General features: G+C 35.7%; 11 protein-coding genes and 4 pseudogenes across 14 annotated transcripts; 3 read left to right on the top strand and 12 right to left on the bottom strand.

The window, feature by feature from the left end:
* Positions 1-10873: 10873 nt before the first annotated feature.
* On the top strand, positions 10874-12218 carry LOC143548999 (F-box/kelch-repeat protein At2g44130-like). The gene has a single exon (XM_077040018.1). The coding sequence runs from the start codon at positions 10954-10956 to the stop codon at positions 12001-12003; it is 1050 nt and encodes a 349-aa protein (XP_076896133.1). The 5' UTR covers positions 10874-10953; the 3' UTR covers positions 12004-12218.
* Positions 12219-17876: 5658 nt separating this feature from the next.
* Positions 17877-19355, bottom strand: LOC143548979 (mediator of RNA polymerase II transcription subunit 7a-like). The gene is made up of 5 exons (XM_077040004.1): positions 19221-19355; positions 18949-19018; positions 18696-18862; positions 18528-18601; positions 17877-18046 (listed from the first exon to the last, which is right to left on the bottom strand). Exons 1-5 carry the CDS (start codon positions 19353-19355, stop codon positions 17986-17988), a joined length of 507 nt encoding a protein of 168 aa, XP_076896119.1. The 3' UTR covers positions 17877-17985.
* Positions 19356-23400: 4045 nt separating this feature from the next.
* LOC143548980 (small ribosomal subunit protein uS7-like) lies at positions 23401-25347 on the top strand. The gene is made up of 4 exons (XM_077040005.1): positions 23401-23550; positions 24291-24562; positions 24643-24846; positions 25153-25347. Exons 1-4 carry the CDS (start codon positions 23461-23463, stop codon positions 25205-25207), a joined length of 621 nt encoding a protein of 206 aa, XP_076896120.1. The 5' UTR covers positions 23401-23460; the 3' UTR covers positions 25208-25347.
* A 1083-nt stretch (positions 25348-26430) lies between these two features.
* Positions 26431-30316, bottom strand: LOC143548978 (tubulin alpha-5 chain-like; annotated as a pseudogene). The gene is made up of 4 exons (XR_013138051.1): positions 30178-30316; positions 29406-29652; positions 27757-28456; positions 26431-26822 (listed from the first exon to the last, which is right to left on the bottom strand). The product of XR_013138051.1 is annotated as a tubulin alpha-5 chain-like (transcript).
* Positions 30317-37714: 7398 nt separating this feature from the next.
* On the top strand, positions 37715-38910 carry LOC143548961 (uncharacterized). Its single transcript, XM_077039992.1, has 3 exons — positions 37715-38232; positions 38279-38514; positions 38564-38910. Exons 1-3 carry the CDS (start codon positions 37715-37717, stop codon positions 38908-38910), a joined length of 1101 nt encoding a protein of 366 aa, XP_076896107.1.
* Positions 38911-50893: 11983 nt separating this feature from the next.
* LOC143548977 (non-canonical heme oxygenase HOZ, chloroplastic-like) lies at positions 50894-53807 on the bottom strand. Its single transcript, XM_077040003.1, has 12 exons — positions 53689-53807; positions 53524-53568; positions 53168-53254; positions 52897-52995; positions 52722-52817; positions 52567-52632; positions 51906-51996; positions 51762-51829; positions 51608-51673; positions 51418-51468; positions 51261-51325; positions 50894-51121 (listed from the first exon to the last, which is right to left on the bottom strand). Exons 1-12 carry the CDS (start codon positions 53707-53709, stop codon positions 51064-51066), a joined length of 813 nt encoding a protein of 270 aa, XP_076896118.1. The 5' UTR covers positions 53710-53807; the 3' UTR covers positions 50894-51063.
* A 3975-nt stretch (positions 53808-57782) lies between these two features.
* LOC143548976 (norbelladine synthase-like) lies at positions 57783-64777 on the bottom strand. Its single transcript, XM_077040002.1, has 3 exons — positions 64492-64777; positions 61202-61351; positions 57783-58075 (listed from the first exon to the last, which is right to left on the bottom strand). Exons 1-3 carry the CDS (start codon positions 64664-64666, stop codon positions 57783-57785), a joined length of 618 nt encoding a protein of 205 aa, XP_076896117.1. The 5' UTR covers positions 64667-64777.
* A 794-nt stretch (positions 64778-65571) lies between these two features.
* Positions 65572-68214, bottom strand: LOC143548975 (norbelladine synthase-like). Its single transcript, XM_077040001.1, has 2 exons — positions 67956-68214; positions 65572-65894 (listed from the first exon to the last, which is right to left on the bottom strand). Exons 1-2 carry the CDS (start codon positions 68128-68130, stop codon positions 65602-65604), a joined length of 468 nt encoding a protein of 155 aa, XP_076896116.1. The 5' UTR covers positions 68131-68214; the 3' UTR covers positions 65572-65601.
* A 1412-nt stretch (positions 68215-69626) lies between these two features.
* Positions 69627-70902, bottom strand: LOC143548974 (protein SINE1 pseudogene; annotated as a pseudogene).
* A 1240-nt stretch (positions 70903-72142) lies between these two features.
* LOC143548973 (PHD finger protein ING2-like) lies at positions 72143-74847 on the bottom strand. Of its 2 annotated transcripts, XM_077040000.1 has the most exons (7): positions 74719-74847; positions 74551-74622; positions 73508-73698; positions 73270-73333; positions 72929-73161; positions 72788-72826; positions 72143-72701 (listed from the first exon to the last, which is right to left on the bottom strand). In XM_077040000.1, the coding sequence occupies exons 1-7, from the start codon at positions 74762-74764 to the stop codon at positions 72597-72599; spliced, it is 750 nt and encodes a 249-aa protein (XP_076896115.1). In that variant the 5' UTR covers positions 74765-74847; the 3' UTR covers positions 72143-72596. The 2 variants fall into 2 exon arrangements, with proteins under 2 accessions (XP_076896115.1, XP_076896114.1); XM_077039999.1 differs by having other exon boundaries at positions 72143-72826.
* Positions 74848-76042: 1195 nt separating this feature from the next.
* On the bottom strand, positions 76043-78947 carry LOC143548998 (glucan endo-1,3-beta-glucosidase 8-like). Its single transcript, XM_077040017.1, has 2 exons — positions 78374-78947; positions 76043-77194 (listed from the first exon to the last, which is right to left on the bottom strand). The coding sequence occupies exons 1-2, from the start codon at positions 78706-78708 to the stop codon at positions 76087-76089; spliced, it is 1443 nt and encodes a 480-aa protein (XP_076896132.1). The 5' UTR covers positions 78709-78947; the 3' UTR covers positions 76043-76086.
* Positions 78948-83308: 4361 nt separating this feature from the next.
* Positions 83309-85089, bottom strand: LOC143548972 (myb-related protein 2-like). Its single transcript, XM_077039998.1, has 6 exons — positions 84946-85089; positions 84593-84800; positions 84429-84505; positions 83687-83747; positions 83504-83582; positions 83309-83429 (listed from the first exon to the last, which is right to left on the bottom strand). Exons 1-6 carry the CDS (start codon positions 84949-84951, stop codon positions 83324-83326), a joined length of 537 nt encoding a protein of 178 aa, XP_076896113.1. The 5' UTR covers positions 84952-85089; the 3' UTR covers positions 83309-83323.
* Positions 85090-92433: 7344 nt separating this feature from the next.
* On the bottom strand, positions 92434-98626 carry LOC143548995 (uncharacterized). The gene is made up of 9 exons (XM_077040016.1): positions 98606-98626; positions 98309-98510; positions 97317-97673; positions 96975-97234; positions 96640-96781; positions 95529-95900; positions 95316-95447; positions 94409-94537; positions 92434-94340 (listed from the first exon to the last, which is right to left on the bottom strand). The coding sequence occupies exons 2-9, from the start codon at positions 98423-98425 to the stop codon at positions 92580-92582; spliced, it is 3270 nt and encodes a 1089-aa protein (XP_076896131.1). The 5' UTR covers positions 98426-98510; positions 98606-98626; the 3' UTR covers positions 92434-92579.
* Positions 98627-103040: 4414 nt separating this feature from the next.
* Positions 103041-112547, bottom strand: LOC143548996 (kinesin-like protein KIN-7K, chloroplastic; annotated as a pseudogene). The gene is made up of 21 exons (XR_013138059.1): positions 112280-112547; positions 112068-112165; positions 111416-111505; positions 111097-111149; positions 110495-110560; positions 110354-110407; positions 110160-110219; positions 109713-109791; positions 108716-108783; positions 108518-108580; positions 108072-108176; positions 107881-107985; positions 107678-107785; positions 107424-107570; positions 106992-107171; positions 106751-106909; positions 106448-106657; positions 106156-106338; positions 106040-106087; positions 105818-105952; positions 103041-103975 (listed from the first exon to the last, which is right to left on the bottom strand). The product of XR_013138059.1 is annotated as a kinesin-like protein KIN-7K, chloroplastic (transcript).
* A 29986-nt stretch (positions 112548-142533) lies between these two features.
* On the bottom strand, positions 142534-143375 carry LOC143548971 (dirigent protein 22 pseudogene; annotated as a pseudogene).
* Positions 143376-144179: the final 804 nt, after the last annotated feature.

Here is a 144179-nt window from a genome sequence, read left to right as displayed (position 1 = left end):
CAGAGGATTTCATTCCACCTTTTGGTGGCCTTGGTCCTCCCTACTTCCTCCGATGTGGTCTCAACAACCCTCTTCCCTTTCCCCTTTTGCTTCAATGTCGACATCACCACAGACTTCACACGGCGTCTTCGAGAGGCAACAGAGGTGATTGAGGGGCTAGACGAGTCTGAACTATCAGACATACAACTGCAGCAGCAGATAATCGAAAAATCGAAAAGATGAATACACTCAATTCAGAATATGAAAGGCAGAAAATCGAAAATTTGCAACAATGAAGATGAAGATAAAAATTTCCTAAGGGCCTGCTTTTATAGGCCCAGGAGAGAGAAAAATGGTAACTGATGGGATTTCACGCGCCCCCACTCGCAGGTGTAAGCCAACGAGGGCGCGGCACGTGTCCCAAACACTGTTGAGGGGACATAAAAACGTAACGGACCTGCCACGGAGCAGAGACGCGCCCCCACTCGCAGGTGCTAACCAATGCGAGCGCGACACGTGTTCAAGACAGCTGTGTGAGGGGACGTGAAAGGCAACTGTAGCACCTCGAGCACACGAAACGTCTGACATGTTTACGGCGCACGTCACCAACAACTAACCACGTGTTTGGACCCTTCGTTTTCAACCCTTCGTTTTCAACCAAATGGATAGAACTTCGCGCAACGATGGAAACAACAAAGAAAACGACAAAACCCCTTTAAAAGACCAAATCAGTAAGTCTAATATCCATCTTACCGCGCTCGCGCGAGATAAGACACACATTAGACTGGGGGGGCTTGAAGAGGTATGTACCCGCCTCAACACCGAGCAAGGCGGGTCAACCCACAAGATAAAGACATTATGAAGGCACAAAGCCAAAACCTATGCGCATGGCGCATACAAAACATGCTCAGGCATCATATGCCCAGGCACACATATGCTCGGGCATCACATATGCGCGCGGCGCATCAGCGCGCGGCGCATATCACATGCTCGTGCATATCACATCTGCCCAGACACACATGCTCGCGCATCACATATGCGCGCAGCGCATCAGCGCGCGGCGCATATCACATGCTCGTGCATATCACATCTGCGCATGAAATATCTGCGCGTGAGAATAAAGAGAAAACCTCGCGCATCCTCAGGATGGGCGCATATCACACGTGCGCATAATCAACCTCGTCCTTATCCAAATCAGGATTAGGGCAACCTTGATTGTGCACGTCAGACAACCTTCCAGAAGGCATCTTTTTAAGGAGTAAGAATATGCTGATGTTGACAGCTGCCAAATGAAAGGTCGACAACTCAGCATGACACATGTGTTGCCACGTGATTGCAACCAACGAGAAAGCGCCAGGTGTCCCAGAGGACATGTGGCGCAGTGCGATTGGAGGAAGCCAACGAGGTTGAGCCCAACCGGTGGTAACCCTAGCACTATAAATACAGCATCAACTCCACTTTGATGACACATTCATACTCAATCATTGACAGTTACAAGCAGTGATATCACATTCAATCATATTGAATTACATTCACTCACAATCAGTTACATACAAACAGACAGTCTCACAATCAGAGGGTATTCAGCTATTCAGCAATACTCTTGAGATTCTTTTACACTCATTATCTTCTCCACAATATACTGATTCTCACGCCGGAGGGTTACCCCAAAGAGGACCCCTCTGTCCCTTTCTGAGGGGTAAGTAACGGCGCTGTTCATTTTGTAGGTGGAAGAACACAGACCCAGAAGAACCATCGGTGAAATAGTATAATCACACCCGAGGAAAGTAGATCTGCTACCAGTGAGTAGATCCACGTTTCTTCAGAGGCGGTTCTTCAAACTTTACAAATCGAAGGCGGAAACTCAAACAGTAAGGGTTCACACGGATTTGAATAGGAAAGAAACCGGAGGTTGAGATGAGATAACAGTTACTACGCGCGGCGGTGGTGACGTACGTCTTTCGAGTTTTGAAACTGAGCATAGTAAGAACTTACATCAAAACTAAGATGTATAACCCAGTTAAAATAAAATATGGTTTGATTATTTACCTAATATGGCGAAACAGGAACAACTCGGATTGCTAAGTGGTTGGTTCGTGACGGTTCGTCGGCAAAGGAGTCGCCAGCGGCCACTTATAGCAGAAGTAGAGTCGGGACACACAGAGAGGTAGGCGAGAAGAGTGAATAGGTAGTATGGTTGTGAGGAGTTCGCTTAGGTACATGGGATTTTAATAACGAGAATGGGTACGGAAGCTTCGAAGTTTTCCAAAAAAAATGGCAAGGTTAAAGTTAGAAGATAACGAGCTGAGGTTTTGGAAATTCAAAAATACATGTGTGATAATATTAAATTGATTTTTAAACGTTCTGTCTTATCTTTTATGAGTTTGTTCCGTTATTATTATTATTATTATTATTATTATTATCTTATATATTATACATATATATATTTATTCATTTGTTATCTAATACAAAAGTTTGGGTTATTATATAAATAATATTCATTTGTTTATTTTAATGCAATTACGTACTAAATAAAAATAGAATATAAAAGATAATATTAATTAAAACATTTTATTGATAATAATGAAATATTAAATGTTACATAATACAAATTCTAGTAAAACAACACTAAAAATCACTTTTGTTGTCAATTCTTTCCTTCAAATTTTGGCCACTCGAATGGCCGCTCCGGTAAAATAATCAGGAATGGTCTTCAAAATTTTAAAATTTCTCATTTCGCTTGCATCTTGGAGTTACTATTCCTTCAATTGGATTTGTTATTTTTACACCTCTTCATAAATGCGATAAATTTATCTAATTTACCCACTAGTATGTCCAACTTATCATTTGGTAAATTGACGATGTTGTTTGTTTCACTTTCTCCTACCAATGGACGGATTTAGCTCGTCATCCATCGTGTTGAGGTCAATGTGTCATTGTGCATTGGTAACTCAAATGTTTTGGTCCAAATCACTTATTTCTTAAATCATAATGGGCACCTTTCGGATAATTAATATGTGGAAAAATTGGTTTATGCTCCAATTTATACATTTCCCATTTCGGAAAATTCCTTCGCACCAATTTTTTTTATTGATTGAAGAGGTTGTTGTAGATACCGTTAAAATTCAACACCTTTCATTTTTAATTCCTACACTTTGAATTTAGTTGATGGTGTGTATGATAGTGTTCATATCATCCAAAATGTTGATCCAAGCATGTACCAAATCTGTTTCCTCGATCACAATCCAAGGTAGAGTGAGGTCTGAACCAGTACGTGTAATAGTAGTAGTGTTTTTTTAAAACTCTTATTTTTTGAGCTCTTAACCGGTTGAGATGGTCTCGGTCGGGTCTCAGGTACGCAATTGTGTTTCTCCTAGGTACGTAATCGTGTTGGGACTTGGGAGTCAAGTTGGCTTGGAGAATTTGGTATTTGATGGTATTGTTCCACCCATATAATGCCAATTGTGGGTGATAAAAACACTGAATTATCAAATTGCGGAATATATTGTTGTGTATCTAGTTGATAACCAGTAAGGAGTGTTATATTTATAACTATTACATTATTATGATTATCAACACATAAAATAAATTAGTTTACGTCAAATTTTATTTTCCTATATATACTCTTTATATCTCACTGTAACATACAATTATACAATTATGAATGATATAATGTTCTGTCTATTACACTATCATCCATCGTCCAGCATTTATTATTATTAGGCTAGTTACACAGGATTTTGAATTTAAAAATACTAACAAACAGAAGTTATTAAATAAAATTCAAAATTTATGATAAAATAAAGTATTATTAAAAAAATGCAACGTCATTTTCATTGTCATCAACGTTGCAAAATTTATGTATTAGCAATAACTTTATATTAAACAAAAGTTCAAACATTGTTTTGATAAATCAATTCGATATATTTTGTCAACCTTTCTAGAACTTTATTAGTTTTGATATAAAATACTATTTCGTTAGGTTTATCATTTATTCATAGGAAAAAAACACATTAATGCAAAATGAGAGGACAGTAGAAGGATATCAAGCATTTAAGATAAAATAATATAGTTTTATATCGCTTTAGTGTAATATTATAATTCGACTAAATTTCAAAGCTTTAAAAAAAATTAGTTAAAGTTTTTACTTCGTTTTAACAAATATTACCCATTGCTTCGAATTAAATACAATTTGTTGTTACTAAAAAGGCTTGGATCTCTATTACGTGAGCTAACTTCACAATAACAATTACACTAAGTTTTCTTTCTTTCTTTCTTTTTTTCTTTCTTTCTTTCTTTCTTTCTTTCTTTGTTTTTTTTATTTATTGAAAGGGACAATTAAAGTTTTTACAAAATACTATAAAATATCATTTAGTCTCAACGAGTCATGGTCTGTGACAACATAGTCATCTTATGCGAATTTAACAAATACATGTGATAATCCAAGAAGACTTGTTGAAGCAAGATGAAGGAGACATGTAATAGGATCTATCATTAAGTCCCAACGAGTCATGGTTTGTGCCTTGTGGCTTCATCGTCGGTGACGGAGCCAAGAATTTTCTCTTATGTGTTTGGAATTTTTCGGTGCTCGATCTTTTTCCCGCGTTAAAGTTTCCGGGCCCGGATGGGTCGGGTCAGTCATTCAACCAAATAAATGAAACGCAATATCACTTTCATAACAAATGTGCATCATCGTTGTTTTCGGCTTGAACCGGTGAAGGAGGCTATAATCTGGACCTGGTTGATAGGAAAAATTGATTAGTCGTTATTTTTGACTATTTTCTATTTAATTTTTATTTAATGTTATGTTTAATGTTAATTGAGTAGGACTTATTAACCATTATTAATAATTTTGGGCTTTTTTATAATCTATATAACATATATGGGTCACTATTTACAGATTAATAACTTTGTTACTACTTTTTTTATTTTTCAAAAAGTTTTTATAATTTATAGAAAAAATATTCATTACTAAAAGAGAGGACAACATTGTCATCTTGTGCGAATTTAACGTATCCATGTTAGGGGCGAAGAATGCGAAAGTTAAATGAACGATATGTACTATAACCAGGTTTTCTCGTACATAAAAACAAAATCTTAACGTTCGATGATATGAACTATTAATGTAATAATAAATTATGAGATATGGTACATTTTTAATAGTTACTTTATGTGAATTTCCTTTTGTTCATAAGCTTATCCAAACGACCATCACTATTATGGGCAACTAATGGAGATGTTGATCTAAGCGTTGTGTTATATCGCTGTCGCTTTAAGATTTATCTTTAAGCTATTTTATATTTCATAAATAATTTAAGGATACGAAGGATTTGTCATGTTTTATAGATCTACTAGTTTTTATCCCCGTATTACGGGGGTTGTTTTTATATTTTTTGTTCTAATATTTATTTATTTTTTGAATTTATATATTTTTTTATTGTATGAAAGTTAATAATATACTTATGGTTTGATGATAAATTGTTTTACAAATAAATGAGATGTTATAACCTGGTTTAAAAACTATATGGTTTTGATGAGACCCAAGACCCGTTTATTTTTTTTGCTATAAAATTGGTTTTTTCAATTATCAATAATATTTATTAAAGTTAATAGTATACTTATGGTTTGATTAGACCCAAGACCCGTTTATTTTTTTACTATAAAATTGGTTTTTTAATTTAAATAATATATATATATATTAAAATAAATAAGATATTAATTTTTAGTATATCCTTTTTTATAGGATTTTTACATCATTAATTTGGTGAGAATAATTTTTTATTTAATGAGATGTTATAACCCGTTTAAGGAATATATGAGTTTGGTAATACCCATATCCATAAATTCGGGTCAAATGCATGAGAAGCCTCCATTTAAAAATTAAGTAAATCTGGTGACTCCAAAAAAAGAGGGAGCGATCATATCGCGACACATAAGATTTTTATGTTTTCGTTTATATATATTATATAGATAGATTTCTTTTTTTTTCTTGCACTAAAAAGCTATATAATCGGTTTCTATACGTTTATTCTTTGTCATTTACATACCTTAAATTATTTGTTTAGTTTGTGCTAAATAAATAAATAAGTAAAAATAATTATAATTTATAAACAAAATTAAACACCCCAAGTTTGTTAGACCATCCTTTTCACAAGGTTCATCACAACATCTACTGCATACTCCCACCACCTCTTGTCACAACCTCCATCCACCGTTAGTGATGCACCAACGACATCCTATGAGCACTAGCAACAACCTAAAAGCATCACCAAAAGCCCTCTTAATATACACAAAATTGTAACCCGTGACTCAAATCGAACCCGTACATGTGAAATAGCCACATGTAACATCTCAATTTTTTATATATTATCCTTTTTTTTGAACGGCCAACTAAGTAACGCCGGGTACCCGTACGCGCCCCCATTGGCTAAAGGTAGCCTGAGCCGGCCACTAGTCCGGACGGACGGAGCCCCTAGCGGTCCACCTGTTGAGTGATTCACCGGATAAAACCCGACCCCGACGCCCGCCAAACGGCACGACGGCGAGGAGCCGGTAAAACCGGGTGAGATCAGGACTCGAACCCTGGCAAGCTAGGGTCATCCCTCATATCTCCCAAATAAGTTGGTAGTAGTGAGGTTTGATCCCATACCTCTCACTTGTAAAGTGAGTGATCTACCATTGAGCCACAACCAACTTATATTTTTATATATTATCTTAAGGATACTTTATTTTATGTATAATGAAGTTTTCATTAATATTGTGTTGGTATAACTTCAATTTAGTGATAGATTTAATTAAACTATCAATAAATATTAATTAAGGATTGAAACTATATATATCAAACTTTTGTCTTCAAACTTATATGTATTTGGAGGCGAGTCTTTTTTTTCTAATTAATTATATATTTTTAGCAGCAAAATTCCATTTTTATCTTGCACTTGCAAGAATATGAACTCATAGCCTCACATTTATAAGGGGAGACACGGACACCATACAACTAGACCGATAAATCTTGGCCATTCACCGTAAGATTTTTAAGTGTACTTTTTAACCCAACGTCTGATTATTTAAGCCGTTCAATAGGCTAGAAGCGTTGTGTCTAATGATTAGAAGTTATTGCATGTTGCCTTTGTTGATTATATTTTATTATGAATATATAGCTTAATCAATTTATTGGGTTTTTGAGTTCGTAATAAACTTGATTGATTTTGTCTAAGCGTGGAATTTTTTTGAAAGAGTGTGTTATAAGCATCATAACTTATGAAATATATTTATAATTACCATTCAAAGCAATGAATGATGACCTAAGATTTATTTGCAAAATTATGGATTTTGTCGAACGTATTGATTTTGGTTATTATGACATAAAGTGTCAATTTATAAGTAATCAAATTAACTAGACATGATTTCAAATGATTAATTTTACATATGTAAACACCTTTGAACTTATAAGTTCACATGGAGGTGAACAAACTTGTTTTTGGTGAAAAATGAAACTAACGAAACGACTTAAAGTGAAATGCATCTTTTATAACTTAAATCCATACTTAGTAGTTTAAGCACAACTAAATAGATGGCTATAGTTGGGGTTGAATAACTAGAATTGAATTGATCACATGGATGATGACAATAAGAGATGAACAAGGTTACAAGGAGACGAGGAGTAGCATTTTGAAAGTCTAGATATTCAAGGTGAGCACATAAAACTTTATAACACAATGTGCACAAATAAGTTGTTCATTTAGAGAATATGTTCGATTGAAATTGGTGATTGCTTTGTTTGCTTAAGTTTCTATTTTAAGTCAAACGTGTCTATTTTTGTATGTAAAAGCATGCTAGATCTAGTTATTAAGTTCTACATAGAGTTTGGTGGTATTTTGAACACACATGCAATGCCTAATTTGGCCAAGTGAAGTATTAAACAATCTTATGTGTTTAATATGGCATGTAACATACTAGTTAAAGGCCTATGTGTTAAGAAATGTATGTTATAGATTCCTTACCATGCTAGCTACCATATAGACCTTGAGCAGTAAGATTTGAAAAAAATAATAATCATATATACCCATTTTGATGCAACCATAAAACATTGGGGTCACTAGTTTCGTGTTCAATATGTCTATTAACTGATTTTCACATACTTTTTTTTTCTTCGGATTTGGACCAAATAATGCAAAAATAATGTTAGCATAAAATACATACGGAAAATAACCTCAGCGTCAAGTAAGCATCGGGGACATCAAAACCCCAACCTATAACGCTCTGTTGTGGTTTAAAGCCCCTTAAACCAGTGGCGAAGCTTGGACGTATACGGCAAGGGGGCCGGACTTAATATTTATAAAAAAATTCATAAACTAGAGGGGGGTGGGCTCAAATTTTGGTCGGAAACGGGTAAATTTACACTATGTATAAAAATTTCCAGCCGAAAAATGATAAATTTACACTACCGCGCGGAAAAACGGAGGGGTCGAGCTCAAAATTTCGGTCGAAAACGGGTAAATTTACACTATGTATACAAATTTTCAGCTGAAAAAGGTTAAATTTACACTATCTAGCGAAAAACGGAGGGGACCGGACTCAAAATTTCGGTCAGAAACGGGGTAAATTTACACTATGTATAAAACTTTTTAACTGTAAAAGGATAAATTTACACTAACGAGCCAAAAAACGGAGGGGGCCGGGGCAACCCCTGGCCCCAACAAACCTACGCCCCTGCCTTGAACGCCCCTATTATTTATACTATATATAATGCATGAAACATGGACAAATTAAGACACCAACATTTTAAGTAATTCACAACTTGTAAAGCTTAAGGTACACCTTCTATAGCATGTAAGATAGGGACAAACTTGTCCATTAGAAAATATACATGAAAAAAGTTACAACATTGCTCCCTCATCTTTACTCAACTTTTGTAAATTTAAAAAATTATTACAATTTTGAACCTTCATCTTTACCTATGTATTCTTTTTTATTTTAATTGTAACCAACTTCCCACCAATTATTTTCCAACGGCCGTAACTTTTCATACGTTAATACATTTTTTTAAAATTACACCATAAAAACGAGCATTTTATTGTCTTTAATTTGGGTATGGTATTGCTATAGTTTTTTTTCAATTAAAAAAATTAACATGTTACATATAAGCGTTCACAATTCATTTTTAACGGTTTCTAAGTTAAATAGTGAGCTAAGCCGTTGGTTTGATTTCTTTTAATTGAAAACGAAAACTAAAGCGTCGAAAATTTAAACTGAATCGTTACTAATGGTTTGGTTTCGTGCATTGAGTTTCAATAATAAGTTTATAGTCCGGTCCGGTTTTATATGACCTATTTTTGGTATAAACAGTAAACCGAACTGTTTTCTATGGTTTGAACATTCAGAAACCAGCTAATCAAAAGTGGCGCTTGGTTTAAACGTTTTCAAGATTTCAAACGAACTTTGAACATCCGTAATTGTTACATGATTACTAGGATTTTGGTTTCCCGCAGCATCGCGCGGGCATCCGTCTAGTATATATATATGTGCGTGTGTGTGTGATTGAGAGAGCGAAGGTGCCCGACGTTCCAAGGCCGCCCCTCCCTCACCGTCCCTGGCGGTGTTCCGCGCCCTCCGCACCCAAAGACCGCCCTCTTTCACGCCCATAGTAATCTGTCTGATAAGAACTTTTTTTTTAACAAAAACATCATTCATCTTTTATCGATATAACAAATAAAACTAAAATAAATTTTAATAAATAAATGTGACAATGGTTTTTGTGGCGGTCCCAAGACACTTTGCTACAGGATATTTTTCTCGGTTTCTATACGCCGCTGTTCACAAAAAACTTTGGGCTAGCATCCCATTTAAAAATATTAGCGGTTTCACTAATAAAGACACCCTCCCCAAAGCTCAACATGCTTTGGCGAGTGTCCTTTATAGTGGAATCATCAAGAGTTTGGAAATGAAGTTTGATTTATCCCCTCGTCAGAAAGCGGTGTTTGAGTGTCTTTGGGCTCCTCGGGCTCAAAATTTCTTAAGTGTTCTACCTATTGAAGGATTGGGCCAACATATGTCGGCTTTGGAGTACCGGGCCATCCTGAAGTATCGGTTAATGATCCTTTTGTTTCCGGTAGACGAGCCGTGCCCGGTTTGCCGTAAGGTTTGTTTGGATTCTTTTGTTGAGCATGCGGTTCACTGCAAAGAGTTTCCTGGGTTTAAGTACAGGCATGATTTGGTTAGGGATGTTCTATGTGATGTTCTTAAACGAGCCGGAATTTCGGCTAAAAAGGAAGCCCCCATAAACTTTCTTACGAATCCTCAAGAAGGAAGATCTACATTACAACCGGCCGATATACTTGTTTTTGGGTGGGTAGGGGGAAAACACGCTTGTGTCGACCTCACAGGAGTGTCCCCTCTTGTTGGGATTAGGGACACTGGATTTGTAGCAGGCCATGCAGCATTGAAGGCGGCATCGGACAAGGTTGCTAAACACGAGATAGCTTGTTTGGAGAATCAACATGTGTTTATCCCCTTCGCCTTTGACACTTTTGGTTTCTTAGCTCCGGATGCCGTGGACCTTTTGAATAGGGTTCAGAAAGTTGTGTATAGTAACGTATCAGTCCATAAGAATCAAAACTTTGTTTTTAATCGGATTGGGTTTGATATCCAAAAGGGGGTTGCGGCACAGCTTGTTGCCCGCTTACCTGCCACTTCATTGTAAATCGTTTGGATGTTTATACGAAATATAAAAGGAGCGTTATTCACAAAATAAAATACACCATTTAATTAAATATCCACGTGTCAGCATCTGGCGCTAGCCCAAAAGATAAGCTCATAAACAACCGACGTTATCTGATCACTCACTCCCTCTTATAAATACCCAAATTCACACTCCTTCATTCGTGAACAAATTTTCCCTCTTTCTAGAACACACCAAAATTCTCCTGCAATAATATTAATATTAATATCAAAACTAAATCAAAATTCTCACAGATGGATCCAATACCCGAATCAACCGAGTTAATCCCGGGTCTACCCGACGAAATCGCACTTGAGTGCTTGACTCGTTTACACTACGAATCCCACTCACTCGCCGCTGACGTATGCCGCCGGTGGAGACATTTAATACACGATAAACAGTTTTATTACCACCGGAAAAACAACGGCTTTACACGTAAAGCTGTTTGCTTTGTTCAATCTCTTCCGGATCCGGGTCGGGTCGACGGAAAACCCGAAAAACCATTAAAACAACCGAAGTATTCGTTGTCTATGTTTGACCCGGTTACTAAAACTTTTGACGTAATTGACCCGGTGTTTAAATACACATCCGGGTTACCTTTGTTCTGCCAGGTGGCAAGTACTGAAGGCAAGTTAATACTGATGGGTGGGTGGGACCCAGCGAGCTTTGAGCCGTTACGTGACGTGTTCGTGTACGAGTTCACGACTCGGAGGTGGACTCAGCGGGCCGACATGCCTTCGACTCGGTCGTTTTTTGCCGCCAGCGCGTGTAACGGAAATGTCTACGTGGCGGGAGGACATGACGAGAGTAAGAACGCGCTTAAGAGCGCGTGGGTGTATTGTATTAGTAACGACGAGTGGACCGAGTTGACTCAGATGAGTGAGGAACGAGACGAGTGTGAAGGTGTGGTAATCGGGTCGGAGTTTTGGGTCGTGAGCGGGTACGGTACGGATACCCAAGGACGGTTTAAAGACAGCGCGGACGTTTTGGATATTAAAACTAAAATATGGCGGCGCGTGGACGGCGCGTGGGGTGTAAGTCGGTGTCCGAGGTCGTGTGTGTTGGTTGGGCAAAATGGTAATTTGACAACTAGGGATGATTATGAACCGGCGGTTCAAGTTGGGACGTGTGGGGTGGACCTTGGGGACCGGGTTGTGGTTAACGGGTCTGGTGACCAAGGTGCGCCACAAGCGGTTTATGTTTTGGAAAAAAGTAAGCAAGGGCAAAATGGTAAATTTACTAAAGTCGATATCCCCTATGAGTTTTGTGGGTTTGTGCAATCGGGTTGTCTTGTCGAGGTTTAGTTATTGTAGTTATATTTTGTGAGTGACTTTTATGGTATTTGAGTACTGCCACGTGTTAGGGGTTGATTGGTAGTTTAGAATGTTCTACGGAGAGTACATTGTAGATATATTGTAAAGTTGTATTGTGTGAAGTAGCTACTCCTTTTCGAACAAGGTGTATCGTGTGATTTAGCTGTGTGTTTTCGATAACCGGATCAGTTATCGAAAGCCTTTTTGTCTGTTTACTGATTGGTTAAGTCTGAAAAATTTCAATAATCAGAAAATGGGATAAGGATAGTATGTGATGCGTGAGTGAATCCTTTTTTGTCTGTTTACTGGTCGGTTAAGCCTGAAAATTTTCAATAATCAAATAATGGGATAATGGTAGTATGTGATGCGTTAGTGAATCGGGTTGTTTGCCTTGCTCTCCTAGTATCATTTAGCATCATCGGGTAGCATGGTTCGGCTTGTGAATTCAATTAGGTGGATCAAGAAATGGTTTGTGTCCTCTGTTTGCATTCCGAGCACCCTAATAACTATTTTTAATAATAAAGTAATAGGGAAAAAATATGAAAAGAAAACCTATCGTGTAAATTATCTAATATAAGTAACAGAGAGGGTCGGCGCCACAAGAATGATTTTAAGTTTTTTATTGTTTATTTTTTCTAATTGATATTTTTGTTTTTTTTCACTTTCTGCATATATATTTGATTAAATTAAACATCCGACGCCACAAATCAATTTTAAGTTTTTTTATTGTCTTTTTTGATTTTGATTTTTGTAATTTTGTTATTGTAATTTTTTTCTTTTACCGACTGATGTTGCGTAAACTAACAACCTTAGTGTCTCGGCCTGAAAAGGCTCGGGTTTCACCAAAAGTCTATTTTTTTTTTGTTTTTTTAGTTCTAGCATCACAACTAATGTAATGGCAACTGACCGATGCCGCGTAGCCTCATCGCCTCAACGTCCGGGCCCAACAATGCTCGAGGTTTACCAACATTCGAATTTCATTGACTGATGCCACCCCTTGGGCAACCTCAATTTTTTTATTTTTTTCTATTTTAGTTCCAAAAACGTAACGAACGTAATCAAAACCGAATGACCATGTCAGCACCCAAGAACCACAAAGCTTTGTTTTATCAACACGACAACGTCACACCCATGTTTTATCGTTCGAATAATAGTCTATTTAAAAGTTTTATTTTTTATAACTTAATATGACGAATATTTTTGGGTTTTTACTTTCGATTTTAACCAACATTGTTTATACCATAACGAACGTCACCGAAACCAACTGAATTCACGTCGACTATCCGTTGTAACGCTTGGGTTTTACCAATGATGACGTTTTACCAATGCCCTGGTTTCAATGCTCGGGTTTTATCAACTGTTATGCTTAGGTTTTAACGGCTGATTTCGTCGAGTAATTAACTAAACTTAATAGACTTAAATGCAAAGCGAACGAGAACGAAAATAATATATCGTGCAGGATTATAAATGGTTCACGTTTAGACCGTCCGTAGTCATAGAGTTGTGGTGGTGTTTTGCATCCAAAACGCCGGGGAACACCACCCTCCTCGGTGTTTTGGGGGTAACTTTTTGGTACCAGCGTTTTGTATATAACGTTGGTGTGACACAATTTTTGAGGGTCTTGTGAGAGAGGGGAGGAGAGAGAAGCGTTTTGGAAGGTATTTTCTACTACACCAACTTTTTGCAAAATGTCTAAAAGCTAGCTAGGTGTCACATGACGCAAAATACCCGGATGTGCCTAGTTTTGACTACACATGGTCTTAAGAGGTCTTTAATCACTAGGCGCAGAACAAATAACAATTTGTTCCAATCTAACTCGATTCGTATTTTGCTCAAGAACTACTTTAATTCTAGCTAAGATGATATTTTATGAGAGACGTATTTTGATCCAAACATAGTATTTTAATTAAATATAAGCCTACATATAATGTGACAACGATGTGCCGATGTGGCAACGCAATTTATTTCTTATTCTTAATTTTTGGTGTTTGGCTTTTGAGAAATTTGAAGGCCACCGAAGAAGAAAATATCTACATCTAGTTGGATATTCCATGTTTATAGGATAGCAAATAGTCATTTAAACTTTGTGTCAAAAATCAACAAAATGCTCCTTGTTCATTAAAGTAAAAGCCGTTTCTAATAGATTTTGCAGGTTTTCATAGACTATAGGGTCGGTTTGAATGTCTTCCTAAACCTTTTAGACGCTTTTAACCTTTTATTTTGTATTTGTTTCATTAAAAGCCGTTATTTTGTATTTTGTACGGCTTGCAACCTTTTAAATGTTTTAAACTTCTAATTTCCTATTAAACGTTTCACTAAAGATCTCTAAAGGTGGACCGTCTATAATCCTACACGGTTACAACCTTTTAAACGTTTTTATTTCCTTTTAAACGTTTTCAACTTTTTATGTATTCGTTTGATTAAAGACCTCTAAGACCATGTGTAGTCAAAACTAGGCACACCCGGGCATGTTAGCACTTGTGGATATGACGACATGGCGGTTATGGATTTGACGATGATGGTGAAGAGAGAACCATTGTGGTGTCGACAAATAATAATCGTGATGATACTAGCTCGTCTGAACGTGTTTTCAGTTGGTAAATTTTATCAGAATAACACATTTCGGCAGATTGTATAATTTGAGTGATCCAAATTGACATGTTTATCTGAAGGGAAAATTCCTAAAATGTCCATTTTGAATAAGGTGGTCAAGGTTTTGTCCATAACCGTCATAAATTCCTCAAATGTCCATTATCAATACCGCATGATCTTCCCTTAAACTTTGTCAGACTCACTTATTTTAAACCAATAGCTACTTATCATGTGTCATACATACCGTCAGACTCTCATATATACCGTCGACCTTACATATATATCGTCGAAAGATGGTATATAATGTCGGCCTCACAAATATACCGTCAGATCCTAACTTAATAATTTCTTTTGTAAAAGAATTTATTTTTTTAAATCATTTCCTAAATTTTTGCAAGGCCGCCGGTTTATATGCAAGGCCGACGGTACATACCATCTTCCGACGGTATATATGTAAGGTCGACGGTATATATGGGAGTCCGACGGTATGTATGACACATGACAAGTAGATATTGATTTAAAATAAGTGAGTTTGACAAAGTTTAAGGGAGGATAATACGATATTGATAATGAACAATTCGGGAATTTATGATGGTTATGGACAAAACCTTAACCACTTTATTTAAAATAGACATTTTAGGAATTTTCCCTTATCTGAATAACCTTACACAATTGTTTTTATTTTAACTTAAATCAACTTGTATTTGAATAATGAGCAGTAACAAAATACCCTTTATTAAAACAAACCAATATATCTTCACCAATCACATAATTTTGGATCATTACATAGAAGTGAACTAAAAGTGGAGTATAAACAAGTGGGAGTGAGCAATAAAGTTGTTTGTATTATACATACATCTAGAAAACATAGGCCATTGGGGACTCATGCTACTGGACCCAGACCTGGACCCAAATGAGACCTAGACTAAGACTGGTCTCTCTTTGTGGCTCCGGTCCACATAATCTATTAGTTGATCATATTGGATCCCACATGCTGGCCGAATAATGCATGTCAAAACACATGTTGCTAACTTGCAATGCCCATTTTGTCAAAAAAAAATGTTGATAATTTTATTGCATGCCAAGATAAGACTGTTATTTTTAAAAAATAGTCTATAATATTATTTAAATTATATACGACATTTTACACATTAAACTACACTTTCGACGACTTTAGTTTGCTTGCTTTTAAAATAATGGCACACACTAGCAACGTTTTTCACCCTTTTATCATTCCAAGCAACATGGTTTAAAGTTACACGAAATAGCAACATATATTCAACTTATAAGCTGTATATTTTAATATAAAATCTAATTGTTTAATTTTTTTTCTTTGAATATATATTTTTATAATGATAATACACAAAACGCATTGATGGTACCATGGTAACAAAAATCACGCCTATGCGCCAATTATTCTTCGACTAATTAAGATCGAGTACTACTCACCAGTCGGCCGCGTTGGCAGTGTCTAGCGACTTCTACAACCATACTTATGATACATTGTCTGTCACGTGGACTTTGTAAGGTGTATCAAGAACACATTCCTATTTATCGTCACATGATGTATTTGTTGCCCAAATATCATTCAAGATCAGAAAAAGAAAAAAGAAGGAAAACTACGCTTTAAACATATTCAACAAAAACATATGCTAACCTTAGTCAAGGTTTTAATGTGTCCTTCAACAATTAAACTTGTCCATAATAATTTATCATAAGTCCTAACCAGCTTCCTTCAATCTCCATGTGCACACAAATATCTTGATAGAACACTTTTAAAGACTACTTTACTTGTCATCAACAATTTTTAACCTATTTTGGTAATTCAAAAGTGTAATGATGAACAGGAGCAACCATCATATATGCGACGGATGAATAAGTGAGTGGGACACTACTATTGATCATATGTATGTGAACATGCTATGTATGTGAACAGTGGGACACTACTATTGATCATATCAACTATTTTATTGAACCTCAAATTATTGAGAGAGTACAAAGACAAAATTCAAAAGGTTATTAATATAATATTATCAAAGTAAAAAAAAATCGTGTCCAAATTCAAAAAATCAAACAATGAACTAATAAACACAAATCAAGTCAAATAACTGAACCAGTTCAATTTGATTATTCGCTAAGAGTTTTTCTTAACCGGTACTTCTCTATGATAATACTAAACCAAATTAATTACTATTTGATTTCTATGTTAAATCTCAATCTCCACTAGTAGACATTTTCATTTGATGGGTCTCATTTACGACACTGTGTTAGTTAAATTTGTTGGTTTAAAGTCATACTTGAATCTTAGATGATACTCCGATTTGACAATTAAAAAAGCATTTGTTGTGTCACAATATCCTACCAATATGTTAGGATCTGCGTACACACACAAACTGAACACAAAGAAAAAAGCAATAAGATGAGCACACGGATTTAACGTGTGGCGAGTAGCCGAGCAGGTATTTTTTATTAAGTGATAACGATTGCAAGTATATAACATGATATAAATAGAGACTAAAACTCAAGTTTGTAAACACGAAATTTCAAACAAGTTAGGGATTAGGGCTGGCCCCCACACATATCTCCTCCATTTAGACTTGCATTAAAACCAGGCCCAAACAAGGACTACGAAACCTAACACTATAAACCTTTCACCATTCCATTTAAATCCTAAATAATTAACAAAATTCACAAGAAAAAAAAAAGTTGTGTAGATGGGAATATGGGATCAGAAACAAGAAATTATTCATACTCACATTACCCTAGTGCAATATGTACAACCATTTCATATAGATGTTTTCCATTTGTTAAAAAACAATTTCATTTTAGCGCGACCAATTTTGACCTGAACCAAAATAATACATTTTTTAAGTCGGTATCTTCTGACCCGAACTCGTTTTCACTCAAATGTGTTCTGAAACAAAACCCTGAACTCACCCCACATGATTTGCCAGACACGCAACATTTCTACTGTTAATGGAAGATGCACAAATTGAGTTACAAAATCTTGAGCAATTTTTTACTTTAAGAAGATTAAGTTAGAAATGTACTATAACTGTAACATCATAATTTCAAAGAAATTTAGCATCTTGTCAAAATTTTCAAACAACCATTTTTCAACCCAAGATTTCACTGCGCATTAACTGTGAGCCAAAATAAGACTGCACAACTAAAGCATTGTTGATGAGTTATAACCACATACCATATATACAAAATCGGTTGAACAGGTTAAAAGTAATATCAAAACGTAGATAAAATGACCACATCGCAAACTTTGTAGTTATTTTAACAGTCAAAACAAATTTATAAAACAGTATTTTATAAAAACAAAAAATTAGTTATAGGAACAAACATCACCTAAATTAGGATACAATAAAAGGTTTACTGTCCCTCTAGTGTTCCATGTGCTTCCTTAAGAAGTCTTTGTGCTTCATCTCTCCTCCTAGTAACCAATACATTATACCCATAAAGTCACATGATTTCCATTTTAAAGACTTAAATCAATTAACAATTTTTAGAAACATGAATACATAAACAATTAAGGTGTTAATTAAAATTAAACAAGGTGATATTGCATGTAGGGGCCCATCCGATTATTAGACTTCTGCTTATATAGCCTATCTATAAATTTGAACCTAGTTTATAGCCCACCGGAACACGTGATGGGTCCCTTGTTTACATTAAAACTTTTTGGTCAATTACAACTTGGTTATGTTTTAGTAACTGGTTTTGGCTAAGTTATGTACGTAATCTATGTATCGCTACGTCCATTTGTGGATCAATGGTTTACATTCTCAATGAACAAACATAAACAAACACGGACATGATCATTTTCTTAACAAACGAACACGAACAAGAAAAGCCCATCCGTTTAATCGTTCGTGTGCGATCATTAGATTGCTTAAAGTTAAACGAACACATACCTTTTAATATCCTCCACAGCTTGCTTACGTCTATGTATCTGAAGCTCGAGTATGTGAATAAGCGTCGCTCTAGCCTGAAAAAGGATTTATTTTGAGTTGAAATATTATAACTTGAAAAATGATTTAGAAATATAAGAAATTAAATCATTAAAATGAGTAATTACATACCTGATGTGGCCTTAATGAATTGAGAAGATGATGCAAATTCTTAAAAATAAGAGAAATGTCTTCAACTCTTCTTGCATATTGTGACGGTCTGTCGATTAAAACATCAGCTAGCTCTAAAATATGCAGCTGAAGCTCCCGGTTTAATGACCTCAATTCCTTCTTGAAATCTACAACATAACAATTTGCTAAATTACTAAAATTGTTGTTAAGATTGATATAAAGAAAATTAACAGGAAATGAAAGGATAAGATACCAAGATTTGGGCTTCTTGGGTACAATTGACGAACGCCCTGGTCTTCTAAACTCGCCAATACATCATCAGTCTAACATTATAAATTAACGATAATAAACTGGTTAACATATAAGTGATCATTAAAGGCTTAATAGCATGTCAAGATTTATTCATCAGAACAAAACTGTATGTGACCAAATACTAAAATTTCAAACCGTAATGTAGAATTAAAAAAATGTCTTATTTAAATAGGTATATATATAATACGGGTGTGTTGTAATAAAGAAACTTACAGTATAACTGGAACCATACAACAGGTAAGTCCCTTGAATAGGAGGGGGAGGTTCTGGAGCGGAGCTCGGGTCTTGCTCATAATCCTTGTAAAGCCTGTAATATGGTGCAGGCGGAGGACAAGTTGCTGTTGCCATTTTCAATAATGGCTTTTCCTGAAACAAAAATAATTCTTACACACGCCGACACACGAAACCGATTCATCTATTTGCATCGAAAATAATAGTAATAATGATAAAAATGCATAATTTCATTCAAACTTTAGGTTTAGCCAAAACTATAACCTTAAGAACAATATGTTAAAACTATTAATGAAATCATAAGCACCAAAATGAAAGGAAGAGTATTAATACTAATCTATAGACTAATATGTGATTAACAATAATAAACACATAAGAGGAAATGTTGATCTGAGTTAATATAAAACAATGAATGCTAGACCTTACAGAAATCAATATAATAATTACTGAAAACGCGTAATAAACAAATCGAAGCTAGGGTTTCGAATTTCAATTTACGGAATTAGGGCTTTAATTACAGAGATGGCGAATTGTGTTTAGATAATGCAAATTCAGTGTATTAGCAAGTAATTAAAAGAGTTTAACAAAATGGAGATGATTAGAGTTGAAGAGGATTACTTGTAAAGGATGCTGTTAGTAAACTGTGCAGCGGTCGCTGGACGTCGGAGAAACGGCCTTCGAGCAGAGTGGAGGAGTGTTTGCAGGGACCAGGGGTTTGTACACAGTCGGCTCGGGACGATACGGGTACCAAAAATTGTGATCCCAAATATTTGGTACCGGGTATCAGTATTGAATTCGATACCACATTCTAATAAAGGCATACCATTTTCAACAGTTGTTAATACCATATCTCTTCTTATCTTTTTTTCAACCAATTTTCATATATTGTCCTTGTCTTTTAAATCATTTTAATATATGACATTAAAATTGTAGGTTTATTCCAACTAAATTCATTATTGCATATTATAAGTATTCTTCATATGGATTGACAAGAGACGATTAGTTAATTTTGAAGTGTTAATTAAAGTGTTTATTATGGTTTATATTCAAAATGATAAACAATAAACATTCGATTCATAATATGTGGAATGAAAACAATCGACTTGGACTAAATCCTGAAAACGTCAGCGGCTAAGGATCAGCCTTTAATACCAAAAAATATCAGCCTTTAATACCAAAAAATACATATGATTTTAAAACTAAAAGTTTTCGGATTGACTCGAAACCTAAATTTCGGACCCAAGAACCAACCTGAATTACTTCGATTCAGGTTCGGGTTAGTATTTTCTTGGGTTTGAGTTTCTAGGGTCGGGTTAGTTTGGCTTCAGGTACGGGTTTTCTGAGGTTGGGTTTCATGTTACGGGTAAAGTGACAGCCCTACTTTCAATTATTATAAATAAGAATCACTACCTTCATTTCATGCAACTTTAAATCTTTTAATATTCTTTTAACTCAGAATAATCATTATTTGAACATGGTTTTAATGTTAGTATGTACTTTTCATTTTTTTTTCTGGCAATTACATTCATATGAAACAAACAAATTATTTTGTTATATTTAAATTTTCGATTTTTATGTTGCTTGATTATACAATTTTTAATTGTAAAATATAAACTTAATTAAAAATTTGTCTTACACAGAATATTAATAACAACAAATTTATCATGATATCTGTTTCAAATTGTAAAGATTCTAAGGATGATTATATCATCAAAATTCAGGTATATGGTTTTTGGGATAATCATGTTTTTTTGGATAAACATAAGCAGATGTTATCAAATAACATCATATTAATTGATTAAAAGCTATAATATTTTATGTGTATGAATATTTTTTATTAGTATCATGGATATATATATTATCATTTATCTAGAGTTGGTATGTACTTGAAGAACCTTTTTTTGTCACACGAACAACTATATATGGCTATATCAAAAGTTATAAGCAGGCCTATATGTTACTTTATTAAGAGTTACACTCAGACATGAACTAAAGATTTTGATTTTTGATAAACAATGTATACCTGCTAATACAATCACAAATGTAGTGTAAAGGAAGTTTTTACCTGTTTGTAACATATTTGTGTAATGAGTAAATTGTGGTTTTCGTCCCCTGTGATTTGTCCAAATATACGGTTTAGTCCAATAGTTTCAAATTTGTTATTTTTGTTCCTGTGATTTCATTTCACTTGCAATTAAACCCGAATTCATTAACCCCGTTAAGTCTGGTCGTTAAACCCATAGGCGTGCCCCTCACGTGAGGGGCAACTTTGTTCTTTTTCTCCCCAAATAAGCCCCAGATCTAATTTGATAAGCCTCTCACGTGAGGGGCACGTTTATGGGTTTAACGACCAGACTTATCGGGATTAATGTATTCAGGTTTAATTGCAAGTGAAATGAAAGCACAATGACAAAAATCGCAAATTTGAAACTGATGGATTAAAACCACATATTTGGACAAACCACATAGACGAATACCGCAGTTCACTCTTGTGTAATATTAGTCATGCAGTTTCTGTAAATTTAATTTAATTGTAATTGTATTGACAATATATGATCAATTTGTTAACTGTATTTTACTTAATAGTCAAAGTTTAAAATTTTCAATAGTTACCCTTGTAATACACAGGCCTCAAACTAGTATCATATAAAATATGAGAAATACCGCTATAAAAAAGTCAAAACTTGATACCGACGCTACCAAAGGTTACCGATACTGAAAACGTTCGTTCCTATTCACCATCACACTTAAAAAAAAGTCCCTAAAATGTCTTTTCTAAATAATGTTGTTAAGGTTTTGTCTATCATCATCATAAACTCCTTAATGTTCATGATCAATAAGTTTCTTCCTTAAACTTTGTAAGACTCACTTATTTTAAATCAATATTTACCATGTTTCGTATATACTGTCGAATTCATATGTATATCGATGTATCATTGGCCTCGCAGATATGCCCCGGGAGACAGTGTATATTGTCGATCTCCCATATAAACTTTTAGATCTTAATTTAATAATTTCTTTTGTAAATTTTTTTTATAAAATCATTTCTTAAATATAACTTTAAAGAAACAATGTTTAATAATCTAACTTAACTTTTTTTTAATGTACAAATTTTATTTTTTAAAAACATCACGTCTTTAAATAACACAAAATTTTCATGTATTTCGTGAGTCCATATTCAATTTAAATTTAGTACGAACTGATTATAGATGTCACTAGTGTAGTTTTACAATGTTGAAGAATATAGGTATTTTGTATTATAAATTAAGATGAATTAAGTCGAATATGGACTAACGAAACACTTTAAAATTTTGTATTAGTTAAAGACGTAGCCTTTTAAATTTAAAAACTCTATATTAAATATAAATTAAATTAGTTTAGAGTAGTAAACATTATTTTTTTAAAAAAATGAAGAAATGATTTTAAAAATGAAATTAGTTTATGAAATAAATGATTAATTTTTTTACGAAAACCCGATGGCATATATGCAAGGCCGGCAATATATACCGTCTTCCGATGGTATATATATAAGATCGACGATATATATCACGTGACAAGTAGCTACCGGTCTAAAATGAGTCTGACAAGTTTAAGTGAGGATCCGATGGTATTAGTCATTGACTTTTGAAGAATTTTATAATGGTTATGAATTAAACCTTGACCATTTTATTCATAATGGACATTTGGGTATTTTCTCCCAAAAAAAAATATATTTAACCTAAAATTAAGTTTTTATTATAAAAAAAATAGATAAATGAAAGACATTGTATTAATGTGTAAATACAAAGGAACATATACATCTATATATACTATGCGGTAGAGGAGAAACAGTAATGCCATAATGCGGTCACAATGATGGTACATAATGTTAGTATTTACAATCATTTATTACAGTTTTTCTTTTAATTGTTTTTTAGACTTTTTTTTACATAACAACCCCCAATAGTATTTCTAACACCGGGTCGGATCCAAAACCTGGTTTGTTTTTCCATCTCTATCGGCATTTGGCAGTTAGCACTTAGCTAATTTCTTTAAACCCTAAATTAAGTAGTTAGCGACCCCCATTTAGAGTGGACCTAGTTGGGCCTGTGAGTTAAGCCCAACACCCAAAAGGTCATTTGTATATTATATAAACAAAACTAGGGTTCCGTATCTCCCTATCGTTTTCGTCTTTACAACCAGAACTTAACCGGCTGCCTCACCACTGCATTCAACGTTGACAATGGAGGTTGCACCAGCTGTTATTGTTGAAGACGGGAAGCCTCGCAGTGACGTCTTGCTCTTTAACCGATGGTCATACGACGACGTTCAGGTTCATATAATTTTTTTAATTGATTTAGTTAAAACTATTGTTTTCTGTTAATGTATATAAGTTTCAGATATGTTTAACTAATTTGATCATTTTAGTGAATAATTATATATATGTTCTGTTACTATTGTATTTCAGATTGCATTTAGGTTGTAATTGAATGTTAGTGTTGAATTTTATAGCTTTAGATGTGAGAAGTTTATTTAGAAAAAAGTCTAATTTGCTTTGGTTCGATAATTAAAATATTAACTTGTTGGTCAGTGTTGTTGAAATTGCTAGAAATTGTAAAATTATATAGAAACTTTTCATATATATGTATATATATTGAAAAAGTTTATATATAAATTTGCTATTATTAAAATGATTTTGGTGAACTTGACTTATTTTGTCTGTCTTTCACTGGCTACTGATTTGTTGGTTTGATTAGTTGAAATTGAATCGGTTGCATCCCGATTATCGATTAATTGCAGATTGATCATGATGATCATGATTTATCAACACTGCTTTTGGTTTGTTCTGTTTGGGGATTTGTTTATTGTGTTCTAGATTTTTTTAAAATTTTATAAAAATAGAAGTGTTTTTTTTATGCATATTTGACTATCTAGTATAGGCAGATTGTTGTGGTAAAATAACAAATTAGTTTCAATTCAATGTTCCGTTTCGCGAGGCTGATCTGTTCAAGTTTTTTACTTTTTACGTGTATGGCTGTACTTATGTTTTGAGGATGTTGTTTTTGTTAACAGGTTTCTGATCTTTCTGTTGAAGATTACATTACCGCGACTGCTTCAAAGAACCCAATCTACATGCCTCACACGGCTGCAAGGTACCAAAGTAAGAGGTTCAGGAAGGCTCAATGTCCACTCGTTGAACGTTTGACAAACTCCCTCATGATGCACGGGCGAAACAATGGTAAGAAGTTGATGGCTGTTCGCATTGTCAAACACGCCATGGAAATCATCCATCTGTTGACTGATGCTAATCCCATTCAAATCATCGTTGATGCTGTCGTCAACAGGTACACAATTAATAATTATGTTATGGATCATATTATTTGGTTTATGAGGGATGTTGAGTTGTAATGTTGTTTTGTTTCAGTGGACCAAGAGAAGATGCTACTAGAATCGGTTCCGCTGGTGTTGTAAGGCGTCAGGCGGTTGATATCTCACCTTTAAGGCGTGTGAATCAGGCTATTTATCTTTTATCCACTGGTGCACGTGAAAGTTCTTTCAGAAATGTTAAGACCATTGCTGAGTGCCTTGCTGATGAGCTTATTAATGCTGCTAAGGGTTCTTCCAACAGGTACAAACAATTATGGCTACATTTACATGTTGAAGTTTGTTTATATGAAAATTGGGATCTGCAAGAAATCTTGGAAATTGAAAATACCCTACTGAAATAACTGTTATCAAACAAAAAAATGGGTTTTTTGTTTGGTTTGGTTCTAAAAACATCCCAAACTATTCACCTTTACTGGACATGGTTCTTGCTGGTTTGACCAATAAACACATTTGGTATCATTTTTTTATACTATTTTGCGGTTCTGCCAGTTTATAATAATTTGGTAACATTTGAATGTGTTTTGATGGTTTTATGTTATTGGTGCAGCTATGCCATTAAGAAGAAAGACGAGATTGAGAGAGTTGCAAAGGCCAATCGTTGAAGTCTGGTTATGGTTTTTGTTTTTGCTAGAGTTATTTTGGGACTGCATGATGAACGGTTAAGAGAATAAGCTTTTTTGTCATGGATATTGCTTTAGATTTTTTGTTTTGGGTACTTTTTTCTGGTGCATTTAGTTGGTTTTTTTTAATGCTATGTCAATCGGATGTTGTCAAAGAGATTTTGTTTTTAGTTTTGGTTTTTATCATTTGGAATGATGAAGATATTTGCTTTTAATTCACATTTAGTTTTTTTATGATTCTGCGTTTCACATTTTCTGTGCATATAAATTTATCTGTTTTAGCTTTACATGTTGCTAGAAAATCTAATTGCTATAAATAAAATTAAACTTGGTATTGCAAAATTTTAATAAACATTAACCCCCTCCCCCTCCCTCTTTCGGATGTTGCTTTTTGTCGAAAAAAGTTTGCTTTGTTTTAGTAGGATCAAATTAGGTGCTGAAAAATGATAAAACAACGAAAAACGATAACTTTGTTTTATGTAGGATCGGATGTTAATCAAAAGAGGGTGGCGACGCAAGTTGTTGCTCTCTTACTGCTTACCTGCCTCATTATTGTAATTGAATCATTTTATTTTCTGTTAATTGACTATCAATGCAAAAACGATAATAATAGTAAAAAACTGTCCGTGAAAAGGTTCAACGCGACCAGGTTAGAGTACGTCATGCCCCCTTACGATATCCGTTCGCTAACATCTTCAAGAAAGGACTTCATTGCAGTTATATTCTTACATAAAAAAGAAGTTGAAACGTCAAAAACCCAAATCAGGGTTAGAGACCAAGCACCTCAGATGCATCCTGTGTGGAGGGTGTCCGGATTAGGTGGCAGGACACCGACGTGAAGCCATGTTGTGAGCATGATGTCTGGCTGTGGAGTCTGGCTTTGCAGACTAGCTTTAGAAGAGATTGTGACGGAGAAGGTAAGAGAGAGAAGTGGTGATGTGTGGTGTCCGAGCGTTGCAAGTGTTCTTGGTGATGTTCATATGTCCGCCTTTAAAACGTCTAAAACCCAAATTAGGATGACCAAGTTTTGTAAAGTGATCATAATAGTTGACCTCAAAACATTTATATTTGAGAAAAGAATTGAGCATTATTAGTTCTATGGAGAGAATATATTAATATGAAAGTAGTCTATAGTTTATTAGACTCGATAATACAATGATCAAACAAATGTATAAGAATCATAATTTATCACTGATACAATGACTAAAAACATAATTAATAACTTTTAACATTTGCAATTTTTGAGACAACAATGAATCATATTTGTTAACATGTAACATAGTTTTAATCCTCTTCTTCTTCTTCACCTCCTTCCTCGGCTTCTTGCCCAACCTCCTCGTAGTCTTTCTCGAGAGCTGCAAGATCCTCCCGGGCTTCTGAGAACTCTCCTTCTTCCATTCCCTCACCCACATACCAATGCACAAAAGCTCGTTTCGCAAACATCAAGTCAAACTTATGGTCAATCCTATTGAATACCTCCGCCATTGCAGTGTTGTTGCTTATCATGCACACGGCACACGCTGTCTTTGCAAGATCGCCACCAGGCACCACTGTTGGAGGTTGGTAGTTAATTCCACATTTGAAACCCGTCGAACACCTGAAACACAAACAAATATAACCATGTTTTATATCTATTTTCCAACATTTCACAAAAAAATATGCAATGTTTTTTCATGATATTCCGCTTCTTGACATTTTTACAGTTTACAAACTCTTGACAAAAAGAGATGTAACTGCATAAAGCACGACTTTTTTAAAAGAGTAAATTGCGGTTTTCGTCCCCGTGCTTTGTCCAAATCTGCGGTTCTAGTCCAATAGTTTTAAATTTGCGATTTTCGTCCATGTGGTTTCATTTCACTTGCAATGAAACCCGACCTCACTAAACCCCGTTAAGTCTGGTCGGTAAACCCATAACGTGACCTTCACGTGAGCGGCAGTTTTGACCCTTTTTTCCCCCAAATACACCCAGCCTCTCACGTGAAGGTGCTCGTGAATTAAAACGGGGGTTTATTTGGGGAGAAAATTGACAAAACTGTTCCTTACGTGAGGGACACGTTGACGGGTTTAATGACTAGACCTAACGGGGTTAGTGGATCGGGTTTAATTGCAAGTGTACGAATATCACAAATTTGAAACTATTAGACTAAAATCGCAGATTTGGACAAAACACAGGGATGAAAAAAACAGTTTACTATTTTTAAAAAATGCGTAATGAGTTCACCACAAACCAATCAAAACAAGATGCATGTAAATCCCTGGTTAAAGGGGCTAAATCTTAGCCGACGCTTTTCTGAGCCAATTAAAATTTAACCCTCGTATTACATGCATTGTACTATTGGTTTATTTTGTCGACCTCAACGTACTTTTAAAGATTTTTGTGTCAGCTAAATTATAGGCTTCTTAGCCGGCTCCGCTTGTTTGTCTTCTTCGATTGGTTGATTTTGGATATACTTATTTTAAACTTTACAAAATTAAATGCATGCTTGTTAAATTTTGACTAGCCCATAAATAAACAACCAAAATTAACTTACCAGTCAACAAACTGAACCGTACGTTTGGTCTTGATGGAACCAACAGCAGTATTAACATCCTTAGGAACCACATCACCCCTATACATCAAACAACAAGCCATGTACTTCCCATGTCTCGGGTCACATTTAGCCATCATGTTAGACGGTTCAAACACCGCGGTCGTGATCTCCAACACCGAGTTCTACTCATGGTAAGCTCTAGCAGCCGAGATCACAGGCGAGTACGATGAAAGCATGAAATGTATACGAGGGTGTGGAATCAAGTTCGTTTGGAACTCGTTAATATCAATATTAATCGCGCCATCAAACCTTAAAGATGTCGTTAAAGACGATATTATTTGTGAGATTAAACGGTTTAGGTTCGTGTAAGTTGGCCTATCAATGTCTAATGCGCGTCTACAAATATCGTAGATTGCTTCGTTGTCAAGTAACGCGACCACATCAGTGTGTTCGAGTAGCGAGTGGGTTGATAACACGCTGTTATATGGTTCAACGACCGCAGTTGAAACTTGTGGTGATGGGAAGATGGAAAACCCGAGTTTTGGTTTTTTACCATACTCGATTGAAAGGCGTTCCATAAGCAATGAACCTAGGCCTGAACCGGTGCCACCACCAACCGCGTTGAAGACCATAAAGCCTTGTAAACCGGTGCAGTTATCGGCTAGCTTTCGGACTCGGTCAAGACATACATCAACAATTTCTTGCCCACTGCATAGAAGTTGTGTTTCATTAGAACATGTTCCATTTGGGTCAACAAAAGTCAAAACTGGTGATACGAGTCAACTACCTTATCCATAAAGCCACGTTTCCATGTAGTCAGTTAGGGTTGAATTAGTCATGCTTGAAAGTTGCTTTTTGTTAACTGTTCTTTCACGTTTCCATGTTTCCCATTTTTAGTTATTAGTCTTGCACGTTTTCCCATTTTCTAGGTTAGCATGCATTTTCAAGTTCTATAAATTGTACTAGCATTTTGTTTGAAATATGAAGAAAAATTTGCAGTAAAACTTATTCCATCTTCTTCTTGTTTTCTTTAGAGTTTAACCCACTTACGGGTATCCATCAACTGGTTTGTTGGAACTGCGTTGAAGAAAGTCATAGGATTATTTTTGACCAGTTTAAAACTGGGTTCTAACTGGTTTCAAAGTTTAGGTTTACAACCGACCTGTTTAGGCCGGTTTGTAACCAGTTTGTGCTAAATTGGTTTCAACGCCCGTGTTTGGTTTCCGGTTCCAGAACTTGTTCTTTTTATGCACCTCTGAATTTAGGGGTGTCAATTCCTGACATCATTCAAAATAGGACACGACACTATTTAACATGTCATATCTAGTTCATTTAATAAAAAGACGTTGTTTAAGTTGACATGTTTAACCTGTTTAATTAAAAGGATCCTTCAACCCGTTTAACTCATTAATTACAACTCACCAACTTTTTTTTAATGTGTTTACAACTTGATGACAACCCACCAACTTGTTTGAGTAATTTAGATAAATAGTTAAACATGTCATATTTTGGTTACACGACTTTAAGCATGTATAAGTTAAGGTTAGTGTATTTAACACTATTAAATATATGGGTCATGCTCGGTTTCATTAATTCAACCCGTACCACAATTGTCACCCCTAGTTCTCCCCTAGTTATGGTTCTTTTACCTGTGTAGTGTCCTCTAGCGAAATTGTTGGCGGTGTCTTCTTTGCCCGAAATGAGTTGTTCGGGATGGAAAAGTTGTCTATAGGTGCCACTCCGGACCTCATCGATGACGGTTGGTTCAAGATCAACAAATACGGCTCTTGGCACGTTCTTTCCCGAACTTGTTGAACTAAAGAATGTGTTAAACGAGTCGTCGCCTGTTGCTTGTGAACTATCATTGCAAACAAGTTTACAAGATGTAATTAGGATCTATAATGTTACAAGACATTTCAAACCATAAATTATAAAACTATGTATATTTAAGAAAGCACTCGATACAAAATGAAAGTTATTTTTTTCCAAAATAAAACAATTTTCTAATAACAAAAATGGTTGAAATATGATGTTTATTAATCTCTTCTAATATTAAAAAAAAAACAAAATTTGTTCATTTATAGAACCTATATAAATGCAAAATCACGTGAAGGTTATATTTCCTAAACTTATACATTTGTAGTAAATAATTAAAACTATATTAAAGATTAAAGAAACATATTAACAATTGTTAATTAGTGTAATGCCTTTTATGTTGATAACATTTAATTTTTTATGTACATAACATAAACTTTTTGACAAAAAAGATTTTTTTTTTTTTTGAAATTTGAATTACCGGAAAACAAATTAAACAATTTTTTTCTCGTAATGATTTTAAATGATCGTTAGAGCCCAAAGGATGGTACCGAGGTTACAGCATCTACTGCCCTATGATGGAACCACCTATTTAACATACCCAACAATGAAGCCATCGGGTTGAATGCCATGTTCGAGACAATAAAGCTCCCAACAAGAATTCCCGACTTGGATTCCTGCTTGACCGATATGAATGCTTACAATTTCTCTCATACTCTACTTGGATCTTACAATCTATCAAAGAATTTTTAACCGGAGGTCTGAAGAAGAAAATGAAGAAAAAAAAATGTTGTGTGAATAAAAGAACAAATTTTGTTTGGATAAGAGGTTATTGCGGAATGCCTCTAATTAGCTATAGGCAAAGGTTTCTAATTTTGCATGCTCACTTTTTATGATTATTTTTAAATGATTAATTATGGTTGTGTTATATAGAAAAATGAAAAAAATAAATAAACATAACGTGTTTTATGATATACGAAAATCATGTAACTAGTCAAAAATTTAACATGTGATAAGGAAATCACCATTATAGTTAAGTTTTAGTGACGTATAGCTCGTCGCTTCACGAAAATACTAATTAAAAATTTCATTGAATAGAGAGCATTTTGTAATATATAGTGTTTCATTGTATATCATCAATATTTAACTCATGTAGTTTTAATCATACCCAAATTATCCTCGTACAGGAATTGTAATTTTCACGTATAAGCAAATTAGTATTCCTATTTAAATGATAAGTTTTAAATGTCGATAAACTATATTAACAAGTAATAACTCATCAAAACACATATAAAGAGGTTATTATTTAATATATATTCTTGATTCTAGTTGGTTAGTAACAACTAGATAAGTGCTCGTGCAACGTTGTAATCTATCAAAAGATCATGGCACTTCATAACCATGCATTTTCACGACACCCTTTAAGAAGTGACTAGCCACAAGACTAGTTTGTCTTTTTTAAAAACAACAATCCAAGTTTTACATTGCCCACTTACAATGATTTAAACCCAAATGCTATTAACCAGAGAATGTTGAACATAGCTTACGTACACTAATAGAACCCACAACGGGCGTCAACCCCTAAAGTATACATGTGGCATTGTAGAGTAAAAGCATCTACAACAAGGGAGTTTACTCCTTGTCTAAATCTACCTGGCAACACGAAAAATAAGCATATAACCAACTCAATCATTGCAGGCCTTAAATTAATGGATCAAGTCCTTGACTTCATCGTTGCAAAGGACTTCACATTTGGCCTCGTTTTCTTTCTCCTTCCTCACATACACATATACACACAATATATATAGTTTTCATATTATTTAACTGTTTAATTAGGTTTATGAAGGTTTGTTGTTAGGGATAAGAAGTGGGTTTTGAGAAAAAATTAGAATCAGATGTGACAATAATATTTCCGTTTGTATGAGTTTGTTGTTGTAGATGCTTCAAATCTCTTGAAATGAACGGCCATAGACTACTCACACAATTCACGCATTAATACATTGATGCACATATACAAGTTTTCTAAGTGGGAGATTATGTGAAAAAATCAGAATCTAGATACATATATACACTTTTTCTTAATAGGGGAATATGTGAAAAGTTTAAAATCTAACGTAACAATTATTTAACGATTTGTGAAGGTCCAACATTGTCTGTGTTACTGTGTAGCCTATTTGTGAAGGTCAAACTTGTGAAGGTCCAATTATTACCTAGTTAATCATAGAATTTTACTATGTAACCTCTTTTATCTTGTAACATTTTTGATAAATTCTCTCCTTATGTCAGATGTGTAAATTCCTAAAACATGAACATTATACCATTACCACAACAACCACTAAACACTTATACCTTAATTTATTTCATTTCAACAAGTCAACCATCCTTTTAGATAAAAGGAATTGGTCTTATATGATATCCATAACGATTTAACCAATATTTGTTTTAAATTGAAGTAATTAAAAGTTTAAACTCATATATGTAACAAAAAGATTAAAGCGTCAATTAAACTCTAAAAACCATCAATTATATGAAGATAAGATAATGTAGGTGAGAGAAAAAAGTTCCATAGCTTCAAACTAATTCAGAAAGATTCATAAATCATCTATCTGATTAACAAGTTCGATACCGTTGCTATATGCTCCTGTCTGAACCGAATAGAGATAGAAACTCAAATATTCAATTATTTGAGAGCAAATTCACACACAAAAACAAATAATAATACCAAAAATAAATGTCCGGTACAAATTGAGAGAAAACTGATGGTAATAATACAGGTGATCTCCTCAAAGCGTTAGATCCAAATTAGAAAGCTGATCGACGAAGATTAACAATCTAATTGTGAAGAAAACAGGTTTGGTATCAGCCTCGGAACTAAGCACGATATGAAATCCTTAAAAGCATTCATACGGCTACTCTTTAGAGGCGTTTATTCAATAGATGAATTTGACATTAAAACAATTGGAGTTTGAGATTATGATGAATGGAGATAGTGTTTGAATGTGCTGTGCAATGCAAGAGAGAGATCATGACTGCTTGAAATATAAGTCGATGATGATGATGATATGTTGTAAATTTAGGGTTGAGATTTATGCAGAAGCTTCCGTTTACTGGGCCTAAAAAGGCCCACTGTAAAATGGCGCATGACAAACTAATTTATCTAGACTTTAATCTGTTTTAGGGGGTGTTTGGCCTGGCTTATATTTTTTGTGTTTATGCTTGTATCTTTTTGGAGCTTATAGTTTATTTTATATTATTTGATAAACATTTTTAAATGTTTGGATTAGCTTATATTCTACAAGTTGATTATACATCTTAATAAGTTGTTAAATCCAACATTTTTAATTTGTTATAGTAGTAAGTTACTTCAATATTATTAATCCATCACCATTTAAAGACAAATGAGTAATTTACCCCTTTAAACAAATAAGCTTCTTCAAATAAGCTAAATAACCATCTTCAAATAAACTTCTACAAATTAGCTTATATAAGCTTATAAGCCTAAGCTAAAAAAGCTAAACCAAACACCAAATGAAGCTTATTTTATTTAAAAAAAACTAAAAAAGCTATAAGCTTTGGTAAAAAAGCTAGGCCAAACATCCCCTTAATATATATAGTGAAAGAAAATGTCTCTTCACTAGTAAATGGTGTTTTTCAAGATTGTCTATTTGAATCCTTAGTTCATTTGGATTTTTATTCCATCGTGTGATACATCATAAAGTTATGCTTTTGTGGAGGCATAACGTCTGTCAATTAGCAGCCGGCGGTAGAGATGTTCAAAACGGTTTGGGACTAGGAACCGGAACCGGTTCCTAACCGGTTCCTATATTCAAAACCCCCTTTGAAACCGGTTCTAGGCTCGAACCGGTTAGGGAACCGAACCGGTTCTCCCACCCTCGGACCCCTAACCTATGGAACCGGTTCTTACCGGTTCCTAAACCGGTTCCTGCACTGTAACCGGTTAACCGGTTCCAACCGGTTACAGTGTAAAATTTTATTTTTTTTTTCGTTTTTCGTTTGCGATTTGGATTCTAAACTACGATTCGTATTTGTATAGCATGAAAAATAAACAAAACAATTAACATAAAATTCATTTTATTTACTTTAAGAAGTTCAAAAAAAAAGGTTACATGTTTTAAAATCTTCAAAAACAAACTAACAAAACATTAAACTTATAAATATAAAGTTGTGACATATTGTTTCTAGAAAAGCCTTCTTATTCGTCGTAATTATTGAGCGGCGACTTCTTCTTCGGAATTACTTGTAGAAATGCCTTCTTGTTCGTCGTGCACTCGAACATCAAGTGGTGTTTCATCTTCGAGAGTGGTTAAGTGTTGAATACGATCGATTGAGTCCAAGTGATCCTTTAAGCAAATGCACATCTCCACCGACTCCGAATTTAGTCTTGTTCTTCTCACCGATATTACCCTGCCACTAAGAGAAAAAGCGGATTCCGAAGCTACCGTAGAAGCTTGGACGGTTAGTAAATCCCGGGCCATGGTGGCAAGAATCGGAAACTCGGTTTCCTTTACCTTCCACCAAGACAAAACATCAAAAGTGCCATATTCCTCTTCGGATAAACCGGTAGAGTAATCATTTGCACTATACCTTCCTAGTTCGCTTGAAGGGGTGTTACCCCTTTGTTTTTTAGCCGTTACGTTGCGAACGGTGTTCATAAGGCTAATCATGGGATCTCGTACTCTAGTAGCACTTGAACTTGATGAAGACCCCCCCGGCATAGGCATGTGTATGTTTGACCCATATTTATTTAAATAAAAGTCATACATAAATTTAAAATTCAAGTTAAAATAATTTTTTGCCTCTGTTGAAAAGTTTGGGTCAATTTCATGCATATCTAAGGCTGAAAAAATTTCGTCTATCACACATTCAACCCCCGTAACATTTAACATTGGGTTTAAAGCGGCGGCACAAGTAAAAACCGGTGGCAATTCAAGAAAGTATTTTTTTAATTTAAACTTCATTGGTAATATGATGTTTGAAAACATTGGACTTTTATTTTCAAATTCTTTAAGATTGTTAACCATTAAAAATAACTCCGAAAGAACCAAGGGACTTGTCGGATAATACGTTCCCGATAGTTTCGTAGTTGATGTTTTAAAAACTTCAAGAAAAGTCGATAAGTCATTGATAATTTCCCATTTCTCATTTGAAAAGGGGATTGCCAAATCATTCTCGACAAGACTAGAATGAAACATTTGTAAAGTTTCTCTTTGTTCCAAAGCACTTTGAAACATTATGCAAGTGGAATTCCATCGATGAGGTACATCCCAATTAGCTCCCAAAGCTTTTCTTCCCGTATCTTTACAAAATTTTCTATAATCCATTTGTCTTTTTTTACTTTTCTTAAAAACTTCATGTATCATTAGTCTAAAATCGTTTATAACCGATGTAACCTCATCCGAAGCAAGTCCGTCTTGCACGATTAAATTAATGATATGTGCAACACACATTGAGTGAAAAATACACCATTGCAAATCGGCGTATATTTTAATTTTAATTTATCAACCGCCGATGTATTATTCGACGCGTTATCAAATGCCATTGAAAATATTTTATTTTCTAGTTTATAAGTTTTTATAACATAATCTAAAATTTCAAACAAATTATCTCCCGTATGTGGATACTCAAAAAGTTCGAAAGCAATGGTGCGTTTCATCATTTCCCACGATGACGGGTCTACCCAATGAGCGGTGACACAAAGATAAGATTCGGGTAGACCATGTGGAGCCGACCAAACATCACTAGTTAAGTTTATTCCCGTATTTATATTTTCAAAATATGCAATTAGTACCTCTTTGGCCTTCTTCCACAATTTTAAACAATAACGTTTAAGAGTATGACGACTTACGTGAGTGTATTGTGGTTGAAGCGTATCTCGAATCATGGCGGTTAAGCGAGGGTTGTCGAAGTGGCTAAACGGCAAAGCTTCTTGAATCACAAACTTCGCCATACGATCTTGAACTCGATCAATTTGGTATGTAAATATTCCGCCTTCACTATCCATTTGCGTTTGTTGCGAATCGACGTTCTTTTTCAACGCCTTGCAATACGGTTTTTCGATGTGTTTCTTCAAATTTGAATTCGAAAGTGGGTTTAAATAAACCCCACAAAACTTGCACCGAGCCTTCAATGAATGGTCACTCAATTCAACCAAATCCCAATTGCACCAAATCTCTTGATTACGATTATGAGGTACAATACGAACGAAACTTGGTTCGGCGTTGGAACCTTGACCAACCGATGATTGTGAGGCAGCCATAACAACAAATATGAATATAGAAGAAGAGAAAACAAGATATTAGAGAACTCAAAACGTTGTAATAGCGTTTTTTTGTATTTTTTTGAGTTCGGGTTTGCGTTTTGAGTGTTGTGATGAACCCATGACACCAAATACCTATTTATACTAGTAGTGGGGTGCTTGGGGGAGCCAAAAAACGGCTATTTTTGACCCCAACGGTCAAAAAACGGCCAAAAAACGGCTATATCGATCCAACGGCTAGAACCGGTTCCTAACCGGTTCCGGTTCCTACCCGCCCCCACTCAGAAATGCAAGAACCGGTCACGGATCATCGGGTTGAATCAGATAGGGTCCGGTTCCTACAAAAATCGGGTAGGAACCGGTTCGGGTCCGGTTCGGTTCCACCGGTTCCGGTTCCGGAACCGGTTTTTTTGATCATCTCTAGCTGGCGGTCTGTTTTCTGGGGGAACGATCACGCCAAAAAATTTAAAGTCAACATGAGTCTGATTAAGACAACTTAGTATTACTATAGTGGAGCAACGGGGCTCTCCAATTTAAAAAGTTTGATGGCTTAAAGACAAAAAAGTTAGAATACTAAAAAGATAAATGGATATATATTTTTTGAGAGAGATTTGCACATGCACATTTTCTATATGACCTATTATGCTTTAATATTTTAATTATTTTAGCTAAAAAGAATATAAATATATATAATTATTTAAATGATTTTATAAATAAATCAATGATAATACTTTCTTCTTTACAATTCATCCACCACCACCACTGCTCAACAACCAGCAACCACCACCGGCAAACCTCTCTCTCCCTACACCACCACCACCACTATCACCACCGCAACACCACCGAATGACAACACCATCAGACACGACCACCACCATACTCAGCCAACACTTACACTTACCACAAAACCTTAATTTCCTAAATCGACCACCAGCCATTGTCGCATCAAGGACCCCAAATAAAGATTCCGGCCACTAGAAACAACCACATCATCAAGGAACCACAACCACCACAAGACCACAGCCACCGTAACTCACGAGCCAACACCTACATATATGAAATTAGGAAATACGTGTTAGTGTAATCTTGCGTAAGTGCGTGGACCTAGTTGTCGTACCTACAAACCTAGGGGGTTTTTGAGTTAGTTTTTCTCATATTATTGTCTAGCAAGTAATTGTATGGTTATAAATAGGGTTTATTTGTAATCAAGTATTCACAACTTATTAATCAATACAATAAAGGTTTAGACTTGAATCTTATTGTCTTCAATTGGTATCAGAGCTACGGTTGAGGTTCAATAATCACCGGGAGGATTACCGATCAACGAAGGTCCGACAAGTAAGGACGGTGAAAACCGCAAGAGCTTGCGACAGCTGCGATAGAAGAACAAGATTCCGGCAACCAAGGTTTAACTGGCGTCGAGCTATTATTGCGATTCGCGTCGATCTCCGGTGAACACAAAATATTCGGTAGGTTTCAAGAAACCTGTTTCGGTATCTTGAACGTGAAGCCGGTTGTGAGAAACCCCGGTTACGGCGAAAGTAGTTTCGTTTGTCGGCGAAAGAAAAAAACGTAACAGGGAAGTTTTATTTTCAATATGTGGATCTTATATTTAGTCATAAAAGTCAAAAACATTACGATCTGGGTTGTTTTCCTTGTCTAGCAATTTCATAGTTGAAATTTGCTTGGGTTTAGTGAAACTATAAAGAGACACGAAAGTCAGAAAAGAAATGTTAAGTTTCTTGAAGCAATAAAAGGAAAAGGTATTTTTTGCTTGGATTTGGTGAAACTATAAAGAGGCAAGAACAGTAATACTTTATTATTGAAATTTTGAAATAATTCAAAAGTACCAACCCACAAGAAAAGATGGGTGATCAACAAAATAATCAAGTCGGAGGGTCAAGTAATCAAGTCGGTTTTCTCAAAGAACCGAGTTTTTTCTCGATTCGGTTTCCGATTCTTACGACCACTAATTATACGATTTGGACGGTAAAAATCAAGGCCATCTTCAAGGTTCAAGGGTTGTTGGAGGCTATCAAACCAAGAATGGGAACGGTGGTTGACTCGAAGATAGAGGGGTTGGCGATTGTGTACCTTTATCAAGGCATGCCGGAGGCTTTGGTGATGCAAGTGGCTCACCTTTCCACAGCTAAAGATATATGGGATGCACTTAAGACTCGTTTCGTTGGGGTTGATAGAGTTCGAGAAGCACGTATTGAGTCTCTTCAACATGAGTTCGATGCACTCAAGATAAAAGAAATGGACACGATTGATGACTTCTCGACCAAGATAAGCCAAATAGCTTCCAAAGCAAGCAATCTTGGAGAACCGTTTGAAGAGAAGACCCTTGTGAGAAAGCTTTTGAAGTCCATTCCGAGAAAGAGGTATATAGCGATTGTTGCTACTATTGAACAGTTTGCCGATATAAAGACCGACGTTTCATGAAGCCGTTGGACGCCTAAAAGCGTTTGAGGAACGATCTGGAGATGAAGACAAACTCGTTTCCGGTAAGCAAGAACAACTCCTATATACATATGAAGAATGGAAAGCTAAAAGCAATCAAGAAAGGCGTCATGGGAAAGGCAAGATGGGAACCGAATCAAGTCAAAAGAACAAGGGAAAGGGTAAGGGTAAGGTTGTGGATCGGGAAAAGAAAGAACCCCCAGGTGAAGAAGGATCGGTCAAAGATTAAATGTTATTGGTGTGATGAACTAGGTCACTTTGCCACGTCATGTCCTAACCGAAACAAAGAGACGAACGATCAAAGTAACCTCGCTCAAGATGGCGGAACGGTTCTAAACATGATGACGGTAGCTCGGAGTAAGGAAGATGTCGTTTTTCTAAAAGAAGACCGGGTTGATCCGAAGCAATATGCTTCAACCCCATGTGATAAAAACACATGGATTCTTGATAACGGGGCGAGTAACCACATGACGGGAAATCCGGAATGGTTTTCCAACATCGATCGTAACAAGACCGGTAAAGTAAGTTTCGGTGATGGTTCGTGTGTCGAAATCGAAGGTCGGGGCACAATAGTAGTAGAAGGTCAAAGGGGAGAATAACAAGCCTTGAGTGACGTTTATTTTATTCCATCTCTCAAAAATAATATTATAAGTCTCGAGCAATTAGACGAAGGAGGATGCAAGATCGGGATCCAAGACGGTATCTTATGGATATTCGAACAAGATGGAAGACTTCTAATCAAGGTACCGCGTTCCTTTAACCAGGTTTATAAAATTAATTTAAAGTTTGTTTATCCGGTTTGCTTACAAGTCAATTTGCATAATGTTGCATGGATATGGCCTGCTCGATTGGGGCATTTAAATTTTGATGCCCTTAGGGGTCTCGCGAAACTCGCGGATGGAGTGCCAAGAATCAAACACCCGATGCAAATTTTTGATGCATGTATGCTTGGCAAACAGACAAGATCGGATATCTCGAAAGAATCTAATTATCGTGCAAAGGTACGGAAGAGGAGAAGATACAATATTCGGCCTTGATGTTCAAAGGTGAAGCACTGGAGTGGTGGAACACATTGATCATGAGTCGAGGAAGGGAGGTAATGTATGGTTTGACGTGGAATGAGTTCAAGGAGTTATTGATGTCCAAGTTCTATCCGATGCACGAGACAGATCAAATTCAAACTAAGTTCTTAGCTCATAAGGTTGTCAGAACAAACCTTCGTGAGTATAACACGAAATTTCACGAGTATTGCCGATTAGTTCCCCAGCTGGTTACCCCCAAGTCCAACAAAGTTACACGTTATATATGAGGACTACCTCGTGAAATTCGTGATATGGTGAGATCGCACTTGCCACAAACCGCTAACTACGCGATGGAGTTGGCTGGGTAATTGATGGGCGGAATGATCCGCAGCAAGGAGGAAGATAGAAAGGTTGTACCGACACATGACTCAAGAAAGAGTGGAGATACCCATTTCAAGGGTAAAGATCAACGAAGGTCTAGCTCCAATCTCGGCATCCTTCAATGTAAAATTTGCAAGAAATATCATAGAGGTAGATGCAACCTTGCTTCACGAGTCTGTGAATCATGTAACCGAACCGGCCACGCTACGGCCGACTGTTGGAAGAAGAAGATGACCTGCTACAATTATAAGGAGATGGGGCATCTTAGCTTCGAGTGTCCCAAAAATAAGCCCGCGACGGGTGGTGCGGGAGGTAGCGGTCAAAAGAATGAGCCTAAGAAGGGCAATGCAAGGGTCTTCGTCCTAGACACAAAGAAAGCGGCCGACATGCCAGAAACTATCACCGGTACGTTCCTTGTTAACAACGCATATGCTAGAGTCTTGTTTGATTCAGGTGCCAACTTAAGTTTTATAGATTATAAGTTTTGTAGTCTATTAAACGAACCTTTAATCAAACTCAATAAAACTCTAAGCGTCGAGACCGCAAACGGCGAAATTGTTAAAATTACCGAAGTTTTAGAAAACGGAAAAATCTTATTAGCCGGTTATGTTTTGCCTATTTCATTGTTAGCCATGACTCTTGCTGGTTTTGATGTTGTATTGGGTATGGATTGGTTATCCGACAACCATGCTCGTATCCTTTGCAATAGCAAGACCGTTGAACTTCAAGCCCCTGATAAACGAACTATTCAAATTGAAGGGGATAAAGACGCGGGCCGAGTTACCCTAATCTCCATGATAAGGGCTAACAAATGTTTAAATCAAGTATGCTTATCATTCATGGCCTACGAAACCGAAGAATTAAAGCCCAAAGAACTTAAAGACGTTCCCATTGTTTCCAAATATGCCGATGTATTTCCCGACGAACTCCTCGGCATTCCTCCCGATCGAGAAGTAGAGTTTATGATCAATCTCATTCCTGGTACTGCTCCGATCGCCAAGGTTCTGTATCGCCTCGCGCCAACCGAGATGAAGGAATTGAAGAAACAATTGGACGAACTTCTGGAGAAAGGATTTATACGACCAAGTTCATCACCGTGGGGAGCGCCGATACTATTCGTCAAGAAAAAAGATGGATCCATGCGTATGTGCATCGACTACCGAGCTCTCAACAAATTTACAATCAAGAATCGATATCCACTTCCCCGAATTGATGACCTTTTCGATCAACTTCAAGGTGCTAGCTTCTTTTCAAAAATCGATCTTCGTTCCGGCTTTCACCAACTTAAAGTTTAATCCGAAGATATTCTGAAAACAGCCTTTCGAACAAGGTATGACCATTATGAGTTCACCGTTATGCCATTCGGACTTACTAATGCGCCAGCTGCGTTTATGGACATGATGAACCGAATCTGTAAGCCTTACTTAGATAAATTTGTGATCGTTTTCATCGAAGACATACTCATTTATTCTTAGTCCAAGGCTGATCACGAAGTCCATTTACGAACTTTACTTGAAATTCTTCGAACCGAGAAGTTGTACGCCAAGTTCTCGAAATGCGAGTTCTGGTTGCACGAGGTACAATTTCTTGGTCATGTTATTAATGTCAATGGAATTCAAGTGGACCCCGCTAAGATTGAAGCCATCTCTAAGTGGGAGATCCCAAAGTCGCCAATCGAGATTCGAAGTTTCTTGGGATTGTTTGGCTATTATCGAAGGTTTATTGAAAACTTCTCTCGAATCGATGTTCCCTTAACTTCTTTAACTCGCAAAAACGTCAAGTATGAATGGGGAACAAAGCAACAAGAGGCGTTCGATATACTTAAACAAAAGCTTACCCAAGCTCCTATTCTGGCCTTGCCAGAAGGTACCGAAGACTTTGTTGTCTTTAGTGATGTATCTTATTCCGGCTTGGGATGTGTGCTAATGCAATGAAAGAAAGTTATCGCTTACGCCTCTCGTCAACTCAAGGTGCATGAGAATAACTATACAACTCACGATCTAGAGTTAGGTGCCATAATCTTTGCACTAAAAATATGGAGGCACTATCTTTATGGAGTAAGATTCATCGTGTACACCGATCACAAGAGCTTGAAACACATTTTTAAGCAAAAAGAGCTTAATATGCGCCAACGACGCTGGATGGAAACTTTAAACGACTATGACTGCGAAATTCTCTATCACAAAGGTAAGGCCAACGTTGTGGCTGATGCCTTAAGTCGCAAAGAGCATGAAAAGCCAAAAAGAGTCCGAGCGTTAAGGCTAGAACTTCAAATCGATCTTATTGACCAAATCAAATCTGCTCAAACTCAAGCTATCCACGAAAATAAGATCTCCGATGAAAAACGTAACGGCACCATTGACTCGTTAGTTAAAGATGACGATGGTATCCTTAGAATGGGAAACCGGATTTGGGTACCAATCATTGGGGACTTGCGTGAGAAAATCATGAATGAAGCACATAAAACCAAGTACATGATGCACCCCGGTAGTGACAAAATGTATCAAAACCTCAAGTAGAACTATTGGTGGAATGGAATGAAAAAGGATATCGCTTCGCACGTTGTGAAATGTCTAACTTGTTTAAAAGTCAAGGCTGAACATCAAAAGCCTTCAGGATTGTTTCAGCAACCCGAACTTCCCGTATGAAAGTGGGAGTTAATAACCATGGACTTTATAACCAAACTCCCGAAGACGACTCGACAACATAATGCTAATTTCAATTGGAATTGGAATTGAAAGAATCCATTAAAAACCCGTGATGTGTTTGGCAGTTACGTTAATCTATGGAATTGAAATTTAATTTACATTAAAAAGACAAATTCACCCTTTAAAGTCAAAAAATATAAATAAAAATCCAAACTCAAATTGTCCCTCATATAGATCTGCACGAACTGAATCACCATTTCCTCCTCTGTATGCATATGCCGATTAGCATAACCAGTTAACCACCGTAACAACTACAACAACGGCTCCGACGTTTCTTGCTTCTCGTCGCCAGAATTTTATCAAGTATCTGCGCTACGCCGGAACTGAAACACAAATCAAAATCCGACAGACCGTCTTCCAGATTCAAAATATTCCCCGAATTCAAATCGCGATATACAATCCAACGCCGTGGAGGTATTCAAGAGCCATAAAATCCTCCGGCGAGATTGGCGAAGAACTTCACAAAATCGATTGGCCGCTTGTAATGGTGGACCCGACGATACGTAGGAGTATGTGGCGGTGGAGGTGGAGAGTCAGAGGAAAGGTTGGTGTCGGCATTAATGGCTATTCAATTGGATCAGATTTCTGGTGAAGATGAGAATTGAGGTTGGATGAAAGAGACGAACTTTTTTTATGATTGGGGAAGGGTTATTTGGTAACTTGCCTTACATTCCAAGGATTTTTAAACTTTCCTTCCATTTATCGATGGATTTTGAATTCCCACATGTAAAGGATTTGGTGGGATTTTAAACAAATTCCAATTCCAACCATTAACATACCAAACATGCCAAGGAATGGAATTTGAATTCCAATTCCATCAAAATCCCTTGGATTCCTGCCAACCGAACAGGCCCTAAGAAGTGTAGGAAGCCGCTTACGGATATTACTAATCTCATTGTTGATTCTTTGAATCAATCTCCTACAGTTGCTCCTGCTCGGCTGCAGTCGCGTTCAATTTGTCGATTTGGTGATCGCGTTTTGATTGATGAGGGACGTTGCAAGTCGTTGAGGTTTAATTTTAGATGAAAGTATATTGGATTGGATTGGATTGGATTGGATTGGATTGAATTTGGTTGGATTTATATTATTTTTAGGATGAAATCCTATTGATTAATTAATATATACTACTGTCACATTAAATTAAAAAAATAGAGAAATTTATTTAAATTTTTATATCCATGCGTGAACAGCCAAGAAATCTATTTGATCCAGTTTTGGCAGTAGCTATCAATACCATCGAACCCAAACGCGTCTGTAGAGGCAGACACTTTACATGACTACGCGACTTTTTTCTTAAACGAAAAACACAAGCCCTTAGCCTCTATTGATACAAATTGTTGTCATGTAGTCAAAGTTTGTAATTATATGTGTTAAGACTATGCGTAGTGGAGGGGCTACAAATTAGGGCGAATTGCGACATGTGACGCCCAGTCAGCAAGGGGTGAGAACTTGTTTTTATAGTATAATGGTGTTATGGTTTAATATATATATATATACAACACACACAAACAATATAATAATAATAAAAAGGAAAGGAAGAACGGCGACAAGGATCGGTTCCTTTCCTTTTTATTATTATTATATTGTTTGTGTGTGTTGTATATATATATATGTATATATATATATATTAAACTATAACACCATTATACCTTAAAAACAAATTTTCACCCCTTGCTGACTGGGCGCCACATGTCGCAATGCGCCCTAATTTGTAGCCCCTCCACTACGCATAGCCTTAACACATATAATTACACACTTTGACTACCAAGATGTCGCCCCTTTTCGCACGAACCTTCGCCCCATCACTTTTGGTCTAAGAGTTAAAAGATTCTTAGTTTTAGAAATATGAAGTTCCATCTTCAATGTTTAGATACCTTTAAGAGTGTGTTTGACTGAGCTTTTCAAATTTGCTTATTTGCTTTTCAAAAATCAATTAAGTAAATAATTAGGTTTAGGTATCATAAAAGCACTTTTGGGTTTTGCCTTTTGTTATGTGTTAAAAAGAAGGTTTCCAAGAGAAAAAAAAATCAAGTCTTTTGTTTCGCCTTTTGCTTTTGGAATACCAAATTACAAAAATATCAACCATTCTATTATTTGTAAAATAAGTATACATATAAAAATGTCATTATTGGTTATTTATTAAGTTTTTGGTTTTTCCAACCACAAAATCTAAAACAAACATAAATAAATAAACGGTTTTGCCAAAAGCACTTTTGAAGTTAAATAAACTTAATCAAACACCTATTATCTTTACCATTGTCTTTAACAAAGATAGGTGATTAGTTGGGGAATGGATGCCAAACGTATGCTTATATTCGGCTATCGACTCATTCCAACCTCATATAAATGTCAGTTGTGTTCATGCATTCCCTCAATTTGCAAGGATGTTTAGACACCAAAAAACAAAATGTATTTTGCTTATTTAGAAATAACTTGTACTTAGAAAATTCTCTTGAACAGTGTATTGCAGTTAGGTGACTTATGTCATTGTCTTGTAATTCTAGTGCGTAATTAGCTAGTGTGGGCGTAATAAAACCGATGATTACTACTATGCTCCAATATACTTCATTCCCAAGCCAAACAACGCCAAATCTAGATGCCAAACAAAACTCACTTAAATGTTTGCTGCATAACTTATTAGCCAAATTCATCATTTTCGGTCAAAAGTTCATATTCAAATTAAATACTATGCGACTAAACAAAAGTTGTAAACTCAAATTCATTATTGTTTTCAATTAACTATTTTTAGTGCTATTCACCACTTGTGGCCTGGTAGGAGACTTGGTTTTTCAGTGGAGACTCAAGTTCGATCCTACTTGTATTACTTTTTGTGGATTATGGCAACGAATAATTTGAACTAAGCTTTGTGCAACATTGTTAGTTCGAATCCTGAGCCCACCCTGGTTTTCGTCCCACCGTGTATTACGTCAAGGAGTTCTACTCTTATGGCGGCACAACGACTGTGAAATGACAGTCGACAATATAGTTTCCCGGGACAACACCCAAGCTAAACTCAACGTTGGCCAGCAAGGGCTAAGTTAAGATAACATAGTCTGAACCGAATGAGACAACAAAACTCTCTAAATTTAAAGAGTGATTTAACCTAAATACAAAAAAGCGGTCGTTTAAAAAAAACTCACTTCGGTGCTAAAGTTAAATAAAGAATCACTACATACTATTTAGCCAAAAGTAAGGAACTTCACAATTAATTAAAAACTTTCAACAGCGATAAAACAATATTAAAATTGTAGTAACATATATTATAGCTTGACTAAACAGGAGTTGGTAAAAACTTAAAACAAAAGGTTTCAACTTACAAGTCTAAAATTATAAAAGCTGTTTGTATTTATTTAAATATTTTGGAAAGTTGGCGCCGAAGATGATATTTTGGCATAAAATGTTTTGGTTTTTGGGTACCCGCTCTCCGATGGCGAAAACGAAAACCCCTCAAATTTCAACACCCTCCAAATCCATATTAATATTTATAAGTTATAACGCCCACCATCTCATTCCCATCCAATCTCAATCCATCCATTCGTACCACTCTGTAACAATCAATAATATGGAAGAAACAATCTGTTTATTCGATAATAAGGAAAACATCCCTCCAATCTTTGCCAATAACCAAACCATCAATGATAAGCTCAGCCCGAAGATGACATTGAAGAAGAAGAAGAAGAACAAGAAGTGTAGGATGCCGCTTACCGACATTACTAATCTCATTGTCAATTCTTTGAATCAATCTCCGCCAGTTGCTCGTCTGTTAGCCTGTTCAGCGGACCTCAGAGGATTCCAGTCACCCGACACAACATGTTTATTCCCGACAGCGAACAGACTGCAGTCGTGTTCAATTAGTCGGTCTAGTAATCTTGTTTCAATCGAAGAGGGACGTTGTAAATCGTTGAGGTTTAACTTTTGATGGATTGGAGTGGATTTATATTATTTTTAGGATGAAATCACATTGATTAATGTTTACAAATGCCACATAAAAGAAAAAAAAATCATTCATTTTTCTTTTTATAAATGAAAAGCAACTAGCCCACTGTTTTAACTGTTGGTGATTTTGGAATTGCAACTTTGATTATTCAGAGTCATATGAAAACTTTTAGATTAAAAGTTATTTCAGTGGTTTTTTAAAATTCTTTAATCGGATAACACTCTGAATTTGAGACAAGAATTTAGTATGGGATTTGTGAAGAAGATGAACCAGAGTGTCGATCAATTGGAAGGAGGTCATATATCTCTGCAGAAGCAGTTGGGTTTGGATTATGTGTGTTAGGAAGTTATATTTCAAATTTCAAATTATATTAATATGCCTTTAAAATCAAACTTATGATTATGTTTGACATAATCATAAATTAATATTTTTAATGAAATTTTAAAGAAGCGATATTAACGAAAATAAAATTTGCTAGGGGCTCTGCCCTTGGACCCTGTTAGGGGCTGCCGCCTCTAGGATCCCGCAACCGGGGACGTAGTCCTCGGACCCTGTTTGTTAGGGGCTTCGCCCCTAACATCATAGTAGAATAAAACAAGCATGCACTCCGCACATTCTGAACTTGCTTAATGTTTATTATGATTACATTGATCGCCTAGTTAATCCAATTACACTAAAATACTAACACTAACTTTTGTGAATTGATCAAACGCCAAGCCTTCGCTTTATTTAGAACAAAAAGCTTGAAAACTTACAATGAAACGAATAAGGTAAGCTCCCAATTTAATTTATACTAATTGCCGTCATGTAGTCAAAGTGTGTAATTTTGTTCAGGTCCTGTTTAGCCTTGAACAATCTAAAAGCTGCATGGTACGAGACAATGTATGATGGTTTGTCTCGAAATGGGTGGAATTGGCAACACCGATGGAGGTGCAAAATTGCAGGAATGTTCAGAGATATTACCGGACGTGGAAATGGAAATGGAAATGGATGCTGTTAAATGGAAGTGGAGACTTGTAACAGGACCTTTAATTCTAAATCTCTCAAGTTGGCTATTCATAGTGGTAGGGAAACATTTCTGGTATATACACTTAATGGGAACAAATGGATGCTGTTAAAGGTGAACATTGCAACATCAGATCCTTTACGCAAACAAGGGTCCTAGAAGAGACAAAATGGTGCCCGTTATGTGATGACTCATATGCAAACAAAGGGTCCTAGTAGCTGGAGCTAGAAGAGACAAAATGGTGCCTGTTATGTGACGACTAGTATGCAAAAGAAGGGCCCTATAGCTGGAGCGGTAATCTACCGGTCTATGCATTCAGGGCGAAGGATTTATTAAAGATACATCTTAATATAAAGGAACAAGAAGGCAGATGAAGTGCAATACAATCGATCATTCTCATGTCGTGTTGGAGCTTATGGAAGGAATGGAACAATACCATCATAAACAAAACAAGGGTGTCAATTAATTAAAATTAAGATATGGTGTGCTTATATGGTTGAAGAATAGCCACCCCGAATTGGGAGAAAGTGGTCGACTTAGATTGGGAGGCGTGGTGCTCTTTTTTATATGTAAACATGCAAAAGAAATGCAAGTGGCACACAGCATTTCTTTTCTTTTGAATTGAGGCATTGTAATGTAAAGAAAACTAGCAAGCTAGAACCAAAAACAAGAACGAATTACAAATAGCATAAATCAAAAAATCACCACAAATTCCTCCACTCCAACGAGTGTAATTTTCCCTATGTTTCACCCATGAAAAACCAAGAATTTAATCTCCTCGCACACGGAAGTAATCTACACCGTGTTCCTAAAACATCCCAAACCACCCGATCTAGTTTAACCAATGAATGAGTTACAACCCCAACTAAATTACATCTCGTTATCACCCAAAATGCCAAAACTACCTAAAAGTAACTGATGCATTTGTGGTGGCGTTCACAAACTATCCAAAGTATTAGTTGGCCAACTAAAACACACACACACAAAGGAAACATTATTCATTTTTAAAACATTCGAGTTCGTGAACCCGATTATCCTTCCAAGTTCATTTGCAGCGGTGTTCCCAAAGTACCCGATTGTAACTTATCAATATATCCACCACATTCACACCCACCACACCTTCATTCTTATATTCAAATCTTTAAGAACACATTTTTTTAACTTATCATAAGTTATAAGAAGGTAAAAATAAGGAATCCCAAAATAAGTTATAAATCAATTTAAACAGAAAGCATGTATGCATATAACTATCAAATCCAATTAAATTCAAACCGATCAAAATAAATATCCACAACATTATTGGTCTAGTATCATAGTATGGTATAGTGCAAGAGATGGTGAAATTTTAGTTCTTAGAAAAAAAAATATTGTTGAAAAAATATAATACATCATACATTCATAATCACATAAATTCAACAAATTGAACCAATGATAATTCAAACAATACACAATAATATTTATAGATCTGAAAACCACCACAAAAATTGCGTACACAAAGAATGAATTCACATTAAAAATAAAAAATAGGAACAATATGATCCTTACGTACACTAGATCAACTCAACTCAACTCAACTCAACTCAACTCAATACAAAACAATATCCGGCAATTAAATCAATTAACCGATTCAAAACAAGTAACCGATCATAAGAGCGACGAGAGAAGCAACGGCCGTAGGAACAAACACACCGGCGTCTGATGCCGGACCAGGTGCAGCTGCCGGAGCTTCTTGAGCTGCCACATTGCTCACGGCGGCAACGGCCATGAACATTACAGCAACGGCGGCGAAAAGGTTCATCATCTTCATTGATTCCATTGGTTTAATTTGAATTGGTGGTATTGTGAATTTGGGGGTTAGGGTTAGGGTTAATATAGAGGTGAGTGGAGTGTGCTGACCAGACTGCCCGAGTGTGGACAGGGTGTTTATGTGGGCCTGACCGACAGCTGTGGCCAACGGTTGGATCGGCTTTTACGTGGGCTCCACTCATTTATTGAAAGAAAAGGAAAAGGGAATTAATGATTGTGTGGAGAAAGATGTTTTTTGAATTTTAAATTGAGTGAAAAGACGATTGAATCCTACTTGTGATACGTGTTATGGGGTTCTACTTGGGCTTTACCAAAGGGTAGTTTCGACTTTTGATAACTTGGGGTTAGATATTTTAAGAGCTTGGAAGTTATGGAAATTGACGTTTAAATTTTGTTATAAAAGTTGGCACATGGTGTATATTTTTTAAAGTTATTGTTATAAGTTTTTTTTCTATGTTTTTAACGTGATTTTTTTATAAGTTGGCACATGATGTATAATTGTTATTGTTATTAATAAGCGATGTTATATTCATACACACTTTGTGTATGTGCCGTCAATTTTTTCTAGGTTACCATACACCATGTGTGAATAATCAAAGCCTTCCTAATAACATAAGAACAACTTAGTAGTTATGACATTACGTAAAGGTTCCCTCTTGCTAAAGTAGTTTTGTGAGGAAATATCATCCAAGTATCAAGATGATGAAAGAGATTTTTTGAAGAAAAAACGTCATTTTTAGTTAAATTGATTTGAATCTCAGGGTCTGTTTTATTTGGTAGAGAGTATAGTGTATATGGTTTACTAAAAAAACACCACTTAACGGTTTATAGAGTCTATTAGTGGGTAAATTTCAGAAACATGCTCAACACAAAATTGTCAAAACAACTCCTTAAAATGTTTTCTAAAAAACACTAATCAGGTGATGCATCAAATATAATTTGATCAAAAAGATGGATTTAAAGGTGAGTTGGTCATATGTTAAGGGGAAAGTATGCATATGATCAAAATTTGCAAAGAATTAAGAGTGAAAAGTTTACTTATATGTAAAATTAGGTTGTATGACAAGTGAATTCATAATAGAACAGTGGTCAAACTAAAACATGTAACACAACAAATTTAGCATTTTTTTATCAATGCAATTATACAAAAGGGCTAAATGATTAAGAGACTACCTCTAAATTAATTAGACCTCTTCATGATTCAGCACAAGATTGTCAAACAACCCCTTAACTATAACAATGGCTTGAAGTGTCTAAAACAACCACCAAATATTTCATAAAACACTAATTTGGGGGTAAACCAAATATACTTTGATCAAAATGATGGATTTAAAGGTGAGTTGGTCATATGCTAAGGGGAAAATATGCCTATGATCAAAATTTGCAAAGATTAAGAGTGAAAAGTTTACTTATATGTAAAAATAACTTATACGAGCAAGTGAATTCAGAATACAATAGTGGCCAAACTAAATCATGTAACACATCAAAGTTAGCATTTTTAACAATGTAATTTATGAAAGGTTGTGTGTTCAATTTCAGCTTAAAGTATGATGGCATTTACTCCGAAAGTGAACACTGTAAACAAAAGGCGATGAAAACATAATTGGTGTGAAAACTAAATTTAACGACGGTTGATATGCGGAATTTGTTTCAAGTACAGGGAAAATAGTCTTTATATGCAGTCCAGGTTCGCCTAGATGAGACAAAGCTAAATCTAAACTATAGCTCGGATTTGTAGTTTAACCTTTTAAACCTTATTTTTAACATTTCATTTTCAATTAGAGGGCATATAGGATACACATAATACAATATTATCAATCATGTAACTTTAAGCAGCATTAAATCCATGATTAAAATCAACTTTAAACTTCTTTCACTTTAACTTAGCGCGATCAACCCATCCGAGACTTAGCAGCTTGAAGCATTTCAATTATGAGCATCTTTACGTCCCTACAAGTTCATAAATTAACATGAAACTTGAATAATCCGATGAAAATATAACTTATCTTTGCATAGTATAAAGTAACAGTCACAAAAGATGAAAAATACTAAAACGGAATAAAGAAACGAGAAAATTTTCATAACTTACTTTCTTTCTTCCGCACGTCTAGGGAAAGCAACCCGAAGTTTAAAGCTTTTATCTTTATAACCAGCCTACCATAAAGATAAAAAAACAAATGGTAAAAAGATTAAAAATCATATTTCAAGATGTATCATGTATGCATAGTTTAAAAGATATTATTCACCTTTACATTGAAGCCGAGGCTATCGACATCTAACATGTTTGCAAAGTCCACCTACAGATTTGTAATAATGTAATTTTAAATTTGTAATTCTCTTGAAGCTAAACGTATAAATTTGTAATAATGTAACTTTATTTTGTTATTGAAAATGAGAAAATGCGTATGATGTAAGCAACTAAGGATTAGAAATTACGGGAACTGATGTCGAGTGTTGAACTATGAGTTTTGTATCATTTGCATGATCTTTATTCATGTGTGACTGCATTGAAACATAATAAGTGTTCAATGAAAAAAATCAAAAAGATAAAAAACAAAATATAGAACAAAAAAGCAGAAAATAATAATACCGTTATAGGTTTAGAAAACTGATATATTTGATCCACCTTTGCTTCTCTAAACTCACTGTTGATGAACTCTGAATAAACGCAACAATATAACTCTCACTTGAAAACAAGCTTTAAACACTTAAAACAATTTATAAAAAAATAAACCTTCTGACTGAAATAAAGATGTAGCAACACCAGAAACGAAGCGTACGACTTTTGGTTCAATGCGTAAAAATATAAAGTCATCAAAGTCAACCTTCATCATAACAAAGTGACATAATCAAACTAAAGGCATAAGAATACAAATATGGGAGCAGCAAAGAAGCTAACTTTTAATCCCTTCATAAATAAACGAACAGACATGAACAAAAAAATTGTTCATTTAGTTAAACGAACGAACATTAACACATGTCTCGCCTGTTCATTTATGTTCTTTTACGTTCGTTCATTTAAATTAGTTAAGTTCATTTGTTTAAGTTCGTTCGTTAAAACATTCATTGAAACTTTTTGGCCCATTACAACTCAGCATAGTTTTAACAACTTTTTGGCCCAACACATGGTTCTTCACGTTACTTTTAACTAATTTTAGCACAGTTACGTCCGCTCATCTACGTTCAGTTACATTCTTTCGTGAGCCGTTAGTCTATAGTGTTAATGAACGAACATAAACGAACATAAACGAACACCGAACAAGAAAATGTCGTTCATTTAAGTGTTCGTGTTCGAGAGTTTGTTAGGTTAAAGTTAAGCGAACGAACATGAACATGTTCATTCGTGTTCATTCGGTTCGTTTCCCGGCCTACATTCAGTCAACAACAAACGTTACCCAAACTGCATCGGGATGTCTAGCCAAATATGTTGTACGAACCACATCTCTCTCATTTTCAAGAACCTACATAATTTGAAAAACTTATGAATACTAAAATCAAATGACATATTTAACACAAACTCATTAAACAAAATAACCAAATGATTACTCACAGAAACCGCATCACCATATAGAGTTATAATTAAGTCTGCTCTATCTTCTGGATCTTTAGCAATAAGTAATGAACATTTAGGGTTAGCAAGGAGGTCCTGTAAAAATACCAAAACTTACACTAATAAGTTATTAAAGCAAACGTAATGAGACTAAAATTCAATTGTCTATACAAACCTTTGTATGAATTGCCAAATTACTGACTGCTAATATTGGAAATCCGTTATCATCACAGGCAAAATCAACCATTGATCCTGATGGATAACCCTCATGCTTCTACAAAGTTCATCAATAAACGTGAATCTATTATCTGTCAAGTAGAATATCTAATGACTGCAACAGAGTGATTATCTGTTTCACTATTTGCTAATACTTATGTTAATAATAAACTCTAGAAATAATTATTTTTTAAGTTGATGAGTTACGAATAAAAAATTTGAAGAAGAACCTGAGAGAAGGTAGAAAGCACGCCATGAGTGCTGTGATAAAGGATAGTCTTGACTTCCTCAACTGGAGGCAGTCCAGTAACCTTTTCCTACAATAACAAACAAAACCCTAACTGAAATAAAATTCACAATAAACATAACTAAATTAGTAATTAGTATGCCTAATTATCTTCCTAATGATATATAATATGAATAAAGTAATAAACACTCTGTAATGATATTTTAATGCTAGTCTAAAGTCACTGAGGATTATGTAAATTGTTGTAATAATATATATCATGAGGAAGATAATTAGTTTATAATTAGGATAAACTTGATACAAACACATACTAGAGAAAAAATTAGGTACCAAAAGTACCTGATGAGCTTCGATCAGCTGAAATACTTCATCAACAGCATCACTCTAGTAAATCAAACGGTTAGAAAACATGCGTAGCTTGACGATACTTTTGAATATTTACAACTAGTAATTATTAAGAAGGACCTAATTCGATTGAAGAGATTATGAAAATAAGCAAGTTACCTGAGAAGGAACTGAGGTCATGGCGAAAGACGACGGCGATCGTGAGATGGATGAGTATTTGGACCAAGTCGCAACGGTTTCGGCCTTTTTTTGGATTAATTAAAAGCAACCGACTTGTCAAACCGAAGCTGCCGTAGGATGAGTATATTAAATTAAGTTTATTAGATGTTAATTATCCCTGTCAACTGGTATTACCGATAATAAGCTCTATTCACCTTGTCGTTATCGGCGGTCTCATATTTAAAAAAGTTGGGCTTCAATGAACCCGTTGAAAAATAATTTAACGGTGTTGTCGGCGGTCTCATATTTAAAAAAGGTTGGCTTCAATGACCCCGTTAAAAAATAATTTAACGGTGTTGTCGGCGGTCTCATATTCAAAAAAGTTGGGCTTCAATGACCCCGTTAAAAATAATTTAACGGTGTTGTACGGAGTATTTTTTTTTTTCTGAATTTCAAGCTAATATTTTAGATTTTTATCGGAAAGAGGATACGGGTCGGGTCGATTGATGTAAACCTTAACTCGAAACGATGATCCAAATGACTTGATTTTTGTTAATTGAAAGTTCAAACACCCGAATTGTAGCATTGTTTTGTCGTTTTGGAGCATCGTTTCGAACTAGGTTTTACATCAAAAGACTCGTATCCTCCTTTCGATTAAAAACACTAAACCATTGGTTTGAAATTCGGGAAAAAAGTATAATGTTGTTAAGTACTTTTTAACGGGGACCATTGGGGGTCAACTCTTTTAAATTTGAGACCACCGTGGCGATACAATGAATAAGAATTATTATCGGCCAATATCAGTCAATATGAATTATTAAAATCCAATAAACTTTTAATTTATGACAAGTTTACCCATTCAATTTATAAAAAGGTTTAAATTACAATGGATCAACTTTCATACGGGTATTTGACCATGAGACTGGATATATAACTGAGATTGTGAATACTGGCCTGATTCTAATATATCCCCTGACACAATTTGTTATGGACAATTGATCTCATTTGTCATATATTTGATTATTAGAATTTCAAAGTTCTCTTCAGATATATATCTAAAGCGTCAATTGGTTGTAAGCTGATAATCAAAAACATTCTTTATGTACCAATCTCACTATTTGACTATCACATAACCGGCCTAACTAAATTCCACCAATACTACCCAACTTTGAACATTCATGGCTACTTTGTTTAACATCATATTTGTTAAAGACTAAAAACACACTTCAAAATGTTACTTCTTATAACACTGTAGTAACACCAATGTCATATGTATGGACTCTCTATGTAAAAGTTTTTGGTTTCGTCACTACTAACACCTATTTCATCTTGCTATTTTTTTGTAACAAAAAAAGCGGATAACTATTTTAATAAACCATTTATTTTAATGTTTATCTCATTTTCATAATGATAAAAATATATCACCTAGTCGAAATTATTCCAACTAGGCCTTTTACATGCATGTTTTGCTTCAACTATAATACACTAGACGGTTATGCAACCATGTCCTACGCATGTATACTTTCAATGGGTAAATCAGCAAAAGTGTCCTGATCAACTCGGTTAAGGAAATAGGTTATGCAACCTCGAAAGTAGAATCCGAACAATAAATTTGTTCAGGTAGCACCAATGCCTGATAAATCCGTAAGTGAGATGTAAATCGGTAAAATGTGAGATGTAGGTTGGTAGTGTGGAATACATTCGTGCATGTGCAATAAATGGTAGTGTTTTAATGCATGTGTACTATTCTTTTAAGTCGTTCTACTTTTCCACTCAAAATTTAAATATCGTCATGGATTAAATGCACACATACTAAAAATCTTCATCTTTGTAAAAAATTATTGTCATTACACTTGACGATCAAAGACTCATGCCAGACAGAAGATAAGATCCATACAACTTTTAAAATAAACAAAAACGTAAATAACAACCAATAAACACCAAAATGATCATTCATTACAACACAAATTAAAGTCTACATATCATAATTTTACGAAACTAAACATTAATATTAAAAGAGATCGTACACCGGATAACGAATATTCATCAATCAATCAGCGTGTGAATCTTCATCTGACGAATACGAAGACGACGAAGAAGAAGACGAATAAAAACTGTTGAAATTAGGCGGAAAGCAGAAGAAGGTCCACAAGCAAACTGCAAATCGGCGTAACTGTTGAAACGGGAAGCAGAAGAGGAGATAAAGAGCGTGTTGGCTGCTTACACGTTCAGGATTACAAGCTACGTATTGGCAAATATCGGCTGAGAGATTGGCCACTGCCACCACCAGTGGACTGTTAACCACCATCGTTGATCGGATTTGTGGTGAATTTGATGATCTGAGATGAGATTTTATTATATATAGGGCTGAATGAATTTATTGGTATAAATTGGGTGATGTCACAAAAACCGCCACCATTTATTTTCGAAAAGTGATAGGACGTGACCATGGAAGTTGTTTGTTTTCTTTTTAATTTATCTTTTTTGGCGCATAAACGTTTAATATTAAATTATTTTTTCACGGTGTTTGGATGACGATACTCGAGTGAACTCTCTGTATGTGTAATATAAAAAATCCATACTGATTTTGACGATTCATGCATGACTCAACTAGGAACACAATCAAGAAGGAAACTCATCAGTATAAAAAAAAACTTTTTTTAGTCAGATTTTAAATATAAGACCTTAAGTCTTAACTGTCATTCCACATTATTTACCGGATTAGAAGATCAATTGATGTAATTATTTAATTAATTTCAAATGCACTCAATGGAGTGAAAAGCTAACTAATATTGAGTGATGTATGTGTGAATTCAACCAAATTAACATACAAATAGTTATAAACGGATAAAACATATGCATAAATTACATGGGGTTGCAATACAATTGTAAACGTCTTTTTTTAATGAAGTTGTTTTTTTCAAATTTACTTTTAATACAACTTATTATGTAATTTATGAGACTTAAACCTATATTAATGTAATTAAAATAAATATCCAATACCACCACTTTTAACAAATCATCAACTTTTAAAGTTGACTGAATATAAACAAACAAATATATATAACTTGTGACAGGTTATTTATAAAAATCAAAACGTAGATAGAAAACGTTTCACAGTTATATACTAAAAAAATACAAAAAAGTTATGTTGTTGTAACAAGGTACCTTTTCTTTAATAAATTCACTAATGCCTATTTGTAGAATTGAACCCAAAACAACTAAGAATTATAAACATGGAAGTTGAGTTCATGGATGCATGGTGAACGTGGGAACGTATCAACGACTCCACGTACGATTGTGAATTTGTGATGATGTGAGTTCGTGGAATATTTCGTTAGTTGTTATGTTTTGTTTATTTGTTTCTGTGATTTGATACACCTTTTTTTTCCTTCTAGATATCTACTCATCATATAGATTTGTTGATTATCATATCTTTTCATTTGTCTATATGGAAAATAATATTAAATTTATTTATGATTTTTAAAAAGTATTTTATTCATCAGAATTTAATTAAGGAAAAATTCTCAAATTAGACTTATTTTGGGAAGATGTTTCAAAAATATCCTCAAATTTTAGAAATCCAAAAATGTCCCTCTCTAACTCATCTCCGACAATGCATTAGGAAGTCTATCTTTAACACATCGTCAAAGATGCGTTAGACTTCCTAACGCATCGTCGGAGATGAGTTAGACTTCCTAACACATCGGCAATCAGACTTCTTAACACATCATCAACGACGTGCTAGCCTCTTGTTTGTTATTTTTAATACTATCTTTATATAACTATTTATATTTATATTTGTTTTTTATAACTTTTATGCTATCATGTAGACTGTCCACGTCATCATATATTAGATGCCTTTCATCGAATGGTCCCACAATCAACATGAGTGAGATAAATCACATGTCACAAAATAAATTGCATAACACCAAGATTTGATCTTGGACCTCTCCAATATGTCCGCACCTCCTTACAACGGAGACACTATCGTCGGGACTAGCGCTACGTTGTCATGTAATACGTTACACATGGGTGAATAAACATCTTTATTAATATTTGACAACACTAGATAAGTAAAACATTTTTTTTAATTAAGCGGAATTTAAGAGATGTTCATTCGCGATCTTCATAAGAACAACAAACGGTTCAATGGTGGTAAGTGATGCATTATCAATGGCTTCTTCCTTAACCTCGTACTCAATTGTCATTTTCACAACACAAGATGAACCCGTATCATCGTTCACGTTGTTCTGCACCTCAATGCGAACTCTATAAAGCGTAAACCCAAAATCCAGAAATCCTCCTTCTATGATCTCTACTTCCTTCACCATCTTATCATTGTCGACCATCGTGTACTTTTCCATGCAATATGGAATCCCAAACTCTACACATGCACTAGCAAAGTTTTGAAAACCCGTAATATCTAATATAAAATAATTGAACAAAATTTTCCACCTAAAAGACTAAAATCCCCTAATCTTGTACTTACAAGGATTTAATCGCATCACCTCACATCTGAAGGGACAAACATCTTACAACTAGACCATTTGATTATGGGTTTCTAATATTACATAATTAAGCTTCTTAACCGTTCGTTAGTTGAAATGGTGTGGCTACTTGTGGGAATGTCGAACCAAGTGAATCACGCTGGGTTCGTGTAAGTCCCCCGCGGGGCGTCGCCGATCGATACGAGATCCGCACGATGTCTAGGAGTGCGGAATCCTCCTAGACTCGTTTAATGGTGTAGAAGACGAAGAACACGATTACACACATTCAAACACACGAACAAACACACGAATGAGATAAATACATCTGCAGATCATTTATATAATAACCGAAACACATTACATACCAAACACGAAAACAAATGACGGCCGACCCGAGGTGAGCTCTACCTCGGGCCGTCCCACACGACTCTCCCTCTCGGTTTCTCTCTAGACAATTGAACTACACAAAACACACTCTAACTTTTCTGGATACCCAAACCTAACCAAGACACATATATATATATATATATATATAAACAACTTCACGGGCTTGGGCCTGTAGGCGAAGTTGTTCTAACTTCGCCTATGGCAGAAGTTGTTACAACTTCGCCTATGGCGAAGTTGTTCTAACTTCGCCTATGGCGAAGTTGTCCTAACTTCGTACATCGTTTCCGCTGATTAGAATTGCATAGCGATGGTCACAAAATGCACCAACAGACTCCCCTTTGACCGTTGCTCTCAATTCTAACAAACACAAAAGATCATCTGTTACAAAACATGCACCAACAGACTCTCTCTTAACTGATGATCTTCTGTTTGCTCTTCAATCAGCCATGTCTGAAACTGTCTTGTAGCTTCACAAATCTACCAATCACCCAGCGTCTTCCGTATCAGATCTCCCCTTCAGTGTAAGCTTCTCCGACTATATAGATTGAGGTCTTTGAAATGCATGCATCCTCGTGCCTAATTGATCATCTCAACCAATCACGTGAAGTCCTTCTGACTTCACCAACACGTGAAGTTCTTCTAACTTCACCAACACGTGAAGTTGAGCTCCCTCCACAACTTCACCAACACGTCGGCATACGATAAGGTTTAATCTTCAACTACTCAACATCAAGTGATCAATTTCATCACAAAACCACCTTGACAGAATTTAACACACATGACCATTAATTAATCTGAAGCATCTTCAATCACCAGGGATAACGATCAAGAACATAAACACTTTAATTCCCGATTAAATCCAACTTGTTCCAAAATTTTCACTTTAATAAATAAGCATCACGTTTCAGGATCCAATTCTCGAACGCCTTGAAAATAACATAAATAATATGCTCTGACCGCAATCCAGTAATGACGAAAACCTTCAGTTCAATTTGACTTTCTTCAGTTGGTCAACCTCGAACAACAACTATTTCATTTGCCCACAAACACCCAAATATGTGTCAATATCCAGTTTCAATCAATATCCCATTCACAACCCAACTCCATATCCAGAGTTGACACGTATTTGTTCACACGTAAGACCAAGAGATAACAAGTTTCACTCGTTGACAGAACAACGTCTTCGGTCTCACAATAATAGTGTACACCTGGCCATACAGACGAAAACTCTTTTTTTTTTTTTTTTAACTTCGCCTAAAGTCAACTTCGCCCCTCCTTAACTTCGCCTGTCCATAACTTCGCCCCGGGGCGTCGCCGATCGATACGAGATCCGCACGATGTCTAGGAGTGCGGAATCCTCCTAGACCCGTTTATGGTGTAGAAGACGAAGAACACGATTACACACAAACACATACACGAACAAACACACGAATGAGATAAACACATCTGCAGATCATTTATATAATAACCGAAACACATTACATACCAAACACGAAAACAAATGACGGCCGACCCGAGGTGAGCTCTACCTCGGGCCGTCCCACACGACTCTCCCTCTCGGTTTCTCTCTAGACAATTGAACTACACAAAACACACTCTAACTTTTCTGGATACTCAAACCTAAACAAGACACGTATATATATATCGAAACAACTTCGCGGGCTTGGGCTTGGGCCAGTAGGCGAAGTTGTTCTTAACTTCGCCTACGGCAGAAGTTGTTACAACTTCGCCTACGGCGAAGTTGTCCTAACTTCGTACATCGTTTCCGCTGATGGCGAAGTTGTCACAAAATGCACCAACAGACTCCCCTTTGACCGTTGCTCTCAATTCTAACAAACACAGAAGATCATCAGAACTTCGCCTAAAGCGAAGTTGTTCTAACTTCGCCTATGGCAGAAGTTGTTACAACTTCGCCTTTGGCGAAGTTGTTCTAACTTCGCCTATGGCGAAGTTGTCCTAACTTCGTACATTGTTTCCGCTGATCAGAATTGCATAGCGACGGTTACAAAATGCACCAACAGACTCCCCTTTGACCGGTAATACATCATCGTCACCTATAAACTCATCATTCATTTTTTTTTTCAAAATCTGATTTTGTGATAATTAAATACTCTCTATATTTTATTTATTTAAGCCTTCATATTTATTTAAATTACAAATTCACACCAAAACATAAAATATTTTCATATTTTGTTTTGAACTAGCTAGATAAATATATAACTTCAATTATTTATATATTTTCTAACTATGACATTCGATTCAAAATATGGTCCGACAAGTAGACCGGACAATCCGATGATGAAAACATAAATCATAAGTATGTGTAGTGAGCTACAAATCTGGGCGATAAGAGGCAAAAAGGGGCGTGAACACCGCCCCCAGGGCGACAAAACGGGCGATAAAGACGTGGGGGGGGGGGTATTTCTCGCCTGCTTGGTGAAGAGTGATGATGACGTGACTATCAGTTATGGGTGGGAGGGGCGATTTTGGGGCTACAACACCGCCCCGAGGCTACATATTACCCATTTTTGCCACGTGTCAAAAAACCCCATTTTGTAAGCCCTCTAACATAAATAGCCTAACAAACAAAACAAGATAGTCAACAAATGAACAAAACATCATGGAAGTGTTAGTACCAGGTTTGAAAGTGACCTTAACGATGGTACCAGCACCGCCATCGCCTTCAATGATGTCGAGTCTCTCAAAGGTGTGTTTAGCCGCGAAATCTGGAAGTTTGATGGTACCGTAGAGCTGCCACGCTTTGTCTGCTGCCACCTTCACTTCAACTTCTTCCGACAAAGATCCAAACATTTTATCTAGCGTACAATTAAAACTTTGTTCTGACTTAACTAGAATTTAAGAGATGTTCGTTTGCGATCTTCATAAGAACAACAAATGGCTCAATGGTAACAATTGATGTGTTGTCAACAGCCTCTTCCTTAACCTCATATTCAACTGTTATCTTCGCAACACATGATGACCCGTCTTGTCATTTGCATTGTGTAAGGCCCCGTTACCGGTAGCCCTACTTTCGTGTTGGATTTACTCATAAACGCAGTTCTAAATATCAAAGTTAATTAAAACATTTGCGGAACATTAAAAACATTCAAACTATTACATTCCATAACCATAATTCTTGTCTTATCGAGCATTCATAGTCATTTAAAAACAAAACATAGTCTTTTAAAATAAAACATCATAGCGAAATCTTCAGATGCCAGCTTCGTCCAACTCTGCCATGTGTCCTCTTCAAGCTACCTGCCTCATTCTACTCACCTGCGTGCATACTAAAAGTCAACTACGCTGAGTGAGTTCTAGTTAATCACATAATCATACAACACCTTCTTACATTTCATACTTAACCTCTTAACTTTCTTTCATACACACATAAGTGCATATACTTTCATTCTTACCTTCATACTTTCTTTAGATACATAATCATACGTTTTAAAGAGCCTTTCGCCCTATAACCTCACAGATATTATAAGGGTCTGGTCCCTGACATCACAGATATTATAAGGGTCTGGTCCCTAACATCACAGATATTATTAGGGTCTGGTCCCCAACATCATAGATATTATAAGGGTCTGGTCCCTAACATCACAGATATTATAAGGGTCTGGTCCATAACATCACAGATATTATTAGGGTCTGGTCCTCAACATCACAGATATTATAAGGGTCTGGTCCCTTTGTTTCGTGTAACTGTACCGTACCTGTTCATACATACTTTCCTTGACAATACGTGCAATCTCCGAAGAGCGGTCACGTACCATCATCATAACATACATACATTATGCATACATCATATATTCATACTACCACCTGACGGTTCATGCAATATCCGAAGATCTTTCACGCACCGTCAAGCAATCATCATACATAAATCATACAGGGCATACACTTACCACTTAAGATAAGTGTATTAACTATCACATCGAGTATGCACACAGCCCCGAAAACATAACAAAGAAGTGGGGCTAGAAACTCACCTGAATCCTGTTACGCTATCCGTTAATCGTTATTCCCTTCTTGAGCTGTGCACGACTAACTGTATAATATTTACATGTATCAATTAACTACTAATACTCATGTTGTATTTCTATCTTTATATAACCCACAACGAACGGGGGTCCGGGGGCAGCGCCCCTGGCAGCGGGGTCTAGGGGCGGCAGCCCCTAGCAGGGTCCAAGGGGCAGAGCCCCTGGTTGGGGTCGAGCGAACTCCAGCGAACTGTCTTAACACATTTTTCATTAGGTTTTTAATTTATTTTCTCATTTTCTAACTCCAGCGAACTTATCATTAAGCGAACTTAACAATAAGCGAACTTAACATTAGGCGAACTTAAGCATAGGCGAAGTTAGTGATCGGCGAAGTTAACCCTAGGCGAACATATGCCAGGCGAAGTTATCATGGGCGAACTTATCACCAGGCGAAGTTATCAGTTAGGCGAACTTGGCCTTAGGCGAAGTTATCAGGTAGGCGAACTTGGCCTTAGGCGAAGTTATCAGCTAGGCGAACTTGGCCTTAGGTGAAGTTATCAGCTAGGCGAACTTGGCCTTAGGCGAAGTTATCAGCTAGGCGAACTTGGCCTTAGGCGAAATTATCAGCTAGGCGAACTTGCTTACAAGCGAACTTGCTTGCAGGCGAAGTTCGCTTGTAGGCGAAGTTGTCAGCAGCCGCCGCTGTTCATCTTTAATCCCCAAAATCCTTATCGTTTTACCGAGAAATCCATGGGTATGGTATTTGACTAACCCGCGATCATTCCTATGGTCGTTTTTGGATAAGGTTTGACCCGAAAACACGTAAAGTTTGGACCTTTAGGCTTAAAACGTTCAATAAGGTTTTCTTTATCGGGCCGCTCATAATCGCAGATTCGTTAGGTCCATTTTAACATCAAGTTTGCCACTTTAATACTAGTTTAGGCCCGATCTACTATGGGTTTAAGTCTCAAGACTAACCGTTCATGAAAACGTAAACTTTAACAAGGAGAACATACCTTTAACGTGTTTGAAGGTTACGGCATAGCTTGGTTACGAAAATTAGGCCTCGAATCTATCTTGTATCACGAGAATATATCCAGAATCGATGCTTGTGTGGCTCGGATCTCACCTTCACTCTCGGCCGAAGGTTTATGGTGTAGGGGTGTGTGTGTTTTTGAATGTGTAGGGATTTGGATGGAAGAATGAAGATTTAGGGTTTAAGGATGGTTTAAGGGAATATTTATACTTCTTAAAGCCCATGGACCTAAGGCCCATTACCCTTAATCTATCTCAATTGAATCCAAGTCCATGATCATTTCTTGTTTAATATTAACTAATATTATTAAATGCCCGACCATTCAACGAAATATTTCTTTATTTAATATTATAAAATTTAGGATGTTACACATTGTCCTTAACCTCAATACGAATTCTATAAAGTGTGAATCCAAAATCCAAAAGTCCTCCTTCTATGATCTCTGCTTCTCTCACCATATTATCATTGTCGATCATTGTGAACTTTTCTTTACAATATGGCATCCTAGACTCTACACAATCACAAACAATTTCTTGAAAAACCGCAATTCATAAGAGCACATGATTATATTATTCTAAAATTCTTAACAATATTGAAATGAGAGGAAATGGGTGCACATCCTCCAAGGTTAGTCGTCATGTGCGTATAAGAGCATTCACAAAAATAGATCTTAAAACCGAGTTTACATCTTTAATTGACCAACATCCTCACCACCACCGAGTCATCCTAAAAACACAATCACCCCCCCCCCCCCACACAAAAGTCAGCTCTCTTATTTATCTCTCATTTAGATCACATTGTACCCTTATTATTCTTAAAAGTATATCCCAAATAACTTGTTAAGATTCACTAATACATAAACATATCAACAAAACACCATATAGAAGCATTTGAAATATTGCATCACCTGGTTTAAAATAGACCTTGATGATGGTACCAACACCGCCATCACCTTCAAGGACGTCGATGCTCTCTAGGGTGTGTTTAGCGGCGATCTCTCCAAGTTTGATCGAGCCATAGAGCTGCCACGCTTTGTCTGCTGACACCTTCACTTCCACTTCTTCTGACAAAGACCCAAACATTTTAACGGTCGTATGTATGAGGTTTTAGACTTTTAGTTATGTTTATGCTTGGTTCATCTTGTAAATTGAGGGTATATGTAGAAGACATCAACGTCCAGAGAAGATAGTTCATGTGTGGTTGATTCATAAGTGATAAAAGTCATATAATGATAGCTCTTTTATGTTTAAATAAATAAGTTATGCTTTATTTTCCGATGAATTAAAAACATGGTTTAATATATTTCCGTTTACTAGGTAAACTTTTTATTTATTGCAAAAGTATATTTTAACTATAAAACATGTCCGCTTAAGTATTCATTGTTGGATAATCTTGATGGGTCAATGGTTCAAGTATTTTAGTATTTAATCATATGTTTGTTTATTTAACAAGTTTTAGTTAGTGGGTTAGATAATGGGCTTGTTATCCTAGGTCTTTAGGATGAAGTTAACGTGGGTTTAAAGTTAGTTTGTTTGGGTTATTAAATAGCTGGTCTTTTGTTCATTGTATGTACGCTTTCATTTAATCAATAGAAAGAGTATCAACAATTGTGATCAAAACTAGTGTTATAATAGGTTGTGTGTTTTGGGGGCTAAACCAGCATTCATGTTGTTTGTTGTATAAATTAATTAAGATCCGCTTTTTATTGACAAATTTAGGATTTATGGTTAAATGTTGACAAATTGGCATGTACAACTTCCTTAATGTTCGTCCGTTTCATTTACCACCCTATTTTATACTTATAACTTAATTTTAATATTTTAAGAGAGGAATAAAAACTTCAATAATATTTTAAGAGAAGAACACAAACTTCAATAACTTGAAAAGATAATTAACAGATGCTCATTAAATGAAAGTTTTTATTTAAGTTGAAATGCAATACATGCGTAGGTGAATAACTACCTTAATTATTATTAATGTTTGAAACAGCTAATACATAAAGAAAACACACTTTGCCTTAAGTAGAACTTAAGAGATGTTCATTCGCGAACTTCATAAGAACAGCATACGGCTCGATGGTGACAAATGACGCGTTATCAGCAGCCTCTTCCTTAACCTCATACTCGAGTGTAATTTTCACAATGCACAATGAACCCGTCTCCTCACTCGTGTTGTCCTTCACCTCAATGCGAACTCTATAAAGAGTAAACCCTAAATCCAAATACCCTCCTTCTATCATCTCGGCTTCTCTCACCATCTTATCGTTATCGACCATTGTGTACTTTTCCTTGTATGGTGAAAGCCCAGCCTCTGAAAAATCACTTAACAATTAAAGTTTAAAATGCAATATATTAAGTTAGCACCTAACTAAATATAACATATAGGGGTGGCAACCTTGACCCAAACCATTCCAAATGGGTCAATTTGGGTTGTTTTAAAATTCAAATGGGTTGATTTGGGTCATAGGTTTTAATTAAATGAGTCAAAATGGGTCACTTGAAATTCCACATTCTTATTTTTGGGTCAAAATGGGTTGACAAATTTAACTATATGGGTCGATGTGGGTTAGTGTCTTAAGGAAAAGTGACACGCTTGGGTTGAAACGGGTTTTAGATTGGAACGACATCGGTTTAGGTTTCGGCTCGGATCAGCTTTCGTGCCGACACGAGTTTTAGCACTGGACGGGTTGGGTTTCGGTTTCTATCGAGTTTTCGCACTAGACGGGTCGATTAAGGTTTTTGATTCGTTTTCGTCGACATTTCGGTTTCGGTTAATTTGTCGGGTTTTTTTTTTTTTATGATGAACGAGGATAACGGCGAAAATATTTTAGTTTTTTTTACTTTTTTCGTTATTCGTTTATATTTTGAGTTAAGATTTTTTATTTGTTTTTTTTGAATTTTTTTTGAGGGATTTTGATCTTAATAGAAACCATCAAAAATATTCAAAAAAATTAATAAAAAAATCATAACTCAAAAAATAAAACAAAAAACAAAAAATGTAAAAAAACTAAAACGTTTCGTCCGTTGTCCTCGTTCAAAAAAAATCGACAAATTAACCGAAACTGAAAAGTCGACAACAACGGAACAAAAACATGCTGAAACAAGCTGTTAAGTGATGAAAGGAACTGAAAAATCGCTAAAGCAAGCTGCTAAGTGCTGAAACGAACTGAAAAATCGCTTAAACGAGCTATTAGATGCTAAAACGAACTGAAAAATCGCTTAAACGAGCTGTTACGTGCTGAAACGAACTGAAAAATCGCTTAAACGAGCTGTTACGTGCAGAAACGAACTGAAAAATCGCTTAAACGAGCTGTTACGTGGAGAAACGAACTGAAAAATCGCTTAAACGAGGTGTTACGCGATGAAACGAACCAAAAAATGGCTTAAACGAGGTGTTACGCGATGAAACGAACCCTTAAACAAGGTGTTACGCGCTGAAACGAACCGAAAAAATCGCTTAAACGAGCTGTTACGCGCTGAAACGAACCGAAAAAATCGCTTAAACGAGCTGTTACGCGCTGAAACGAACCGAAAAAATCGCTTAAACGAGCTGTTACGCGCTGAAACGAACCGAAAAAATCGCTTAAACGAGCTGTTACGCGCTGAAACGAACCGAAAAAATCGCTTAAACGAGCTGTTACGCGCTGAAACGAACTGAAAAATCGCTTAAACAAGGTGTTACGCGCTGAAACGAACTGAAAAATCGCTTAAACGAGCTGTTACGCGCTGTAACGAACTGAAAAATCGCTTAAACGAGCTGTTACGCGCTGTAACGAACTGAAAAACGCTTAAACGGGCTGTTACGTGCTGAAACGAAATGAAAAATCGCTTAAACGAGCTGTTATGTGCTGTAACGAACTGAAAAATCGCTTAAACGAGCTGTTACGCGCTGTAACGAACTGAAAAACGCTTAAACGGGCTGTTACGTGCTGAAACGAAATGAAAAATCGCTTAAACGAGCTGTTATGTGCTGAAACGAAATGAAAAATCACTTAAACGAGTTTTGACCCAAACCCGTTTGACCCGTTCCAACATTGACCCGTTCTAACCCGAACCTATTGACCCTAACCCATTCTGACCCGAACCATAACAACCCTTTTTTAAGTGACCCGTTTCGACCCTAACCAGTTCCGACCCATGACCCGTTTCGACCCAACCCAACCCATTTGCCACCTCTAATAATATACCAAAAGTCTTGTAGCCTAGTGCTATGGACGTGTCACGTGTGTACATAGTGGTGTTCCTTAAGTGGTTGAGAGTTTTCGTCCCATGGTGGACAAAAGTGTATATTAAGGAATACTGATTAGTGAGTGTGCGAGTTAGCTGTTAAAAAAATATTATAATTGATCAATCTTGTATTAGTAACATGCACCTGGTTTGAATGTGACCTTGATAACGGTACCAACACCACCATCGCCTTCAATGACTTCGAGGCTCTCAAGGATGTGTTTAGCCGCGATTTCTCCAAGTTTGATTGTGCCGTAGATTTGCCAGGCTTTATCTGCTGCCACCTTCACTTCAACTTCTTCCGACAAAGATCCAAACATTTTAACCGTTGTATGTATAATGTATGAGGTTTATGTTTATGGTTGGTTCATGTTGTGTTGAAGGTATTTGTAGAAGTCATCAGGATACATGCATTGAAGATAGTTCAGTTCATGTGTGGTTGAGAAAGAATTTATGGTGATAATATTGCCTGCCAGAAAATATTGAATGTTTATACTTTTAAGAAGAATTAAAGTCATAATAAATAGATTTTTATGTTTAAATAAAAAAAAGTTTTGCTTTGATTATTTGATGTCTTTGAAGTAATTACCTTTGCATTTTGGGTTTTCCACCGGTGGAATTGCTCACTAAGAAATCAATCACAAATTAAGTTGTAACTTTTTATTTAAATAAAACGTAACATAAACATGTGTTGGAAACCAATACAAATAATTTTTATTGTGAAAAATATACAAATAGCTAGAGAAATTATATTAACACTGGTGTAGTTATGATTACTCTATATGACTTTTGAACTAAAGTAATTATTATTACACAATTTTTTTATTATAACATAATTCCTATAGTTTAAAACTGTAAGACTATCCGTAATTGGCAAATATCCACGCGCTTTGAGGCTAACACGCCGGGGAACATTGCCCTCCCCCCTCGGCGTTTTGGGTGATTTTTTTGGTACCGTCATTTTGTACATAACTTTGGTGTGGCATGAGTTTTGAGAGTCTCGTGAGAGAGAGGTAGAGCATGGGGGAGGAGAGAGACATTTTGGGGGCATTATTTCCATCACACCCATTTTTTGTAAATTGGTCAAAAGCTGACTAGGCGTCACATAAGGCAAAATGTTTGAATGTGTCTAGTTTTGACTACGTATGATCTAACTACACTAGGTATTTGTATGTTTAGTATGCTCATTTTATTTGTACCGGATCCTACTTCTATGAAAATAGTCGTAAAATTGGGTCCAATTTTAATTTTAAATACTTAAAGGACTATAATAAAATTTGGTTGCCAAATTGGTCCTAAAAAAATATTATTTGAGATATAAACGTATCATTTCATTTGGTTGCTTTCAACTGTGGTCTCAAACATTGAAATGAAAACAAAAGAAAATGAATGGATGATTGATTGTTGTTGAAGAGGTAGGTCCCAGCAGAGCCCAGTTGGACCCGCAAGACTCACCTCAAAGAGGGAAGCCTTCGTAGTTGAACCCGCAAGACTCACCTTCAACAGGGACGTCTGCGCAAAGGCTAAACTCGCAGAACTCACCTTGAAGAGGGACGTCTGCGCAGAAACCAACTGGATCCGAAAAATATAAAAAAAAAACATGCAAAGTGTGTATTAAATTCTTATAAATACATAATATAAAATATAAAAAAAACAAAAATTTAGTAATTCGGTTCGGTTCGGTTTTTTTCGGTTTTTATAACATGCAAAACCAAAACCGAACCTTTAGTTCGGTTTTTACAAAAACATAAAATCAAACCGTCGGTTTTTGTTTCGGTTCGGGTTTTTTCGGTTTTTCCGGTTTCTTGCACACCCATAAAGAAAAGACTAGTGTTGAAATAAAACAATTCTAAAAACTCAAAATTTTGAAAAAAATATGTTTCGGGTCCACCGAACACCAGAAACTATCTATTTTGACCCGAACCAATTTTAACCCGTTACCCCACTTACCCAGCCCGCTTACATAGTTAAATTATACGCACCTGAGGACTCGGAGTCCGACTTCTTGAGCCACCATTAATCGAGTTTCTAACCAAAAAACCCGAAAACTCATCTTCATAATCTTCTCGGGCCTCCAACGTGTCAACCACACAACCAGGATTACTCACTTGACCCGATAACAACCCTTCTTTAAAAGACACATCTGCATTACTCCACAATATTCTTTTCGCCATATGTATTCCCTCACTAACCGCCTCGTTAACATCCACGATTTCACCTTGTTGAAACTTTTGAAACTCATCAATCACAAACGTTAATTCCGATACTATACACTTATAATCCAAACTTATCATCAAACAATTAACCATCCGAATAGCCGACAACCGCTTCCTACAATCCCCATCACCACCCGTATTCAAAACCCGAACACCAGCCCGAACCAACAACCTCGCATAACCCTCAACAACGAGCCCGTTCCGTTTAGCCAAAGCCATGACCAAACCCATATGCGCGTCACCCTCCAAACCCGCAGCCACCCGTTGACATACCTCATTGACCGTTTGACTCGAACAAAACCGCCAATCATCCAATTCCACAAGCCCGGTTAAGCAACGGGCTGCACCCGACGATAAACTCTCGTTTCTTGACAAAAGTGAATCCGATAACGGTTCACAAAGCGAGTGCATAACGTCTTGCTTTTGGGCTTCGGGTGTTGTGGGGTCGATCCCATATCGTGCAATGGCGGAGACCGCTTTAGAACAAACTTGACTGAGACTTAACGGGCTCGGGTTAGAACTCAACGCCTTGATGATGATCAACATAATTTGGTTAATACACGGGACGATTAACGGGCCGTGAACACGCGCAATATCTTCATACAGAGAGATATCGAATTCGGTTAACCGGGTTTTATTGGTTTCGGAAACTTGGGCAAGAAAGATTGGGATTGAAATTAAATCCAAATCTATGACTAGTGATTTAATTGTTTTCATTGCTGTGTTTCTGGTTTCTTGATCTTTATCAAGATTATTAAACTCAAGTTTAATCATCTGGATCAAGTTTCTTCCCATTCTATTCTATTCTATTGTGTCGATTGGATCAAAACACTAAAGCAAAAAAGAATGATGATGCTTATTATTATTATTATTACCTGTGTGTTCTTGGGAGTTAAGTTCACCTTTCATGAGATATGAAACTATATTATTATTTGATTTGATTTGATTTGATTTGATTTGATTTGATTTCCCCCTTATTTTTGGTAAAAGATTTGATTTTAGGGTTTCTATATTATTTCAAATCTTTGTCTTAATTTCTCCCGGCCGCCTTTTGTTCTTTGACCACTATGCCCCCAAGTAAGCTTTCTAGGAACATGCGTTGTGCAAACGTCCTTGTCCTCATAGGACTTATGCGCTAGTGCGCTGTAAACAAACGGGCGTTAACTTGTGGGAAGTTCGTTTATGTTCACCTGTTTAATAAATGAACTGTTAGAGTCGTTTATGTTCGTTTTGTTTCATTAATGGTCATGCGTGTTCTTTAGTGTTCCTTTGTCTCTTAGTGTGTGCGTGTTTGTTTGCCTATTAGTGTCCGTGAAGGCGTGAACTGTCTGTTTGTCCAACAAAATCTTAATGGACGAACACATACACAAATTTTTGTTCATTGGAGTGTTCGTGAACCGTCGACAATAGCTTAACGGACCAGCATGGGCAAGGCCTCGTCTGGTAAAGATCGTTTACAGCCTTATTTAGCGCCCCACCACGCCACGCCACGGGAAGTTAAGGGGCACCACCCTCATAAGGGGTTTTAAGAGAAAAAGAGACGAACATCATACACAATGTGAAAGTTAAATGGCAGGTTAGTTAAAATCCATTGTCTACAACGTAATATTGGCTTATGCACTTTTTAGTTAAATCACAACCAATAGCCCATGTACTTAAAAAATACCTTAGTTTTAGAGTTTTCAGTTTTCGTTTTCCAACAAATACAATTTCTTATATAATCAATAGACTTTCTTGTTCTTGTTCTCAAATCTCTTTCTCCTAGGCCACAAACTCTAAACTCGTAACATGCCCGAATTTAAAATATTGACCCAACGACGACTCTTTATCTAATCGTAAGGAGAAGAATAAAGAGGTACAAGTGCTATCAATTTGTATATTTGATTTTATAAATTTTCATATTTTATAGTCGAGTAATATGTTATCTAAAAAAGTTAACCCAATTGAACCCAATTAAAATCTAGTTCGATTCGTATGACTTATAAGTTTGAACTAGTCTCACTTAGAGCCCTATCTAAAGTTTGAGCTTCCCTTATATGCTTTTGAAAGTTTTTTTATTGCTTTGCAAGTATTTTAGGAAGACCAGGAAACCAGAAAAAACCCATCAAGTCATTAACTCATAACCGAACGAATAGCTGATGGTTCAATTTTTAGTTTTAGACATAAACAACAATGGCAGTTTGTTTCCGTACTCCCTAAGCCAAAGTTGACCAACCACAATCAACCTGTTTTCAGAATCCTATAACTGAATTTCAGTTTCAGTTCACTTAGGGCTTAAAACTGAACCGAACCATCCTATGCACACACCTAATGAAAACATCTGTTAGCTAATTACCCAAAGTCTGACTATTTTCATGTCATGCCATGAATTACCACCCTAGAAGAAGAAACACAGTTTATTATGATTTGTAAAGTAATTGAATTACTAAAAAAAATATAATGCATGGCTACAACTTCGTGTTTTACATCACATTTTGCACCTTTGTCATAAAAGATTTCTGTTACCCACATTTTCAAATTTGGAATCTTGGTTATGTTGTGAAGTGCTATACAACACATAAACTTGATTGTTAAAGCGGAAGTTGTTTGCAAGTTGGACAAAACCATTTTCCATTAAACATCGTCTCTGGCGTCAACCCAACACACGAGTAATGAAACCACTCTCCACCTTGACACTATCAAACACCAAAAACAACATTTTTGTTAATAAGTTTGACCATATAATAAGAAACCAAATAGAAGTTTGATCACTGCAACTTACACTCTCATTGTCACATGCAATCATATCACCATAAGAAACCTGCACACGAATTATAAAATACTCAAAATCATTTTACTAAATGACATAAAGTGATAAAACACATAACTTTGAAATTATTAACATTTTAACAGAATTAAGAACCTGATGACAAACACAGTAAGTGGGCTCATTTGGATCTATTGTTTGATCAATCTCCAGAGGGGTGGCATAATCTTGTTTGAAACCGCCAGGTGGTGGCATGAGCTCAAAATCCCGGTCCTTGTAATCATGTTTCTTAGATTGAGGTGTGAAGTATGGTAACTTTCGTTTCTCGATTTTAGGAACTAAAGGTAATGGTGGAAGTATTGCAGGTTCATCAGCTGGTAATTTTCCCTCTGCAAATAACCAAAAATTATATATTTAATGGAGTATTTTAGACATTTGAGCAATACTCAAACATTGATATGTGTAAAAGAGAGTAACTAGATCAATTGCACTAAAACCTTGTTTTAAATCCTCAGCAAAGTTATGCAAATCCTCATCAAGGCGTTTAACATGACTGTCTATCTGAAAAACAAAAAAGCAAAATAAAAAAAAAATACAAAATAAACACAAAGATAAATAATATAATAATATTTCCAAATAAGATAAAACAATTTGAAGTGGCATATAGTTGTTAACTAGTAAATTCGGATAAGACACCATAGACAGTCAAATGGAATACATTTTATAAAAACTCACGAGATCATAAGCCTGGCGAGCAAGAAGGACCTTCTCGGTACATAGGTTTAAAGCATTATCTTGGTTTGCTTCAATCTCTCTCTTCATTTTCTCAAAAGCCATCTCAGTGTCATCTTGATTGCCTGTATAGTAGTTTTGAGTGGCAATATCCAAACAGTTCTTTGTCTGCTGCCTTGTCTGATTTATCATTGCTTTAACACAAAAACAACCCAATTAACAATCACTAATCTCTTTATTTTCCAACAAATACACACACTCTAGTCTCTAGATTGTTTCCTTACAAAAGAACATATTATATTTCTACTTCTACCTAACAAAGTCCTGCATAATATGCAAATAGTACTCTATGTTTGACTACCAATATTATCATCAACACATGATCACTTAACCACCAAACCAGTATTATACAGTTGGAAACATTAAATTACATATAAATTCAACATTTTATAAATGCATCTTACTTTTCAATTTTCATAACAACATACAGTTGGAACATTTATGCAACATGCCTTCTGAAGTTCTGATATAAGCATCATAACATTAAGTATGTCATGAAAAAATGTGAACAGAGTACACAATTAGATTGCATGGGGTGAGATCCGGTACAAATAAAATTAACATAGTAAACGTACAAATAACTAGAGTACTTACAGTTTTGAACTATTGTAATTATGTTATAAAAAATAAAATAATGTAATAATAATTTCCCTAGTTCAGAAGTTTTAGTGTAATAATAATTACTCTACTTATTTGTACAATTTTCACGATAAAAGTCATTTGTATTTGATCCAAACCCTAGGTTGCATAACTACATAATTGCATTGTATCGAATAAGAAACTAATAATTAATGTTAAAATCACAGAAATTACAACACCACATGATCCACATCTATCAATTGATCTTCAATTTCTCCTTCACTTTATGCATAATATTAAATTATTAATCGTTCAAATCAATCCTCTAACAATATTAAAGCTTCAGATCACACAGATACATGTTTATAAGGCGTAATTAACAGTTTAACAATGAATTAAACATATACATTGCGAACGATCATCGAGTTCTCGTATGGTGTTGAGAAGCCTCTGCAATTCTGCTGGTAATGTGCTTGCATCTATAATAACCAAATTCAACGCGAAAAACGAACGAAATCAGAAGAAATTTTAACGATTTGAGATTCGATTGATGCATCGATGAAATGAAAGCTTACACTCCAAGTAATCGTCTACGAAGACGCCTGTTCTCGCGATCGCCATAGTTGGCGCGTGATTGTTCTAGGGTTTACAGATTTTGAAATCAATAGAATCAATATTTAGGGAAAATGAATACGTCGTCGTTTTCAGTGGTTACCTTTTGTCTTTATCTTAATAACTGATTTAACAATGTATCTAATGTTGGAAGCCAAAATAATAAAATATTAAAACTGATTTAACCATTAATAACTAACATAACACTTTGTCTACTGATTTAACTGAATTATTGGCCTTAAATCAAAGTGGGTCGGTTTTTATTTATAAAGAACCGAGATTTTAATCTTATAAATCCCTTTACTTTAGTAGACCACATAACAATTACATGTCGTGCTTATGTGTTTGCATGTCATATGTTATGATAAGAGAAAATGGAAAATTTTTGAAAAATAATATTGATCAAAATCACATCAGCATAGGTAAATAAGATCAAATCAAACTCTTACACAATTATGATATTTGCATCGATTTGCTTTTGTTTATGTAGTCTATGTGTGCATATTGTAGAATAATGAAAACCCTATGTAATGTAGTATTGATCAACTATATATACAAGTACAATGAAAATAAATACAGGAAAAAATAATCAAATATAATCTCCTAGCTATTGTAACATATTAATCAAACTCTAACAATATATATTCTATAACATTCTTTAATACATACTTGTTTCTATTAAGTGTCTCGGCGACTCGTTAATCACACACGACAAGGGGTGAAGGTAAAAACATACAAGATAAATTTTAATTGTGTGGCATCTTATAACATTTAAAAATAGAAAACCCCACTAAACCTCGAACACAAAGGTAGTATAACAAACGTAGTTACATGTGTAATTTGTGATCACATCTGAGTTTCTTTTTGTGATTATTTCATTAGAGAAAGTGGTTTAAAAATTCAAAATACACCACCTTTTAAACTGAAGTTATGAAATTTTGACTCCTACTAACAACTAATGGCATATAGCTAAACTTAAGGTGACCAACATAATTAAATATGCCTCAAGTTTTGTCAAGAAGCGTTAGTTGTTAGTTTGTTACCACTGTTGCCAAGACTTGCTATTAAAAAGTGTGACAAAGATCGAAAAGTAATGCCCAAACGGCAAACACACGCATAAAAACGCCTTTAATGTCATAAGTTGCACAAAGTAAAGACTTTCTAAACTTTCCATGATGTTACAACAAAGAAAAGAAAGAAAAAATAACCAGTGTTTTTTTTCACAAAACTTTCGGCACATAAAGTTTCAACAAAAACAAATGTAATCCTCAAACCGTTAACCACCAATAAAACCAAAAACAATTTACGTATCCACGCAAAAAAACCAAAATCTATAACAACAAACCCAAAATAAAAATAATCACATACACGAAAAAATAAACCGAAGCACGAGAACCCGACGAGTACGCCCCGACTATCTGAATATTAAAACTGCAAGTATCGGTTGATATATTCGTTTCGGTCACCATAGCCAAACCTTGAAAAATACACGCCATCTCGTCTTGATTTTGCACTTGAAAATACGCGTTAAACGCATACGACGCATTCGCGTTCGCATCCAATCCGTTACACGAAGACCCATACCCGAGAGGCGTACAATCCGCATAAGTACACGCGTAATTAATATTCTCCCCAAGCTTACTCAAATCCTTCGCATTCGGGTTAAACTGACACCATCGTTTCTCTTGGTACCGCACGTTTTGTGCCGGTACCAAAAACGTGTTCTGCCCCCTGCCCGAAATATCCATTGCAAATTTCGGCTGCCCGTCGTATCTAAATATACCCCAATGCCGTTCAAAGTTTCCCGGGGCAATACTTTTCGCATCCTCGTCAATGAGCCCGAATAGATAAACTTCTATTGCCCCGGGCCGAAGCGGGGTACCCTTATTAGAAGCAAGGCGCGGTAAAAGCCCGTTATAGAACCGATACGCCATATTGATATTAGCGTTTTTATCGCCATCAGTGGGCCACCCGACCTCGCCAACAATAATCGGCATGTCACCGTACCCTGCAGCCTTTAAAGCAGACACTAACGTGTCGTAATTCGCATCAAACACGTTCGTGTATTGGATCCCGTTATCGACAACGGGCTGCGGTGCACCGTCGAAGAAGGCGAAGTCGATCGGGAAGTGATCATTTCCGTATAGGCTTAAAAACGGGTATATGTTGACGGTAAACGGGGCGTTGTTTTTGGCTAGGAACTGGACCATTTGAACCATCTGGTCGTTTATGTCGGGCCGAAAGCGGCCCGCGGACGGGACCGGGTTGTCGGTTGGAGAACCGTAAACATCGGCATTTGATGGTACCGTGGCTTTGATCTTGTCACCGAGCCCGGCTTCGTTGATGGCATTTTGGATATTTTGAAGGGCTGGGAAGGTTGTTTTGGTAAATGAGCCATTGTATGTTTGTAGGAATGGTTCGTTGCCAACAGCGACGTATCTGTTACAAATAATAATAAAAGGAAAAACATTAAATAATTAAACACATGATTCACATGAGTAACATATACCAATAACACAATGACACAATAACACAATGAAAAATGTATTTTCTATTAGATAATCTGTTACAAATAATAATAATAATAAAAGGAAAAACATTAGATAATCTTGTTACGGGACCAGCAGTCTGACCGACCTTACAAAACCAATAATGCTATAAATAGTTAACTACAATTTACAAATAGATAAATTCGATTTAAATAATTCGAACCATCTCATTGGTCAATAATAATTCTATGATAACGATTATCTTTTTTCTGAACAACAATAATAATTCTATGATAAATTCGATTTTAATTTCGTTTATATGAAGAGGACACTTTTTCCTTAAAATGAAATTGTCTTTGGTAACGAAAATAAACGTTACGAGCGTCATTTTTCATGTCAAGCTAGCCTAAAATATATAATATAATATGAAGCAAGTTTAGCTTGTGTTTATTTAAAATGTTAAAACAATTTTTTTTGAAACGGTGACTTTTCTTGTGTTAGACTATCACACTTCTTAAGTTTGGAGACTCCCGTTACCCCACTCTGACCAGACTATGTTTTTTTAACCTAGCCCATACAAGCTTCAAAGGTTGGCTTGGGTGTTTATCATGGAAACCAAACCACCGACCACCACTTGACAGTCGATGTGCCACCACAGGAGCAGAACTGTCGGGTGTAACACACGGTGGGACAAACACAAGTGGTCTCGGAATTCAAACTGACAACCATGCACAAAGCCTAGTTCAAATCCTCCATTAACATAACTTACCAAAAGTGACAAATAGAAATCGAATTTGAGTCTGCACGAAAAAAACCAGACATTCCTACCACCGGGTCACATTTAAAAGAATCTAAACATAAAGTCTAAAACACCAAATAATTCAACAAACAAGATTCTAAAACACTCAAACCAAACCAGTCATTTTCAGTCCCACCTTTGGGCCATAAACAGATAACAATAATTTTCACACACAGAAAAAACACGGGCTACACACGTGTACATGACAAAGCACAACGTACAACTACCTAAAGCACCAACCTTTCCTACACCAACATAACAACATACAACTCCTAATGCACCAAACACAACCTAACATACAACTCCTAAAGCATAAAATACAACACTTACTTGATATTAACACCGCCGTTGAAGTTATACCGAGTAATATTCCTTTGGACAAACTTCTTAGCTCGTCCGTAATCGTTAAAGTCCGCGAGCTGGTCGTTCGGAATCGCAATCATGACTTCGATTCCGGACCCTGCGAGTGCACTCATGGTTGACTGTTCAGCGTCAAACAGCTTCACTTTATTAATCCCGTTATCTTTTAACATCTGCACCACTGTTTTCGGATCCAGTTTATGGGTCGCCATGGTGCCCCAGTTCACTCCCAGCCCCTCAACTTCCGGCCAATTTAAACACAGGCCCGTCAACAATAATAAAATTACAGATTTCACCCCTAACATGTTTATGTAATTATGTTCACCGGAAACCCAGATTGAGTATTAATCAGATCTGAAATTAGGGTTTGGATCGAATTTAAGGTCAAAATTGACGGTTTTTTGGGGTTTTTTTGTTGGATAGAAACAGTGAGATCGTGGGTGGGTGAATGAATGAAGGAGTTGAGTAATGAATGCTTATTATAGTGTGGAATGGAGAGTTTGAAATTGAATATTGAATAAATGAACGTTAGTGGATTTTGTTTTTTTAATATTGTTATTGTTATTATTAATTTATTATGCAGCAAAAATTGAAATAAAATAAATAAAGATGTTTTGTGTGTATTTAATTGGGTTTGGTTAAGAGGGTGGGTGACTGTTTTGGGTTTGAATTTAAATTATTCGGTTTTGTTTGTTTTTTTTGGGGAATTTTTTCGTAATTTTGTAAAAGATTAGTTAATACTTCCTCCGTTCCATTGTAAGTATCTTAGTTTGATTTTTTAAGTCTTTCTTGTTTAACTTTGACCGACAATATTTTTGTTTGTGTTATATAATACTTGATGTAAAATATATGAAAGGATTGTGTTTTAAATGTATTTTACATTGATATAATTTTCATCAAGTATTATATGACACAAACAAAATTATTTCCGGTCAAGGTTGCAAAAGAAAGACTTCAAAAGTCAAACTAAGACATTTATAATGGGACGGAGGGAGTACAAAATTGTGATGGTTGATGTGAGGGTAAGCCACTCTGGTGGGTCTGTTGATTGTCGACGTAGGATATAAGTGGCATTGGTATAAACCACATGGTGCAATTCTTTTGGTTTTAGACTATGCGTAGTCAATACTAGTCACATTCGGGTATTTTACATCATATGACATTTAGTCAGATTTTGGGTATTTTGCAAAAAGTGGGTGTAATGGGAAAAGCCCCCAATACGCCTTTCTCTCTCTCACTCACACAAAACCCTTAAAATTTGTGTTGACATAACGTTATGTTGGAAACGCTTAATCAAAACACCAAACCCAAAACAGCCCGGGGGGGGGGGGGGTGTGCCCCCATTGTTTTGGACCCAAAACGTTGTATAATGCCTTGAGTGCGGATGGTCGTAGGATGAGAGGAAAAAAACATCTACAATAAGACATTCATTAGGTATTTGTGTACTTTTGAAGTGAAGAGGCCCCGGGGAGGATATGGGTATGACCGGAGATGGTTGTTTGGGGCGGGTAGAGCATGTGTTCGAAAGGAGAGGGATGAAGAGACGTGTTTTAACAGATGTAAAGACTGATAAGTCATTCGCAAAGCCTTTAACAGTAAGAAATTAAGAATAGTCTAATATATTTATGGAAAACTTCATTTATTATTTTTTTAAATACAACAATAACCATATCCAATAAATCCTACAAGCATTTATTACTTTAGATTAAATTGTCAAACATTTCATTCTAACAAAGATTTTTATTCAATTGTATTGGTAAACTAATTAATGATTTAACTATTGGTTTTTTTATTTGACGGGGGGGGGGGGGGGGGGGGGGAACAAAGGCAAAGTAAAAAAAAAAAAAAATGATGCCAATTGATCTTCTTCCACGACCACAATCCCACAAGTCAGGTTGTACAAAATTCGGTATGTCAAAAGCTCATTTTATTACCATAATTTTACTAATTGTTATGTTTATTGCTAACTTTAATCGTCGTTTTAAAAAAAAGTAGTTTACATTATTTAGTTCATTAAGATTTAAGATTCACATTTTTTCGGCTTGGCCTTGCCGCATGAATTCTCAGAGTCGCCACTGATTGTGATAAAGTAAAAACAAGATAATTTTGATAAAGGATTTTGGTAGCACTTGGATTTCTCCTAAATATAAATAATTAATCTTGTCAAAACTAAAATACGCTGCATTTTGCAATAATGCAATATTTGAGACAAACATTGCTTCATCAATTTCAACTTCCGACATGCAACTACAAACGGTTTTGAATTTTCAATCGTAATATTGGATTTCATACAATCTGATTTGTGAAACAGTGATGAGTGAAACTGCGGAAGTAACATATGTTAGTGTCATTTCCTTCTTCTTTCTTTCGTTCAATCGTTAACTTTGCACGTGATAACAACTTCTTTGAGTAAGATATTTTAAGTAAACTGTTTGTCAAATTGAATCCCAATGGAAGTAAGATTCATGGGATGGAGAGCGATTAGAAATACGCTACCTACACTTGATGCGCTATAAAATAGAGGAGTGGACGTCAACGATACAAACTATGTAAGCGACGGGGAAGTCATGGAAACAACTGATCATCTCATCATGAATAACTAAGAAGTGTAAAACAAATATATTTGTTTTCACCACGGTATGGAGGTAGTAGAGGAGGTGGCGATAGATATAAACGATGCGTATCAAAAAATAAAATAAAAATACGGTGTAGTTGTCAAGTGTTTTATGTGTTTGGAAAGTAAGAAACAACAAGATATTCAATAACAAAGCTATTTTCGATAGCAAGGTATTTGAGGAAGTCAATGTTCAAGCTTTTTCGAGGGCCACTTCGTTCCATTGTAATCACATACCGTCTTTGTGTTATTCTGGCTCCTAGCGAGTAAACGTTATTTCAAAATAAAAAACACACATGGGTCATGGACATTCTAACGTGAATTGCAATAACTAAATATGTAGTGTCATGTCCTGTTAACATCAAGAGAAAAAAGATTATTGTTTTTTCATACCTATCACAAAATGAGCTCCCTAGCCATGAGTAGGTCCTACAATTCTACATTTATGAATAATGAATGTATGTTTAGAAATACGTCCATTATAGTAGTAATAAAATGTATAAAAGGGTAAAAATAAACATATTATATATAACGGAACGATCTATTTATAATTGAAATTATTGCTAGAAGTGTGAGAAAAAATCTTGAACACTAATTTTATTTTAATCTTAATCTTTTAACCATCATCATCATCATCATCATCATCATCATCGTACTCAGTATATCCCACCAATAGCAAAGCTATGGTAGGGTCTGAGGAGGGTAAGATGTAGACAGCCTTACCTCTACCCCATAAGGATAGAGAGGCTGCTTCCGGTGAGACCCCCGGCTCGATAGTAGTTTTGCATCAAGCCTTGGACATAAGGCACATAGCACTCAATCATCGGGACACCGGCTGATCGGTGCATGTACCCTTGTCTTTCGGCTATCAACGCCACTACATGATGCCTGATTAACCGTCCGTCACTTTTAACGTTATTTTCACGAGATTAGTAAAATAACGTCAAAATTAGTGCAATTTCACTTTTGCCCACCCGAGGGTTCAATCTTAATCTTTTAACCAAAAATGATAAAACATTGTTTTATCTAAATATACTTTGTTAACATTTTGTGTGTATGTTGTGGAAATGTTTATTAATCAAATGATTGTTGTACTTTGAGTTTGTAGTACTTAATGTGATAGTGGTATGGTTTAATCTAAATACAAAATGATTCGATCTGTTGGCTGGTTGACTTTTGATATGATGTTTGACTATGGGTATGATACACCATATTGAATGAAAATTCATATGGGCATGATTCTAGGTTTGATGGTTGACTTTCAAATGGTAGACGTTATAATTCTTGGTTTGGTGAAAAATGATACATTATACCTTTTTGTGTAAGATAAACTAACAAGTTGTGAGTTATGTTTCCCCGGCCTTATAGATACTTTTAGTCTTTTTCCTTTGTTTATAGATGTTTATCTTGTATTAACTTTGATGATTTAAGTTATTGACCTGTGTAAATCACTTCATTTTGTAACTGACTTCGTATGATATGCGTCTCAATGTGAGAAGATAATTAGACCACGTAAATAGACTTTATGTGGACAATAATGTTTTGAAAATTGAATCGATTATTCAACAATGATTAGATCGGTCTTTATGTGGACAATACTTTTATATAACTTTCAAACTTTTTTAGATTATTGTCAAACTTTTTGTTGGAAAATATTCACAAAATTTTACTTTCTAACATTTACAGATAATTCTCAAACATTTTTAGATGGTTTCTAAGAAGTTTTTGATTATTTTAATATATTTTTATATAACTTTCAAAGATTTTTAGATTATTTTTAAACTTGTTGTTGGATAATATTCAAACAATTTTACTTTCTAACATTTATAGATAATTTTCAAACATTTTTAGATAGTTTTTAAGAAGTTTTTAATTATTTTAATATATTTCTATATAACTTTCAAACATTTTTAGATTATTTTCAAACATTTTGTTGGATAATAATCACAAAATTTTACTTTCTAACATTTATAGATAATTCTCAAACATTTTTAGATAGTTTTTAAGAAGTTTTTAATTATTTTAATATATTTCTATATAACTTTCAAACATTTTTAGATTATTTTCAACTTTTTGTTGGATAATATTCAAACAATTTTACTTTCTAACATTTATAGATAATTTTCAAACATTTTTAGATAGTTTTTAAGAAGTTTTTGATTATTTTCATATATTTTTAAATAACTTTCAAACATTTTTAGATTGTTTTCAAACTTTTTGTTGGATAATATTCAAACAATTTTACTAACATTTATAGATAAATTTTAAAAAGTTTTTGATTATTTTCAAACATTTTTAGATTTTCTTTATGCTATAAGTTGTATTGATATATTGATACATACCTCAAGTTGCTCATGCAGTCTTCTTTGAGCTTCAATTTGTATCTGTATGGCTTCACTTATCTGCGGGTTTCTGCGTGGATAAGTATACCGTTAGAACAACAAACGTTAACTTACAACTGAATAACTAAAACAACTGTTTCTTACTTGTTTGTTTGAGGGCAAACACTCGAGTTGCTCATGCGTGTTCCATTTGTTTCACTAACCGCATCTCCCGCCACAGTATCTGCAGCCCAAATCTTTGTTATCATGAATCATCCTTTTTTTTTCTTTTACAAATTTTTTTCGAAACATATTAAAAAGATTTGAATTGATTGTTAGAGTTCTTACCAACTTTGTTTGTGCCAACACTATTAGTTTGCCTACATTGGTTCTTACTCAGCCTGTATTTCTGCCAAACAAAAAAATGCAAATTAGTTTTGTGCACTTGTTTAACTGTTTTAAGTCATTAAGAACTAGAGATGCTAAACATGTCGTGTTTGTGGGTTGGTGGGCCCAACGTGACATGAACCTGAAAATCGTGTCAGACATATGAACCTGAACACACCCTGTTTGCCTTGATTTTTTTAGTACTTTTAAATTTCATTTTCACAACAAAATACAAATGTATATAAAATAATTATATTCTAGTTATAAAACCTAATGTTAATTTTTCTTTCATGTAATAAGTTTTGGCATTAAATACACAACCAATTTAGTTATGACATAAAACACATAAAATATAAAATAAAATACAAATGGGTTAAACGGTCAACCCGTGAATCTACCAGGTTGGCACGAAGACGCTCCGTTTAACCAAATGGGTTCGCAGGTTCGAGCTGAAACTGACTCAAACCTGTTTATACTAAATAAAACCCTCTAATTTCGTGTTAGGTCCGTGACGTGTTATAAAACCACACCTAAAATAGAAACCTATGGTATTTGTACTCCTTACCTTATACACCAACTATTAGTAAAAAAAACACAAAAAAGTTGGACTAAACATCTTTCGGGCCAACCAACCAACCAGCCCGGCCCGTCCATTTTGCCACCTCTAACTACAAAACAACTATAATTAACATGTCTTTCTTACCTGGAGATGACTCTTTAAGTGGTATAAAGTAAGCCCAGGAATTCCCATTAGCTTCAAAACTGATTTTGGTGTAGCCTCTATAACAAAAAATAAAACAATAACCATCAAGTCTTTTTCTTTTCTTTCTTTTATTATTTTTATAAAGTTTCAAAAGATGCACTTACTATCTGCTCCTCCAAGCTGGTTAACCGCTTCTATGAATCGTTCGTGAAGATCCGGTGTCCATTTGAGTCTAGGTTTAGCATCAGTCGATAAAACAAGTCCCGAGTCCTCTCCATTATTCCCACCTTGCAGAAATAAATGTCTTTCGGGTGTAATTGACATTCTTGGTGTCAAATGAATGTTCTTTCCTTCTTGATGATGATGATACATCTTTATAAAACAAAAAAAAATGTTTTAGCAAACAAATTTGTTTAGGAAGTGATCATGCATGCAATATAAAATAATCATATAACGAAACGTTTTGTAACATGACCGGTGAACACAAATAATACTCGGTTTGATACATTATACATACCTGCATGCTTTAATATGATCTCTTCAAAGTTTGAAATTTGATTCTTGTGTATTCTCAAATATGTGTCTTGAACTCTTGATACTATAACACCTCTTATCTATAACTTATTATCCACATGTTGATGGTATGCACGCTCACCTCGCTATATATAGAAAATGGACAACGGGTGGGAGGGGGGGGGGGGTAGAAGGGGTGCTTTCCAAGTGAAGCATAGAATCTTGGACAGATCTAATGAAGGAATAACTCTAAACACCCATCCAATCTTCATGGCGACATGTAAATAAACTCACTTTTATTATTCCGAGACCAAAATCTATAATTCCGTTGCACTATAAAACTCTTAACACCTTACAATGGGTTCCAGAATAGATCCACAATATTGTAAAGTGAAAAGAACCTTATTCCAATATTTTTCATGCGGGTATCCACTATCTTTAAGCGCGTATTAGTTCTCGTAACATTAGTATTAATGAAATGAATGACACATATCTTTCATCTTTCTGTATTGAGGATATAGATAATGACATAAAGAAGATCTTGAGTTAAATTTGTAGAAATGGAAGGAGATTATTATTATGTTGACTAATGACTAAAGCATCTACAACTTGGAATATATAATTATATACACACAACAAGAAATAATAAAAATGAATAGATTCTTCTTCTTGGAGAGCAGGCATGGAACAAGAACACATTCCCTTTTGTCCCCTTCAATATGTTTGGTACTTATTCAGCCTAAACAGTATTTAAATCTTGTGGGGCCTCTACCAAGATCTTTGTGTTCTTCGGTAAGTATGCAACAGACGGCCGGCTGGCCTTCAAGAAATGGGTCCATTTGAAAAGAATGAACGGTCGAATAACGGGTTGTACTTTACTCCATACTTGCATTTGGTGAGTAGAAGCACATCTGATATGAATCTTTTCACACGCGCGCATGTAATAATAATGGATTCATAATGCATTTATACACCAACATCAGTTTTCATCTCCTGTCACAACTTTCACTTCATGTACTCATTCTTGAAGGATCAAATATCATACTTTTAGTAATTTTACTTACAAATTACAAAGCACTTTAAAAATGAAAAACCATATAACTATATATATATTTCCAAAATTTCCTATGTAAATAATATGTACTAGTACCCTAGACAAATCTTCCATATATCGTATGTGGGCATAAGAAATATTGAGACTCATAAGGAATAAGCCACATGTTAGGGGCGAATCTACCCTAAAAAATTAATACTTACAAACTTAACACACACACACACACACACACATGTATATGTAGCACTTGTAAGCTATATATATGTATCTCATATGAGATACATATATTTAACTTCGTAAACTACATTTTTTCTCATGAACCCTCCCGTTTATGTGTGTGTGTGTTGTGTGTATTTGATAAGCTAGTTGTTCATGAACTTGTATTTGTTTTACTTCTTCAAATGTAACTACTTTTATATTTACCCTAGTTAAATTATACACACACACACACACTTTCTCTTGTATTTGTTAACTTATGTTAGGTGATTATTAGAATCTACTTATTATTTTTTTCGTTTTATTAGTGGTTTTTTATCCGAACCGTTTGAGCCTAAAGAAATTTTGCCCCAGTTTCTAAAGTTTCTAGATCCATCGCCGTCGACCTCAAACACCATCGAGCGCATTGACTGTGGTAAAAAGAGAGTTTCATAGTTAAAACATGCTTAGGTGAAGCAATCTATGAGGGTTAACCTCCTATGAATTCTTCACTCGCGCAACTAAAAAATAAATTAAAAAAAAACCAATATTATTGGTATGAAAGCAGAATGTTACATGTTATATCCCACTTTAGAATCTATAACATGGGCACTTGTTCTTCTTTTGTACTTGTATTTCCTTTCTTTAAGGCTCTTATTCTTCAAGTTATCTTTTGAAGCTCCCATAAACGAACATATCAACGTATCATAGTTAAGAATCATGTTCCTCTTGGACCTTGTCATGCTATTAACTTAAGGACACGCGCTAGTTCCTTATTCGTTGCAACTTTAACCTCATGTGCCGCGCACCCTCGCCCTATGGAAGAGAAAATGAGTATGGAATGTTATTCTCCAGCTCAGAGATGGTAACATGAAAAGAAAGAATAGATAGAGAGATTCTTTAAGAATAGTATCTTGGAATCTTACATGAAGTGAAGCCAATAGGTCTTATTCTCAAGTCAAGAATGTTATGTTGTGTTAAGCCAAGACCACACAAAATGGATTCCCACCCACACACATCATACCTTTTTACTATTTTCGGTTAAGATTATACTCCATCCGTTTTAACAAAAAATGGTACCTTGTTCGTTGTAGGACATCCCACGAAAATTGCGTTTTTTCCCTTTCAATATGGCGTATGTTACATCGTGGAGTAGGAGAAACGGATTTGGGGGATTTTGTGTAAGTTGGAACAGGTTGAATTGCCTATTCTTTATATAAATCAAACGATTTTAGAGGCTGGAATTATTGAAATCCGTTTTTAATGTAAAATTTGTCTCTCATCAATCAATATTATCCGTTTTTCCCACGACCAGCTCACAAACATGTTTTTGGTTGTCAAGTGGAGATTTTAAAGGAGAGGCCAGACGTTGTGGAATTACTCTCATCCAACTTGCCAGCATGCTTAATCGTGTAGCTCTCCACCAGTCCATCATCAATGCCCAAGAACATGTTAATTCATTTGCGGGCAGACACTCATGACTGATGTGTAATTTGGCTAGGGTGTTACATTAAACGTGTTTTTTTCATTTACATTTTTCCTTTTTTTTCTAGATACAACTTTCATGTTCACTTAGTTTTGCCTGAAAACGGAAAGTTTATCTGCCTTTCGGTCATAATGAAATGGTATGCCGAAATGTGAATAATTACTCGAAGAGTTTTGACTTCATAGCTTTAGAAACTTGAGGTATCATGTTGTGTGACTAAGCATTTAAAACTCAATACGTCAATAGCTTGAAAAGTATGGTTTTCCGAATCTTTTTATCTATTAATAAATATTGAAAGATTTGTTATGACTTATGAGCCCAAGATGTGGAATGGTGGGCTTTTGTTGCAAACGAATCTCATGCCACCTTTATGTAAAAGTTGTTAAACAAATTGCCAAAGCTAATGGGATATATAATATAAGCTAGGCCTAAATATGCTATAATCACACCCTTGAATTGCAATATTAAGACATCAAGATTCCATATTTTGGATGTTATTGGAGTTCCAATTGATAGCTAAGCATTACAAACTTATTCTTGCTACATTTATTACGTTATATCTGAGATGATTTTAGTGTTATCAAGTTTAAAATAAGATCAAGGAAACTTAAGTTACAATACAAGTTAAGATATGTATGGTACAGGTCTACAGGATTCTATAACCTTAAATTCAGTATGGACAGTTAACATCATATTTAAGGAAGGTTCACTCGGGTATCGGGAAAAGTTCTAAACGTTGTTAAAAAAACATCATGGCTAAAAGTTTATTGATGACTCGTAGAACAAGTCTAAGCTCGTACAAATAAAGCATTAGTTTGCCAAATGCAGACCGATCTTGTGTATAGGTAAATAAAATTTTACAAAACAAAGTTAAAATACTTTGTTTTGCTCTAAAAGACAAGTTAATGTTTCATAGATGACACAGATTGTGACAATGAGGCCAATTTTAACATTAGATAATACATGTCAAGTCGGGGTAGGTTGTAACATAACATTTTCATAACACATTTGGTTAAAAAAGTGCATAGAACTTCCCTCATCCATAATATTTTAAACTTCTAAAATTAAACAATAGAATCTTATACCAAAGTTACTACCAAAAGCGGTACAACTTGTTCTCATAGGCATGATTCAAAGGTAGCGTGTGTTATGATTGCATGGACAAAACAACTATTCTCAACAAGCATAGCATGTTTTATACGACAAAAAATATTAAAGTTTGTTCAAACGTTGAAATTTGTTTTTCATAAGAAACACTACCGTTGAAACACATATTGATCATAACTTCAGTTAAAACACCACCTTTTACAACAAGGAACCATGTTCACATGACAACATACACATTTGTACGTTTGAAAATCCATGTTCCAAGGTTCCTGTAACATCCTAAATATTCTAATAATGAATAAAGGAAGTTGCGCTAAATTGTCGTGTGTTAAATAATATTAACGAGCATATAATAAGGAAAAGATTATGGACTTGAATTGATTAAGATGTGTTAAAGAGTAATGGGCCTTAGGTCCGTGGGCTTTAATGGATATAAATATCCCTTAAACCAACCTAAAACCCTAATCCTCATTCCATCTTTCCATATTTGCCTACACACTCCAAACACACACATAACCACCTTACGGCCGAGAGAGAAAGAGGGAAAACGAGATCGAGCAAACATTCGTTTTTGGTAGATCTTTGCTATACGAGCCATACACAAGATCTAGAGTCCATAAGCAAGCTAACCGAGACCGGAAGGTAAGCCGTTTTACTTTAAAGTTTACGTTTAGCCTTGAAACTTAGAACGGGATTAGATCGGGTGTAAATGGATCGTAAAGTTGTAAACTTTGTGATAAAACGAACCTAATGAACCCATAAACCTGTGCGGCTCGATTAAAAGAGAACCCTAAGATTTAGTTTGGAACGTTTTAGCTTAAAGGTCCAACCTTTATGCGTTTTCGGGCCGAATCTTATTAAAAATGACCAAATGAATGATCGCGGGTTGGTTGAAATCATAACCAAGAATTAAACGATAAAACTGAGATGAGTATAGAGGGTTCGGGATGAACAGTAGCTGCAACTGAACAACTTCGCCTGCAAGCTTAAGATCGCTTGCAAGCAAGTTCGCCAATTGATCAACTTCGTTGTTGATCAAGTTCGCAGCTGGATAAGTTCGTTAAGGTATAAGTTCGCTAACGATAAGTTCGCTGAGCTAAGTTCGCTGAATGCTTAACTTCGCCAAGATTAAGTTCGCTTAAGAATAAATTCGCTTAATATTAAGTTCGCCAAAAGTTAAGTTCGCTGAGAAATAAATTAAAATCCTAGTGAAAAATGTGTCAAGACAGTTAATGTAAATAAGAAAGAAAGAAAGTGCGAAGGTAAGTAAGTTTATTATAAACGAGAGTATGAAAGTATGTAGTTATGAATGTATTGTATGTTATGTGATTAACTAGAACTCACTCAGCGTAGCTGACTTTTAGTATGCACGCATGTGAGTAGAATGAGCCAACTCGCTTGAGGGGACACGTGGCGTTGAATAAGAGGCTGGCATCGGAAGACTCAAGACGTGTTATGTTTTAAGTACTTAGTTTTTGAAAGACAAGTTGTTTGTTTAAGACAAGTTTTGGATTGTTACGAAATGTTTTATGAAAGTCTTATGTTCCGCGAAAGTTTTAATTAACTCTGATATTTAGAACTGCGTTTATGAGTAAATCCAGCATACAATGTAGGGCACCGGTAACGGGGCCTTACAGTTCCGTTTTCAGTTTAGTTCGTACGTTTTGTTATACAATATATAATTAATAGTGGTTTAGGAACTTTTAACAAATATTCCAAGCACATAATTTAAGCCAACTTGAATACAAGTTCAATGCTCCTATGATAAGTTCATTAAAAGCTAGGAGATGCCCACAACTTGGCTAGTGAAATTCATTCTAAATAAGTGGGCACAACATGACTAGGGACTTATGGCAAGTTTATTCCATCCTTTAGGTCATTATCGAATTTTAACAAATTACATGCTTTCCATTCAACAATATATATCTAGACATTCAGATAAAACACATGTGACCATTACTAAGAGCATCTCCAACACTAGAAAACGCAAGGACGTCACCATGACGCTTGGGAGGAATTGTCCACATGCGTCTAGTGAGACTAGCATCCGAAGTTCTAGATAAATAAGAATGACGGGTGAGGTGTGCCATGCTTGTTTTTATTTCTTTTTTTCCTTTACCGTTAGTTTTAATTTCTTACGGACTCTGTTTATACTTTATGATTTGTTCGTGTACATCGGATTTATGTTTAATTTTAAATCATTTTAAATAGTATTTGAGCACAATAATAAAAAAATATGTAATGTTTCGTTTCCTTTTAACAACATTAATATTTGTATTATGTTGCAATATCTATATTTCTCTTATATGATCATTTAATTTACATAAGTCGGTTTATTAACACAGCATTTGTTTATGTATCATAAGTTGATTAACTTTTGTACAAATAATTTGATTTATTATAAAAAAATAATTTGGTGGTAAATTTAAATGTAAAATGTGATAATAATAATAATAATAATAATAATATAGACATGAAAGGATGTTTATGGGAAAATATAGCATTTGAGAGAAAATAAGTGTTTTTGATGATACATTAAAATCTGATGTAAAAGCTTTCGTATCACGTCTTGTAAGTGTTTTTATTTTGGGTTTTGCATTGGGATGTTTTAACGCTACTCGTAAAATAAAAATATAAAATTAACATAAAAAACATGGTATGATTAGCATCCTAACATATGGAAGTTGGCTAGTTTCAACTATGGGCATCCTTTGGCTCATATAATTGCATAGTTTTGCTAAATTCCAAACCGACCTTATAAGGGACATGCTACACCACACCATTTTTTTGGTTGAAAAATGAAATCATTTCTTTCAAAATTGTGGCTGATAATATAAATCAAAGTTACATCTTAGGACTATATCTCTAGTACTTGTAACTTGTAAGCTTATGATGCCATAAAATCAAATCTAGAATCGAATTTCACATGATAGAGCAAAACACCACATAGAATTACATGAATTTCACGAGGTCTGTAGATGACTTACGATGGGAAGTAACCCTCGTAACACTATCTACGAATTTACAACCAATCACCTCACTTCACTCGTTTTCTGTTTTTAGCGATCTTGCTTGGACAATTTGGCATAATAAGCCCTCAAATGTATCTAAGCATCTCCATTGCATCCACTTTCAAACGTATCTTAATGAGTCACATAAATTTTGCACCCGTATATAAAAGCACGTGTTTCCTTTTCATTAATATGTCCACTTTTAAACACCTCTTATATGTCTGGGGGTGTTGCGAAATTCGGACATGAACAAACGGATACCCAACAAGCATTTGCCTTCAATGGTGATGTCAAAATACAGACACCGGCGCGCTTCATGCAGCCATCTGTTTGCAACCATTGGAGCCACTTTACTTAGGTCAACAGTATTAAAATAGAAACTTCATACCTTCAGATAATATCCCTAGTTAATATTGCAAGCATTTAAAACCATTACATGTTTGTTAGGTTTATAAAAATTCAGTATGCTATAGCAATATAAGATTATGGTTATTGCAATTATTATTAAATGATCGAATTAAACGATTTAAGAAACTGCATTAGTAGTTTCATTGCGTGTTAGCTTACACGATAGAACTTCAAAATCAACCATTTGAGATCAAACATAAATTTAAACAAAGCAACAAAGAAAGCAATAAGTATAAAATTGGCCAAAATAACCAAAACAAGATACATGCTGAATGAATACGTTTCACAAGATTATTGCATTTATCGTACCAAATAAAAATCGAATTACTTTAAACTCAAAACTCAAACTCAAATCTTCAAAATCTCAAAAACTGTATTTAAAAGATGGAAAATTGTATCCCATTGCTTGCTGCAAATAAGTTATATTCCTCCACATCCTTCACAACCCCACAACTATCCACATTCACATCCACCTCTTCTTTCACACAACCCGCGTCCGGATTAAACCCGTTTGAAACATCAACGGGCCCACCAAAGTGAAACAGAGAAAACCCTGCATTACCCTTTTGTGTTTTATCCGAATTCTCATTTTCATTATGCCCATTTTGTGCTTTTTCAGAATTCACATGTCCGCCTTTGACAGGGATAGCCATGTTGACCGGTGGGACAGCTTGGTACATAGGGAGTTGACCATGGTTAAGTGGTGGTGGGTGGAGCCCACCGACACCATACTGAACATAACGTGAATTCCCGTACCCAAACAGACTAGGGCTAGCAAACATATAGTGGTTTGGATGGGGCAACGGGCCTAATGGAACGAGTCCATTGGGTGGGCCTGTAGTCCAGGGAACCGGGCCCTGGTGGTAATAACCCATGGAAGGAGGTTGAAACACGGGAAAGTGTATGCCCTGAGCTTGCAATGGTGGCGGAATAATATTACCACTATTATTCCCTGGAACACTTTCAGCTGTTTCCGACAATAACTCACTCGTGTTCTCTTTAACCATTTCAGCCAGATGATTCGCGTATTCGGAGTCTGACGTGGACGATGACTCAGCATTTTGCGGGTTTGAAGAAAACGAAGTGTTTCCGTCTCCTTCACTCAGACTTGATGAGCAGCTATCGGTGCTAGTCGACAAATCCGTTGTCCCACTTTCGGGCTCAGGCTCGGGTTCAATGTGAACATTACTTTTTAATTCCTTCAAATTGTTATCCTTAACATTAGTAGCATCCAAATCGGGCCCATTTGGTGAATTCACAAGCTTGACGGGTTTGATGACATCAGCAGACGGGTCGATGACATCAGGAGAATCCAAATTGCTTCTAGGCTCCCATACTTTCTTTGTATTTCCCGATATCATTTTGGTCTTAGGTCGTTCCCGAACCGATTCAGCTTGATTATTATTATTATTATATTTGTTTCTGCGAGAATACGGTTTTGAAGTATCGGTATCTGGTTCAGGTGTACCTAATTTGGGTCGATAGTAAGTGTGTTGACAACAATGCGATCTATCATTGTACCTTGACCCGTTTGACCGTGTAGCGGGCTTATTCAGTCCGTTTAAGTTTCCGTTTCTTGAAGCCTCGAACCCGTCACTGTGATACCGTGGGCCTGGTTTGGTGACGGTTGAACCATAGTCAAACCGCCGTCTATCAGACCATTTAGAAGGTTGATCATGTTGATAATCTTTCCATGATTTCGGTCTCCTACGGTTGTGTTTCAACTGATCACCATTAGCAAATAACTGATTCCCATCTTTTAACTTCTCATCATAGTCAAACATTTGGTCTTCTCGAGCATTATAATCATCTGATGTGGGCATGAATGATAGTGTGTCTTCTGTATCTTCCTGTTCTTTTTGTTCTTGTTCCTGTTCTTGTTCTTGCTCTTGCTCTTGTTCTTCATAACACGTATTGTCATTGATGTCAGGCTCGTTATTAACACTTGTTAATTCCTCTTTACCGCGATCAAGAACAGAAGTTTCACCAACTTGACCACATTTTTTATCCTTTTCTTGTTCCTTAATTCTTAATCTTACTTTCCTACGAAGTTTTTTTTCTTTTTCTTTTACCCTTCTGCGTTCTTTTCGCTCTTCTTCGTCTCGTTTTTCTTTTTCTTCTTCTTCAAGGAGTTTAAACTGAGATAGAATAAAATTTTAATATGACCTGAATTAATTAATTTATATATAAACGGGTCGGCACGTACCTGTTTTTCTAAAGTAATGATGTCCTTGCACGCAACTATTACACGTTTTTCCAATAACTTTAACGCGAGAGACACAAACATGCTATGTGCATTTTGGCGTGCGGTTCCTTCTCTGAAAGCCTTTTCAACCTATAATAAAATAACACTATATTAACAGAGTATTTATTTAAATAATCATGATAATTGTTATATACGAAAAAAGGAGAGATGATTTTATGGTGTGGTATAACCTCCATAAATAAATAACCACACTCAAATAATTTATTTGGTCCTGAATTTTTATTATTGTTAATATTAATAACAAAACAGACAAAAATATAGCCTCTCATTAAATAGGTCTGTAATTGATCCAGAAGAACACGAACGTGGGCATGTTCATGTTCGTTCTTAACTGAACACATACAATTAAATTGAACATTTTTTTTTCATGTTCAATTGTTAAAAATCTAAACGAACAGTTCATGAACACAAGCGAACGTGAGCGAACACAAACAAACACAATCGAACATAAATGAATGGTTGATATAAATGGGTTAACAAACATAATATATAACATATTTAACATTTAAAAAATTTTATATTACACAGATAACATAAACGAACGAACATAAATATATAAAAGTATAAACGAACATAATTTTGTTCATGTTCATTCACTAAAAATAAACAAACATAAACAAACTTCCCATCGCCTATCATTAAATGAACTTTCTTTTGGTTTTGAAGGTATTCATTAATTGAGGTTCTATTGTATTAAATGCCACATAACATATTGGTTTAATACATGTAATTGTTTTTCCTTTTTCACATGATTGATGGTTTTCTTGCAGCAAAAAGGCAAGTAAAATGATTGAAGATCGCTAAATAAAGAAAAATAATTTATTTCATCATATATTATTATATATACCTGTTCTTTAAAAATAACCGTCGCAGCATCTAAAAGAAACTCTCGAGCAAGTTCGGGACTCTTCGCATGTTTTTGGGGACGGGAACATTCTCCATCTAATTCATTCCCATCTTTGTCCACGGATTCATCATCCTGAAATCGTTTACATATATAAGAAACATGCAAACAGAAAATAAGACTCAAAAAAGAAATGATAAAAAAAATTATAGCCACCTCTTCTTCCTCGGCCTCTTCCGCATGCTCAAAGAACCTTCTAATGTTATCACCTCTATTGATTGTAACAAAACCATCACCAACTACAAGTCTTCCATGAACACAATGTTGACCTTTCAAAGCATGAGCTTTGACCGAAACTTCATCGTAACTTTCATCGGTTATGCATGCGTGAAGAGTGATGTAACATGAGTTTACATCGTCTAGTTTTAGACCACTGGCTTTAACACGTGAATTTAAGCCCACATTTTCAAAAGCTCGTTTATCAGATTTGCCTGCACCGGTTCCAACTGCCCATTTATAATGATCATATATTCCTTTAGAGTTCGCATACTTTTGAGGCCACACAGCTTGAACTGTGTCAAGAGTCACCTGCAAGATGAATAATATAACATTACATCACTCTAAGTTTGCACTAATTAACTTTAGCCGAACAAACAAATGAACAGGAACAATTAAACAACCAGGGTTTTCTTGTTCGAGTTTGTTCGTTGAGAAAATGAACATGTTCGATTTTGTTCGTGTTTGTTTATGAACATTCATTAATAACAAATGACTCACTAACATAGACAAATGAACATAACTGATCTAAACGAGTTAAAAGTAAAGTAAAAAACATGTGTTGGGCCTAAAAGGTTATTAAAACTAAAGTATTAAACTAAGTTATAATGGGTCGAAAATTTTGAATGGAAACACTAACAAATGTAAACAAACGAACTTTAACATAAATAAACAAACGAGACATGTTTTCACGTTCTTATGTTTAACTTAATGAACAGAATTATTTGTTCATGTTCAATTGTTTATTAAATAAATGAACATAAACAAACTTCAAGCCTCGTTTACAGGCATATCTGTGTTACTTGTTTGGCCCTGGACATGATAATACAAATATTATTCCAATAGTAATCTAAACTATGGATTAAAATGTTTGCTTTGGATATTTTATGCCTTAAAAACACATTTTAACAAATTGTAACCAAGTCGGCCCGGTTGATGGTTTTCCTTTTTTGCTAACTTCTATTTTAGATGTTTACCTTTTAGATATAAAACATAACCTAAATGGACCAATTTAAGAAACGCGCATGTGTGGTTAATGGTTATGACAAACCTCACACTGGAAGCTTGTATCAGCCACACAAAACCAGCTCGTGCAACGGGTTTCCTTTCTCATGCGTTTAAGTTCTTTTAGCTCCTTGAATTCACGGATTACATTCTTTCTGCAATCTCTACAAAACCTTTTGCTATCAAACCTGTGAAATTAATTACGAGCCAAAAGTTAATAAATTTCTCGAATCTTAGAAGTTTATATTACGATATTCAAACCCTCAACCCCTTATACATGGAAACATTCTTAAACCAATAATGATGTGATGTTACGGTTCATTATAACAATATCTCATTAGGTTAGTCCAGAATTTTATAAACCAAGACCGCAAAACCTACCTATACATTAATCGTTCCATAAAATCTTCTTCCTTCATCCTTAAAAGAGAAAAATGTGTCTCTTCGCCTAATGCTGACCAAAAGTCAACCAAAGTGTCAACCGAAAGTCTTGCGGTATGCAAAGCACACGTCTCACGTGTTCCATGACCTCTACCATACCCCACCATCCCTTGACTAATCCACCCACGACCGCCTCCACCACACGCATCGGGATAAAGTAATTCCCGTTCACGTTCCCGTGCTCTAGCACTATCAAATACCTAATTTGACCATAATATGAGATAACATTACAAAACAATAATCAGTGATAATGAGACAATTACACAGATATCAAGAATATACATTTTGTAGTCCCTTTAAATATTTTGAACAGATGTAGCAATCAAGAAGAGTAAGTGTTCCGTCTCGAGTGGTAGTTAAGCCTCCCCAAGGATGAACAGATGGATCTTGAATAACATCACCATTATTGCTGCCCTCGATTTTCATACAAACATTCTCAACGATTTGAGATTTTGAGGTTACAAGTCTATTTCCTTCATGCTGCAATGACTTTCCATACATTATAATCTGCATAAAACCTTCTAGAAGCAACCCGTTGCATCTCGAGCAGTACATATTTTTACGCGCTTGTTCAAAAAGAGTTTGTTTGTCAATCCTCAGAAGCTCCCGCCTTGCTTGCAGTGGTAACTCACTCCAAAACTACAATAAACACATAAGAGTAAAACCAATACTTAACACTTCTTATTTGAGATAAATATGATATGACTAGTGTGAATCAACAATATGAACTCAATTCTTTCAACATTACACTGAATTATGAAGTAAGCACACAATTGTTATAAAGGAATTCAACCAAACTACAATAAACATATAAAAGTAAAACCAATACTTGAACACTTATTAATTGAGATAGCTATATATACATATATGACAAGTGTGAATCAGCAATATGAACTCAATTCTTCCAACATTACATCACATTATATTTCCATGATGTAAGCACACAATTGTTATAAAAAATTTCAACACAACAATATTTAGCACATAAAAGTAAAACCAATACCAAACACTTTTTACAAAGCAAGCTCCAACAAACGATGAATCGTAGTTCTAATACGCAACAGAATCAGTTACAACTTCCAACTACCATTACACTTTTACTAGCAGTGTCAATCTTATTAACAGTCAGCACTCAAACCAATACATAACCCTAAATAATAATACAACACATACATGATACAAATACAGATCCAAATAAACCCTAGCATCACAAAACCATCAAGAGATCTAACCACAACCAATTAACAAAAAACAAACACATCTAATTAAACTACCTTCTGAAGCTGATTATAACTAACATCATCACGATGTTTAGACCAGAAGCCAGTTGATGAAACTGGTCCATACGACGTCGTTGTATCGCCGCCACAATCATGCGTTAATTCCGGCATCGTTTCGTTCAATCACGTATCGATTTATCCATTAATGAATCCAGTTTTCAATTAAGATCAATCGAATTGTTACAATAATAATAATCTGATCCAAAAATAAAAGCGAATTAGCGATGGATGATTGTAAGAGATGGTTAAATGAATCTAGAATTGTGTTGTAATAATAATAATAATTAATACCTGATGAATCGGTGTGAGGATTTAAAGAGCGATAGAGTCGAAGAAGAAGAACATAATAATAATAATAATAATAATAAGGGTTTTCGATGAGATTTGGATGTGTGTATTTATATTGTGTTTGTATATGTAGAAAGAGGCTGGCTGGCTGGCTGGCTGGCTGCACCCATTTGCCACGGTTAAAATGAGCACATACTATCTTCATCTTCATTACTCTTTTTTTTTCCTTTTTTTATTATTTACACCATTTATTATTACTTTTAATTTTAACATTATTTTCTTTATATTTACTTTATTTCATATTTAATGTAACCAATGAACTAGGGACGAGCATTTGGTATGGTATTCGGTATCGGTGATTTGGTACCATATCAATATAGAAATGAGCATTTGATAATGAGTACTGGTATTTTTGTTATTGATAAGGTACCTACCAAATAGATATAGTTTTAAGTGTGGTATTCGGTATCCGCTTTTCGAGATATTCAGTATTGGTATTTCCGGTGTCAGTATATATCGATCCCATTCCTGCAAATAACCGCTTATTGGTATTTAATTTTTAACTGCAAACTAACATACTTTTAAATAGTCCTTTAAACTTACCGTCTTTAGGATAGAGAGGAAATATCTTACCACCACATCATATCCTTTAGAAAATAGCAATGGTTCTTATTGTAGTTTCTAATTTAGTCCCTTGTATAATGCAATCAATGAAACTTTAATTGGTTGTGTATAAAAAAAGAAGATTATATTTTGATCAAACAAGAAATAAAGCTTTAAGAAGAATTGATGTGATCTACATAGTGCTTTTGATTCAAACTTTAAGTTAGCAATCCATATCTCTTTTTCTAAAATATCGATTCAAGATACGATTTTTACTATAAATGAAACCAGTGTCGGTTTTCACTTCATTAAATTTCACGAATATTTTTGCATCTTATAGTTGTTTATAGGAGGAATTGATGACGCGAGTGGCCAGAACAACCTTAATTGATGATTGTCTTATGAATCTTCTTAAAGCACGTGTTGTCGTCTTAGGATTTATGAAACATTTACGGTTACATTCAGATTTTTACTATAATAAAATGGTAATAATTATTTTTAAGTTGTTATTTTTAAAAACTTTGATACTCAGTGCTTATAAATTCATATATTTTATAAATTTACGTCTTTATATAATTCACATCAATATTTTCTCTATAAAATTGGTCAGTTTCGCCAGGGCCAATTAAGTTATGATTAAACAGATTATTAAACCCTTTTTTTCTCTTTGACCATCTAATGTTGGGTCAGTCTCCAAGTCTTGTGGGCCTCAATTGGGTAGGTGGTCATGTTTGATTGGGTGTTTTTCCAACTATTAGACCATGTGTACTGGTCACGTTGTGGCCTGCGTTGTGGGTGAAAACGCGGGGGTACACCCCCACCCCCCCCCCTCCCGCGTTATGCTTTTTTTTTTGCAAACCTTATATCCAAAACGTGATACATGGCACGCAAATCCAAAAAAAGAGCCGTTGGGTCTTGGAGCTATTGGGCTATTTTAAAAAAAATTATATTAATTATATTTATACTATATAAACAAACCAAACTCATATTTTTTAACACATTCCTTCCACTTCTATACCAATTTATATCTTTTACACAAATATTTATACCATCATGTTTCCAAACAACAATCAAAATATTCTCGGTTTCGGTCAATATGCCCGTCAAGGCAACCAAAATCCACAACCGAACCAATCTACCGCCCCGACGCCAACCGTACCCGTCCCGCAAATGTATGACCCGCAAATGGCCGCGTACTTTGCACTTCTACAAAACTCTATGCCAAATGTGTTGCCCGGTTTCCAAAACCTGACGGCGAACATTTTTGCCGGTTCGGGTTCCCAACCCGCCCCGGAGACCCAACCCGAGGTCGAGTTCGTGCCGGAGACACAACCCGTCCCGGAGACCGTAGGCGGTTCGAGCCAACGCGGACGTTCGAGAAAACACGCAAAGAAGCCCGCCGGCGAACCTCGGGATAAAAAGACGGTGATAGCGTGGAGTATCGACGAGTGCGTACTATGTGCTCGTGCTTGGTGCCAGATATCGGAAGATGCCAAATGCGGTAGGTTTTTAAAATACATATATATATTTTTAAATTTCTTATAACAAACATTAAACTTGTAATGTTTTTATTTTTTTAGCGAACTATCAAAAAGCGGGGGTATTTTGGCACAAAATTATAGAGAGGTTTCACAACCTTGGCGGGGACTCGCGTCGAGAAAAAGATTCGTTACTGTCGAAATGGGGTGACATAAACACCAAATGCATGGCTTTCCATACGGCTTTCTCTCGGATGAATCGAACTAGGAGTAGCGGTGTCTTGGACGCGGAAGTCATGGAAAACGCGTTGGTTGAGTTTCAACATAAGGTCGGCGGGACCTTCAATTACTTTGGCATTTGGAAAAACCTATTGAGGTTTCACCCAAAATGGGGCTTGGTTGGATGCCGAAGCCGACGGTGGCCCGAGTAAAAAAAAATCTAAAACATCGTATTCGGTTGATCCAGACACGCCCCGTTCCGACGCTCGAAACTTCAACTTAAGCGATAATGACCCCGTGAATACTACCGATATGCCTCGGCCGGGGGGTAGAAGAACCAAAGGCAAAGGAAAGGGGAAAGGGGCCGCTTCGTCGTCGGCAACGGGTTCAAATCCCGAATTGGAAAGCCAATTCAAATTAATGAACCCTCGACTCCAAAATTTACACGAACTTGGAACCCAACGACTTCAAGTAAATTTGGACGCCATCGACCTACTTAGAATGAATGAAATGGACAAAGACATCGAGGTTTTATCAAACGAGCTATCCGAAGACGACCCGATAGTCCAATCTCTAAAAGCCACTCGACGAGCGAAAATTTTAGAAAAATATAAATGAGTTTTAGTTTTATTAGTATTATTTATGTTTTTTTTAATTTGATGTATTTTTTTTTTAATTTAGTTTAATGTATTTTTTATTTGGAAGTTTAATGTAATTTTTAATTTTATATTAATTTATTTAAATGATTTAGTTTTTGAAAAAACAAATAAAATTAATAATGATTGGGCGCCACGTGGCGCATAATGCCTGGTGATGGAGCTTTATGACTACACATGACGTTATAGATTATTATTATAAGAATATTCATGATTTACGTGAGTTTTATTATTATTATTATTATTATTATTATTATGTAATTAGTTTCAGTTCTAACCCAATGAGAAAAACCACCCATTTTATTAAAAAGAAAAAAACACTTATCTTGACCACTGATCATGACTGATCAATGACTTAGATTAATCAGTAAAATTATTGTTACTAATTAAAATTTTGATGAGTTATTTTAGTTATAAAGGGTAGAATATGATATTCACATTATTTCTAACTTTGTAAAGTATCTACTATCAAAACAAAATATGTAAAGGTTACTTATTTCTCTCTCCTTTTTTTTATTTCCTAACATAAAATACATATTAAAAAATCGATTCCAAAAATATTTTATTGAAAAAAGTTTGAAGGAAAATGAAAAACAAACTTTGATAGTGAATGATACTTTTTTAATGATGTAGTGCAATTTGGGAATCCTAAAAAAATGTCAGTTCTAAAGGAAATAAAAAATGAAGTTACAATAAATAAAAACTCTATGGATACACACCAATAAAATTGTCTCGTAGAGTTATATGGCTTAATTGTTTCAGTTTAGGTAGTCTCACAAATAACACGTCAGCCTGGTATGATACAAATTAATCGTAACTGAACCTAAACCATAAAAGCAACTTTTTTTATGAAATGACTATCTTATTCACTTATTTGGTTAGTTCACTTTTTTTTTCGCATCCCCAAATTTTAATGTTCAAATGTGTTATAATGCATGATTTATCAAAATACCGTTAAAGAGAATTCTAAATCACTAAACTAAAGTTCGGTTCTACTTTTATTTGTGGTTTCCCAATAAATTTCTCTTTTGTACAATATTATAATATATTTGACTTTAATGTATTAGATTATATTAACCGAATTACATCACGTATTGTATTGTATCGTATTTTATCACATTGAATCATATTGTAGCGTATAATATCATCTGGTATTGGACAATATTGTAATTATGTATATTAATTTGTTTTAGTATACTAGTTTTATTTTGTAATATTATGTTATATTATATATTTGTTATTATTTTATTATATTATTATTTGATATATTTCTTAATTATATAATTTATTAAGAAATAACTTGGTGATGGGAACAAGCCAAAGTTATGGTCTTAAACTCGTATGGGTTTTAAATACCTTTCAAAAGTAATTTATTGATTGATGACTTTTGTTTTCACAAGTTAACATGTGAATTTGGACCACTAATTCACGTGAATTCAGATAATTTTATACCAAAGTTATGTGACTTTTGTTTTAGTCCCTTTTTGTGCTACCCTTTGGTTTTGCGGGAAAAGTACATGCGTTTTTGTATGCAAGTGCGGTCATTTTCATCCTAAAATTAATACTTACATAAATATTAAAAAAATCCATGTTAAATATATATTAAATTATATACTTACCGACTGTTTCATAACTTTATATAACCCACTATAATTTGCTTTTTGTTTGAAAACCTAAATTATAACCAGTAAAACTAAACAGATTGAAGTACATACAAAAGAACATAACATTATACTTGGAAAACATTTCAGAAAATACCCAAACGAACCATTGGTCAAATAAAGATTATTTCATTCCTTTAAATACAAGAACCGACTCACACATGGCTAAAGCCCTGCTGGTGACCGACACGACACAAGGTCCCAACCATCAACTCTTTGACTCTATCTACTTGACTCAGACGGCTCGGTTTCCTCACCTTGTGGTCTCTTAAGCTTAGCCACCATAACCCACATGTTTGCAAGCTCGTTTTCAAGATACTTTTCTCTCTGCTTCGACTCATCTAACCGTTGTTGTAACTCGGTTTCCTTTTTATCCTTTTTGGATATCATTGATTCATAAGCCATCTCTCTTTCCCTACTCAATGCAAGCTCTCTTTTTAACTCCATTTGACTTGGACTTTGTTCTTTTGGTCTCGTGTTTCGTCTGTTTTTGGTGGGACCTGATGGTGGCGTTTTCCGTGGGGTCGGTGAGTGTTTGGGTGCAGTGGCGGCAGCTAACTCGGCTGTTAGTCGCTCGTTGTGGTTCATTAGTTTTGCAACTTCTTCGGCTAGAGCTGTGAGCTCGACTGCTGCAGCCGAAGCTAATCCTTTAGCGTATGAGCTGTCGTCTGCTAGTTTTCGGTTTCGAGCTTCTAACTCATCTTTTGACTCTGTCAACTCGGTTACCTTTTGTTTGAGTTGTTCGATCTCGTACGCCTGGTTTTCAGGAACGAATATTAGCATTCTCGACTTTTTTTGGTTACCATGAGAACCTGGTTTGTTAACGAGCCGAGCCGAGTTGGCTAAATAAACAAGTTGGCTTGAGCTCAACATTTCAGCTCATCAAGATAAACAGATGGAGCCCGAACCAAACCTAGATCAGCTCGTTTACATCCCTAATTGGGTCAAATGAGTTGAAGGTCTCCCAAAAGTGTGCATACATGCGTACACCTACGGTGGTAATAATAGTAGTAGTAGTAACAAAAATAATAATAGTTTTTCGTAATCATATTTAACACATTATTATTTCACACAAGATTAAGAAAGTTTTTGGGGGTTAACCTAGCCAAAATGACTATACTAAATATCACCGCCTAATTTTTTTCTGTTCAGTAATCCAATTAATTATAAAATATAGTTTTAACAATCTTTCATATATATATATATATATATATATATATAGGGTTAGTCTCCTTTAAGAACTCCATTTTCATTAAGAACTTTAGGAACCAATGTAGACCACTCATTTTGTTTTAATTTTGAATGTTTTAAAATAAATAAGAAGGGTACAATGGTAACTATGAATTTGTTTCTCTCTCCATTTTAGTAATTAGATAATTGCCTATTATTTCTCCTTGGTTAAACTTATTAATCAGGTAATTAATATTTCTTCATATTATCTAACAAAATGACGGAAGAGAACTGATAGGAAAAATACTTGTTTATGAAAATAATTTACTTTATATATAAAGTTAACTTAAAAACGAAAAACAAGACTATAGATATTGTTAACATATATGTAAATGACTTTCACTTCTATTTAAATATTTCTTTAACCTAAACATATGCATTTCTACTCATCTATTTCTTTTTGGTTGATTTTCGTCATATTTTTAAAGCAATCCAAACACCCCAGTTGAATAAAAAACTTGAAACAAAAATTGTAAAAACCATAACGAATGTGAAAACAAACACCAACTAAAAAACTTAATAAAAAGGTAAAGAATGATTAATTTAAATAACTTGAAAGTTAAAACAAATTTCTTTGACTGTTAAAATAATAAATAAAAGTAAAATTAAAATTTAAAATTTTATTAATATAAGTAAACTAAAAACAATTATTGTTTATGCATGGAACATTGTTTTACATATGTGTAAAGTTTACTATTTACATATATGTAATTGTTATGCACATGCGTAAATAAACTATTTACGTATATGTAAACAAATACAAAAACAACAAAATTAAAGGAAGAATGAAATTTAAAATCATAAAATGTTGAGCAAATGCAATTAAAATTAAAGCTTAAATTAACTATTGGCCTGATGGTTGTGTTATGTAGTTTAAAACTTTAAACGCGGACATCGGTTATTGCAAAGTTTTGGTTAATGATTATCTCTTCATGAACATTGTTTATTGTATTAGATTAAAATATAATAACTATTTAATATATTTACTCACTAAACTGCAATGACACTGTGCAACAAATAAATCTAAAATGCAGTGAAGGATTAAGTTTTTTTGTTTTAAAAGTGTGTAACCGTGATTTAAGAGAGAGGGTGAGAAATTTAAGGGTTAATTAATAAAATACCACAATACCCTTCTCTTATATAAATAATTACCTTTTAACTTTAATTTAATTGCTATAATGCCACAATTGTTTTTAACCATTGATGAGATGATCTAAGGGTTGAATGAAGTTCTTAGAGTTCTCATCAAATATATGAGTTCTTAAATGATAATAACCCTATATATATATATATATTAACTAATTTTTAAAAAATTTAAAGAAGATGGAACTTCTAAAAGAAATGTTCACAAATGAAAGATTAACAAACCTGAGCTTGCCGAAGCAAAACTTCCTTTGTTTCTTCGGGTTTTGCAAACTCTTTCTCGGTTTGAGGTTCACAGTTTGCATCTGAAAGTTGTCTCAAGGATGCAATGGTTTCTTTTAGCCCTTCACATTCATTTATCTTGCAGAAATAAAAAATATTGATATATCAGAAAACAAAGAATATCAAGAAGCGGCAGAAATCTGCACTGGACGTTTACAGTTGTACCTTTTGGTTGAGCTGTTCTTGTATTACTCGATTATCCTCGGTTTTCACCTGTTAATAAAAATGATATAACGTCTATGCAATAATAATAAACATATAAATATTGCAAGATGAAATACCTCAAGTTCAAAGGATTTCTCGTTTAATTGTGCTTCTAGCACATTAACATTCAGGAATTCCTTTTCGGTGTCTGGTATAGCTTCGTGTGAAAACCGAATATTTAAATGATTCGCCACCTCACCAGACAAAACTTTTTGTTCCTCACTCGATAGATCAATTTGGTCATCCGTCTTCACACCACCCTATAAAACAACAATAACATTAACAGTAACATTAACAACAACACCAATAATAATAAATTAATAACATTAATAATTATAATAATAATAATAAACAATAAAGAGTGCATACCGGAGGAGTCTCTTGTGACAAAAAGTTATCATCGTCAACTTGTTGATCTAGTTTGGGCTCCAATAAGAACTCAGCAGATGAGCTAATAGATTCAATAGGAAGATTATGATTATGATTTCCAGGTGGAGGAGTTGAAAGTGGACTAATGGATTTGACTCCACTTGACTTGTCACTTGTACTGGTCAAAGCCTTAGAGAGATTATCTCGTTTCTAGTAAAAAAAGTCAAAACTTAATAAGCAAAATCATAAATCTGTCTAGTGATAACATAAATTGACTTGAATATAACAAACTATTTAACTAACTCGCACTTTTAACCAGTTAAGTAATCCGGGCTTTTTTGTCTTTTTATCATCCTTGAATACATCATTGCTAGTTTCCACATTTCCATCAACAGAAACACGACACTCAACATTTTCATCATCTAAAGTTGAGTCACGTCTTCTGTGAGGGAGATACGCCAGCTGTCCATTTAAGGAGATCATTTTATTGCCAGCTGTAATAAAATATTATGAAGTAAAACAGTAACACTTGACGAATGCTGACCTCTTCTTCCCCAAAAGAATGTCCTCTTCTAAGAGGGCGATGAGAAAACCTAGACGCGTGTGATGATTTGTTGGAGACTAATATTAATTTTGTTAATCTTTGTATTCGGCTTAATAAAGCTTCTTTAGCTTCCTCTTCTTGTTCAAGTCTAGATTGCAACCCGACTTCACCGTCTTCTAGCTTTACACATTACATGAATGCAAATAATCAATTATAAAGAATTGATATTTTAAATATGATTAAAAAACAATGTCATTTGTTGTTTGGGCTCGGTTCTTTCGGTTCGCTTTTTTCGGTTTCACACACACCCGTTGTTCCGTTTTAACTATATTTTAACGTTGACTGAGATAACAAAAAACAAACCAAAGCGACCCACTTTTAAGCAAACGGGTCAAAATTTCCACATTGACCTAATCAAACCGAAGAATGTACCTTTTGCTTAAGGATAACAATATCATCTCCTCCACTATGCTTCACTTGAGGAACAGTTAAAACGCCCCCTTTTAACTGTTCCAACTCGTCTTTTAATAATCGAATTTCATTTTGATATTTCTTAATAAGTGACTTCTCGTCAACGATCTGCCAAAGTCAAAAGGATTATTGACTTATTTCTAACAAAATGTTGAGAAAACAATTATCTTCAAGTACTGAAAAATAAAAAATAAGCATGTCACATTGTTACATACCTTGTTTTGAGCAGCCTGAATTTCAATGTGCTTTGCACGGTGCGCAAATTTTAACGTGTTATGTGTTTCTTCTGAATTGCTTGATGAAGGAGTAACAGTGCAAATGAGCTGGAATTAAAAAAAATAGTAATATGGTTATAATGTTATAATAATATAATGTTATATCACTATATGCATTATTATATTTACATTAACTGACTTACTGATACTCTTCCATGACCACCTAATGAAGACTGAAGAAGCCTGGTTAACTTTGAGTCCCGGTATGGTATGTGGGAAGCTTTCCCGTCTGTTAATTTTGATATGACCTGTGATATTTCCAAAAGTTAGTTAATAAACAATTTAAATAAAGTAAAAAGAAATAAAAATGATTTTGCAATGATTGGGGTCTCACGGTTCCAAGAGATAACAGGCTTTTATTAATATATGATCCTTCTTTTCTATGAACGCCAGTGGTTTCAACTTTCGAGCTCTCAGAACCAGCCAAATCTACAAGGTTCTGCAAAAGTGAAATAAATACAAGTGGTTTGGCTTAAATCAAATCAATAAAAATTACAATTACATTTTACACTAGTACAAAATTTTAAAATAATAAAAAGTTATACCTTAACTAACGAACATGTACATGATCATTTACTTATGTTCATGTTCATTTTCTTAACGAACGAGCACGGACAAGTAAACCTCGTTCGTTTAACTGTCCGTGTTCGATTGTTTGTTTGGTTAAAGTTAGACGAGCGAACACAAACATGCTCCAATCGTGTTCAGTTCTTTACATACCAGTTGTAAAGATGAGGTTCAAGCCTAGTTACAAGTCTACGATGAGGTTCAGATACATACCAGTTGTGAAAAATTAACAGGGCCTTTTTCACCATTTTCGCCACATGGGCTGCTCTCTATTGTCTGTTAAAAGGTAAAAAGACTATGAAACATGTTTAAACTCAACAATAAATGGTGAACCACATAGACAGGCATTTTCTAGAAGCAAACAGACAATGTTACAATTATGCAATGAACAAACTTAGATAATTCAGTTACCAGAGTAAATATCGTGTGACTTCTGCTGCTGAGCAAATTATAGTTTGTGGAGCCAACATGTCTGTGCTCTGGAACAACAAAAGAACAAAATACCAAAGGTCAATTGCATTCACACAAATGAAAGCAAAATAGTAACAAACAAACAAAGCCAGTTGTATTAAACTTATACAATACAAATGCATAGATGATGCACAGTAATGACAAAATTATCACAAATGACATGTCTGTGTCATATCATTGATTAAAGACAGAAAGTTTCAATAGATGCCAAAAAATTATTAGTGCTCAAATTATGTTGTAAGAACCTACCCAATGCTAAAAATAAAAATAAAAATAAAAAAAGAAAGTTAGGAAAAATTAGGCCTGTAAACGATCCGACCATTCAGTGGACCATTCGGCGGGAAGTTCTATTAAATTCTTTCATTTAATAAACAAACGAACATGAACATAAATTTGTCTTCATTTAGTTAAACGAATGAACATAAACACATGTCCCGTTGGTTTATGTTCCTCCATTCACGCTCGTTTATATCCATTTATAATCGTTCATTTGCGTATTCATTCAAAACTTTCTATTACTGATATTAATTTGAAATTAACTTGAGTTTCATATTTTAAAACCCTTTGTTTACTTTTGAAATGTTGGATGTATTAATGATGATATTTTAAGACTTTAATTCGAATATTCGCGTTTACTTTAAACTGGTGTCGTTTTTGTTCGTTCATTTATATTAGTTTATGTTCATTTGTGTTCATGAACCGTTCGTTTAGAATATTAGCAAAAGAACATAAACAAACATGAACAAGCCCTCATGATTGTTCGGTCCATTTACAAGCCTAGGCAAAACCATTGCAACTTGCCAGAAAAGACAAGAGAGCTTGGCAGTTTTACGTAACCACACAAAAAGAATAATCAAGTACCCAAATTATTTGGTTTATACTTTATACATGTTCGGTGAAAAACATTAATATTTTAGCGAAGGCCCAAAAAGAGTACCTTCTCCAGCTGCAATAAGAGAAAGAACATGAGCAGGAGATAACACAACCTCCTCATTTATTCCTTCAACAAAGGCTCCCTGCAAAAAAACAGTTATTCCACAAATTAGTCAGATTGGTATTATGAAACTTTACAATAGGGTTAAAAAAATGGTGTGAGGAATATTAGTGAGGTGCTTAACCCTTCATTGTTTAAGCCAACTCAAACTATTTTGTTTATCAGATTGTTTCTAATGTCTGTAATTATCAACCAATTCTAATAATTAAAGTGATTAGCAGAAGCTTTGTAACTTTTTTATTAATGTCTATATTCAACTTAAAATGCAATAATGATTCTAGAATTTCATGTTTTGCATCAAAGTATTGCATTGAGATTCTTAAAAGTGCAATTTCATGTCTCTAAGTAGCATATCAAAACAAGCATCAGAAGATGATTTACATGGATTACCTGACTATCCTCTCGTATTCTTAGATTTTGTCCTGCTGGATTTAACAGGTCATTAACAACCTGACAAAACATACATTTAAAAAAGCATCTATTATGACATGAAGTTTGCAACAAGCTTTTTATATATGTTTGACCAGGTTCTTTATTGTTATGCAAAAAGTACTAACAATATAATAAACAAAGAGAATTCTTACTTCATTGTAAATTTCCAAATATGAGACACGAAGAAGAAATTCACGATTCGGAGTCTGCAAAATAAATAATAGTTAATTTATCTTCCTCTTCAAACAATATTTAAGTTATAAAATCCTATCAGAACTCACAAAAAACCATACCTCTTGAATAATACTAAAAGCATCCTTTACTGCAAAGGGAATAACTCCTGGGGACCTCTGATCACCCTGTCTTGTGTGTATGATCAAAATACCAAAATAAATAAACTAAAGAGTGAAGAATCTTAATACGATAGAAGACTCATAAATAAAATATAGTAAAAAATATGCAAAATTAAATGGGTTGTTAAATATAATGTTTGGATGTGCTTCTGTTACTTGTAACAATTAGATGCTCGAGTGCTTATCAAATTATAAATATTTTAAGAAACAACAGTTTAAAATGATCAAACGTGGCATTGTTATGAAAACTGAATATGTAAGACGCATTTGATGAAATGGAAGAATAAAGTCTCTCAAATCAGGTTAAACGAGTGATAAATATGTAATTTATTTTACCCTTATATAAGTCCATCAAAAACTGCTTACTACAGCTTCAAGCCAAAAAAAACCAGAAATAAGTTCCAAGGCACGCCATCCAAACAACCCTTAATATGTTTGCTAGTTTAATATAATATAATACTGATAGCTAGCTGAAACATATATCTAAACTCAAAACAGCATAGAATACTTGAGCAATAAACTGAGAGCAGTGATATACTTACATGCATGGTGTGAGTTTTTCCACTACTTGTCACTCCATAGGCAAAAATAGTTCCTGTAATTTGAAACAGATCATGCATGATTTATATGCAAGCAGATCATCTCCTTAGCTACAAGATCTTGATTGGAAAAAAAAGTGCAGCAGGATATTTCAAGTAGGAAAAAATAACAAGAACATTATAACACAGCTACAGAAACTGATATGTTGACTCTTAACTAAGGAATGCAATATTTGATTTCTGCAAATTCCATATCATGATTTGAAATTCTATATGAGTACAGAAAACAGAGAAAGCTAAATAAAAGGAAGAGAGATAATACCATTGAAACCTTCCATTGCACTGCTAACAACATGTTGGGCTGCAATATCATACACCTGGCGAGTTGTGGTTGTAGGCCCAAACACCCGATCTAGATACGAATTATGGCAAGAGAAAAATAAGCAAAATGAGACTTACAAAAGCCGGTCAAGATTTATAAAACCTCAAAATGCTCAAATTATAAAGATCCAAAATTATATTAAACGTATGAATATGAATTACATTAAAATACATGCTACTTCACATTTGCATGAACATACTATTATGTCTATCAACAGAGTGTTAAGCTCTATATGGAAACAAGAGAAAAACAATTCAACTAGCTTTTCACTCTTTATTACTTTCCACATAAGCAACTATCCTTTTCAGTATCTCTGTCCCCCTTCAGCAACACAATTTCCCCTGATTATTTAACTTTCTGGATTACTAAATTAGGCATTTTATATCCAATATCACTACCAATCACAAGAGAAGTAACTTATTTAACACAAAAGCATACTACAACTTATAAGAAGTCAACAAATCATTTATCAGTAATCAATTGTGCAACTAGTGATGTCATAGTCATACTTTAACCATTTTCCATAATTTCATATTTCCATCACACCAAATATTAATAAATATCATAAACAAAACCTAATCAATAATCATACCGTAAGCATAAGCAATCGACGGATTCTCCTCGTTCCGTAAAATCGTTTCACCATCGGCATACCACGCAATCTCCTCTCCTCTCCGTATCTCCCTCGGACTATTAGTTATTCCACGTCAAAAACATAATAAGTTTAACAACACATAATAATAATAATAATAATAATAATAATATACAATAAAAATACAGAATTATGTACCACGAAATGATCACCTGAGAGGCCGAAACCGAACGGTAACAGTAACATTCTCCTTGGATCTCTGAAAACCTAACGGAATATTCGGCGAGTAGACGTATTGCGGCTTGCTTCTAGCGGATGAAGCCGGAGAGCTGAGATTATCAACGGAAGCTTCGGGAAACTGTTTGGAAGACGAAGTGGTTGAAGACGAAGGCGAATTGGCGTATTTGGAAGTCGATTTCCTGGTCGACTCCATTGATATTGCAATTGGATTAGGTGTCACGTGAATGTAATTAACGGTGAGAGTGTTAGATCTGGAGATGATGATAATATTAATATGATGAATTGAGAGTGATGATGAGTTTACATGAAAGGAAAGCAGAGTAATGAGACCTCCCTCACCTTTTTAATCTCTTACATGGAAGGAGGAAAAAGGTGTGTGTTCTGACTTCTGACCTGTGTCTGGCTACAGCATTGACTGTTGAGTGTGTGTATCGTCTCGATCCTTTTGGGAGTACGGGATGTTTTTTCTTTTAACTTGTTATTATTCGACTAATAAACACAAGTCATTTATAACGTATAACGTAATGCGGTGGTAAGAAACATAAGTTTTTTAGTAGGCTCGTGTTCGATTTCGATCTCTACGGACAACGCTTTGTGGAGGGCCTCAGTGAAGGAAAACCGGTCTTTTTGTGATCGTCGATTTGGTTTTGAGGGCATCCAACAGAGTCGTCCCTGAGAATTCACATGTTCCGACCGAGTCATAAAAAATATGTCTTTTAAGCCTTAACGTACTAAATACTGTAAACACATTTTTATATGCCGATTAAAATTATGACAATAAACATAACAATTAGCAAAAGCATGGTATTAGAACGAGTGTATGAGATAGTGAATAGGCTGAGACTGATAACAAACCGGTGTATCAACTCTTCGCAGTTCAAGCTCTTTAATATTCTGTTCTCGATAGCTATCATGGTCAACCCACTAAGTTCTTCTTTGGGCATTGTTGATTGTAAATAAGATTTCGATAACTATAATTTTGAAAAAAATCATTTCTACATATGCTACCGTGAATACTGGTGTTCGAAATCGACTTTGTTGTTATCCCATCTATTCGTTTCTTTTATTTATTTATTTAACTTTTAATTATTAGTTAAAAGTAACGGGCTTTTCAATTTTCAATGGGCTTATAAGTCTTTGAGTAATCTTTAAAAGTTGGTCTAAAAGGTGTTTGAGTATTATAAAAATAGTGGAATTACATGCATTCGGGTATTTTACATAAAACATCGGGAATTTATAAAAAAAATTGTATCCCAAAAAAAACATGCCCCGCCGAGCGCCCACATAGCGTCCGCGTTTTATCACCAATGGGTCTTCCCCGAAACTGTTGATAACTTGGGTGCGCTTAAGGGCTACGTACGGTTAGATTGGGTCCAGATGACGTGGACTTTTGCTAATGGGTCACCCTGTACGGGGTACATAAACAATTCTCTGTTTTGTTGCTTATTAAAAAAATAAAAAATATATAATAAAAATATCAAATCAACGACTGGATTCATAACCACCCGGTCCAAATAAAGAAGATTCAACAATATCTACCTGATTTGTTGTGTAGGTGGTTTCTAATCCAATTCGGCTACGAGAACATTTAATTTTAAGTAGATTATAGTTTAGTTGTTTTGTTATCCTAAATATCAATGATTTGGATTGTTCTTACACTTATTTATTTATCTTATACTTCAAAGTTGATGGTGTAGAACATGATTTAAAATGAAGATGAGACTATCTTTTAATGGGGGCTCACGAATTCCCTCTATTTCGCATGTTGTCTCGTTGTCTTGCTTACCTAGCCGACTCATCTCTCTCCGTTTTCTAGTGATCTTCTCATCTTCATGGATTCCACTCCTTTACTCTCATTACATGCTTCTCATAAATCCATCTCTCTTTCTCATCGGTCGTCACTTCCCTCCATCCTCCTTTCTACTAGTTCACTAAAGCCCTTGATATATAGACGCCTATAATATGTACTCTATATTCTCATTAATAGAATTAATGTATTTTATAATAAGCTTATTTTTTATAATGCTAAACAGATACTTGAATAGTTTAAAAAAAGTTAGATACTTGAATAGTTAAAAAAAAGTTTATAAAAACACTTAAAAACTTCTTAGTTAAGAGTTTCAACCACAAGAAAATCATTTTAAACTTCCTAATGAGTTATGATAATAGTTAGTTTTTGTATTACATGTCACACGTGTTGGATGACATTACTTTGTTTAATTTATGTTTTCTAAACTCTTTTATAAAACTTTTAGCGTTTATAGGTTGATAGATAAGTATGACATCCCGTATGTGGTTAATGGATTTGTTATATGATATACTTGTGGTCCATTTAATGTTGTCTAGTTTTCTCTTTGAGGTTTCAAACTCGTTTGGTTGCTATTACACACTTGTAGGCCATCTTCAATAAGATTGTTTTTTACACTAATGCAATGTATAAAATTTGTTTTATCAGTTGTTTGCATAGGTATATAAGAGAGTGACATTTAGTTTTCTAACGCTGCATATAAAGTGTCTTGTGTTTACTTTCTATGTACAAAACGCATGTAGTTTTTGTATGAACACGATATGTCGCGTCTAAAAAATGGATAAAGATCATACACGACTTATAAATTATCAACAAACAACATTTATACTTATAGTTAATGTGTAGTAATTAAAATAGATAGTTAATTTGTAAATTTGTAACTAATAAAAAGTGTGTGGCTAATAATTGTAACTCAACAAAATTGTAAAGTGATGATAAGCAACACCCTATTGAAAGAATTGACTAACAAAGAATTCACAAGCATCTCGTAGCCTTGTGAACAACAGGGACCAAAAGGCCAAAAGTACGATGCAGACATCCACGTGTCCACTGTCTGAGTCCATATTCTATATTGATATAGTTCACTTTGTATGCAATCAAAAATTAAAAGAAATGAAGAAATAATGATGTAAATTACACTAACTGGACAAATGCATCAAAGTAATGTATCAAAGCAATGTTAAAAGAAAGATATTAAGTACATGTAATTATTACTTGATTGTTAAATTTTCTATTTTTTTCATAGGCAATGTGTCGTAAGTCACGGAGGCAAGAGTTTGGTGTTAGCCCCTGCCACATTGCCACATGGTAATAGAGTCGCGGAACATCGCCACACATGTGGCGTGGTGGGGTGTTGTTGTAGGTTTCGCGAGCCTAGTAATGGTAACGACTAACGAGTGCCAAGGGGCATGGGGAGCTTGACAGAGTCGTTGAGCATTAATAAAAAATTAACTTTAAAATATTAAATTTAAAATCAATAAATATCCTCATTTTCACTGTAAAAATCATCCAACCTTCTTCCAACTTTTATACAATCTTTAATGTTTTTGCACAACTTCTACATTATCTACACACAATGAATCCCTTCGCAATTGTTATCGCCCCGAGTTAGATCCCGAGCAAAATGAGGAATATAATTTATGCGATTGGTACCTACCAACCCAACCGCCACAACGAATTCCTAAAACACACACACACCCCCACACACACCCACCCACACATGTACCCAAGTCACAACACCAATACAAACTCATAATCAAACACAAACATGAATAAAAAACCGTAATTTAAACTATAGTAACAAAACCAAACATATTCTAAAACAATTAAAAAAACTAAATACAAATGCAAACCTAAACATAAATCTTAAATAACATAGCAATATACCAATATAGACCAAAGATAGGGATCTCATCCAATGGCCAAATGGGGAACGACCTAATGCTAGTAAATCATTATCATGCCGTAATGTGATGCATGCGGATATGTAGTGGTACCATCATAGCTAATAGTTTGTAAAAATATTATCATCCTTGTGATAATTGTGACAAACCGGCATGTTGCAAGTATCTACTTGCAGATCATAGTGCGCAATTGAAGTTATATTCGCTTCAACCAATCTGCTATTGATTAAAGCTTATAAAGAAAGTGTGTGCTCTATCTTCATCTTCTTGGGCCACACTACCTAAAATATATTTGTTCACATTTCTAGCATTGCTTGTTTTAAATGTTCCATGACAAATCATGGACTCCATCATCCATATTTATAATCTAACTAGTATTTAGGACCCCGCGCTTCGCGACGGGAGCGTTAAATCGAACAAAAAAAACATAAATAAAAAGCGTTAAATCATAAACTCGCTGCAAGTCAATGCGAAGTCACCCTATATCAAGTTACGACATAGAAACTAAACAAAAAAATAAACCTGTTAATGCCAAAATACAACAAATTATCAAATGTGAAACCAAAAAGATCGGCATGTTACTGTTGCGAACAAACACAAATTCGGTTCGTATCAGCGGTACCAATACAAATTCGTAAACATAAATTAATAATCCAAAAATATATTTTAAAGGCGAGCTGGGTATCAAACGTTGAAACACGGATATAAAATCATGCGACGATGGGATTTTTTAAATCATGAAAAAGGTTTCGATCATTGTAAAGACGAACTATATATGAATACAAATTTTAAGAAAATCGTTTAACCAACAAATAAAAAATGTAAAGCCGACACTTGCCCACGTTTAGTGTTTAAAAATATAGTTGGTTAAATATTTTAATTAGTTAACAAAAAAAATTATAATAAAAGAAGTAATAACTATTATTTTAGTTTATGGAAATATGATTAGTAAGTTATTGGTTATGTTAATTAATAAAATATTAAAAAAGTGAATATTAAAGGAATAGTAATTTTGTGAGGAAACTTGAATCCTCTATTTAATATATATAATAATGTAAACCATTTTACCATAAAAAGTTTTAGAACCTAAAGTTGTTAATTCGTATGGCTTGCCTCTTCATCAAATCTTAACATGTATCACGAATGTTGTATTTTCTTTTCATTTGTAAAATTTCTAAAATATTAATCTCTTGCCAATCTTTGTATGTCGGCACGTTGATATTCAAAATCACTGTTCTTCATGATGTCAACCAATCAACCATCCTCCTCGTTATATCACATTTCTTCGTGGTGTGAAACATGCACATATTCGTGTGGTAAAAAATTTTGTCATGATAATTAAAATGATTTTTATTATGTTACCAAAGAAAGTAAACTGGTTCAACTGATTTATACCGGTTTTGACCAGACCCAAAATGTTAGCGTTGCAAACTAGTTTTCAACGCATATAAACTATTACTTCAATCGGTTTCACATTGACGGATTGATTTTGAATCAATTTATAATCCGGTTTAGCATATCTACATACCTTTTTTAACCTTTACATAAAATAGCATCATTTTCTGTATATCTTTTAAAGGATGTAGAATTTGAAGTGATGTTGCAACTTGCAAGAATCTATCACCGGTGGTAAAATGTGCATATTAAAGTAATGATTCCATTACGAGTCACTAAAATTACTAATTATAAGATATGGGGCAAAAATAAGTTTGATTGGTTGAAGTGTCAACATCGTCTTATCTATTTGTTTGAGTTTAATAAATAAAATACTAAAACTTATAAGGCTAAGGGGTGTGGGGGGCTCTAATGGGGGCTCTAGTGGGGGCTCCAGCCAATAATATTATGACGTGTGGCAGAGAGAGAAACTGGATAAGGGGGGTGTTGGAGCCCCCGTTGGAGCCCCTAGCCCTGGTGTGGAGGGGCTCCAGCTAATATATATTTTTTAATTAATTCCACACCCCTCAACGGCTCTTTTTCGAACTCCAAGACACCTTTTATCTCTCTTCTCCCGCGACCAGCCTCACGCCTGCCTGGATTTCCGCGCTCGCGCCCCTGCTCGCGCCCCGGTGGTGTGGGGTTAGCGCCCCGGGGCGCGAGCGGAGGGGCTCTAGCGCCCCGGTTAGCGCCCCACACCCCTCAGCCTAATAGAACTCTTTAATAAAACAAGAAGATACGATGTGTGTCCATGTGTTTTTTGGAGGGGGAGACTGTACATGTCTCATTCTTAAATTGATTGATTGACATGTATAGTGTCTCCATCCCAAAAAATTATAAACATAGACAACATTTAAATTGTAGTTTGATTTTGTGTTCTAATATATTAAATGATTAACAAGAATTGGATCACTTTCGTATTAAGCCAACGATTAAGTAAATGTGTCTTGCTTGGGTTGAGCTAACGGGTTTACAATTCTCTAGAAAAATGTGTTTTATACATAAGAATTTAGCTAATTAGGTATTTTATGTCAAAATGTAAAAGATTGTATTTTGTCATAATATAAATGAGATTATTTTATATGTACTAGTCGTATATGTTGAAGTATAAGTATATTAAAAATAAAACAAAATTTTGGAATGAACGAAATACTTGTCATGTTTGGCTCATGTGTCTAGCATGATTATTTTGAATAAATAAAATTGGTTAAAATAATTGAAATTTAAAGAAGTTGGATTTGGAATTGAAAGTTACAAAAAGGAATTTGGATTTTAAAGCTATTGAAAGTATCAAATAAATATGAATTTGGGTGAAGGAACTGAACTATATTACTACGGTAAACATTACCTATCATACCACAACCAATGACACCCCACCCATAAAGCACTGCCACCACAACCACCTATCGGTCGCCAACACCACCCCCACCCTAACCTACCGAGTGCCACAGTCCACCAACTGTCAGTGGCGGACCTACACCAAAGTATCGGGTGACCTCGTGAACATTTTTTTAAAGTATAATTATGTTAATACCCTGATCAACTTCTATAAAATTTTGACATGGACCCTTTTCCAATTTCTATGAAATTTTTTCATGGGTCCACCACTGCTAGTTTCCTCCGCAATCATCCTTGTCACCACCACCATCAATGGTGTAGGTTGTCGGTAAGTGGTGAGGATATACTAATCCACTATTTTTCTAACACCTCCCAAAGATTCTTTAGTTGTATCATTGATGGTGGTGTTGGCCATGTGGTTGAGGCGGGGGTGGAGGTAGGTGTGGTGAAGGTGTATGAGACGGTGAGGAAGGGGATTAGGATGGCTACGACACGAGTTATATGCCGATGGATGGTATTTCATTACTTTGATTGATTTGCACATCTTTTGAAAGGATTGATGAATTTGTTTGTAAATGCATAAATTTGAGAGATTAATTTCCACGCTAACAATTTAAATTAAAATTCTAATTTCAACCCAGTTGATGAGCTCTGTCCGGTCTGCCAGAAGGCTTGTATAGATATTTTTGGTGAACACGCGGTTTATTGCAAAGAACATCCGGGGTTTAAAAATAGACATGATTTGGTGAGGGATGTCCTTTGTGATGTGTTGAAACGGGCGGGAATCTCGGCAAGAAAAGAGGCTCCTGTGAATTTCTTGTCAGATCTGTGTGAAGGAAGGTCTACTCTCCGACTAGCGGACATTCTTGTGTTTGGATGGACGTGGGAGAGCATGCTTGTGTGGACCTTACTGGGGTGTCCCCTCTTGTCGGGCTTAGGGACACCGGTTTGTTGCTAGGCAGGTCGTGCTAAAGGCAGAAGCATGAAAAATTGCTAAGCACGAGAAGGCACGTGTGAAGAATCAACACGTTTTCATTCCTTTTGCTTTTGATACATTTGTGTCTCTTGCCCCTGATGTTGCTACGTTTCTAAAAAGAGTTCAGCGGGTCGTGTGTAGAGAATCAACACGTCACTTACCTGACTCTTTATTGTAATTGAATTATTTTATTTGAAATGAAATTAGATAGTGAAATTCTTGTAAAAAAAAATTATTCATGAACCAAAGACACCCTCAACTATCGGATGTATCCGTTGTTTCTTAATTAAAATCAACTTTTTTCATGAAAACGATAGTTTGGCACTAATTATTGTAAGCAAAGAATAACTCTACGGACCCATCGATTAAGAAATTCTGATTCTGTAGTTGATAGATGATACTTTAAATAAAGTATTATGACCATCTTTTGGAAAGATAACCACTAAACACGTACTTCCAACATTTATATAACAACTTTAATACTAATAAATCAAATTTTATTCCCACAAATGTTTCTTTGGAATAAATTATCAGCTACTCAATGTCCCAATCATTATGGTGACGGAACATTTAGATTAGGTGGACTACATCTTTCTCATTTTGGCACTTTCAAACATTGACAATCTACCTGTATATATAAATTTTTAAACATTATTCGAAATAATATATATAATATTTAATAGTTAATGGTGTCCGGGACCCAATATCCGACCCGTTTACATTACTAAGCCTGTAGGCTCTTAAAATCACCTTAGAACTTGCCACGAAAATTACGGAGGGCATGTTGTCATCGAAACAAACGTTTTGAAATTTGCATTATGAATTTATGCTTCTTCGGACAATTGCAACTAGTGAAAGTAATCGTAAAATTATTGCCCTTGTCATTAGTCTCAAACGGGTATTTATAATATGTTTTCAATACATTGACCAATAATAATAACTCTAACTAACTACTAACTAGGCAACTAGCTATGGGATGTTATGATATACAAGACTAATATAGATGATATACAATACAATTAGAGATCCTATTTTATTTTTATTACAACCATTCCGTTGAAGCTAGAGGTTCACGAATGCTGAGACTAGAACAAAAACCGACAAATATGACTAGAACAAAAACCACCCAAGCTATTGAGAATGATATACTATAGAGTATTGGGTATGAAGAGTTGATCAGCTTTGCTAACAAAATGATAGATGAGCGTTACAATTTATTTAACTATGTAAAATAGATCATTTTGCTATAATAATCCTGTTTGTTTATTCTTATAACAATTGTTATATTAATTAATTTTTACATATATAAATTTAAAATAATTTTTCAATTAAGTGATGGTACTTGTGGAGATTCACATGAGTGGCTGAAGTGGAAATGTGGAGGGCCAAACATAAATAAATGAATGACTAAATCAACAGGGACATGGAAATCGATATATTTTGGGTCAACCATCATTATCAACCGGATTACGTTGTCAATTTATCAACAAGAGCAATTAATATAGATTAAGTAATTATATCGATGGTTGTTATCAGTGGCGAAGCTTGAATTGAGGTATCAGAGGTGTCAAACTCAAAATGTATAAAAAAATCACAAACGAGGGGGGGGGGGGAGGCTCAAATTTCCGATCAATAAAAGCTAAACTTACACTACGTATAAAAATTTTCGACCAAAAACGGGTAAATTTACACTACCACACATAAAAACAGGGGGGGCCCACCCCCGGCCTCAATGAAGCTTCGCCAATGGTTGTTATAGCATGCTTAATATTTTTTTCAATAACTACGCATATATGTAACATGTTTGTAAAACGATATATTTTCTTTACAGGCGTTAAAAATCATGTTAAGTAAATATCATTTTATTTAAAGGACAAAAAATATATATACCCCCTTCCTTGTTTCTTTTTTTTTATTTTCAGGATATACAAGCTGGTTTAGTTATATATTATGATTGCTTTCTATGACATCATTGATTTGTATGCTACTCCCTCCGTCCTATTATAAGTGTCCTAGTTTGATTTTTCAAGTCTTTCTTGTTCAACTTTGACCGACAATATTTTTTGTTTGTGTTATATAATACTTGATGTAAAATATATGAATTGATTGAGTTTCAAATGCATTTTACATTGATATAATTTTCATCAAGTATTATATGACACGAACAAATATATTTACGGTCAAAGTTGTAAAAAAAAAAAGACTTGAAAAACCAAACTAAGACACTTATAATTGAACGGAGGAAGTATTTGGGTATAGTTTTTGCTTACATAATTTAACTCAATAATAATTGAATAGTTGTGATGTCATATTTGATGCCTGAGTAAATGGTTGTTTATAAATTATACATGAATGGTAGGCACAAATAATACAAAGTTATCTTTAATGATCAAAGTTACAAATAAATAAATTATAACGAGTCTATCAAATTGCTTAATCTTAAATATATAGAGATGAAACTTTTAAAAGCTCTCTGGTTGGTTCTTATATTTTCTCAACTCACCGGATTTCATTATTTGAAAATAGAGAATTTTAATGCATTTTACCCGAATTCCTGGATACGGAATTCACCAAACCCAGATAACCATTAAACGAGTTATAACATCTAATTATATTAAAAATTAATCTCACCAAATATTTGATATGAAAATCCTACAAAATAGGGATATACTAAAAACTAATATACAAAATTTAGATATTATTTATAATTAAGAAACAATTTTATAGTAAAAAAAAAATAAGTGGCTCGTGGGTCTCGCCAAACTCAGATAGCTTTTAAACGAGTTATAAATCTCATTTATTTGTGAAACTGTTTCATCATCAAACTCTAAGTATATTATTAAATTTCTTACAATAAATAAAATTATAATAAAAAAATATATAAATACTAGAAATGAAAAATGAAAACGACCCCCGTAATATGGGGGGTGGGAAATAAATAAATTAAATAAAAATTATTTTAAAATATAGATTTTTTCTAAAATAAATAAGTTTGTTTGTTAACTTTTTTTTTGAATGACCAACTAAGTAATGCCGGGTACTCGGTACGTGGCCCCATTGGCTAAAGGTAGCCCGAGCCAACCACTAGTCCGGGCGGGCGGAGCCCATAGCGGTCCACCTATTGAGAGACTCACCAGATAAAACCCGACCCCCACGCCCGCCAAACGACACGACAGCGAGGAGCCTGTTAAACCTTGTGAGATCAGGACTCGAACCCTGGCAAGCTAGGGTCATCCCTCATATCTCTCATATAAATCGGTGATAGTGAGGTTTGAACTCCATATCTCTCACTTATAAAGTGAGTGCTCTACCATTAAACCATATTCATCTCTCATAACTATTAACTTTTTTGTCAAACCCAACTGATAAAAGTGATAAAAAGAATAAAAGAAAAAAAAATAAGAATAATTTACCATCTATAGTCCAATAGGCTAAAACCGCTAACAAAATTATATATCAAGAACTTCTTTGTTCAAAATTTCCATTTTGAGAAATTGAGTTGAATGAGTTACATGAGTTAAACCAATGAGTGCCACTTATTTAATGTATTTAAGGACAAACTAGAATTCATGACCCGCGCGTTGCGTCAGTTATGTGATATTTTGTCGTTGGAGTTGTATTTGTAAGTCGTGCGCTGACTTATAGAGGTGATAAAATTCTGATTCGTGCTGGTATTTATAGTCACTGAAGACTCATTAAACTGAAAAAAACAAACCTAAAAATGTTATAACCTCACACACGGATTACAAAATATGGTTTAAAAAAATTAATTTATAATTAATTTAGTTCGATCATTTGGATTAATTATTTATTTATATTGTGAATTATCGTTTCAATGTTACAATTTAAAACAAATAAACAGAGAAAGAGAAAGAATATCATGCGCAAATATCTCCACTCTCCGTCTCACATAGATTTTTTTTTTTTTTTAATATAGTAAAACTGAATTTTGGTAAAGTTGGTTAGGAAATGATACAACACGTGTTAATAAGTGAAGTAAGAAAACATGACAAAAGAAAAGAGTAATAAATCAGAAATACGCATTAGGTTGTTGTACTACATGCATAAAAACACCCGACATCAAGGAATAGTGAATTCCTCTCACATGTGTAAGCTTCTTTTTAATATATATAGTAATTGTCATAGGAAGATTTGGTAGATTATATATTGGGCTTTACAAACAGGCCATGGTCTTTATAACGGGCCTTTCCATATACAAATTAGCTAGTTTGCTTCTCTCTTTTAGAACTTATTAAATCATTATATACGAATTTCTCATGACGCACACAATTTTAAGGTTGCACATCCAAACCGATTCGTAAAACAAAACAAAACTCACTGTAAACCCGGTTTGATACCCAACCAAATTAGCGGTTTGTAATCGTTTTGCATACTCATCGTTGAAACCGGTCAAAATCCAAGCCAAAATACAACCCAGTTTCAAAACGGATTGATCCTCCCCCCCCCCCCCCCCTCCTAAAAACCGGACCGAACCAGTTCAGGCAAAATTTGATTTTGACTATAAAAGAAAACCGGTTTTGTATACCTCTATTCAAACATAATCTAACGATTTTCAGATAAAACTTGTCTTAAACCTTCACCTCCTCCTCTAGCCTTGAAATTGCTAAGTTGTTATAGGTAATAGGCTAGTGGTAATTCAAACACCTTGAGCTTCTATCTTTAACACGCAACAAGTTCAAAGTTTTCAGTGAAGTTATTCCAATACTCATCAAATATAGTTTTCGTACTTACAAAGGCAAATATTTGTGGTTTGTGTGCTTCATTCTTGTATATTGCTTTGTGTTTGTCTCTTAGTTGACAACTTATGTTCCTTTATTAGTAACCATGACATTTGTCTAGGGTGTACGGTATTAGGAGTTGTTCTGGAGATCATGATCATTCGTTCATGAGTCATGACCATAGAGGATTTCAATAATCAAGGAAATATAGCAAAGAAGAAACAAACACACCAGAAAAAGACTTTAATTACATTATATAATAGTGTAATACCCTTACAACATGTTAATGTTACAACTTACAATAAAAGTTTGTCCTACCTTTTGCCTTGTTGCTATTTGAAGTAGGCAAGAAATTATGTGGAGAAGCATGAAGATCCAAGAAAGAGGAAATACGTGTGTATAAAAATAAATATATTTGAGGATGCAAGTAGAGGTGCACAAATCGGGTTTTTTAATACCGGGTTCGGGTATGACCGGGTACGGGTATGACCGGGTATTGGTAATAATCGGGTCGGGTTCGGGTAGGGTATTGTCTCTAAAAACCATACCCTATGCATCGGGTTCGGGTCGGGTATAGAACCGGGTATTTGAATACCCTATTATTAGGTATTGAAAACCCCTATTTACGGGTTTTTCCTGGTTTTTTTCCGGTATTTTTTTGGTATAGATTGAATTTTTTAAAAGTTTACACTTTTTATGAGTATTATTCGGGTATTTTTAAGGTATTTTTCGGGTATACATCGGGTATTTGAAATACCCGGTTTCGGGTATTGGAAAACCCCGGTTCCGGGGTTTGGGTATTACCGGGTACAAATCGGGTTTTCGGGTATTACCGGGTACAAATCGGGTCCGGTTCGGGTTTTAGTGCCAAAATGCATACCCTATCCGTACCCTACGGGTAGGGTCGGGTACGGGTTCAGGTATTAAAAACCCGGGTATTAGAAAAACCGATTCCGGGTATTTATTTCGGGTCCGGTTCCGGGTTCGGTTTTTTGTGCACCCAAGTATTTTGTTGTGTTGAGGAATGAGGACCACAACGAAATTAATTGAATGTCAAAGTGGTGTAAACGGCCCACCCAAAAAGTGTTGTATTGCCTGTATATAAACTTCAATATTGTTGGGCTGGTGTGTGGGCCTCTTCTCAAAACACAACTGCACAAATCCAAAACATGAATGCCTCATAAAAACAAAACTTAAGGGAGCAAGTCTCTATAAACTTACAAAGATTTTGTATTTTTTAATATAGGCCAATTTATATATTTTTTTATTTTTTTGATTTAAAAAGATACTTTATATAGTTTATGAACTTTCAAATGTGTTATACTTTGGGTTCAGTAGCTAGGTCAAATTGTCCATTATTCAGATAATCTGACCCATCGCCCATCGGAACCTTTATGGCCATTGCTTGTGAGCCCAAGACTCCGTAGCCCACCTGGATAAGCGCCTTATTAGCAATATTGATCAATTAGAGACCTGTAATCCGTTGTAGAAATAACGTTTGAATATGTTTTCTGCTTCTTGATGTTCTAGTATGTTTAGTTCTTGTAATTAGTTTTGTTGCGATTAGAATGAACAAATTATTTCACTCCTAATAAATAGTTAGAAGTGGAGTTTGTTCATCTAAACACTAAGTAATAATTATTGCGATTTCAGATCAAAATAATAAATAGTATATTTAAATACACAAATCCTAACATTCTAATACGTAATATTTATTTGTATGCAAGTATGCAATATCCTAAAAAAATGATATAAAAAAATAAGCAATATTTATTATTATTATTATTATTATTATTATTATTATTATTATTATTATTAATGCATATGAAGCTAGTTTCTAGGGTGAGTAAAACGTATCGTTAACCAAACTTAAAATGATAACTAAACCGCTATCGAACTGAAGTTAATCGATAACCGAATATATTAATTTTATTTTTTAATAATGACAACTTTCTTGTATTTAGGTTATCGCACTTTTTAAATTTGGAGAGTACCGTTGCCTCACTCTAGCCAGACTATGTTGTCTTACTCGAGCCCACACTGGTTTTCAGAGTTTGGCTTGGGCGTTTCTCCAGAAAATCATATTGTTGCATATTACTTGACAGTCGTTTATTTAAGACGCGTAAACAAACAAAATAGTATTAGGGAAAGTTAAAATAGTAATATACAAAACACGAATATATTATTAGATTTATTGCTGTCCACTTGTAAAAAACGAATATGATAAACAAGACAAGTATAACAAAATAATCTTTGTATCTTTAAGACTTTAATTATATAGTTTATATGAAAAGGTTATTGACAGAATATTTTATGATTCTTAACTTGGACCACTTCGGATTCTTCCGTCAATAAGAACCACAAGTATTTATTCCACAATCAACAATTGAAGTTATTGTTGGAAGTTTTAAGTGTGTGAATGAAGTAAGTGGTAAATGTTTGTCTCGTATCGGATTAGAAACAAAATAATGAATGGTTTATAAGGTAGAGACCTTACACCCATTTGAATTCTTTATGACATGTTTTACCACAAGTCCTACGCTCGCGGGGGGGGGGGGTGCAAATTTGGGTTTCTGGACTAGATATTCATCGAACTCGTGCGTGGCCGCATATCCCGCGGACACGAATGCAACTCCGAAAACCCGAGCCCGCGTGAGACAGTTTTTACTTGGTGTGTTTGGATTTTAGAACGTTTTGAGATTTGAAGAAAGTGTTGAAGATAATAACACTTGGAGATTTGATGTGTAAATGTCGTCAAAAAAAAATAATTTCGTATAATAAACACCTTGTCATTAATATATGTTAATGACAACTTCACTAAGTGTGAATTGTAACATATGATTTAATATATGTTAATGACAAATTCACTAAGTGTGAATTGTAACATATATGACGTATTAACTCATTGGAAATTCACTAAGTGTGGATTGTAACATATGAATTAATATATGTTACTGACGTATTAACTCCTTGGAAATTCACTAAGTGTGGATTGTAACATATGAATTAATATATGTTAATTACGTATTAACTCCTTGGAAATTCACTAAGTGTGAATTGTAACATATGAATTAACATATGGTAATGAGATATTTAAATCCTTGGATATTCATCATTAAAGATTCACCGAACCCCTCGAGATGATTCACACCGATGTGTGTAATCTAAAAGCAATTCCTACTCGTGGTTGGAACAAGTACTTCATCACGTTCATTGATGATAGTACAAGGTATTGTTATGTTTACTTACTTAAGAGTAAGGAGTGGCCGAGGAGGTGAATATGTTTCACCTTTTATTGACTTGTGTGAAAAAGAAAGAATCATACATGAAGTCATGCCTCCTTACTCCCCTCAATCAAATGGCATAGCGGAACGTAAAAACCGAACCTTGAAATAAATGAGGAATGCCATGATGATAAGTTCTGGGGTAAGCCCGGACATGTGGGGGGAAGCAATCTTATCGGCTAATTATGTCTTAAACATGATACCGAATAAGAAGAAAGATCTAACTCCATATGAGTTATGGACGGAAATTAAACCACCATATAAATACTTGCGAACGTGGGGGTGTCTAGCCAAGGTAGTGGTGACTCCAACAAAACGCCTACTAATAGGACCCAAAACCGTGGATTGTGTATTTATAGGATATACCCTTCCCGACGGTGCATTTCGATTTCTTGTGCATGATTCCAAGAATCTCAGAATAAACAATGGCACCATAATATAATCAAAGGATGCATTATGGTTTGAATATAAGTTCCCATGTTTGGATAAAGGAAAACCGAGCTATTCTAGACCGGTTGAGGAAAGTATTCAAAACGAGAATACTGGAGATGAACCTCGGGAACAATCTGAGACAGAGGAGGTTGAAATCAGGAAAAGTAAACGGCAAAGGACTGAAAAATCCTTCGGCCCTGATTTCCTTACCTACATGGTAGAAGAGGAACCTCAAACGTATCAACAAGCGGTGAATTCCGCTGAAGGACCTCAGTGGAGGGAGGCCATCAAATTGTAACATCCTAAAATTTATAATGTTGAATAAAGAAAGTTACGTTTAGTGATTTCGCGTTATTAATTAATTAATATCGAGTAAAGAACGGATCATGGACTTAGATTAATTGAGATGGGTTAAATGAGAATGGGCCTTAGTTCCATGGGCTTTAAGGGATATAAATATCCCCTAAACCAACCTAAAACCCTAAACCCTCATTTCATTTCCATCATAATCTCTACACACTCCAAACACACACACACACCATAAACGAGCAAGATCCGAGAGAGAGTAAACGTTAGTTGGTATTAGATCTTATTACACGAGATCTAGAGTGCATAAACAAGCTAACCAAGATCGAACGAGGGCTAAAGGTATGTTCTTGACCTTTAAAGTTTACGTAGTATTGAACGTTTTTACTTAAAGGTTCAAGCTTTATAGTATATACGGGATATATATACGACCGAAAACGGTTAGGGAACGTAGTGGGTGATGTCGAACCATAACAAGGGTATTAAAATCGCCAAAATGCTTGATAAAAACCAAACCCGTAGCTGAACTGGGCAACTTCGCCTGCAAAACCATAACTTCGCCTGCAAAGCCATAACTTCGCCTGCAAAGCTTAACTTCGCTTGCAAGCAAGTTCGCCTAACTAATTAACTTCGCCTGAGATAAGTTCGCTTAAGGTTTAACTTCGCCTAAAGCTAAGTTCGCTTAAGGTTTAACTTCGCCTAAAGCTAAGTTCGCTTAAGGTTTAACTTCGCCTAAAGCTAAGTTCGCCTAAGGTTTAACTTCGCCTAAAGCTAAGTTCGCCTAAGGTTTAACTTCGCCTAAAGTCAAGTTCGATTAGAAAATAAATTAAAAACCTAATGAAAAATGTGAAGACAGTTAATGGAAATAAAATTTTTCCAAGCTGACCTGGCAGCTCGACCCCAGCCAGGGGCTCTGCCCCTTGGACCTTGCTAGGGGCTGCCGCCCCTAGACCCCGCTGCCAGGGGCGCTGCCCCCGGACCCCCGTTCGTTGTGGGTAGTAGCTAAGACTAGAAAGATGATATGAGTAGTGGTAGTTAATTGATACATGTAAATATTATACAGTTAGCCGTGCACAGCTCAAGAAGGGAATAACGATTAACGGAGAGCGTAACAGGATTCAGGTGAGTTTCTAGCCCCACTTCTGTGTTATGTTTTCGGGGCTGTGTGCATACTCGATATGTTTGTTAATACACTTATCCTAAGTGATAAGTGTAACACCCCGACCAAAGGCGGATTATACATCGGGGCGTCACATATTGCTTCATTACTCGCGACAATATTGGTGTCAATATTTATTAATACACATTTTATCGCGCACGCGCAGCGGGGAAAATAAAGAACATAAATCAAACATAAGTCAATATATTATAAATTATAACATTCAAACAACATTAACTTGTCTTGATACATTTTAATTCTAGGTCCAAAAGTAAAAGCGTCCTACGTGTCCACAAGCTCCAAAACAGCTACTGCAAACCTGAACATGTGTTAAAATAAACGTCAAACACTTGCGTGTTGGTGAGAGATCAAGTTTAATACAATACATAAAATCTGCGCGCAACATGTGTATGTCTGGTTTTCAACAAGGGTGTAATCTGATCGGGACCAACTCTAAGAGACAAGACTGCCAGTGCTCACAATTGAGCTCACAAACAAGACTAACTGTGCATGTGTAAACAAAAGAGAAAATCATAAACGAATGTTCTCCCGTGTTCATCTAATGGTACCATGAAAACTGCGGAATAGACCGTCCATACGGTTAATGATCCACACATACAAATAAACAGCCAAGTCTACGTCCTCAACACATGGGATACTGCGCGACTAAAGTTCATAAACAGTTTAAGACTCAAGTTTTGTATGAACACATGAACATCCCAAAGCATTTAAAATAAAAAGGGATTAGATACGAGATAACTCACTTGATAATCGGTGCGGTGTAAGGTAAAGCAAGAACCAACTTTAAACAAGCACAAGTTAACCTATAATTAAAGATTATTGTTTTAATGATTTGTTTTAAGTCTTGATTATAAGTTAGCATAATTAATAAGTAAATTATAATATATATTACCGGAAAAGCAGGAAGAACAAGGAGGAAGACGGAGGCAGAGAGGAAGACGGCAGAGAGAGCAAGGGGCAAGAGAACAGGAGAGATTAAGTGTTTTGTGTGTGATGTGTTATGAAAATATTATTATTATTATTATTTATAGGAAAACCCTAGGAGACACAAACCCTAGAAAAAGGGGAAAAGATCTCAAAAAGTAAAAGTAAAGATATCAACGGTAAAAAGTTCTGAAAAGTAAAGATATCAAAAGATATGGCAGCTGCAGGGGGGCAAGATAAAGCTGACAGGGAACAGTAAAAAGCATGGGCGGATCAGATAAAGGTACTGGTCAAGCATGGCAAAAGCAGATCTCAAAAGATAATGTCAGTCACTTTTTCTACCAACCAATGGGGTTGGTACGCATGCTGCGCCGAAAGTAACTATTCAGACATTAGATAGGTTAGGTCAACAGCACAGAAGATAAGACAACACAAAAGCAAACGGCTAGATTTAAACAGAAGAAAACTCAAAAGGGGTTTAGCGCGAGAAGGCTAAGTGCGCGAGCGCGAAGGCTGGCACAACAATCCTTAGCGTACTGCGGGAAGAATCACAAATCCTTAGCGTGCTGCGTGAAGAACAAGAATTCTAAGCGCATCGCGGGAAGAACATACATTCTTAGCGCATTGCGGGAAGAACATGCATTCTTAGCGCGCGTGGAACAAGATGTCTTCACGCAGGCTTCCATGTAAGGAGTCTGGCGCGTGGAGCTGCAGACATCCTTAGGCGGGAAGAACCAAAGGACAAGCAAGGAGTTAGAGGGAAACAAGGCTTAAGGGCGGGACGGCGACAAGAGGGAAAAGAAGGCGGAATGAGAGAAGGAAGAGGGAGGGGACGGCGGAAAGAAAGAGAGAGAAAGAGGCGGGAAGGAAATTATATATTATTATTAAAAGTAAAATATAAGTATAAATAAATATTAAATCATAAAAAGAAAGAGATCGGATAAGGGAAACGGGTACCTGGGTCGGGTCGGATCAGGGCAGATGTCACAGTCTCCCCTACTTTAAGAAATTTCGTCCCGAAATTTATCTCGAAGTAGGTTGCGCAGAGAACAGGTGCGGGTACTTGATCTTCATTTGATCTTCCCTTTCCCATGTAAACTCGGCTCCGCGCTTGGACTCCCAACGAACTTTCACGATAGGGATACGACTGCGCTTGGTTTGCTTAACCTCGCGATCCATAATCTCAACAGGCTTCTCAACGAAATGCATAGATTCATCAACTTGAACTTCATCAAGTGGGATGTGAAGGTTCTCGTCAGCTAAACACTTCTTGAGATTGGAAACATGGAACGTTGGATGCACATTACTGAGCGCGAGCGGCAGGTCAAGTCTGTAGGCAACTTTTCCCACACGCGCGAGAATCTTGAATGGACCAACATAACGAGGAGCAAGCTTACCCTTCTTCCCAAAGCGGACAACACCTTTCCAAGGCGACACTTTGAGGAGAACAAGATCACCAACTTGAAATTCGAGAGGCTTTCGCCTACGATCTGCGTAACTCTTCTGTCGGCTTCTGGCAGTCAGCAGATGATCACGGATCTTGGCGATTTTATCGGTTGTCTCTTGAACAAGTTCGGGTCCTGTGATTTGAGTTTCACCCACTTCGCTCCAACAAATCGGGGAGCGGCACTTACGACCGTAAAGTGCTTCAAATGGGGCCATACCAATACTGGAATGATAGCTGTTATTATAAGAGAACTCGATCAAAGGCAGGTGTGAATCCCAATTACCTCCAAAATCAAGAACACAAGATCGAAGCATATCTTCAAGGGTTTGAATGGTGCGCTCAGACTGTCCGTCAGTCTGAGGATGATATGCTGTACTCATGTCCAAACGAGTTCCTAGCGCAGATTGGAGAGATTTCCAAAAGCGAGATATAAAACGGCCATCGCGATCGGATATGATGCTCAAAGGAGTACCATGGCGGCAGACAATTTCCTTGACATAAAGCTGCGCGAGTTGCTCAACACGGTAGTTTTCACGAATGGGCAGGAAGTGAGCAGATTTAGTCAAACGATCCACTATTACCCAGATGCTATCATGTTTGCTTGCTGTCAAAGGTAACTTGGTAATAAAGTCCATCGCTATACCTTCCCATTTCCACGTAGGAATTTCTGGCTGTTCGAGCAAACCAGATGGGCGTTGGTGTTCAGCTTTAACTTTAGAACAAGTCAGGCACTTAGCTACGAACACAGCAATATCCTTTTTCATACCGGGCCACCAATAAGTTATGCGCAAATCCTTGTACATCTTATCAGCGCCAGGATGAATAGAATATCGAGATTTGTGCGCTTCACTCAGGATATCAGCGCGAAGATTCTCATCACAAGGGATCCAGATGCGACTGAGATAGCAGAGAATTCCACTCAGATTGGGCACAAAATGCGCTTCCGCGCCACACGCTAACTCGGCGCGAAGGTTACCATTACTGATGGATGCGCGCTGCGCGTCACGAATACGCGATTCAAGGTTGCTTTGAATCGGCGCGAAGTGAAGCTGGGTGCGCGGCAAGATACAGTTAAGCTGGCAGGGTTTTCGGCTGAGCGCATCGGCTACCACATTAGCCTTACCAGGATGATACCGGATCTCACAATCGTAATCGCTGATGAGTTCGTTCCATCGGCGTTGCCTCATGTTAAGTTCCTTCTGATCAAAGATATGCTGAAGGCTTTTATGGTCAGTGTAGAGGATACACTTAGTACCATAAAGGTAGTGTCTCCAGATCTTCAAGGCAAAAACAACTGCACCAAGCTCGAGGTCGTGAGTTGTATAATTCTTTTCGTGAATCTTAAGTTGCCTCGATGCATAAGCGATAACCTTGCCTCGTTGCATAAGAACACAACCGAGACCTTGGTTGGATGCGTCGCAATACACGACAAAATCATCATTACCCTCAGGTAGCGCAAGAACAGGAGCTTCACACAACAAACGCTTGAGCGTTAGAAAGGCTTCTTCTTGCTTCGAGCCCCAAATATACGGTTTACCTTTGTGCGTCAGAGCTGTTAAAGGCAAAGCGATCTTCGAGAAGTTCGAAATAAAGCGCCGGTAATAACCAGCTAAGCCTAGAAAGGAACGGATCTCAGAAGGAGAGGATGGCGTAATCCAGTTCTTGATTGCTTCAATCTTGGATGGGTCGACATGAATACCCATCTTGTTTACAACATGACCAAGAAACTGTACTTCATCAGACCAGAATTCACACTTGGAAAGCTTAGCATAGAGCTGCTCGGTTCGAAGCTTCTGCAACACTAACCGAAGATGTTGCTCATGCTCGGCCTTGGTCTTAGAATACACCAGAACATCATCGATAAACACGATCACGAATTTATCCAAGAAAGGTCTACACACCCGATTCATAAGATCCATGAAAACGGCGGGTGCGTTGGTTAGACCGAAGGACATGACCAAGAATTCAAAATGGCCATAACGAGTTCGAAAAGCAGTTTTCGGAACATCTTCATCGCGGATGCGCAACTGGTGATAGCCAGAGCGGAGATCAATCTTCGAGAAACAAGAGGCACCTTGGAGTTGATCAAAGAGGTCGTCAATACGCGGTAAGGGATACCGGTTTTTAATGGTGAGTTTGTTCAACTCGCGGTAATCAATACACATGCGAAACGATCCATCTTTCTTTTTAACGAACAACACCGGAGCACCCCAGGGCGAAGAGCTAGGGCGAATGAATCCTTTAGCAGTCAACTCTTGAAGTTGGCTGGCCAATTCTTGCATCTCAGCGGGCGCAAGACGATAAGGAGATTTAGCCACGGGGGAAGCACCAGGGACAAGATCAATACGGAACTCGACTTCACGAGCGGGAGGGATACCAGGAAGATCATCAGGAAAAACTTCAGGGAAATCACGCACAACAGGGATATCGCGAAGCTTCTTTTCTTCAGCAGGTTTAACCACATGGGCTAGAAATGCAACACACTTCTTCCGCATGAGTCTTTGGGCTTCGGCGCAAGACATAAGTTTAAGACCACTGGAGGGTTTTTCGCCGTAGATGTAAAGATCACCATTTTCTCGAGGTAGGCGAATCAATTTCTTGGCGCAAATAACTTCGGCGCGATTCTTCGAGAGCCAGTCCATACCAATGATAACATCAAAGCTTCCAAGAGGCATAGGGATAAGGTCAATCAGAAAATCGTTTTCGTTAAGATTAAGCGTACAATCTTTAATCACTGAGTTAATTAAAATAATTTCACCATTAGCCAATTCAACTGAAAAATCTTCTTTTAAATCGTTGCGCGGTCGCGCAAGCTTCTGCTCGAAGGCGCGAGAGATAAAGCTTCGATCGGCGCCAGTATCAAAAAGTACAGAAGCATAAAATCCGCTAAGTAAAAATGTACCATTAACTACGTCATTATTCGCTTGCGCTTGGTGCGCGGTTATGTTAAAAGCTCGTCCACGCGTCACTTGGTTCGAAATCTGGTTCACCGGATTCGCTTGCGTAATCTGAACTTGTAGTCTTGGGCACGCGTTCCGGAAATGACTGGGATCACCGCAGTTAAAGCACGATCTGGGTCGTGGGTTTTGGTAGATTGATTGTGGGTTCTGCGGGTAGACTGATGGTGTTGGCGCAATTGGATTTGCGAGAAGGACTCTACAGTTCTCAGCAGTGTGACCAGTACGGCCACATCGGTTACAAAGTCGACACGGGGTTTGGGTTGGGTGGTGAAATCTACAGGTTGGGCAAAAGGGATGGTTTCCTGTGTAAGGTTTCTTAGGAGGCGGGGCAGGGAGTGCTGGATTGGTTAAGGCATAGTTATGGACTGCAGGAGGTGCTGGGTAGGTTGACAGTGGGTTAGGCGCGTAAACTGGGGGTTGGTAAACGGGTTGCTGGACAATGGGCGGGTTGGTAAGCGCATAGGCCTTGCGCCTGCGCTTGAGGTTGTTATGGTTTGAGGGTTCTGGTTTGGTTTCTGCGGGTTCAGGGACAGTTTTGGTGGTTTTGGTCTTCTCAGTTCCCCGCAGGAACAGGGTTCCTGCTCTGACATGGTTGTCGCTGAGCACAGCGGCCAACTCAATGGCGTCAGAGAGGGTAACTGGGTTTCTGGCCCATACAGAATCTTGAATTTCCATGGGGAGACCCCCAAGGAATTTCTCGATTGCTCGGCGTGAAGGGGTAACAAGGTGAGGGACAAGCAGGCTTAGTTCATGGAAGCGCGTCGCGTACTCGCGCGCTTCACCGCTGTACTGCTTCAAGTTCCAAAATTCTTCCTCCAGGCGCTTAACTTCGTTGGGAGGGCAGAATTCTCGCGTAAGAATTTCCTTGAATTCCTCCCATGTCATGCTAGAAGCAGCCTCTGCGCCACGCGCATGAGCTACTCCATTCCACCATGTAAGCGCTCTGGATTCCAGGACACTGGAAGCATATAGGGTTCGTCTTTCTGAGGGGCATTGGGTATGGAGGAAAGTGTTTTCAATCTTCTCAAGCCATTGGAGCATCACGGTGGCTCCTTCAAGACCTGTGAACTTCGGAGGGTTACCCGCATTAAAGGACTTAATGTTATAACTCGAGGTGTTGGTATTGTTTTGGCTCAAAGCTTGGGCTATTGCGGCGGCCATTTCCTGGGAACGTTGCTGTCTACGCATGCGCGAGGCTTCTCTTCTCTGAAATCGGCGAGATAGCGGAGGCATTCTATAAAAATTTTAATTTTAGTTAATATCTTGGGTTTAGCGCAAAGTTTTAATCTTATAAAGCTTGGTTTCACGGAGTCAGTTACTGTCAAAAGTTAAAGTAAAATAAATGACCCAAAATGCAGACTTAATAAAGGTAACAAATTCGAATCAAGAATCGACAATTCATGTATCACCATGACTTTCCGAATTCCCAATTTAAAATATACGAGCAAACGAGTATTGGAGATTGACGATTCATGTATCACCATGACTTTTCAATCTTCAATATAAAACGTACAAGAAAATGAGTATTGGAGGTTGACAATTCATGTATCACCATGACTTTTCAAGTCTCCAACCTCAGAACATAATCGTAAATGGAAATTGAAAATCAGCTATTCATGCATCACCATGACTTTTCGGACTTTCAAATCCAACAAACGAATATGTAAGAAAAATCAATAAAAATCGAAATTTAGCAAAAATCGAAATATCGCGAAATAAAACATAAAATCATATACTGCGCAAGTGCGAGCATATTCATAAATAACGAGTAATTAACAATAAGCGTGCAAACATGAGATTTCTCTCATGCGCGAGAAGGGACTCTTAGGTATTCTAGGCCGTTACGTCTAACCACCTATCCTAAAGTCAACGAGCTCTGATACCAATCTGTAACACCCCGACCAAAGGCGGATTATACATCGGGGCGTCACATATTGCTTCATTACTCGCGACACTATTGGTGTCAATATTTATTAATACACATTTTATCGCGCACGCGCAGCGGGGAAAATAAAGAACATAAATCAAACATAAGTCAATATATTATAAATTATAACATTCAAACAACATTAACTTGTCTTGATACATTTTAATTCTAGGTCCAAAAGTAAAAGCGTCCTACGTGTCCACAAGCTCCAAAACAGCTACTGCAAACCTGAACATGTGTTAAAATAAACGTCAAACACTTGCGTGTTGGTGAGAGATCAAGTTTAATACAATACATAAAATCTGCGCGCAACATGTGTATGTCTGGTTTTCAACAAGGGTGTAATCTGATCGGGACCAACTCTAAGAGACAAGACTGCCAGTGCTCACAATTGAGCTCACAAACAAGACTAACTGTGCATGTGTAAACAAAAGAGAAAATCATAAACGAATGTTCTCCCGTGTTCATCTAATGGTACCATGAAAACTGCGGAATAGACCGTCCATACGGTTAATGATCCACACATACAAATAAACAGCCAAGTCTACGTCCTCAACACATGGGATACTGCGCGACTAAAGTTCATAAACAGTTTAAGACTCAAGTTTTGTATGAACACATGAACATCCCAAAGCATTTAAAATAAAAAGGGATTAGATACGAGATAACTCACTTGATAATCGGTGCGGTGTAAGGTAAAGCAAGAACCAACTTTAAACAAGCACAAGTTAACCTATAATTAAAGATTATTGTTTTAATGATTTGTTTTAAGTCTTGATTATAAGTTAGCATAATTAATAAGTAAATTATAATATATATTACCGGAAAAGCAGGAAGAACAAGGAGGAAGACGGAGGCAGAGAGGAAGACGGCAGAGAGAGCAAGGGGCAAGAGAACAGGAGAGATTAAGTGTTTTGTGTGTGATGTGTTATGAAAATATTATTATTATTATTATTTATAGGAAAACCCTAGGAGACACAAACCCTAGAAAAAGGGGAAAAGATCTCAAAAAGTAAAAGTAAAGATATCAACGGTAAAAAGTTCTGAAAAGTAAAGATATCAAAAGATATGGCAGCTGCAGGGGGGCAAGATAAAGCTGACAGGGAACAGTAAAAAGCATGGGCGGATCAGATAAAGGTACTGGTCAAGCATGGCAAAAGCAGATCTCAAAAGATAATGTCAGTCACTTTTTCTACCAACCAATGGGGTTGGTACGCATGCTGCGCCGAAAGTAACTATTCAGACATTAGATAGGTTAGGTCAACAGCACAGAAGATAAGACAACACAAAAGCAAACGGCTAGATTTAAACAGAAGAAAACTCAAAAGGGGTTTAGCGCGAGAAGGCTAAGTGCGCGAGCGCGAAGGCTGGCACAACAATCCTTAGCGTACTGCGGGAAGAATCACAAATCCTTAGCGTGCTGCGTGAAGAACAAGAATTCTAAGCGCATCGCGGGAAGAACATACATTCTTAGCGCATTGCGGGAAGAACATGCATTCTTAGCGCGCGTGGAACAAGATGTCTTCACGCAGGCTTCCATGTAAGGAGTCTGGCGCGTGGAGCTGCAGACATCCTTAGGCGGGAAGAACCAAAGGACAAGCAAGGAGTTAGAGGGAAACAAGGCTTAAGGGCGGGACGGCGACAAGAGGGAAAAGAAGGCGGAATGAGAGAAGGAAGAGGGAGGGGACGGCGGAAAGAAAGAGAGAGAAAGAGGCGGGAAGGAAATTATATATTATTATTAAAAGTAAAATATAAGTATAAATAAATATTAAATCATAAAAAGAAAGAGATCGGATAAGGGAAACGGGTACCTGGGTCGGGTCGGATCAGGGCAGATGTCACAATAAGTGTATGCCTTATATGAATGATGTGAAATGTATGAATGATTGCCTGATGGTACGTGAACGATCTTCGGATATTGCACGTACTGCCAGGTTGTAACGCTATGTATAAGGTAAGTATGATATGTACGCTTATGTGTATGAATGTGATAAAGTTAATAAAAGAAGGAAAGGATGATTGTATGGTTGTATGGTTACGAAGAGGGTACCGGGCCCTAATAATACTAGAGGTATGATGTATGGTTGTATGGTAACGAAGAGGGAATCGAACCCTACTAATATTCGAGGAAAGAGGGTACCGAGCCCTAATAATACTCGAGGAAGGAGGGTACCGAGCCCTAATAATACTCGAGGAAGGAGGGTACTGAGCCCTAATAATACTCGAGGAATGTAGGGCGTAATGCTCTTTATAACGTAAGATATGAAAGCAAGTTAAAACAAAAGAAAGTATGAAAGTATGATTGAAAGAATATAAGTTTATGTGTATTGTATAATGTATGATTAACTAGAACTCACTCAGTGTAGCTGACTTTTAGTATGCACGCAGGTGAGTAGGATGAGGCAGCTCGCTTGAGGAGACACGTGGCACTGAATAAGAGGCTGGCATCGGAAGACTCAAGACGTTTAAGTTTAATGTTTTGTTTATTTGAAAGACAAGATGACGTTTTAAGACAAGATGTGTTTTGTTATGAAATGTTTTATGAAAGCTTTTATATTCCGCGAATATTTTAATTAACTCTGATATTTAGAGCTGCGTTATGAGTAAATCCAACACGAAAGTAGGGCTACCGGTAACGGGGCCTTACACAAATGTGAGATAGATTATATCTTACAAAATCATACGTGGGAACTAGTGGATGTTCCTCAAGGGTGTAAACCACTAAGATATCGATGGATCTTCAAGAAGAAGATGAAACCTGATGGCACCATCGATAAGTATAAGGTAAGGTTGGTGATCAAAGGATATAAACAACGAGAAGGTTTAGATTACTTTGATACATATTCGCCGGTTACGCGAATAACATCTACACGGTTGGTGCTTGCCATTGCCGCCATTAGAAACGTGGAAGTTCACCAAATGGATGTAAAAACGGCTTTCTTGAATGGAAATCTAGATGAAAAGATTTACATGGAACAACCCGAAGGCTTCATAGCCGTTGGGTAAGAAAAGAAAGTATGTAAACTTGTGAAATCCTTGTATGGATTGAAACAAGCTCCTAAACAATGGCACCAAAAGTTTGATCATGTCATGCTTGATGCTGGGTTCAAAATCAATGAATGTGACAAATGTGTATACGTGAAGGACACATCCGATGGATATGTCATTTTGTGTCTATACGTAGATGATATGCTCATTGCTGGTAGTCATGACAAAATCATAACGTCCACTAAGAACATGTTAAAAGCAAGATTTGACATGAAGGACATGGGTATTGCGGATGTGATTTTGGGAGTTAAAATCACACGAACCCAATATGGACTTGTTTTAAGTCAATCTCATTACGTGAGCAAAATTCTTGCGAAGTTTAATGCGAATGACTCTAATGTAGCTAGAACTCCCATTGACACGAGTCAATATCTAGCTAAGAATAGAGGTGAACCCGTTAACCAGTTGGAATACTCAAGAATTATTGGCAGTTTGATGTATCTTATGAGTTGCACTAGACCCGACTTAGCATATGCTGTGAGCAAGCTAAGTAGATACACAAGCAACCCAAGTTCAAGTCATTGGAACTCTGTGATTCGGTTGCTTTGGTACCTAAGATACACTAGAAAATACGGGTTACATTATAACAGATATCCTACAGTTGTCGAAGGACATTGTGATGCAAATTGGATATCTGACACGAATGATTCCAGAGCAACAAGTGGGTATGTATTCACACTTGGAGGTGCTGCTATATCGTGGAAATCGTCTAAACAAACAGTTATAGCTAGATCCACGATGGAATCAGAATTCATCGCCCTAGATAAAGCGGGCGAAGAGGCAGAATGGTTACGTCAATTTGTTGAGGATATACCAAGATGGCCTAAGCCGGCATCGGCCATCTGTATACATTGTGATAGCGAATCGGCAATTGGAAGAGCTCATAGCACAATGTATAATGGTAAGAATAGACATATTAGACATAGACATAATACGGTACGACAACTAATATCTACTGGAATTATCACTGATGACTATGTGAAGTCAAAGGATAATATTGCGGATCCGCTAACAAAAGGCCTAAGTAGAGAGTTAGTTCAGAAGTCGTCCATGGGAATGAGACTGAAGCCCTTGAAAAATTAAAGTTCATGCGAAAGAAACCTAACTCAACAGACTGGAGATCCCAAGAGTTGAGTTCAATAGGAAAACCTACTTATATGAATTAGTGCGGTCAATGTGGGGGGGATAACCCTACAATTTTAAGAGGGAGTTAACCACGTGGCAAGGCAACCTTCCTAGTCCATTCCTAAAAGTGACAAGTGTGAGGCTAAGCATATGGCTTTTAATGATTCGACCAATGCAGTCATACATGGTGAATCACCTATGTGAGAGAGAAGTGGGGTCGCTTCGAAGGGTGTTGTTGGGCACAACACTTAATAGCTCTTGCAGAACCAGGCGCATGTTCATGACCATAACGAACATAACTATGAGGACTTGACTTTGTCAGGGAGAGTCTTGTGTGAAGTGTATTGTCATCTACACAAACGGCAGACGAGTTCAAAGACATCACAGTCTACTCAGAGCCAGTGGGCTAAGTATGCTTCATAAGCAAAGGTTCAAAGGATAACACCTACCTATTATATGCAAGATTCAACTGTTGAAAATCTAATCGGAATAATGTTGTTTCGACCTCCATTCATGTGGGGATTGTTGGAAGTTTTAAGTGTGTGAATGAAGGAAGTGGTAAATGTTTGTCCCACATCGGATTGGGAAAAAAATAATGAATGGTTTATAAGGTAGAGACCTTACACTCATTTGAATTCTTTATGACATGTTTTACCACAAGTCCTACGCGCGCACAGGGGGGGGGGTTGCAAATTTGGGTTTCCGGACTAGAAATTCATCGAACTCGTGCGTGGCTGCACGTCCCGCGGACACAAATGCAACTCCGAAAACCCGAGCCCGCGTGAGACAGTTTTTTGAATTTGAAATTCAAAAGTTGAAACTGAATTGGTCAATATTATTAATAATCATTATGATAATGATTATTATTTTCTGTTTTATAATATACACTAAAGATCATTAAAGTGATTATTTCAATTTAATAGTCATTAACAGGTGTGATTATGATTCTTGTCCAGCCATTCAGTTTAGATACACCAACACAAACAAACACACTTCATATTCTTCTCTGCAGCAATATTATTTCGTTTCTTTTTCGGGCAAGTGATCGAGTCCGGCAGAGCACCGATTCTGTTTCGAACCGGAGTACCCTGGGAACAGACCGAGAATTTGTTTAAGGGAATGGTGTTAAACACAAGCCCGATTACTGTGTTGATTGTTTCGTTTATTTTCGTTTATTTCTGTTGATTATTAATACAAGATTTCCAACAGTTATGCCATTTTATTAGCTTTTTTAATAAAAATAAAAGAAGCATATATATGTTGTTCGTTGTTACATATGTATTGGTCTTTTTTTGGGGAAAAAAAAACAATTAATATAATAACAAAAAGGGACTTATTATCTACTTATAACGTCCGACAAAAATTTACAACAATAAAAAAAATTTGTCAACACAATCAAAGTAATCTTATATTTATATTTTATAAGATAGGTGTGATATAAATGAACATTTAAGCCATAAGATACGATGGTTACAACTTACATCATTACCTAATACCTCATAAAATAACCTAAATAGCAAAAATATTACTCAAGAAAATCACACCACATTAGGTCACATCATAACAGGGTGTATTAATACACTCACTTTATATTAAATAACCAGAAAATAAAACAAATGTTTCATAACATCATCCTTCAACACAACAATCAATAATGTAAGACAAAAACATTATACTCAACAACCGCATCACCGGTTTTAAAATCAAGTGTGTGGGTCTTCGCAAGTGCATAACCACGTGCAAATCGAAAAAGCCCACTTCCACCGACAATCAGCATCTCTCTCACCGGTGACATCACATGATTCGTTCCTAATATACTCAAAGTGCTACCATTATACTTTCCTTCCATGAACACATAATTTAAAGCCATTAGCAATCGAATTTCACTTAAACAAGCGGATGCATATATCCCTTGAGCTCTTCCCACAATCTTGGAGGTTGGTTCTGGTCCCACGGTCAATGGGTCATCAATCATGACCGTGCTACCAAACAAGGTTCGGGAGGTGTTGGTTGTGGGGGCCTCAGCCACCCGAACCGCGGTTGGGTAGGGACCAGATAATATGTCATGGAAGTAGAAGTGGAGGTGACTTAGCTTTTCTTATTTAAAACCTAGTGATTTTGATGATAGTTTTCTTGAAAATTGATGGGATTGGACTTCAACGAGATGTGAAAATAATATGAAGATGGTGAAAATGATGTATTTGTGGTTTGGGAGAGTTTGGGCCATGGTTGAGATGAAGAGAGAGAGAGGGTTGTGGAATTGTGTTATGTGGGAATTTGAGAAATTATTATATTAATAGACCTAGCTTTTTTAATGCTCTGGAAAAATCCGATCGGAATCAGGATTCCAACCCGGGACACCCGGGTCATCCATCATGTTCCTGGCCATTGAGGCAAGCCCCGCTGGTTATATAGTAGCTTTATTTACAGCGCGTAAACAAACAAAACAGTATATAGTAGTAATATGCAAAACTCGAAAGTATTATTGTTGTCTATTTAGCTATGTGTAGTAGAGGGGCTATTGTTTTGGATAAAAATCACTCAAGGATAATGTATCCAAATTCGTTTAGTGAGGATTAGTGTTATGGTGATGAAAACAAGTATGTATCGATTGCAAACACAAACACACGGATTTGTTACGGGGAAAAGCCCTTGATCTGGTTCGGATCGCCAGCACAAAAACCCCGGGTGATGACAAATCGTCTATCACCACTTTATTAATCAAAAAAGGGTGTTACAATTATGGAGATTATGATCAGTGGTACAATAATTCTAAGTGTGTGAGCTGTGATATAGAGAATACTCAGGTGTGTGTGTATACAATCGTCAATTTCGGGTCAATTTTGTTATGTAAACCCGACCCGTTTGTAACCCGAACATTTCAAATATATAAAATATTGGATCTTGTCATTTAAAATATTTAAAATATTGGTTTTTTTTATATTATGCATTGTTTGACCATTTAAACATACCCATTTTTATGCAAACCATAAAAGAATCTTTATAGCCAACCCTTCACTCCTTCCCTATATATACACACC

This window comes from Bidens hawaiensis, unplaced genomic scaffold, assembly GCF_021521415.1.
Source record: "Bidens hawaiensis isolate Kalapana, Puna unplaced genomic scaffold, B.hawaiensis_p1.1 tig00015346_1, whole genome shotgun sequence".
NCBI lineage: Eukaryota > Viridiplantae > Streptophyta > Magnoliopsida > Asterales > Asteraceae > Bidens > Bidens hawaiensis.
The sequence above is the reverse complement of the archived record's forward strand: the minus strand, read 5'-3'. Positions and strand labels throughout refer to the sequence as shown.

What these genes read in the sequence shown, in the direction of transcription:
- LOC143548999 (XM_077040018.1), top strand. Translation starts at nt 10,954, where the DNA reads ATGGATCCAATACCCGAATCAACCGAGTTAATCCCGGGTCTACCCGAC.
- LOC143548979 (XM_077040004.1), bottom strand. Translation starts at nt 19,355, where the DNA reads ATGGCAACAGCAACTTGTCCTCCGCCTGCACCATATTACAGGCTTTAC. An exon ending in TGTATGGTTCCAGTTATACT is followed by an intron (nt 19,019 to 19,220) that starts GTAAGTTTCTTT and finishes TTATAATGTTAG; the next exon opens with ACTGATGATGTATTGGCGAG. An exon ending in GCTGTGGAGGATATTAAAAG is followed by an intron (nt 18,047 to 18,527) that starts GTATGTGTTCGT and finishes ATTGGTTACTAG; the next exon opens with GAGGAGAGATGAAGCACAAA.
- LOC143548980 (XM_077040005.1), top strand. Translation starts at nt 23,461, where the DNA reads ATGGAGGTTGCACCAGCTGTTATTGTTGAAGACGGGAAGCCTCGCAGT. An exon ending in GGTCATACGACGACGTTCAG is followed by an intron (nt 23,551 to 24,290) that starts GTTCATATAATT and finishes TTTTGTTAACAG; the next exon opens with GTTTCTGATCTTTCTGTTGA. An exon ending in GTTGATGCTGTCGTCAACAG is followed by an intron (nt 24,563 to 24,642) that starts GTACACAATTAA and finishes GTTTTGTTTCAG; the next exon opens with TGGACCAAGAGAAGATGCTA.
- LOC143548961 (XM_077039992.1), top strand. Translation starts at nt 37,715, where the DNA reads ATGGGTGATCAACAAAATAATCAAGTCGGAGGGTCAAGTAATCAAGTC. An exon ending in AAGTCCATTCCGAGAAAGAG is followed by an intron (nt 38,233 to 38,278) that starts GTATATAGCGAT and finishes GCCGATATAAAG; the next exon opens with ACCGACGTTTCATGAAGCCG. An exon ending in GGAAAAGAAAGAACCCCCAG is followed by an intron (nt 38,515 to 38,563) that starts GTGAAGAAGGAT and finishes GTGATGAACTAG; the next exon opens with GTCACTTTGCCACGTCATGT.
- LOC143548977 (XM_077040003.1), bottom strand. Translation starts at nt 53,709, where the DNA reads ATGACCTCAGTTCCTTCTCAG. An exon ending in TGCTTTCTACCTTCTCTCAG is followed by an intron (nt 52,996 to 53,167) that starts GTTCTTCTTCAA and finishes TGAACTTTGTAG; the next exon opens with AAGCATGAGGGTTATCCATC. An exon ending in AGACGTGCGGAAGAAAGAAA is followed by an intron (nt 51,122 to 51,260) that starts GTAAGTTATGAA and finishes ATGAACTTGTAG; the next exon opens with GGACGTAAAGATGCTCATAA.
- LOC143548976 (XM_077040002.1), bottom strand. Translation starts at nt 64,666, where the DNA reads ATGTTTGGGTCTTTGTCAGAAGAAGTGGAAGTGAAGGTGTCAGCAGAC. An exon ending in CAAGGTCTATTTTAAACCAG is followed by an intron (nt 61,352 to 64,491) that starts GTGATGCAATAT and finishes TGTCGGAAGAAG; the next exon opens with TTGAAGTGAAGGTGGCAGCA. An exon ending in TAAGGTCACTTTCAAACCTG is followed by an intron (nt 58,076 to 61,201) that starts GTACTAACACTT and finishes GTGCATGTGTAG; the next exon opens with AGTTTGGGATTCCATATTGC.
- LOC143548975 (XM_077040001.1), bottom strand. Translation starts at nt 68,130, where the DNA reads ATGTTTGGATCTTTGTCGGAAGAAGTTGAAGTGAAGGTGGCAGCAGAT. An exon ending in CAAGGTCACATTCAAACCAG is followed by an intron (nt 65,895 to 67,955) that starts GTGCATGTTACT and finishes GTGATTTTTCAG; the next exon opens with AGGCTGGGCTTTCACCATAC.
- LOC143548973 (XM_077039999.1), bottom strand. Translation starts at nt 74,764, where the DNA reads ATGGCGATCGCGAGAACAGGCGTCTTCGTAGACGATTACTTGGAGT. An exon ending in ACTCGATGATCGTTCGCAAT is followed by an intron (nt 73,699 to 74,550) that starts GTATATGTTTAA and finishes TTTGTGTTAAAG; the next exon opens with CAATGATAAATCAGACAAGG. An exon ending in CTCGCCAGGCTTATGATCTC is followed by an intron (nt 73,334 to 73,507) that starts GTGAGTTTTTAT and finishes TTTGTTTTTCAG; the next exon opens with ATAGACAGTCATGTTAAACG.
- LOC143548998 (XM_077040017.1), bottom strand. Translation starts at nt 78,708, where the DNA reads ATGTTAGGGGTGAAATCTGTAATTTTATTATTGTTGACGGGCCTGTGT. An exon ending in AACGGCGGTGTTAATATCAA is followed by an intron (nt 77,195 to 78,373) that starts GTAAGTGTTGTA and finishes TATTTGTAACAG; the next exon opens with ATACGTCGCTGTTGGCAACG.
- LOC143548972 (XM_077039998.1), bottom strand. An exon ending in CCAGCTTGGAGGAGCAGATA is followed by an intron (nt 84,506 to 84,592) that starts GTAAGTGCATCT and finishes TTTTTGTTATAG; the next exon opens with AGGCTACACCAAAATCAGTT. An exon ending in TGTTGGCACAAACAAAGTTG is followed by an intron (nt 83,583 to 83,686) that starts GTAAGAACTCTA and finishes TTTGGGCTGCAG; the next exon opens with ATACTGTGGCGGGAGATGCG.
- LOC143548995 (XM_077040016.1), bottom strand. Translation starts at nt 98,425, where the DNA reads ATGCCGGAATTAACGCATGATTGTGGCGGCGATACAACGACGTCGTAT. An exon ending in ATGGAACGATTAATGTATAG is followed by an intron (nt 96,782 to 96,974) that starts GTAGGTTTTGCG and finishes TTAATTTCACAG; the next exon opens with GTTTGATAGCAAAAGGTTTT. An exon ending in TCATTACTTTAGAAAAACAG is followed by an intron (nt 94,341 to 94,408) that starts GTACGTGCCGAC and finishes ATTCTATCTCAG; the next exon opens with TTTAAACTCCTTGAAGAAGA.